General features: G+C 30.7%; 13 protein-coding genes and 1 long non-coding RNA gene across 42 annotated transcripts in view; 11 read left to right on the top strand and 3 right to left on the bottom strand.

Annotated features, from left to right (window-relative positions):
* The first annotated feature begins 7,283 nt into the window (after positions 1–7,283).
* On the top strand, positions 7,284–8,116 carry LOC127264479 (basic leucine zipper 4-like). The gene has a single exon (XM_051294029.1). The coding sequence runs from the start codon at positions 7,330–7,332 to the stop codon at positions 7,759–7,761; it is 432 nt and encodes a 143-aa protein (XP_051149986.1). The 5' UTR covers positions 7,284–7,329; the 3' UTR covers positions 7,762–8,116.
* Positions 8,117–16,677: 8,561 nt separating this feature from the next.
* Positions 16,678–23,037, top strand: LOC127264482 (uncharacterized). Its single transcript, XR_007841728.1, has 3 exons — positions 16,678–16,801; positions 17,532–19,211; positions 22,727–23,037. It is a non-coding gene; the product is annotated as an uncharacterized LOC127264482 (long non-coding RNA).
* Positions 17,203–18,957, bottom strand: LOC127264481 (growth-regulating factor 1-like). The gene is made up of 3 exons (XM_051294031.1): positions 18,822–18,957; positions 18,455–18,634; positions 17,203–18,382 (listed from the first exon to the last, which is right to left on the bottom strand). The coding sequence occupies exons 1-3, from the start codon at positions 18,955–18,957 to the stop codon at positions 17,526–17,528; spliced, it is 1,173 nt and encodes a 390-aa protein (XP_051149988.1). The 3' UTR covers positions 17,203–17,525.
* Positions 23,038–36,081: 13,044 nt separating the features above from the next.
* On the top strand, positions 36,082–38,884 carry LOC127264502 (uncharacterized). The gene is made up of 5 exons (XM_051294062.1): positions 36,082–36,463; positions 36,541–36,668; positions 37,173–37,285; positions 37,903–38,088; positions 38,675–38,884. The coding sequence occupies exons 1-5, from the start codon at positions 36,123–36,125 to the stop codon at positions 38,702–38,704; spliced, it is 798 nt and encodes a 265-aa protein (XP_051150019.1). The 5' UTR covers positions 36,082–36,122; the 3' UTR covers positions 38,705–38,884.
* Positions 38,885–39,008: 124 nt separating this feature from the next.
* Positions 39,009–43,733, top strand: LOC127264501 (AP2-like ethylene-responsive transcription factor ANT). Its single transcript, XM_051294061.1, has 9 exons — positions 39,009–40,988; positions 41,066–41,390; positions 41,468–41,550; positions 41,914–41,922; positions 42,019–42,107; positions 42,221–42,294; positions 42,368–42,418; positions 42,635–42,711; positions 43,290–43,733. Exons 1-9 carry the CDS (start codon positions 40,772–40,774, stop codon positions 43,640–43,642), a joined length of 1,278 nt encoding a protein of 425 aa, XP_051150018.1. The 5' UTR covers positions 39,009–40,771; the 3' UTR covers positions 43,643–43,733.
* Positions 43,734–44,278: 545 nt separating this feature from the next.
* LOC127264436 (transcription factor bHLH77-like) lies at positions 44,279–47,062 on the top strand. 3 transcript variants are annotated; one of them, XM_051293970.1, is made up of 8 exons: positions 44,279–44,567; positions 44,996–45,359; positions 45,435–45,575; positions 45,814–45,879; positions 45,990–46,058; positions 46,160–46,219; positions 46,471–46,611; positions 46,712–47,062. In XM_051293970.1, exons 2-8 carry the CDS (start codon positions 45,075–45,077, stop codon positions 46,730–46,732), a joined length of 783 nt encoding a protein of 260 aa, XP_051149927.1. In that variant the 5' UTR covers positions 44,279–44,567; positions 44,996–45,074; the 3' UTR covers positions 46,733–47,062. The 3 variants fall into 3 exon arrangements, with proteins under 3 accessions (XP_051149927.1, XP_051149925.1, XP_051149926.1); XM_051293968.1 differs by having other exon boundaries at positions 44,284–44,567; positions 46,744–47,056; XM_051293969.1 differs by lacking the exon at positions 44,279–44,567 and having other exon boundaries at positions 44,581–45,359; positions 46,744–47,056.
* Positions 47,063–47,322: 260 nt separating this feature from the next.
* Positions 47,323–49,339, bottom strand: LOC127264286 (uncharacterized). Of its 2 annotated transcripts, none has more exons than XM_051293732.1 (5): positions 49,119–49,339; positions 48,636–48,802; positions 48,195–48,291; positions 47,939–48,100; positions 47,323–47,831 (listed from the first exon to the last, which is right to left on the bottom strand). In XM_051293732.1, exons 1-5 carry the CDS (start codon positions 49,137–49,139, stop codon positions 47,517–47,519), a joined length of 762 nt encoding a protein of 253 aa, XP_051149689.1. In that variant the 5' UTR covers positions 49,140–49,339; the 3' UTR covers positions 47,323–47,516. The 2 variants fall into 2 exon arrangements, with proteins under 2 accessions (XP_051149689.1, XP_051149690.1); XM_051293733.1 differs by having other exon boundaries at positions 49,213–49,339.
* A 3,105-nt stretch (positions 49,340–52,444) lies between these two features.
* Positions 52,445–55,776, top strand: LOC127264287 (F-box/FBD/LRR-repeat protein At1g13570-like). Of its 3 annotated transcripts, none has more exons than XM_051293735.1 (5): positions 52,445–52,649; positions 52,932–53,094; positions 53,607–53,799; positions 54,553–54,711; positions 55,332–55,776. In XM_051293735.1, exons 1-5 carry the CDS (start codon positions 52,472–52,474, stop codon positions 55,632–55,634), a joined length of 996 nt encoding a protein of 331 aa, XP_051149692.1. In that variant the 5' UTR covers positions 52,445–52,471; the 3' UTR covers positions 55,635–55,776. The 3 variants fall into 3 exon arrangements, with proteins under 3 accessions (XP_051149692.1, XP_051149693.1, XP_051149691.1); XM_051293736.1 differs by having other exon boundaries at positions 52,505–52,649; positions 52,932–53,084; XM_051293734.1 differs by having other exon boundaries at positions 52,505–52,649; positions 52,932–53,799.
* A 2,129-nt stretch (positions 55,777–57,905) lies between these two features.
* Positions 57,906–60,152, top strand: LOC127264289 (F-box/FBD/LRR-repeat protein At1g13570-like). 3 transcript variants are annotated; one of them, XM_051293739.1, is made up of 4 exons: positions 57,906–58,023; positions 58,506–59,115; positions 59,421–59,582; positions 59,708–60,152. In XM_051293739.1, exons 2-4 carry the CDS (start codon positions 58,537–58,539, stop codon positions 60,026–60,028), a joined length of 1,062 nt encoding a protein of 353 aa, XP_051149696.1. In that variant the 5' UTR covers positions 57,906–58,023; positions 58,506–58,536; the 3' UTR covers positions 60,029–60,152. The 3 variants fall into 3 exon arrangements, with proteins under 3 accessions (XP_051149696.1, XP_051149697.1, XP_051149698.1); XM_051293740.1 differs by lacking the exon at positions 57,906–58,023 and adding an exon at positions 58,076–58,247; XM_051293741.1 differs by lacking the exon at positions 57,906–58,023 and adding an exon at positions 58,094–58,117.
* A 1,044-nt stretch (positions 60,153–61,196) lies between these two features.
* On the top strand, positions 61,197–75,940 carry LOC127264407 (F-box/FBD/LRR-repeat protein At1g13570-like). 17 transcript variants are annotated; one of them, XM_051293919.1, is made up of 8 exons: positions 61,214–61,345; positions 61,837–62,001; positions 62,759–62,920; positions 63,034–63,931; positions 64,002–64,074; positions 64,196–64,918; positions 65,007–65,165; positions 65,246–65,805. In XM_051293919.1, the coding sequence occupies exons 6-8, from the start codon at positions 64,316–64,318 to the stop codon at positions 65,546–65,548; spliced, it is 1,065 nt and encodes a 354-aa protein (XP_051149876.1). In that variant the 5' UTR covers positions 61,214–61,345; positions 61,837–62,001; positions 62,759–62,920; positions 63,034–63,931; positions 64,002–64,074; positions 64,196–64,315; the 3' UTR covers positions 65,549–65,805. The 17 variants fall into 17 exon arrangements, 14 of the variants coding, with proteins under 14 accessions (XP_051149877.1, XP_051149879.1, XP_051149876.1 ...); XR_007841684.1 differs by lacking the exons at positions 61,214–61,345; positions 61,837–62,001 and adding exons at positions 75,310–75,465; positions 75,543–75,940 and having other exon boundaries at positions 65,246–65,550; XR_007841683.1 differs by lacking the exons at positions 61,214–61,345; positions 61,837–62,001 and adding exons at positions 67,934–68,087; positions 70,640–70,931 and having other exon boundaries at positions 65,246–65,550.
* Positions 75,941–78,053: 2,113 nt separating this feature from the next.
* Positions 78,054–79,256, bottom strand: LOC127264338 (F-box/FBD/LRR-repeat protein At1g13570-like). Its single transcript, XM_051293819.1, has 3 exons — positions 78,702–79,256; positions 78,448–78,603; positions 78,054–78,368 (listed from the first exon to the last, which is right to left on the bottom strand). Exons 1-3 carry the CDS (start codon positions 79,254–79,256, stop codon positions 78,054–78,056), a joined length of 1,026 nt encoding a protein of 341 aa, XP_051149776.1.
* A 14,891-nt stretch (positions 79,257–94,147) lies between these two features.
* On the top strand, positions 94,148–104,194 carry LOC127264466 (F-box/FBD/LRR-repeat protein At1g13570-like). 6 transcript variants are annotated; one of them, XM_051294011.1, is made up of 4 exons: positions 94,148–94,162; positions 101,912–103,349; positions 103,451–103,609; positions 103,713–104,194. In XM_051294011.1, the coding sequence occupies exons 2-4, from the start codon at positions 101,934–101,936 to the stop codon at positions 103,899–103,901; spliced, it is 1,764 nt and encodes a 587-aa protein (XP_051149968.1). In that variant the 5' UTR covers positions 94,148–94,162; positions 101,912–101,933; the 3' UTR covers positions 103,902–104,194. The 6 variants fall into 6 exon arrangements, with proteins under 6 accessions (XP_051149968.1, XP_051149967.1, XP_051149966.1 ...); XM_051294010.1 differs by lacking the exon at positions 94,148–94,162 and adding an exon at positions 94,880–94,894; XM_051294009.1 differs by lacking the exon at positions 94,148–94,162 and adding an exon at positions 96,075–96,089.
* An 893-nt stretch (positions 104,195–105,087) lies between these two features.
* On the top strand, positions 105,088–107,532 carry LOC127264337 (uncharacterized). The gene is made up of 4 exons (XM_051293818.1): positions 105,088–105,327; positions 105,644–105,889; positions 106,990–107,148; positions 107,269–107,532. Exons 1-4 carry the CDS (start codon positions 105,088–105,090, stop codon positions 107,530–107,532), a joined length of 909 nt encoding a protein of 302 aa, XP_051149775.1.
* Positions 107,533–109,624: 2,092 nt separating this feature from the next.
* LOC127264495 (uncharacterized) overlaps positions 109,625–110,401 on the top strand; it is a 1,861-nt gene continuing 1,084 nt past the window's right edge. Inside the window, exons 1-2 of the mRNA XM_051294053.1 lie at positions 109,625–109,686; positions 110,260–110,401. The exon at positions 110,260–110,401 is cut by the window's right edge and continues 265 nt beyond it. Coding sequence (XP_051150010.1) covers positions 110,364–110,401 — 38 coding nt within the window. The 5' untranslated portion in view covers positions 109,625–109,686; positions 110,260–110,363. The remainder of the gene's footprint in view (positions 109,687–110,259) is intronic.

Raw genomic sequence — 110,401 nt, 5'->3', positions numbered from 1 at the left:
AAGACAAACAAACAAAGGGAGTTTGTCCTTTTAATAAAAAATGTTATCATATTTTTCAAAAAATAATTAATATAATACACACTTTTTATTTTTATATTACCTATATAATTCCCACATCACATAAAAAATATCAAAACACAAAACAAACACAGTGTCTTGAAAACTTTCAATGCATATCTATACTCAACATTGGTGTTGGAGTCCCGGGAGCAGACAAGAATTCTTGTTGATTGGCGTATAGTTGTGGACATATTTGCAATTGGACATAAATAAATAAATAAATATATATATACATAAATAAATGGAAATTGGAAATTGAAAATTTCAACTGTCAACCACCATGGATTAATGGATATTACTTAATATTAGGGATATTTAATTTAATGATTATATTAATTAATGTATGCCAGACTTGAATGTTAATTGGATTACTGTGTAACTATTTCCCAGTCAATTCTTAGAAAAATTTTAAGCTTTTACATACTCCTCCGTTCCATGTAATATGGGTGTATTACGGTAGACACGTGAATTTATGTAAAGTATAATTAGTAAGTAATTAAGAAGTATATTAATAAAAATAATTATTATTTAGTAAAAATAATTATAGATTAATATTAAGATAAGTAAATAATTTAATTAAAATTAAGAAAATTATAAAATTTAAAATGCGATTAAAGTCCATAATTATATTTCCAAAAATAGAAATGACAAGTTATGTGGGACGGACGAAAATAGAAAATAGAGACAAATTATATGGGAAAGAGTGAGTACTTTTTCTTTCACATTTTAATTGATATATTTTTTATTATTATTTTTGTAGTTTCCATGTTAATTGTCACACCCTCCTAGAGCTGACAAAAAATGACCATATATGAAATAATTGGATTTGGATCAAGGATTTTAACCCGATTATGTATACAGGTTGACACGAACCCGATACGATAATAAATAGGTTGGGTTAGTGTTGAGACTCTCAACTCGAACCCGACACGACAACCTGATTATAATATATTAATATTGATTAATATATTTATTATATATGTAAAATAATGATAATTTATTAATTTTTTCATAAATTAACTTAAACTAAGTTCAATTTTAAATAATTCAACCTAATTTACGCACAAACCAATAAAAGCTAACATAACACGACAACACAACAAAAAATTATTTAATTTGAATCAAAAAATTCGACTTAATTATGTAGACGGGTTAACACGAGTCAACCCGAACCCGACACGATAATAAACAGGTCAACACGAACCCGACACGATCATAAACGGATCAGGTTAGGATTGAGTAATTTAACCCGTTTAAAGTATTCGACCCGACACGAATCGACTCATTGTCAACTCTAATAATAATAATAAGAATAATAATAAAATATTTGGATCGAGACCTAACTCAACGAGTTTTTTTAATAATATAATGATTGGTCTACTTTTTAGCCCGGCCCACCAATTTCGGCCCAATCCAAACTCTTAAACCCAATCTCAAACCTTCAATCCTAAAACCCAAACCATTTCATTATAGCCAATTACTTAGTTTAATATATGGTTAAATGATTGAGTTAGTTTACTATGACTTTTATTAATTTAGTTTACTATGACTTTTATTAATTATAGATATAATTATATACTACTTTATATAATTTATTTTTTTTAAATATCATAACTAAATTATTAGAAATTTGCAAAATATATATTAACATGTTTGATATAATTAAAAATAAAAAAAAAAATATTAAGTTTGAAGGTGTTGTAAAAAATTTAATAAAATATTCAAAACTATAATAGGTAATTAGATAAAGTAAAAATTTATTAAAACTCCTCCCCTCCCATTCAAATACAAATTTGTCTGTTCAATAAAATGGTTCGAAGATATATTTTATTTATACGAAGTATAAAAAATTGTGTAAATAATATAAAAATAATAAATATATATAATATATTAATTTTTTGGAAAAATATATTTTTTGAGATTTATATTTTATAAAAAAAAAAAACAAACCCTAAATTAATGAAAGCTTTTCTTATTACTACCGAACACAGCATGTTACTCTCCACCCATCTCAATATTAATGTTTATTATTATTATTTTTTCTGAGTTCCTTTTTATATTATATTTTTAAAAAGGAATAAATATTAGTAACAAGAACTAACTGCCAAATCAAATTATAATTTATAATTGTGTACTTAATTAAATAATATTAAAAAACCAAATGGAATAAATTAAATATATATTTTAAATTAAAACAAGGTTGGGAATATTCTCCTTAGGCTTTTTAAACAGTGTTACATACAAGCAAATATAATAAATAATTTTTTGAATTATTAAATTATTGATGATTATTTTATATATAAAACAAAAAGTTCATAAGAATCTAGGCAGTCTATTAATTATTACCATAAATAAATAAATAGTAGATGGTAGTTTCTAGTAGACAATGAAACATAACACATGCATTCACTTAAAAGAAAATTTAGGGTGTGCTTTTTTAGTTTTAAAAAATTTGGGAATTCTTGTAATTATTTATTTAAAACTGTGAAAATATTATTAAAGTTATTATTCTATATTTATTTTTATTTTTATTTTTATTTTATTTTTATTTTTATTTTTATTTTTTTTAACTATTGTGCAACGGAAAAACTGTATATTTTTATTGAACCTTAAGAATGGAACAAAAACGGGACCGATATCTAACTGTAGACACTAAAAATATATGTTTAAAATCAATTAAATATCATGTATTTTGGAAGAAAATAAAATTCCAATAAAATAAATATATGGTATTTAATTATGTACATATGTTAATTTTTGTACAATAAATATCAACCATTAATGCAAAAATATGCTTAAAATGGAAAATATCGTACAAATATTACGTGCATAAATAGAGCCATAATAAATTTGGCAGCAAAATAAATTAATCTTGTCAATAAAGGAAGTATATAAATTAATATCTTCCAAAAAAGGCAATGATATAAAGATTTTGTCAATAAAGGAAGTATATAAATTAATATCTTCCAAAAAAGACAATGATATGAAAATTTTGGCGAGAAAGGAAGGTGCACAATCGAATCCGTCAAGAATGGAAAGCAACATCTGATGAAAAAGGAAAGATTATAAAATCTTTCCATCCACGTGGCACCATCCGAAAAGGAAGCCAAGGCCACCATCCCCTATAAATAGAAGCCTTGACCAATTCATTAGACACCGAAGTTGCATCGATGATTCAAGCAAATGAGTAAGTCTCTAGACTCTCTCTGTATTGTTCTTCATGTTCTTCGTGTCCTTCGAAGCGTTCTTCATTGAAAGGCACTAATTTGGACAAATGATCCAATATTGGTTGACGAATCGATGAAGTTAACGTTCTTCGTCGTATGTCCAAGCCGGAGGAAGGATCAAAGCTCTCAAAGCCGTCGAGGAATTCGTCAAAGCCAAGGGAAGGTCTTCAAAGTTTCTCTCAAAGCTTTGAGGTATTCATCGCGTTCTTCATAAAAGGCGCAAACTCGGCCCTCTTCGATCCAAAAGTCAAAAGGGACACGCCGCCAAAAGCGTTATGAAGCACCAAATCCACCTTCTCAAAGATCAAAGCTGCAGATCGTTTAAATAGGACATCAAATCCAAAGCTTAGGATCAAATCACCCGCACGGAGACCAAAGCCCTCCAAAAGCGGCAAAGACAAATCAAAGATCAAAGCTGCGGATCGTCCAAAGAAGACATCAAATCCAAAGCTGAGGATCAAATCGCCCACACGGAGACCAAAGCCCTCCAAAAGCGGCAAAGACAAATCAAATATCAAAGCTGCGGATCGTCCAAAGAAGATATCAAATACAAAGCTGAAGATCAAATCCAAAGCCGACACGGAGACCGAAGCTCTCCAAAAGGCGGAAAAGGCAAACCAAAGATCAAAGTCGCAAATCGCCAACGCGGAGACCAAAATCCTCCAAAAGCGGCAAAGCCAAAACAAATGTCAAAGTCGCGGATCGTCCAAAGAAGACAACAAATTCAAAGACAATGATTAAATCGCCAACACGGAGACCAAACCTCCAAAAGCGGCAAAGCCAAATTAAAGATCAAAGCCTCGGATCGTTTAAAAAAAATACATCATATCCAAAGCTGCGATCAAATCGCTCGCACGGAGACCAAAACCCTCCAAAAGCCGGCAAAGTCAAACTGAAGACCAAACCTCTCGGATCAAAGAAGCCATTGAAAACCAAGTTGGAAAATAAATCGACCCTGGAGGAGAATCAAATGATCCATTTAGATAATAGGACCCGCTTTAAATTCAAATCAAATATAATTTGTACAAATTTTGTGTTTATTAAAAATAACACAATTTTTTGTCTACACTAAGATTATATGAAAGTTAACAAACCATATATATTTCGAATATTTTTTTTTTCGAAAAATAAAAAGTAATTTAAAATGTCTTCCAATTATTTATGGATATTCTCTAATAAATACATGTAATGGACTTACGCCAAAGAAGAGGCGTATATTCTTGCAACTTACAATATATTACACAAATATTATTATTTTTATATCACACAATACTAATAAGGTTATTTTAGTTATTTTTACTTTATTTCTACTATATTCTAATATAATACTAATATTTCTAAAACTCTGTGCAAAAAATAAACGGATACGTAGTTATTAGAGATATATAAAGTATTTCTATACAATATCACATTTAATATTTATTTTTCATATAAAATATTGCATAACCTATATTTTTTACTCAAAATATAAAATTTAATATATATTTATATCACACCAATTGTGATATAATTATAATACCTAATTTGGTATGGAAGCTTTGTAGTGCCAAAGTTTAAATTGGTAGTGTCTTGATACAGTTATAATACCTAAAATCAGGGCCTGAGTGTCCAATGCTCTCCTAACCACAATTTTATTTTTTTATTTAAAATTAATTTATTTATTTTGTCATTTTGACCTCTCTAAAACCAATTCAATCTATTTATTTTCATTTTTAATAATTTTACTCACACATATTCATTTTTTTAAAACAAAAAAACATCTTACATTTTATATACAATATTACAATAATATTGTGAATTTACATATAAAAAGACTATAATTTTAGGGTCCAATTGTCTATTCACCACTTTATTATACGGTATAAATGGCATAGTTCAGCTGATGATCCGCTCAAGTCGGTATGGTGTTGATTTGACCAAGTTAGCATATCTTATACTTCTTTCGTCTCATAACAAAGTATTCATTTTTTCATTTTAGTCTGTCCTATAACAAACTATTAATTTTCTTTTTTTAGTAACTAGACTATCTACCTAACATTATAAATACTCTTACATCTTACAATATATTACACAAATATCACTACCTTTATACCACACATACTAATAAGATTATTTTAGTCATTTCTACTTTATTCCTACTACATACCAATATAATACTAATATTTCCTAAAACTATGTGTAAAAAGTAAATTGATATCTAATTATGGAACGAGGGGAGTAATATAATTATGTTGAAATATGCATAAACATATATTCGTCATTCCTGTATGTCATATGTCAACTCGGTTAAATAAGCACTATGATGATTTGGACAGATCAACACAGAATTTGCAAGCTATGTACATATAAAATATTATTTATTATGCCATTCAAATCTATGTTCACTTTCTTTTTTGGATTGTCATCAAATAATATTCTCGTTTCTTTTTTAAGTAAAAAATAATTACACTTTTTTACTTTTTTTTTTTTTTTATTACAAAAGAAAAAAAAAAGTAAATAAATAAATATAAAGAGGACAAAGAGTGTAGCTTTTTATCTTAGATTGTATTTTTGGCCCTCAATCATCCATCGAAAACCCTAATTTTACAGAAAGACCAAAACAGTTATATAGCTGCAAAAAGCCAATTTGTTTTAACGGATTTAAGCGTAGCTAAAATTGTAGCAACATGAAAATGCAAATATATAACTCAAAACAGTTATATATTTATATTATATATATAGATATATATGTATACACGTGTGTATGTATATGTTTGTGTGTGTGAATGGTGGGGGGTGGTTGGGGGGTCAGAATCAGCTTTATTTGAAGTGGGGGCTCTGTGTCTGAATATGTGTATTAGCTTAATGACGAAGAATCAATAAATTTAAACTCAGCTCTACACAAATGTAGACTAGAAAAGAAAATATTTTATATATATATATATATATATCAGATTAGATTAGATCAGATAAAGCCCATTTCTGGAATTGAAAAAGACCAACACATTACTAAATTTAAATAATTTTTTTAAAAATAAAAAATAAAAGAAAGAAAGAAAGAAACATGTTAAAGATTACAGTAGTAATGTGGTTTGTTAGGGTTTGTCTTTTGGAGTTTTATTTTGTTTTAAATTTTATTTTTATCTTTGAATATTATGTCTTTGTGAATAATAATACTAATAATAATGCACTCTTATAAGAAATCGCCATAATTGTATAAGAAAAAAAAAAAAAATCAAAACCAAACTGATCAAGAACACTATGGACATGTTTCTTTAATTTTTATTTTTTTTTTCGATTTTTTGTTATTTGAACTCTATATTTTATAAAAATAACACATTTTTTATCCTCTTATTAAAATTATATTAAATATTATTTAAATACAAAAATTTCAAACCAAATCTTCTAGATCTAAGTTTAAAAAATAAAACACACACACCTATAGTTACCCAGTTTTCTGCTCTCCATCTTACAAAGAGAGAGAGAGATGTAGATATATATCCTTTTGTATGTCTTTGTCCTATTAGGGTTAGACAAAGTTGGATCTCAGTATTCACTTGTCTGGCTATGTCATGTATAATAATACTTATTATAATAAATATTTAAAATTATGACCAAAAAAAAAAAAATTACAGCATATTCTGATAGTTTTTAATTAATATTTTTTAAAATTAAATAATCATGACAGGTGATATTTTGTATAAAAAATAAATACTCCTGTTAGAATGTAATTTATCATATACTATCTTTTAAAAAAAATGAAAAAACAATGCAAAAAAATAACAGGTCTGTGTAATATATATATATATATATAAATAATTAAATATAAAAATTAAATCAAAATAAATCCTTTTACTATACTAAAATGTGGAATCATTGAATAGAAATACTAGTTTGTTCTTTTAGAATTAAAAATAAAATAAAATATAGTATATATAATGGGACCCACCTAAATACCCCTCCAATCCTCCATAAATACCCTTCCCCTTCACCTCACTTCTTCCCTTTTCCCCTCCTTTCCTCCCTCCGGTCCTCTCTTAGAAGCCCTAAACCCGGTCCAGTCATGATGGCCACGGAGAACCCGGTCGCATTCCAACTCCCGGTTCTCGAGCACTCTCTCTCTCCGTCCGATATCCACGAGCTCTTCTCCCTCCTTCAATCTGAGCCGTCCATTCCCTCCACTTCCAGCTCCGACACATTCAACCGCGCCGGTCCGGTTTACTCCCTCGAGGAGCGCAAGAACCGCCGGAAGATGTCGAACCGGGAATCCGCCCGCCGGTCGCGGTGGCGCAAGAAGACCCACTTAGACAATCTCACGAACGAGGCGAACCGGCTTAGACTCGAGAACCGGGAACTCAAAAACCGGCTTTGCTCGCTCACCCGTGACTGCCACGTCGTCCAGCGCCACTCGAACCGGCTCCTGACCGAGTCGATTTTCCTCCAACGCAGGCTCGCCGGTTTACGACAAATCTTACCGCCAAATTTGCAACTATGATATTATAATTATTACCTAAAAAAGAAATTAACGTTAATTATTATCCCTCTAATTAATACACATTTATATATATATATATATATTCATTTGGAGCAGAGGATAATATCCCATCGGCAGATCGAACTATTATTATTACTATGATTATTATTATTAAGCAATTAATGTTTGGTGGTTTCGAGTATTTTGAAATGCCACGTGTCGTTGCATGGATGGATTGGTCGTGTACAAATTGAGGGTTGGTTTCGTCCTATTAGGGTTTTGGATTTTGTGTCTCTTTTTTTGAAAATTTAATGTTAATATTTGGTTTGTATTTTGTTAGTTGATTATTATTATTATTATTGGTTGATTAAGGAAGATGAGTCATGTGTAATTATTACCATCAATTGTGTGTGTATATATAATCATAATCATCATTAATGATCAACTCGTGTCATTATTATTCCTTATTCGAAATCTCCTTTTCGAAAAGTCCCTTTAGCTAAAGATAGGATATACAGATTCTTGGTGAAATATTTACTTGGCACATAAATATATGTATAAATATATATATACTTACATATATATGGCATCAAATACGTATTTTATTTTAAAATTATAAAAAATCAAAACACAAAAAACACTCTATTCTAACCTAGAATTATTTATTTGTGTATTTCTATCAATTAATTATTGTTAAATCTTCTAATTTTAATATTTATGCATTCAACCGTGACAATAAGAATCAAATAAATGTACTGCCCAATAATATAATATTTCAATTGTGTGTTCATTTGACTGAGCCGGATTTTTAAAAAAATATATGAAAACAGAAACTTTACTTTTTACAATAAAAAAAAGAAGTAGAAGAAACAATAATTTTTACTAAAAAAAAACGATAATAAATTTAAATAGTAATTAAAAATAAAAAGTGAAAATAAATTTGAATAAAAAAAAGATTAATCTATACTCAACTAGGTTTGAGAGTTAAATTTGAGATTTTTAATAATAAAATTTTGAATTTGAATTAATTTTAAATATACTAATAAAAATTATAAATAATTAATTAATTTGATATTTAAAATTATATACATATTGAATAATACTTCTTTTTATCATCCAAATTTCTATCTATTTTTCTTTTTTAATTGTAAAAAAATATCCACATTTTTTTTAATTAAAAATATCAAATTTTCTATTTTTTTACTTTTACTATAATATATTTTTTTTAATATTAAAAAAAAAAAGTTGACCGGTCAAATATGGATAAATTTTAATGACTGAAGTAGAATATGTTGCAACCGACAGACAAACAGAGCACAGTTGGTTCTAACACATTGATGAATTAATTATTGCAGAGAATCTAAAGAGTTCCACGTGTACACTGAAATATGCGCAGTCATATATTTCAACGTTGTAGGGTGTGTATGGTGCATTGGACCCATCAAACACCCTCCCAATCAACCATATACACGTGGCATATATATATATACGTATATATACATATTATCCAATTGATTAATTAATCATTTTTGTATATTCACATTTCACTCGCAAAAGATCAAATGTTAGGCTTTAACTTTACAAAAAAAAAAAAATAGAGAAAAGACTTTCAAGTAATATTTATATTATAATTATTAATATAAATAAACATTCAAAACATATGACAAAGTTAATAATATTATTAATTTTTATATTCTTGTTCTTATCACTGTTAAAATTACTGTTAATTAAGGCTATTATTTTCAATATATATTATTATATAATTATGCTATTGTATTTTCTTTTATATATATACTTAAAAGAGTTGTTGAATGTATAATTTGTTTGGTTATGATTTGAACTAAAAATAAAAATACTTTATCATTACAATTTTTAATAGAAAAATATTGCTCTATATTTACTTATAAAACATCGTATTAAAATATTAGTTAAAGAAAAAATTAAACAAACCCGTAGTATATTTTATATATAAAAATAAAAAGAATATATAAATTTTTATTAAAAATAATAATTTTACATAGTAAAAGAATTTTGTTAAAAAAATGCCCTTTATGGACACTTTGAAAAAACTCCATTACAGCTGTCAATTAAAAAGTTTCACAAAGGCCTAGAATTTTCTTGCTCTGGCTTTTTTTCTCTATTATTTTTTTATTTTTAAAATTTTTAAAAGAGACTTATATATCTTTCATAAATTTCAAAATTAAAATAATAAAATATATGTCCACCACTTTATATATAGCTTTGAAACTGAGGATTACTTCCAATATATATATATATATATTAAGATGTGCATTAAGTCTTTATCACAATGGACAAAAATGTTTTTTATTTCTCTGTAATTAAGTTTTTTTTTTTTTTAAGTAGTCTGATGTTGCAGCAAGACCGTCACTGCAACACGCTGCAACCGTGTTGCAGTATAAATTTGTGGGTTTAGCATTATTCATTGTATCTAAACTTTTAAATGCCCACAAGAGTTAAACATGACATTTTGAAAATGGTCAGTCTCGTACAGAATCATTGGAGAACACTCCATCTATTTCTATGCCAAGGAAAATTAATGTGAGGTATGTTGTTTCCAATGTTGTATGATATACACAACCAAATGAAAGAAAATTTTGTGGAGGTTTGAGAGCCAAAATATAGAGCGAGAAATTATTGTGTGTGCTCTCATCCTTCTCCCTATTTTCTCCATGTTTTGAATTGTTGTTTAACATTGAAATCCACCGGAGAGGTCGACGGATATCGGAGATAATGGAATTCTAACCGTAGAGGATGATCAAACTCTAAGCTGCTATGCATATGGTCGTTGCCGGTACGCGTTTGTGACAACGTGAACCTGTTGATGTATTTTCCTAGATTAACCATGATAGTTTTTTTGGGTTTGTCAGAAATTTTGGGGAAAAATAATGAAATTGTCTTATTGATATCAAAAGAAATAGCCTATATATAGGCAATACAAAATAGACTCGATATACTCAAATCTAAATAATCTAATCTATGAGATCAAATTTAGACATAAATCTATTAAATCTAAAACTGAATATTTAAATATCTCAACAGGGTTTAAGGAGTTGATGTTGTTTTTGTCCTTAATCAGCACTGATTAGTGGAATATCTCCTGGATTGGTATCCCTGGATGTAGATTGGTTGATAATCGAACCGTGTTAACAAACACCTTGTCTCATTGTTGTTTTATGTTCTGCATTGTCTTTCGTTGTTAAAACGTGGTTATAACTTTGAACCGCGTACGAAGTTGGCCCTTAAAAATGTTCGAATGTGTTTATTCGATAAATCACTTTCCCAACATATATAATATATAAAATATGTAAATTATTTTCATTTATTTAATATTTATTTGGGATAGGAAGAGACATAAGAAAATCCAAACTAAATATAATATTCTTGTCGTGTTGAAGGAATTAAATTTCAATTGGAAATATATATATATATATATAATTTATACTTTATTTCACGCAACGTATATCCTAAAATTCGAATCGAAATTATCTTCAAAGTGTTGGGCTGGAAAAATAGTGACAAAATCTGTGGTGACAGTTAAGGGTGTGTTTGTTTCGGGGTTTGGATTTTGAATTGGGATTTGAATAGTAAAATTTTGAATTTGAATAGTTGTATGATGTGATATAAATAAGTGTTGATGTGATATTTTGAATGTAAAATTGATTTTTAGTATAATATAAAAAATGAAAAATAAGTTTTTGATTTGATATTTTTGGGGAAAAAAAATGGAATCAACAGTGAAAATCCCACTAACAAACACAACTGAAAATGATACTTCTACAGGTAGATAAATTTTGGAAATGTTTTAAAATTTTAGGTTGATTTAGAAATAAAAATATTATTATTTAACTTATATAAATAAGTATTAATTATAATGGTTTGGATTGAAAATAATTTTTTATATAATATTTTAAATAGAAAAAAAGTATTTAATGAGATATATTTTTAAATAAGAACGACTGATCAATAATAATGTCACAATGAAGTTGAAAACATATGCAACAAATGTTTGCTGTATTTTTTTCGATACGATTCTTAATACTCTTTTCGTTCCACAATAAAATATTAATTTTTTTATTTTAGTCTGTCTCATAATAAAATATTTATTTTCTTTTTTTTAGTAACTGTACTATCTACTTAACATTACAAATATCCTTACAACTTACAATATATTACACAAATGTCATTACCTTTATATCACACATACTTATAAGGTTATTTTAGTCATTTCTACTTTATTCATACTATATTTCAATATAATACTAATATTTCTAAAACTAAATACAAAAAACAAATGAATATTTACTTATGGAACGGAGGGAGTATATATAATATAATATTCTATCATTTCATAAAAAATGACACTCAACATAAAATAATATTTATATACTACTTAGATAATTTTTTATATCTCACGTAAAAAAATAAATTCAAATCAAAACACTGAACAAACAAATTATTATTCTCCCAATCCTATATAATTTATTCACTCTTTCTGTTTCAGTCTGTCTCACATAATTTGTCTTTTATTTTTAAAAATATAATTATACACTTTAATTACATTTTAAAATTCATGATTTATAATTTTTTATTTTAATTAAACTATTTAGTTATTTTAATCTTAATCTATAATTATTTTTAATAATACATTTCTTAATTACTTATTAAAGTACGATAATAATTTTTTATAAAATCTATATATATATATATTTTTAATGAAATATCACATTCAAAATAATGTTAAAAAATAAAATTAAACTATAAAAAAACACAACTAGAATCTATTTAAATCAAATAATTAATTCAATACTACTTGAAATCCTAATATATACCAAATCAAATTTTAGGTGTGTTTCGTTTATAATTTAGTTTAATTAATAGTTTGATGTAATATATTTATTAAAAATATATATATTTTATATTGAATCATAGATTGTATAATAAATAAATAAATTATTTAATTATATCTTGAATATATTAGACCCATTGTTAAATGTTATTCTCTATGTCCTATGCATGGTGGATATGGAATTTTAGGAAATGGTATAATAAATAAATAATTAAAAAATATATTATATTAATAAAAATATAACAGTATAAATATAAATCATTTTATATTCAAATTAAAAAATTAATAAATTATAAATTATAAATTATAAAAGTTAAAATATAATTAAAATATGTAAAAATTTTCTCCAGAAAAAACAATGAACTATTATATATAAACGAAGTAAAATGACAGTATAATTTTTAAGTACCAAATACTCCATTCGTCCCTTAACAATCTATTTATTTTTTTATTTTGGTTTGTCCCGTAACAAAGTATTCATTTTTTTTTTTATTAATTGTACTATCTACTTAACATTACAAATATCCTTTTAATTTACAATATATTACACAAATGTCATTACTTTTATATCATATAATACTAATAGGATTAATTTAGTCGTTTTATCTTTATTTCTACTTTATCTCAATATAATACTAATATTTCTAAAATTTCGTGTAAAAAATAAATGAATATATAGATATAGAACGACTACATTCAGTCTAAGCATATTCAATATTACTTTATTATTATTATTTTTTATATATTGTAAGATCTTAAAATCAGCTTTAACTTTTTATTTTATTTTATTTCAAAATAAAATAAAATAAAATAAAAATCCAAAGTGAGGATATTTATTTACGTAGACAAATTGATGATATATTAAAAAGGATAGTCGGCATAACCCTCGAATGGATATGTTGTCCCATCAAATCAAAATAAAGTCCCAAAGATAGTCTACAAAATTTAAATATAGAAATAAATAAATAAATAAAGACATTTCTAGAGTTGGTATATTATTTTATTATTGTTATATTTAGGGTATTTCACATTTTATTTTTGGATTTATGTAATTTTTTTATGTTAAGTTTAAAAAATTATGTTGATGAAAACAAAAATAATATTTTGTATTAAATTTTTGATTTTTTATAAATAAAAAATAAAAAAATATATTGTTTCCGTCTCATGCAAGATGAGCGTATTATTGTAGACACAAAAATTTAGATAAAATATAATTAGTAAGTAATTAAAAAATATATTAATAAAAATAATTATTGTATAGTAAAAATAATTATAGATTAAGATTAAGATAATTAAATTAATTAAGATTTAAAATATTATAAATATTTAAAATTTAAAATTTGATTAAAGTGTACAATTATATTTTTTTAAAAAATAACAAATTATGTGAGATAGACGAAAATATAAAATATGAATAAATTATGTAGGATGAATGAAGTATATTATATAATATTAACATGTGTCATATATTTTAATTTTTTAAAATTATTTATAAAAAATCGTTCCATTCAAAAATGCTAAGTGGCAAACCCTTATTATCACATAAACAGTAAAATTTTAACATTTATTTTTGTACTTTGTGTATAAAATAATACTCCCTCCGTCCAGGAACTAAGTATCCATTTGCTTTTTACACATAATTTTAGAAATATTAGTATTATATTGGGATATAGTAGGAATAAAGTAGAAATGATTAAAATAACTTTATTAGTATGTGTGATATAAATGTAATGGCATTTGTGTAATATATTGTAAGTTGTAAGGGTATTTGTAATGTTAGGTAGATAGTACAGTTACTTAAAAAAAATAGATACTTTGTTAGGGGACGGACTAAAATACAAAAATAGATATATATATATATATATATACACACTGGATAGACAGAGAGAGTATTTTTTATAAATAGTATGAATTTGTTTTTCTACAATTCTCCAAAAATATATTTTTTTAAAAAAATTAATATATTATACATGTTTATTATTTTTATATTACTTACACAATTTTTTATTCGTTATTTAAAAAAAATATTTTTTATATGAACGGTAACAAAACTTTTGACGATTTACAATCTTTTAATTATTTTAAATATAATTTATAAAATTATTTTATATAAAAAGCGATAATAAATGGTCAAAATTCATTAAAATTATAATTTTTTTTTAAAAAAAAATAATATTGGGTAGGACCTTTTACTCTTTGTATGTATGTATATGAATGTGATGTGTGTATGTGACGCATAATTTCGAAAAATAAAAATAAAAACAGTAACAAAATTGCTTTTAAAAAAGAAATATTTATAAATTTCTCTCCTTTTGTAAAGATAAATTTGTGGAAAAAATTAATTAATGGAGCCTTAGGTGTGGGGATTTCAAAAGCACTTCCTAATAATTAAATTGGATACACCTTATGACATCTTTAACTATTATGTCTCATAAAATAAAAAATTTATAGTGGTAAAAAATAAAAATAACTTTTCAACTTTGGAATCAATTCACTTTTAATTATATTTTTTATAATTCTTATCGTGTATAATTTTCGATAAAATAATTTAAAAAGAAATAATATTCTAATGATGATTTTAAAATGGAATCCTTCCGAGGGAGTGAATATTTTAAATGGTCCTATTTTAAGAAATATTTTACAAAAATTAATACTTCATTCGTCTCATAAATAGTCTTAATTGAGTTGGGCACTAGATTTAAGGAATATTGATATTATATTGATAGTTGGTAAAAAATATAGATAAAATATTTTTTTGTCCTTGTGAGTGTATTAGTGTAAAAAGTAGTGGCAATTGCGTAATAAAAATGAAAAAGTAGAGGTAGTTTTATGGCGGTATGATTATTTATGAAAATAAGACTATTGTTTTGGGACGGACAAAAATAATAAATAAGACTATTGTCTTGAGTCGGGGAAAGTAGTATAATGCATATGTAAAATGAGATGATAACCAATTAGCCAATGATATTTATATAAACCATAGGATGGATTCAAACTTTTTACGCGTCCGGATTTTTTCTGCTACACAGAGTTCGATTAGTGTAACTTGTTTTGTCGAACTCAATATACAAGCTATTAGCTCGGTGGTTACTAAAATAAAATTCAAAGTACAATAATAAATATTTAGAATATCATACTCCCTCTATCCAGTTAGGAAATATACATATTTCTATTTTGGGACGTTCAATTACAAAGTAATATTTTATTAAGGATAAACTGTTTTTTTTTAGTCTTGTATCTGACATCTTTTATCATTTTAGGACTTTAAGTGGACTATCTGAAAATAGTCCTGTAAGTAAAAAAAATTTCGCTAAAATGGTCCTCCGGTGCCGGAGTCGCCACGTTGGCCTGCCGTTGCTGACGTGGCGTTGACGCGACTGACCTATCATTGCCACGTAGATGCCGCGTCAGCAATACTTGGATTTTTATTGTTTTTAATATCTTGGTAAACTATTTTTTAGGTATGATTTTCTTTATCAATTTTAGGACATTTAAATGGACTCTGTCTCAAAAATAGTCATGCATGTAAAAAATTTTCCGCTAAAATGGTCCTCTGACTGGCATCTACGTGGTGATGACATGTTAGCCACGTCAGCAACGGCTGCCAGCGTGGCGAGTCCGGCACCGGATGACCATTTTAGTGGAAAAATTTTACTTACAAAACTATTTTCAGACATGGTCCATTTAAAGTTCCAAAATAATAAAAATGGGACAGATACGGAACTAAAAAAAACAATTTACCCTTTTATTAAATACCTCACCTTTTTTCCACAAATACTCTTACATCACATCATTACTTTTACACCAAAAAGTAAAGGTACAAATATCATTACACTACTTTTAACTACCCATTATAATTATAAAATATTATTTTTTTTTAAATATCGCGCCAAAAGTAAATATTTACTCTATGTGGATAGGGAATATTTTATTGAATTCGGGCTTCCAATTTGGGTTTTAAAATAAATAAAAAAAATCATAATAAACAAGTGGGGAATGACTGGGCCTAATTGGGCCGACCAAATATTCCTTCGGGAGTAATTTTGTAAACTTAATTCCTAATGTGCTTTCGGGGTGTTGTTCTAACGAACGATTATTTTTCCCTAATTAAGGGTTAGGGTTTCTAAGAAGCCATTTCTCCTCGAGCATTGCTGTCGAAGTTTCGATCTGATCTGCTTCCTCTCCTCCTCCAAGGTACTTTTCTCCTTCAGGCTCCTACTTCTGTTTATCAACGTTGAAATGATCAAATTTATTAGTTGTTTTTATGTTTTTGGTTCTTCATTTTGATATGGATGAAGTGGAGATGGAGAATCCATGATTATACAGCAATTCCTTATTCTTAACTGTCTAGCCGTCAGATTCCTGCTTTATTTATGCATATACGTTGTTGATTTTCAGTGTTTCTGCAAAACTTCTGATTTTCACAAATACACAGATTAGTAATTAGGTTATGTAACTGTAATTGGAATTCAAATTAGGTTATGTAATTGAAATTGGAAAAGTGCATTTCTGCATCTGATTAAATGCTCGACAGGCGTTTCAATCTGCAAGCAATAAGTTTTTGTAGGGTAATATATATGTGTTGGCCATAAATTCATGAGATGGATTGTGAGTTATTAATATTACAAAGCTGTAGACATCGAAGAACAGAAGCATTTCATCCTCACCCACCACCATGCTTCCTTCCAACCATCCACCAGACAGTTAATTGATTCATCTTCACGTACTATCCCCCCAAGCATTTAAATCAGTTTTGAGGCAATTCAATGTCTGGTGTCAAGATCTTAATTGCTACAAACATTGATGGAAGCACAAACAGTAGAGAAGAAGAAATTACGCAAACTATTACATACTAGAAAGGCACTTGCAAGTTCTAACCATTGATACAACTCTGATTCCGTTTCCATTTTTTGTCGAATTACAGTGCAGGCAAGGAAGGATTGATTGCAGTTCCGGGACAGATGAAGCCAATGCAACGACCGGCTGCGTCGAATCTCTTGTTGCTACTTTCTGCTAGAATTCCTTTCGGCGATGCCGGAAGGCTATCCATAAGATTGAGTGGCTTTGAATTCTTGCAGCTGCCGGGGTCGTTACTTTTGGCGTGCAAAGCTTCGCCTAAAGGCCCTCCCATCGGCGACTCCCAAGAAATCGGAACCCAGCTCGGCATTGGCTTTAGTTTGTCGGCAATGCCGACTTCCAATCCCATCTCGAGCTCCTGAGATGAGGAAGCAGCGAATTTTCGATTCATCGGAGACGACGCGGCGGCGGAGGGGACGTAGTCAGTTGTAGGGATGGAAATCGAGAGATGAGTAGCTTTTTCCGGCCAGGCCGCGACGCCGGAGCGATGTTCGCCCTGGAATTTAGGCCAGTTGTCGATGAACTGCCGTAGCTCCGACCGGTTTCCTTGGCTACCGAGCAATGATTCGTCATAAACTAATCCTAATTCTGACTGGGAATGGTGTTTGGAACCTATCTTATGGTGATAATGCTGAAGATCATAACCAGTCTGCAAGGTGTTGAATTGATGGTGGTTCGGCGGCGGCGGCGCCGCCGCCGCCGTCGAGGGAGGTGTTGTCGCCGGCGGCTTAGTGGTGGAGGAATGGCCGGATTGGCCTTCCACAGGCTTTCTTGAACGGTGGCGGCCTCTGTTCATATGTCGCTCACAGTACTTCTGATCAGCCACCGCCTCCTTGGAGCACCGCCACTTCTTGCCGTCGGTGCGGCGGCACCGCCCCGGCTCAGGATCATTGCTGCAGTACCCCAAATGCAGCCCAACTGCAAGAACTCAACACAGTCACTAAACAAAAGGTGTCCCCAAGACAAAGTTAAAATTATCAAATCTCTTACAAGAATTGGCAGTGAAGGCAGGTGGGAAAGCAGAGTAAGCAGCAGCAGCCTTTCTGATGGGATTCAAGAGATAATTAGGAATCGGGACATTAGAAGAGATGTATTTGTAGATCAGTGCTTGGTGTTCAAGCTCCATCCATTGGGAAGGACTGAAGGGCCCTCTAGATGTACAGCCATAACCTGAGACAGAGACATACCATCGTCAACAATGGAGGAGCTAGGTTAGTTACTAGGGTTTCAGTCCAAGAAAACAACAAAAGAAAAATATGCCCCAATTATAGATTGGGTCAGTATTCCCACAGAAACTTAACCGTTTTTGCCAAAGTAAGAAAAGCATCAAGAACCCATGAAAAAGGGAAGTGCTCACCAAAAACAGTTGCAGAAGGGGAAGAAGTTCTGGCCAATTTGAAGTCTCTGAAATCTTGATTTTCAGTTCTGTGAGATCCGAAGGTTGCAGGATTTGGGCATGGCAGATTGTCGAAGCCCACAACGTTAAAATCCATGTAAGGAAGAAAGGGAGATGTGAAATGGGGGGTTGTGGGGGGTGGGGGGTGGAGGAGAGTCACTGCATTTGAAGACAGAAGGGAATTGGTCTTCTTGGAGGAAGCACTACTGCCATTTCTTTTAAAGATCTTTTCTTTTTTTTCTTTTGGCTGCAGTGCAGAGTGTGATTTATTAGTTTTGATGTTTGTCCAGGGAAAAGCATGGAGAGAGAAAGAGGAGGAGAGAGAATGGAGATGGGGGTGCTGTCTGAAAGGTTAGTGACAAGAAATACATTAACTAGTGTTGTTTCTATACATAACACTATCTTGCTACCTATTGGGAAATGGGAAATCAATAAATACTGTTATTTATTATTTATATATATTTTTAATGAATATGTATTTTACATTATGTATAGATAATTGAATTATAATATAAAAAATAATACTATATTGAATTATTAATTTTTTATAATCGTACAAAATTTATATATTTTTTCTGTTTTATAAGAAAGATATCATTTTTTATTATTTGTCTCAAAATAAGGATATTATTTTCAAATTTAAATAATTGTACTACATGTTTAACATGGTAAATAATATTACAATTTATAATATATTACATAGATATTATTTTTATATTATATCATATTAATAAGAATATTGATATCTTTTTTTATTATAACTAATATAATATTAATATTAAAAAAAATTACGTGAAAAAACAAATGGTTCTTTTATTACGAGAGGGAGTATTATGTATTTAAGAGCTTTGTTTATTTTAGTATAGTTTTGTATGAGATATAATTTTGATAGCTTTATTTTTTTTCTTGTTAAATAATTTTTTACATTGTATTTGTGAAAACAAAAGAGGAAAAAAAAAGTACTATATAAATAATAAAAAACTAGTATCAAAATTTTTTAAGATTCCAAATTAAAAGTAATACTACCCGTCCGTCCGCCTTTAAAGGTCATAGTTATTTTTTTGCGTGTTAGATCTTTGAATATTAATTATTATATTCTCTTCGTCCTATTGAAAAGTTATCATTTTCTATTTTCGTCCATCCCAAAACAAGGTTACTATTTCATATTTAGTAATTGTACTACCTACCTAAGATAATAAATACTCTTTCAACTTACAATATATTACACAAATGTCACTTTTATATTACAATAGGGTAATTTTTGTCTTTTTTAATACAATTCAATATAATACTAATATTTAAAAATCTATTTGAAAAAAAGCAAACATCATCCTTTCAACAGGACGGAGGAAATATCAAAATATAGTATAAATTAAAAAAAATGACAAAAATATTAATATAATAATATTTATATAAAAATATTTTTAATGTTAGGATAAATGTAATCCTTCGAAATGGATTAACGAGTGATATAAAGTATATTTTTTAATGTTTGATAAAGAGTGAGAGTATGTCTGTCTAGTATTTATAATGTTAAATTTTTATTGTAAAATACAATTAATATTATAAGGACTGATATATATGTTTTTTGGTTGAGTGTGTATGTATTACTATATTTTATGAGAATATTTTTAGGGAATGATGCATCTTTAATATACTTTGGGTACATTTTGGTTATGCTATTTGAGTGGTTTAAAAATATATATATTTATTATTTTTATATTTTGTATACAATTTTTTATATTCATATAAAAAATATTTATTTAAATTATTTCACAAAATAAATATACCTTATTAATTTTCAAAATATAAAAATAGGGTGTTTGTATGTAAAATATATGAACAATTTTTTTTATTAATAATAATAGTTGTTACTTCACATGTCCCACAAAAAGTGTTCATATTACTGTAGATATGAAACTTTAGATAAATTATAATTAATAATTAATTTAAAATATATTAGTAAAAATAATTATTAATTAAAATTAATTATAATTAAATAATTTAATTATTAATTTTAAAATATATAATTATATTTTTTAAAAAAAAAATTGACAAATTTTATAGAAAAACAATGGAAATTTTATGTGTAACAGAGGCAATATAGAAGAAATCTATATTTAATCATAAAGGTTTGTGAAATAAAACGTGGTTTTGATTGGATATTTGAATTGTGTAGAAAGTACTTGTGCAAATAATGGGTGAGTGATGTATTCATTATTGCAGTTGTATATTTTGTCGTTTGTGGATCTCCAACTCCAATATTATTCTCCTAATTTCATTTTTAAAATATTTTACATATTTTTAGGTTTTTTCAATTTATATATTTTTGTTGATGTAAAATAAAAGCTTTTTTTGTTTTTTGTTTTTTTAAAAAATACTCTATTCGTTGTCATTTTTCAATTTTGTCTGTTCCAAAATAAGATTATTATTTTTTAATTTAATAATTGTACTAACGTAATAAATACTCTTTCAACTTACACTATATTACACAAATGTCATTATTTTTATATTAAACAATACTAATAAAGGTATTTTTGTCTTTTTCACTGTAATTCAATATAATACTAATATTAAAATATTTACGTGCAAAAAGTAAACAGTAATCTTCATACGGGAAGGAGTGAGTAATATTTTTTTTTTGTTCACTTGATAGTTATATATTTTGTCATTTTTTATTGGTCAAATATAAAATATTTTATCTTTTTTAATATGTATGGATCCACTATACATTACAAATATCTCTATATCTATACTTATTTACATCAATATTTTTACATTAGTTTTACACATCTAATGGTAAAATAGTTTTTACACATTAAAATTATCATCAACTATAATTATAATACAATATTTATTAAATTTTATGAAAAAAAAAATAAATATTTATTTTTAAATGGGCGGAGGGAGCAAGGCCGGTTCTGGAGAGGAACGTCGCTCAGAACTCAATATCGATAGGAGTTTGTTATATATTTATGTTATATGTGTATAGTTTTTATATATATGATTTATTTGATGTATATAAATATTAAAATATATAACTTAGTGATGTAGGTAGATCTACCATAGTAAAATCTTGAGTTCAAATCTTTAGGGTTGACTTTAGTTTTAATTTTTAATTTATAAAACATTTACATTAGATGATTTGTTCATCAAATTTTTTATTAATATAATTTTGAAAAAATAATATAAAAGATATAATATATTCATGCATTAACTAACATGCTATTGTTGATTTTAGCATGTAACAAAAATAAATTGTGAATAAAATTATATACTACTTTTATATTTCATGTATATTGATTTAAAAAATCAGTACAATGCTAATTTTCTATATTTTTTCCTTATAAATTATCAACACCCTTATTTTGTTTTTAATATAATTTGAAAGTAAAAATTTTAATTATAAAAAGAAAAAAGTGAGTTTTAGAAGTGGATGTTTTTTTTATATATCCTATATATAACACAAAGGTGTGGACTCCACGCCGCAGATTCCTCATTTTTTTGGAGTTTATAAATTATTTTTTTAATTTATAAGTTTTTTTTTAGGAAAAAAAATTAAAATTTAGTATAGATAATTTTTGTTTTGAAATTAGTGTTTAACAGTTTGTATAATGGGTAATGAGTGGTTTTAGATTTAATTTTTAATATGAGAAAAATATATTTTATTTTTTTTTCAGATTTAGTCAATATAAATTTTATAAAACAAATCATCATAGACTAAGAAGATCACACGGGAGACAAATTTGTACTGAAGAAGAAGATCACAGTAGATACATCTCATTTGTTTTTCCATATTCTTTACCAATCAATTTTACATTTGTTTGAGTTTTTCTCTCTAATCTCTTGATTTATTTTTACCATAGATTTTGTATATGGTGAACATTTGAAGAAGAAGAAGATGAGATGAGATCCACCGCTGCTAGAAGAGACTGTCACCATCTTCACCAATCAATTATATATTTGTTTGGGTTTTTTCACTCTAATCTCTTGATTTTTATTTATTCTTTTTGCTATAATTTCAATTTATTTTAAATTTGGGCCGTAATATAGTTTTTTTTTTTTTCACTGTCTAATTTGTGTATATTTGTATTCATTAGGTAATATTCATTTATACCCAAAGAGAGTGCTATGTGGACATCGGAAATTGTTCATCGTCTTAATTATTGTCGTTGATTGAAGTTGAACATAATATAAATTTATTTATATTATTTTACAATATTTGAAAAAAAAAATAGATGCCTATATTTATATGTATAGTTCAATTTTATTTTATTTTTTTTGCATTTTCTTTTTCCATTCTATTTTTCAAATAAATATTTTCATCTCTTTCTCATATTTTTTTTCTATTTTATACAAATTGATTATATTCGTTTTAGTAGGTCTGTAGGTGCCGTTGTCATTGAAAAAATTGTCTGAAAATTTGTATTTATTTCTATATATTATGTGTGTGTATTTTATTTTATTTTTGTTAAACGTTATTTGATTACTAATAATAATGTTACAATTACAAATTAATTTATTTTTTTGAAGCAGATATAAAAAAAATAATAATACTATGATGTTTTTAAAAAATTATAAAACTATTAAAAAACTAATAAGATAATAAAATATTAAGTTATATAATTGTTTTACATAATTTTTCTAATTAAAAATATTTTTACATATAATATAACTTTTTTCATTTATTTAAATCTAAAAATAAATAATAATTATTGACACTTTCGATTGTAGTTATAAATATTGATAGTTTGATGTTATAATTTTATTTTATCTATACACTTATAAGTTTATTTTATATATTTTTTATTAATTATTATAATCTATTATATTATTTTACTAACTAATAATTATATTTAGGTGACTTTATGAAAAATTTTATTTATTTATTAGAAATAATATTTGATAGATTATGTAGATCATGTCATATGAAATAATAATTTAAAATTTATAAAAAAATTGAAATTAACATTTCACATTTCACATTTTTTTACTCAATTTTTCTATAATTTTGTACAATAAATTTTAAAAAATATAATAAAATTCTACTTTAACCTTATAAATTAATTAATTTATTTATAAGATTAATATTTGATAGATTATGTACATCATGTCATATGAAATAATAATTTAAAATTTATAAAAAAAATTGAAATTAACATTTCACATTGTTTTTACTCAATTTTTCTATAATTTTGTACAATAAATTTTAAAAAATATAATAAAATTCTACTTTAATCTTATAAATTTTATTTTTAGTATCTACTTTGTATAAATAATTTAATATGTATTTTTATATATCTTTATAATTAATATGATCAATTCTTCTTTTGCAAATTTTCTTTAGTAAATTATTAACAATAAAATTATAATTACAAAATAATTTCTCTTTATACATATTTAGTTAAAGATATATATAAATATTTTTTATTTATTTTAAATATTAATAAAGTTAAATAAAAATAATATAATAATTAAATTTAATTATAATAATTCCGTGCATAGCGCGGGTTTAAACGATATATATATATATACACTTTAATTCAGTTAAAGTAAATTTAAACTACGAATAGTCCTTTGAAAAAAACAATACCAGTAAAATAATACGATGAAAAAAAAATAATAAATAAAAAAAAAATTGAAAAAACAAAAGGAATAAAAGAAGTTATGCAAACACTCACATGGCCTGAAAGTGCGACTTTTAGGTGCGAGTGACAACTTCAAGGGCCTTGATTAAAAGTTGCACTCTTTGTTCTTTTTAGAGTTTTAAGTTTACTTTTTTTAAAATATATAATAATTATAATTCTCCCTAAAAATATATATTATTTTTTTAATAAAATATTATTCAATATATATATATATATTTTTTAAAATATTATATTCAAATCAAAATCAAAATGACAGACTTATAGGTTGTGTAAGTGATGCGTTTTATGTTTATATCATATGAGATATTTGATTGATTTTGATTGAATTCTATCTAATTTATATGAATATTGTTTATTTGTGTGTGCAGAGGGCAAATATCAAATTTGGCGTAATTGGCAGAAGAAAGTATGCACGACCTAGTTAGTCATGGCCTATAACCTCTTTACATAAAAATGGAGGATCACACGCAGAATAGATGAGAACGGTCAGACCACATACGCACACAAGAGTAGAAGACTGACACTCATAGATAGCGCATGAGCAAATCGACAGAGAAGACTTTCCTCTCCCACTATGACTTTATTTTCTCTTTTATTCTTTGTTATTTGATTATGGAATAGATACTGGTTTGACGGGTGATAATATTTTGGTTCTTTTGTTTTGGAGATTCTTAATTTTCTTCGTAAAAGTTCTTTTTATTATCAATATTTATCTAATTTTGAGAATAACGTTTGTAATTGTTAGATTGATTGAATATTTTGGTACCGATATTTGAATTAGTATGATAATCTAAAGTCAGTTTAGGTAGGATATCCGTAATTGTATTCGCACTTGAATAGGTGATAACCGAGTTGAATAGTTCATTCACGGGGGTTAGACAATCAAATCTAATTGCTCATCTTATTTAGTAATTGTTTTGAATTGGATTTTTCTAAATTAGAATGCGATTAGACAATATTTTTTTTGGGCACACCTATGTTTATTTGCTTAATTAGGGGTAATTAATGGTCGTACCTTGATTACCTACTACACTGTAAGAAAAAATTGGTTGTCAGAGCTTGTTGATAACTATAACAAATTTATTAATACTTTAATAAGAATTAACTTTATTGAATTAATGATAAAACACAAGTGACATAACTGCATCACCCTTTGAGCCAGACATCCCCTTGATAGTCGGTTCCTCTTTAATTTAATTGCTTTGTAATTTTATTTTCATTAGATAATAAAAGAAAATTCTCTTTATATTTACTGCATTAGAAGACGAAAGAGTGAATAACACAATCTCTATGGAGACGATCTCTTTCCCTCTCCTATATTACATTAAATTGTAATTGCGGAATAGGTAAAATATTTGATTGACCGAGTCAATATGGGTTTGATAGGGCATTTGTTTTAAAATTTAAATTTAGTCTTGCATTATTAATTAATTTTTTTTATTCATTAAACTACTAAACACTTTTGTAATTAAAATTTTTATTATTCACAAAATTTAAACTCAAACTCAAATTTTAATGAAATTGGGTCCTAGTTTGTGCTATATTTTTAATATTTTGATTTAATTTGTTAATAATATATTTAATTAAAAATTGAAATTTAGTAACATTGATTGAATATCAAGGATTGAACAATAGTGAGACTAATATACAAAGGGGATTAGTTTCTATATGTGTTTTATATTTGTTATAAAATAATATTGTCTTCGTCCCATTTATTGTGGCCACTTTTCCATTTCTATTCTATTTATTCGGTTGTTTTTCTTTTTTTAGTTATCTTAATTTTAAATTATTTTTATTAAGTAATAATTATTTTTATTAATATATTTTTAATTAATTATTAATTATACTCCTTTTAAATTTTCATATTTACAGGACACCGTATTGCGAATGAAAGAGTAATTAATACTCCCTCCGTCTCGGATAATTTGACCACGTTATTGTATACACGAGAATTTAGGAGGAGTATAATTAGTAAATAATTAAAAATGTATTAGTGAAAATAATTATCGTATAATATAAATAATTATAGATTAAGATTAAGATAATTGACTAGTATAATTAAATTTTAAAAAAAATTAAAAATTAAATTTTTAAAAATAAGATTAAAGTGTATAATTATTTTCAAAAAAAGAAAGTGACAAAATAAGTGGGACAGATGAAAATGGAAAGGTGGACATGAGAAGTGGGACGGAGGGAGTATAACATATTTGTAAAATAAAATAATACTCCCTCCGTCCCACATACCATGTTCACGTTGCCGTTTCTGTCCGTCCTATATACCATGCCACTTTCCTTTTTTGGAAAAATAATTATACACTTTAATCTCATTTTAAAATTTTTAATTTTTTTTTTAAATTTTAATTGAACTAATTAGCTATCTTAATCTTAATTTATAATTATTTATATTATAGGATAATTATTTTCACTAATATATTCTTAATTATCTACTAATTATATCCCTCATAAAATACTGTTTCTACAGTGTAGTAGACACGGTATGTGGGACGGAGGCAGTACTATATTTAAACTGAAGAATGTAGTACCACACAATTGTTAGCCATCAACAAATTACGTGAATAGTAAAAAATTTGAATTTGAATAATTGTATGATGTGATATAAATATATATTGATGTAATGTTTTGAATATAAAATTAATTTTTAATATAATATTTAAAAAAATAAATATTTAATTAAATATATTTTTTTTAAAAAAATTTATATAAATAGTGTCAATCATCACAAATCCTTCAAACAAACACGCTCAATTGTAGTTAGACTATGATAAAATAAAAGAGTGGAGTAGAGGTGGTATGAACTACGAGAAAAGGTGATTACTCACATCATCATCGCATTGGAATCCTAACAGAACAGCACAGCATAGAAATACAACATTAAAATAAAAATAAAAATAATATTTCGTCCGTCTCATATAATTTGTTTCTATTTTTTATTTTTATTTATCTAATATAAATATAATTATGCACTTTAATTTTATTTTAAATTTTAAAATTTATAATTTTTTTAATTTTAATTAAATTATTTATTAATCTTAATCTTAATATATACTTTCTCCGTCCCACAACAAAGTATTTATTTTTTTCATTTTAGTCCGACCAATAACAAAAGTATCAATTTCTTTTTTTTAGTAACTGTACTATCTACCTAACATTACAAATACGCTTACAATTTACAATATATTACATAAATGTCATTACCTTTATATCACACATACTAATAAGATTATTTTAATCATTTTTAATTTATTCTTGCTACGTCTTAATATAATATTAATATTTCTAAAACTACATGTAAAAAATAAATAAATATTTATTATAAGACGGAAGAAGTATTTATTTTTACTAAATAATAATTATTTTTATTAAGATATTTTTTAATTATCTATTAATTATATTTTACCTAAATTTTTATATCTACGATGTGAAGCCCAGAATATTTTGAACGGGTGGAGTACTAGAACATTCAACCAATCAGAATTAAGAAAGTAATGAAGGATGATCCATTGGCGCCAAACCAGACAGACAATCAAATGGATAACATTTGTGGTCCCCACTACTGACAGCGACGTGTCAACCACCCACACCCCCTTCCTTCTATTATTTTTTATTTATTTTTCTAATATTTTATTTCAATATAGGGCATGGATCCCTCGGTATAAAAACCGAAATTAACTTTATTAATATTATATAATACTCTCTCCGTGTCATATTGGGCATTTTGATTACAGTAGACAAGAGAATTTAGAATAAATATAATTATAAGATAATTAAAAATACATTAGTAAAAATAATTAATTTATAGTATAAATTATTATAGATTAAGATTAAGATAATTAATTAATTTAATTTAAATTTAAAAAAATTAAATTAAAAAATTTAAAATGAGATTAAGATGCTTAATCATTTTCCAAAAAACAAAATTGACATAAGATGTGGAACGAACAGAAACGGCAATATGGACATGATATGTAGGACGGAAGGAGTATAAAGATAATGACATTTGTGTAATATATTGTAAATTTGAATGATATTTGTAATGTTAGGTAGATAGTATAAGAAATTGTTGTAACAAGTTTAGACGCAACACTCATTACTTATCATATCTTATCGTGACAGTAACGGCGGAAACCTTCAACGGTTTTCTGTAGGAGTTGCGCTATAAGTTTGAAGAACATAATACCCCAATTAATATGCAGATCTGAATCTGATAACACTAATGGAATCATGTCAAATTTATTAGTTTTATTTTATTATCTCAATTATTTAAATACGATATATCCTGAGCTTAGAATTAAATGTTTGAAAAGTTCCAACATGAGCGGGCGGCGCTGTGGCTTCAGAGGATGATGACGGGACGATGGTTCACACTAGAATTATTTTCAGTTCCCTAATTTACTCATTTTATCATTCTAGTTTCGTAAAATACTTTTTTTCCACCTATATGACGACGGACACGTGTGCTTCAGCGTGCCGGACATATATCATATACACATTTATGTGCCAAAGGACCTATTGTGACCAAAAATTCGGAACAATTTTTATACAGGCTCTACCTACTATACTAAAATGATAAAGAGAAATTAGGGGACTAAAGAAAATAAAATTTTTATTTATGTATATGTATATATATAAATAAATAAAAATATTATTGGTTACAAATTAGCAATGTGTGTTGTATAATGTTTCTAATTTTATAAAATTATTTTACTAAATAATATTGAATATATGTTAATTATATATTGTATGTATTTATAAATTTTTGAATACAAATTAACATTGCATTGTTTATATACACACACGTATAAAATTATCTAAAATTTCAAATTTATTTTATTGAATAGTGTTGAGTATTTACGATTATGTAGTATTTGGTATTTGAATCGAATGGAACAAATATTTTAAATCGTGAACTGTATTCGAAAATTTTAATTAACCCAATAATTTTATTACATATTTTTAATTAATAATAATCAATTTATAATTTTTTTTTTACTTGCATCACTACTTTCCCATTTAAAAATAATATATAAAAAATGGAATAATTTCCCTTTTTTCACTGTTTGATTTTTAAGTTTTTAAATAAAAATATGCTCCTAGTATTATTACTTCCTTAGTACCACATACCATGTTCACATTGCCGTTTCTGTTCGTCCCATATACCATATTATTTTCATTTTTTGGAAAATGATTACACACTTTAATCTCATTTTAAACTTTTTATTTTATTTTTTTTAAATTTAATTAAACTAATTAGTTATGTTAATTTTAATTTATAATTATTTATATTATAGGATAATTATTTTCACTAATACATTCTTAATTATCTACTAATTACACCCCTCCTAAAATATCGCGTCTACAGTATAGCAGACACGGTATCTGGGACGGAGGTAGTATTATTATTTTTAAATAAAATTTCATATACTAATACTCCTTCCGTCCCATTGAAATGTTACTATTTTCCATTTGTATCCGTTCCAAAATAAAATTATCATTTTATAATTTGATAATTATACAATCTACTTAAAATAATAAATATCTTTTCAACTTATAATATATTATACAAATATCATTAATTTGATATTTCACCATAATAATAGAAGTATTTTTATCTTTTTTAATATAGTTCAATATAATATTAATATTTAAAAATTTAAACATAGAAAACAAACGTCGCCCTTCCAATAGAAAGAAGAGAGTATTATTATTTAAATAAAAATATAAATCCAAAAAAGAAGTGTGGATATGTCGGGGGTGAGGAGGAGAGGTTGTGGTTGGCTTCCCAATTGCCGACAGGGATGTATTGGTCAGATGGGACCCACCATTTCCACCTTTATTTTATTTTATTTTATTTTATTTTTAATTTTTAAAATAGCTCTTCTTCTGACCCATCCCATCACCCTTTTGTTTGTTCATTTCTTTCTCATCTGCCTTTTGCTTAATTATATAATTTCCGGGCTACTTTCGTCTTTTCACGTGGAAAAGTCTCTCTAGACACTAATTTGGGGGTGTGACTGTATTTGGCTTTCAATTAAAAATTGTTATTTCCTATGTTCAAATCAAAGTATTCATTTATTTTTAATAAATTTTAAAAATAATACTCTCACTCTCTATCAAAATTATGTATAATTTTACTATTTTAATATATTTAGGGTGTGTTTGTTTGGGTGTTTGGATTTTGAATTGGGAGTTGAATAATAAAAATTTTGAATTTGAATAGTTGTATGATAAATGATATAAATAAGTGTTGATGAGATGTTTTGAATATAAAATTGATTTTTAGTATAATATAAAAAATAAAAAATATGTGTTTAATTTGATATTTTTGGGAGGACAAAAAAGGATGAATAGTGGATTTAAAATCCAATACCCCAAACAAACTCACTTATATTCATACTATTAGTGAAAAATTATTACTCCCTCCGTCTCATAACAAAGTATCTATTTTTCCATTTTAATCCGTCCCATAACAAAAGTATCTATTTCATTTTTTTAGTAACTGTACTATCTACCTAACATTACAAATACCCTTACAACTTACAATATATTACACAAATGTCATTACCTTCATATCACACATACCAATAAGGTTATTTTAGTCATTTCTATTTTATTTATACTATATCACAATATAATACTAATATTTCTAAAACTACGTGTAAAAAACAAATGGATATTTAGTTCCGGAACGAAATGGAGGGAGTATTAATCTTTAAATTTTTATCCATTGATAAAATATAAATTTTTATCAAACTCAATAAAAAATATCTTCTTTTTTCTTAATAAAACTACAAAAATAATATTAAAATATTATTTTAAAAATTTTTATACCAAAAGTTTTGAACATACTCCCTCCGTCCCACATACCATGTCACTTTTATTTTTTGGAAAATGATTACACACTTTAATCTCATTTTAAATTTTTTAATTTTTTTTTGAATTTTAATTAAACTAATTAGTTATTTTAATCTTAATTTATAATTATTTATATTATCGGATAATTATTTTCACTAATATATTCTTAATTATCTACTAATTACACATCTCCTAAAATACAGTGTCTACAGTGTAGCAAACACGATATATGGAACGGAGGGAGTATTTTTTATGGAGGAAGATATTAATATTTTATTAATTAATAAAAATATATAAAATAATTTTGATATTTTTATCTTTACACTTAAAAAATAAAAATAAAAATAATAAAAATTATATATTAAATTGGAATAGAGAGAGTATTACTCACGCACTCATGATTATATTTATCTATTTATCCATTTATATATTGCATTATTTATAATAAATAACTCTTATAAATTTTTTAATTTATACTTCATTCGTCTACAATATTATATTAATTACAATTATGGTCCAACTCATATAAATTTATTTTTATGTAGACCGAGAAAATATATACTCCATTCGTTCTGAAATTATAGTCTTAGTTGTGTTGGACACGGGATTTAATGAATATTGATATTATATTGACAATGGATAAAAAGTATAGGTAAAAAGACATTTTTGTCCTTATGAGTGTATTAGTGTAAAAGGTATTGACAATTATGTAATAATAATGAAAAAGTAATAGTAGTTTTATAGTGATATGATTATTTATGAAAATAAGACTATTGTTTTGAAACAGATAAAAATAATAAAAAAGACTATTGTATTGAGACGGAATAAGTAGTATATTAAAGATGAATCTATAAAATTTAACCTGCATGAATATTTTGTAAAATAATTAAATTAAGTTAATTATATTCTTTATAATTTATAATACTCCCTCCATCCCATAAATATAGTTTTAATTAGGTTGGACACCCTTGTGGGTGTATTAGTGTAAAAAGTAGTGACAATTGTGTAATAAAAATGAAAAAGTAGGAATAGTTTTATGGTGACATGATTATTTATGAAAATAAGACTATAATTTTGGAATGAATAAAAATGATAAATAAGACTATTGTGTTAAAATAAATGCAAGAGTTCGTTTTTAGTATTAATGTCAATGTCTTGGGACCCTAATAACTAACAGAAAATGTCAGATAAAATAAAAAAAATAAATAGATTGATAGATGGAATATTATTTAGGTCTATATTTCAATATAAATACATTGTTCTTTCCCTTCAAGATAATTATATATTTATTTAATTTTTTTATTATCATTTAAATTTGTCTAAGTAATTGATTTTTTATAAATAATTTTATTACATTTTTTTAACTAATAATAGTCAATTACCATTAATATTTCTTTACTCTACTAATTTATTATTAAATTTTTAATAAAGTTCTTATAATACTTCATTTTATTTTTTATTTTATCTATTTTCACATTAAAATAATTATTTTTTAGCTTTTGTTTATTTTATTTTATGTATTTATTTATTTTATAGGAACTAAATATATTATTATAATTTTAATATTTACTCTCATCCCATTCTTCTCATTTGAATTGAAAACACTATTACAATTTAGGGTGTGGTTGTTCGGGGGTTTGAATTTTGAATTGAAATTTGAATAGTAAAATTTTTGAGTTAGTTGTACGATGTGATATAAATAAGTGTTGATGTTATATTTTAAATGTAAAATTGATTTTTAGTATAATATAAAAAAATTGAAAAATAAGTATTTAATTTAATACTCCATTCGTCTTTCTCTAAGGGTCACATTTACCTTATTTAATATTAAAAATATCTTTATATTTGTATAATTTTTTGTACAAATATAAGACACTAATAAAAATATTTTTGCAATTTTTTTTAATTTATTCTATCTTTTGATATAATAATTAATATTTAAAATTTTTTTAAAAAATAAATACATGACAGGGATAGTATTTTTTTTATTATTTTTTAAAAAAATTAATTGAAGAATAAAAATTGATTGAAATTCATGAAATAAACACAGCCCTTAATGAATGGAGAAAGTAATAAATTATGTAATAAAGAAGTAGCGCATTGCATTTGCGTGCATAGTGGCTGTTGTACCCTGGCCATTAAACGCTCACACCATCCTTGTTTAAATGCACGGTCAAACTACGCTTTAATGACTTGTACATTCAAGAGTTGCACGGCTCATTAAATGCATGCCCGCCTTTGAACGGTGTGTTATTTCATTCTTTGTCAAAACATGTCACCTATCTACCATATTTGTCATTTTGCTGTTATTTATTTATTTATTTTACCATTCTATGTACTCAAATGTATGTGCTTAATTTTTATAATTTAGTATGAAATATAATATAAAATAAATAATACACAATATAAAGATAAATAATATATAAATTATATTAATACAATACAAATGCTAATATAGTACAAATACTGCACATAAAACATCAACATATGATAATTATACAATATATATTACAATTAATTTAAGTACACAAAAAATATATTCATACAACATAATTATATATATATATATATTTTATTTAACATAACATATGTTTTTTAAATAAATATATGTATTACTCCCTTCGTCTACCAAAAAAGTATACAATTACTTTTGGCGCGGTATTTAAGAAATAATAATATTTTAATTATAGTGAGTAGTTAAAAGTAGTGCAATGATATTTTTGCCTTTGCTTTTTGGTGTAAAAGTAAAGATGTGTTGTAAAATAGGGGTATTTGTGGAAAAAAGTAATGTATTTAATGAAATGTTTACTTTGTAATTGGATGTCCCAAAATAGAAATATGTATATTTTCTAGCTGGACGGAAGGAGTATTTGTTTGTTTATTTTATACTCTCTCCGTCGACACAAAAAGTAAACATTTACGTTTGCGCAATGTGTAAGAAATAATACTATTTTAATTATAGTTGATAGTTAAAAGTAGTGTAATGATATTTTTTGCCTTTACTTTCTGGTGTAAAAGTAATAATGTGATGTAAAATAAGACTATTTGTAAAAAAAAGTGAGTTATGTAATGAAATATTTACTTTGTAAAAAAAAGTGAGTTATGTAATGAAATATTTACTTTGTATGACGCAACAATAATAACAATAAATATTTATTATACTCCCTCCGTCTAATTTTTATTGTCCTAAAGTATATTTGCAAAGTTTTTTTAGGTGATTGTCTTTCTGTTATGAATTGACAAATTTGCCGTTAATTGTATGATAGAGATTAAGGGGGTGTTTGGCAAATAACTTTTTGAAGAGCTTTTAGCTTATTGAACAGCTTTTAGCTGTTTGACCAGTCAAAAAGCTAATTTAGGTGTTTGATAAATTAGCTTTTTGGAATAGCTTTTTGGACAAAAAAAACTGATTTCTGAAAAACTAACTTACCCAGCGTTTTGAAATAGTTTTTTCTGTAAAAATTTTTTTATTCCTTATATGCCCTTAAAAATTTATTATACATTTTACACAAATAAATATATTTTGATTATTTATTAATTATATTATAATATTTTATTATATTATAGTTTTACTTTTATAAATTTAAAATAATTAATTTCTATATAAAAATTATTTTAATTGTAAAATATATAAATTTATTAAAATCAACATAAAATAAAAATATAAATATTAATAATTTATTTTTTTATTAAAATTACATTATATAAATTTTATACTAAAAATAAATTAAATAAATTAAATTTATTGAAAATTATAAATATAATAAACTAATCGATAACTAACATAATAAATATATACACGAAAAATTTATTATTTTATATTTTACATCATTTTCAATAAAAAAACTGTTTATATATTTTAATAAAAATATATTATTTTTTAAATCTAACTTTAATAAAAATAAATACTTTTATAACATTTTTACAATTTTTAATAACTAATAACAAATAATTTTAAACATTCTAAATTCAAAAAAACATAATTGAATATATTAGAAACTAGAATAAAATAGAAATGTCCTCAATTGTCATTTTACGTATAAAAAACTAATATCAAACCGTTGTTTTACCAAACATTTTAATAGAAACAGCTAATCGAATCAGCTAGTCAAACCAGCTAATTGAATCGGCTAACAGCTATCAGCTAATTGAATCAGCTAACAGCTAACAGCTATCAGCTAATTGCCAAACACGCCCTAAAAGTAATAAATGAATGAAAGGTAAAAATGTAAAATTTGTGTTTAAAAAAGGAAATAAGACAATAGTTGTTGAACCTCGCAAATAGGAAAGTAGGACATTAGTTTTTTGGACGGAGGAAGTATATTTTAATTATAAAGTAAAATTTAAATTTATATAAAATTAAGCTAATTAATTATAATATAAATATAATTTAATTAACTTATTTAAATAAAAATAATATAAATTCGAAAGCCGGATAAAATATTTTTTATTTTAATTGGGGCACACAGCCCATACGCTATTGGCAACCCATTCTTTTTTGTAATGGGCTCAGATGGTAAGCTTCTAGAAGACTTAATATTTTTTTGGGTACAATTTATTGGCGTCTAATTTAAAATTTGAAAATTTAAAAATATTAAACAAGATTCTGATTGGTGGAAAAATAACGAAAATAACGCAACCAATAATAAAAAAAAAACTCGAAATATATATAACAAAAAATAAAAAATAAAAATCTGTAGCCTCAATACATAGATAGAATTGCGTTTCGGCCTCCGGCGAAATGGTTCCTTTGTTCAGTCCGGCGGCCGCCGGCGGAGGAGCGGTGCTCTCCTCCGTCCACCACTGTTCCCTCAAATTCGCCAAACCAATCGCCCCTCTCTTCTCGAAACACCGCTCGGAAGTCTCCGCCGCTCGCCGCTTCAGACCCCTTGCACTCCCCAATGCCGCGGAGTCTTCCGGCGGTTCTACCTCTAAATCGAACTCCTCTCCGTCGTCCATGGCTGCACCGTCGGAAGATGAGGAATATAATTCCGTCTCTGTCGTCGGGGAGAAGAATGTTCCTCTTGAAGGCGTTATTCGGTACGAGAAGCCTGATTCCGGATCTCTTCTCGCTAAATGGGGGTAATTTTTTGTGGTTTTCGTTGAATTCATTTAGTTATTCGTTCAATTTCGTTTTCCTAAGTTGGATTGGTGCGCAGTCTTTTGGCGGTATTGGTTAGTGGAGACGTGGCGTCCTTGCTTCTGTTCTCAGCAATCGGAAGGTTCAGCCATGGACTATCCATTTTCGACTTGGAAACATTCAAGACTGCTGATCCTTTCATCGCTGGTGAGTTCCTTATTAGTCTGTAATTTAAAAATCTTAAGTCGCTGTTATTTGCTAATTGCAATTTAGATCATGATACATTCTGATTGATTTATTCCGTGAAGAAAACCAGATTATAAGCTACATTAGCTTACCCGGGGAGCTAATTCCATAGTTGAAGTGAAAACACAGCTATTTCAACTTATTACATTAGTAAACTAAGAACTCAAGTCCTAGGATTACCAAAATTTAGCACTCCTTATATTAATTTTTTGATTAAAGTATGTTGAGCTTAATAAATATAAGGAGTTGTAGTGATGGTGTAAATAGATGGAGAATAGTGGGTAGAAATTTAAATAATGATTGAATTTGTTTACTTAATGTGGTATGAGCACATTTTTTGTAGACTTGACTAAAATGATAAACAAGCACTCGTTTTTTTCAGAGTAGGATGGTAGATTGTAGGAGTAATGGCATTTATATTAAACTATCTTATAAGAACTTGGGAATTGCACTTTTGGATGACAGGATGGTTCTTGAGTGCATATTTTCTTGGGGGATATCGAGAAGATGGCAAAGGAAAGAATGGTCTGCGAAGTGCTGTGATTGCCGCCGCCAAGTCCTGGTCCTTGGGCATTCCGGTAGCTCTGTCTTTTATCTTGTAGTTGTCTCTTGTTTTCGAGTTCTTGCTTACCCATTTATTGTAAAAGAATGTTGAATCGAATTCCTTGCTTCTAATCATTGTTGTAAATGGCATGCCATGGCACAAGGCGCAAAGGTTTTATATAAATTTATTAGGGTTTTTTTTGTTTTTTTAATCTAAACTGTAAAAGAAATAGAGGCAGTGTTTTCTTTTATCTTCTGTTTAACTACCGCATTTTTTCTGCCTCCTCTTTTACTCTCATATACTTCTGTTTTCTTGCATGTAAATGTAGTATGTCTATCAAAATGTATTAGTACTTAATAGTGCGTGCCGTGGGCCTTTTATGGCTATGCATCCAATTTTAATGCATTTTACAACATAGCACTTTCGCTGGTCCTCTGTCTTTGTTTTGGAATAAATCAACTAACCAAATATTGAAGAAGGATGGGTAGAGAATCTCAATCGTTTGAGTTATGGTTTAATTCGTACAGTGCAGCTGTGTTATTTTTATCAAACATTTAGGTTGATGTGTTAGGGTGGTTAAGTTACATAATTGTTTTTCTTTTTTATTTTTTCAAGCTTCATTAGCTTAAGCAATTTTGCTCCAAACTGCAGCTCGGAATAATGATAAGGGCTATAACAATCGGACATATACCACCTACCAATTTCATCTTAGTCACAATGGGAAGCACGGGTGTGCTGCTTGTGGGATGGAGAGCTCTACTGTTCAGCATTTTTCCAAGTAACAAGAACAAGGGCAATGATGTATACAAGCGTGGCAGCCCTTTCGAACTATTTGAGGTGTGATTTTTCTCCCTTCCAAGTACAATTGAATATTCATTATATTCACATTGAGGTTCTATGTTTTGATGGTTCATTTTATGCATTCTCATGAACTTCTAATATACATGATGAATAGGTGTTTTTGTCATACGATCAATGCTTGGGTTTGTGTTGGATATGTGAAACTGAGTAGTGTTTCTGGACGGCAACTTTCATTAATTTTTTTTTCATGTGAACAAGCTATAGATATGTAGGCAATAATTGTTTATGTGAGTAGACATTAGCAGTTGAATATGATTATTTTCCTATATTTAGGAGTGATAATATTACTTTGAAATGCTTAAGTTTGAGTCATATTTTAATTCGATGTTTTTAGTCAGGCGTTGGCCTTTGAATAATACAACTCAAGTGAATTTTGCTCACAAATGTTGTTGAGTTGAATTGGCCCTTGGTACAATGTAAAAACTACAACATGACAAACTTGTGTTTAAATCAGTAGAATTTTTTTCTAACACAATGAGAAATATAGGATTACTATAATCCCATGCCATATTTCAGATTCTGTCCTGTTTGTTAATGATAATCAGTTTTGAATTTGTTGCAGTTGCTTACATCATTGGTGAGAAGATGGTGATCATATGTTGCCCCATTTTTGTAACACCTCCTGTGTCTATGATGTTGTCACTGAAGGTTACCGTGCATCGGTATAATGGAAAAGAAAAAAGAAAAAACAAAGATGTTTTACATATGATGGACATAAATTTTGTTACACTAACCCCCAATTCATTAGTTCCTACATTTGGACACTCCATCAGATAGATGCTTAGCTGCAAAATTAATGTGTGACATTGCCATATAGCAGGCACCCTACAGCTCCAAATATCTGAATTTAAAACCTGATCCCATTTACAATAAAAAGTTTATAGGTGTGTATATCAATTTTGTGTATATATATATATCTATTCACTTCTAATTTCTTAGGTTATTACTCCATTTGTGTTAAAGAGAAGCCCCACTGAGGTCATCTGCTACTTGTGATAAAAGAGTGAGAGAAAATCTATGGTGAATGTGACAACACAGTGAGGTAGATAATGACCCATCATTGCTGGCTGAGGAAAAAGGGTATGAACCAATTTATTTTTCTTCACCCATTTTAGTACAAAAATTGTTTCTTTACTACATGCCATGAATAACAAACTCCATGGATGAATGGGGAGGAATTTTGAAGGGCTGGGATGAATTTGCAACAGCTAGACTAGGGGGGGTGTCATTTTATTGGGGCCATTGGATATTTTGTGTTGGATTTTCTGTGTCTCCTTTAATCAGACACAGTCACACGCTCCAGTTTGCATCTTTAGTACGTTCCCATTCATTTACTCCTCTCTGTACATGCATGCGCTGCCTGTATATATACACACATACATGTTGGACAGTAAATTGTGTTTTCTGTTTGATAGAGGTAATAACTATGCGATTAATTTCTCACTGATCAAGAATGATATTAGAGCCCTAGTTTAGACCTAAATCTTTTTATTTGACATTTTGGGTTTGTTTGTTTACATTCATTATTTTTTTTTTAGAAAAAAACACATATATACATATTTGTGTTTCATGTATATGTACATGTATATATGTACTAAGTCCAATCTAAGCCACTCTGGCAGGGCCACTGAATTAAAAGCAGCCTTTAGTTTGGGTTTATTGAACAGTGTTCCAATATCTCTGCAGTGCCTCCCTTTGTTTGAATCCCTTTGTCACTCACTCATCACATCAATGTCACAAAGGGTCTTCATCCTTTGAATCTCCCGAAATCAAGGAATAAAATACTCCATTTGTTATAGAATTGGTTACTGATGTGAAACTATATCTACTTCTATCTTGATATGAAAATTAAGTTAAGAAACTGTGTATTCTGTCCAAACTTAGAGAGCTCATTTGAGTATGTTGAGATATGGACTTCAACAAGACGACATGTGATCCCCTTGTGTTAATTAGATGAGAGAGATACATACATTTATTGGCTGAGCATACATCATATATGGTGTGGTCCATACTTAAACAAGACAACTGAAAGAAGGAAATTGTTCTTTAAATATTGACAAAAAATGTCTCTGTTTTTACCAATTTGCCAGGATATATATATGTGCATGCATCTAAGTAGAAGACAAAATCATAGCTTACTTTACCAAGTAGAATTCATTAACTTGGGGGCAGATCCTACAGTGAGTTGCCTGCCCAGTGCATCATTTCAGCTACACATTATATATATACCAATAATAAAATATTGAAAAATAACAATATACTTAAATGATCAACCAATGCCTTTAGTTTTAGTTTACTTGTTTTGACTCTTTTTTCAAGGGACTGAAGAATGGCTCCATTCATATGTAAATTATGCGTCTGTTATTGTTTGTCGTTTGGTTTAATTGCTCAGACATATTTGTGGTTGCCTGTCTGTCTTTATGTGTGCTTCCTGGAACTCATGTTTTTTAGAGAGAGAGAGAGGTTTGCAGTTGGGACACAGCACCAAAACAAAATATTTGTATACATAGAAATTCTTTTGGGGGAAATGGGAAATCAATCATTGGGAAGAAAATAGTGTAATCATTTCAACCATCAGGAGAACTCTCTCTCTCTGTCTCTCTTTTTCCCTCTCTCTCTCTATATATTATATCACACACAGGTCATAGAGTAGAAGAAGATGATGCATCACAAGAATGTGAGCAGCAAAACTCATGGCAGCAACTGGTTAGATTTCTATCCTTCAAACCAAATGAAAATGGAGGCCATAGCCATGGCGGCCACTTCAGATCCTTCTACTTCAGCAAGACTCAAGCTTTTCTCTTCCCTCTTCCCTTTCCCACTAATGCCAGTCAAGTCAGATGGTTCTCTCTGCCTCCTCGCAGCCCATCAACAAGGTCTGCCTGCTTACTCATTTTTCCTTGCATCATATTTTGGGATTTTCTAAATGCCTTTCCATTTCTCCAATTTTCAGATTCCTCCCCTCAACTTGAAGATTTGACAATGGCAGCTCAAAGGGATGCCATGGTTTCACCTCTGGACATGGCTGCTACTTACAGCAACCAATACTCCTCACCATGTCTGAATAAGACATGGATTCCTTCCGACCTTGTTGTTCATGAAAAACCTGAAATTAGGAGTGCTGAAATCCCGCCATTGAGTTTATCCAGCTCCCAGTCAAGCTGCATTACTGAATATATGTCCATGGAAAGCAAAAGAAACCTCCTTGGGAAAATGGCACCAAGAAAATCCTTAGATTCCTTTGGTAACAGAACTTCTCAGTACAGAGGAGTCACCAGGTCTGCTCTAAATTTCAAAGATCTGTTTTTTGGTTTCCCGTAATCAGCTCAATTTTTGCCATTTTGTGTTTTTACAGACATAGATGGACAGGTAGGTATGAAGCTCATTTATGGGACAATAGCTGCAAGAAAGAGGGACAAACTCGAAAAGGAAAACAAGGTTAGATTACACAAACTCAAATCCCTTTTAAGTTTTCTGTAATGTGTAGTTTATTACTGCCTTTTCACTAAAAAATAATACTCCAATATTTCAATATAAAAGTGGAATTCATAAAAAATAAAATGAGGTAGATAAAGTTAAAATAGGGGTGTAATATAATTATACATAGATAAATTTTTTACTATAAATAGATTATAGATAAGTTTAACGGAAACCAATAAAAGAAAATTGACGTAATTATATGGGACAAATGGAGTATTTTATTTATTTATTGAGTTCTTACATTGCCTGAATTCTTGTTCCCATGCTGCTGCCATGTTTGGTCCTGATTTGCACTCCCACAAAACCGAATTCTGCATTCAGTTTACCTCGGTAAGAAAACACAATTCCGTCGAGAAATCTCTCGTAAATCAGTGTCGATGTTTTCTCCATCGGCGTCTTGGATTATGATGTAATAACATTTTTCAGGAGGGTATGATAATGAAGAGAAAGCTGCCAGAGCTTATGATCTTGCAGCCCTCAAATATTGGGGAAACTCAACCTACATTAACTTCCCAGTATGCACCATTTTTGTTCATTAGATCTCCATGAATTCCTTTATTCGCCACAAGAGCCATGCAATTCGATGTATATATATATACATACATATTTGAAAATTTTGTTTTGGCAGTTGGGAAACTACTACAAAGAGCTCGAGGAGATGAAGAACATGACTCGGCAAGAGTATGTCGCACACTTGAGGAGGTACCATGATCAAACAAATTACTAGTTTCAATTAACATCTTAAAAAACTGAGTTCTTGGATCCCATTCTTTAGGAAAAGTAGCGGATTTTCGAGGGGTGCTTCGATCTACAGAGGTGTCACGAGGTTGATCTTGCGTCGGCTTGAACTTCCCGAGCTACCGAGTATTCGGGCTTTGTTTATACATATACTTTTAAAATCTGTCACTATTTATCTACAATAATTTTTTCGAAAATATCATATTAAATACATTTTTTTTCTCTTACATGTACTTTTTTTATTTCTATTCGAAATTTCGTTTTTTTTTTTTCAAGAATTAATGGTGGTGTTTTATCTATATAGGCACCATCACCATGGGAGATGGCAAGCTAGAATTGGCCGAGTTTCCGGGAACAAAGACCTCTACCTCGGAACTTTTGGTAAGCCCGGCTTGACGCTTAATTATTCCGGAATTCTCCTCGTTTGATCGATCAATCTATTGATCGTGTGGCTCAACGCTTAATTAATCCGGAATTCTCCTCGCACGATCGATTAATCAATCAATCGTGTGGCTCGACACTTAATTAATCCGGAATTCTCCTTGCTCGATCGATTAATCTATCGATTGTGTGGCTCGACACTTAATTAATCCGGAATTCTCCTTGCTATTAATCTATCGATTGTGTGGCTCGACTCTTAATTAATCCGGAATTCTCCTCGATCAATTGATCGTGTCCATATGATGATATGTTCTTCACATGGGTGGAACTACATAGGGACTAGGGATCCTGACCTCTAACTCCAAAATATATGTATTTTTGTTCGTAAAAATAATAAAATTATATATTTTATAGTAATTTGTCTCTTCTAATTTTTAATTTTTTTTTTCGTTAGGGTGTACTATTTTTAAAATAAAAAAAATATTGAATCGATAAAAAAAAAATAGATATTTTATCCATATGAATTTTTATTGTTGGTTCCGCTGGTTCTTCATATATATATATATATTTATCGACAGGCACACAAGAGGAGGCAGCCGAAGCTTATGATGTAGCAGCCATCAAGTTCCGGGGAGTCGGGGCCGTCACGAACTTCGACATTTCGCAATACGACGTGGCTAAGATCATGGCAACTGGAGCTCTTCCGATCGGCGGTAGCGAGACCACGAGGCAGGCCAAAGATAACGCCGCCGCCACCGCAGCAGAGCTTCGGTCGACAGTTCGCCGGATTCCGTCGTCTCTGTGTCGCGACCATTCGAGCATGGATGATTCCGGCATTGGTAACGATCGACATCCCGGATTTTTGGACACCTTGCATGATCTTATTGCCGTCGGGATGAATCCCGTCTTCGCTTCGCGGAACGACGCTTGAATTCGTGTAATAAAATGATCGGTATTAACCTCTCTTGTCGAGTTTTCGTATTGTGCTATTTAATGTGCTCTTATTTAATACTTTTTCGGTAGTTTAACATTTTTTAAGTGAACAATTATATCAAATAAATGGCGGGGCTAATATAATACAAATACAGGTTATTACTTAATTACAACTCATGATACAGTCTTAAGTGCTTATTTCACGGATATGAAGTGAGTAATAATAATTATTTATTTTATTTTTTTATAGAAAAAAAATACAAAAGTGTAATAATTTTTTACTTAAAAAAAAATGCGAATATTTTTTGACAAAAAAATGTATAAATTTAAATGAATAAGGGAGTATTATTTTTATTTGAACAGAGAGTAAGTATACAATATTAATAAAATATTTTAAAGGATTTTTATTATTCATTAAAAAATATTAAATTAAAATTTATTTTTTATTTTTTATATTATATTTAAAAAATTAATTTTATATTTAAAATATCATATCAATATATATATCTATATCACATTAAATATTAAATTATTATTTTAATTCAAAATTTTACTATTTAAAATTAAAATAATAAATCATAATATTAATATTATGATTTGCCAGTAGGATCTAATTTGCGGTATTCGGTCGGGCTGTGGATTCCACGTTAAATATATATATATATATATATATGTGAGCCAGCCAAACTCTAATCAAGATTTAGCAGTGATTACTTTCTGGAAAAAAGTTTAAATTCTGCAGCGGCAGATATGATCAAGTCTTTATATGGCGATGTTCATGTACCCTCAATCGCAACATTTGGCATCAATTTTACAAAAATGGAAGCTCGATTCCTTCTCCTCCTCCTCCTCCTCCTCTTGATTCTGATTCAATTTCATTTTCTTGTGTGTAAACGAAGCAAACAAGTGCTGCCATTATCGTGGTGAGTGATGAAATCGAATACAAATATAGCAGTACTTCTCTGACAATGTGTGCACATATTCTGTTTGTTAAAATTCCCCAGCGGACAAGTTTTGCATATGTCTCAAAAGGCTGCCTCTAATTTTGCTGCTCTAGGCTTCTATCGAAGGATTCTTGTTTGTTTTTGTTCGTTATTTAGCATTAATTGATCATTCCGCCATGGTTATTGTTGCTTGAGGAATTAAATTTGCAGTGAAAAAGGGGAAAGAGGAATCTGCTTTCTTTGCACTTTTTCTGCTTCTTCTGTGCAGTAACTTAGCCATTGTTTTATTTATTTGTTTGTTTAGCTTTTGCATAGTCTACTTTATGCTCTGAAGGAATCAAACTTTGTTGCTTATTGCTTTTTTGTACTTAAGATTGGAACTGATTTTAGGGTTCTTGAAATTACAGAGCAATTCAATTTTGTGGCTTTTGATTTAGAAATTGGAAGTTTGGGGGAGGTGTTTTCTTTGGCATTTGTTTCTTGAGAATGGATTCTGAAGGGATTGGGGATTGGAACAAACAGAGTGTTCTTGATTGTCCTATTTCTTTGATCTCTTACAATGTTGAAGAATTGCCTGTTTGTTCTTGGGACAACATTGTTTCGGATAATCGAATTCGAAGATATGAAAATCTTGTTCTTCACAATGAGTTTGCTGTTTCTTCCCATTTGGATCAGTATTTCCCTTCTGATTCCCGCCTAGCTGAAAAACATTGTCCGAATTCGGGTGATTCGGGTTTCGTAAGCTTGTCTAATGGAAAGAGGAAAAGAAAGGTATAATTTTGATGTACCCAATTCTTGTAATTTTCTTACCAATGTTGTTTGTTATCAATTCATGTTTGATTATAGGATTTCGAAGAAACGTGGAAGGATCCAATTGGAGACGACCTTAAAGAAGTCGGCGAAATGAAAGTCCTTTGTAAAGAAAATTGCATTCATGTGAGAGCCAAAAGGGGACGGGCAACAAATAGCCATAGTCTTGCCGAAAGGGTAACTTCTCACTCCGCAATCCTACAACATATTTTACCGCAAATTACAAATATTTTGCTTGCGTTTATTGAACATATCTTTTGTGTTGAAATCAATGATAATGTTCGTTATATATACTATTGTCATGTGCTGTCGATTCATATGCAACATTTGTATTATAGTATTACAAATTTTGTGTTCTTGATTTATATTTGAGATACTAACGACAACCTTAAATAATGGGTGCGGACTGATTCAGGTTAGAAGAGAAAAGATAAGTGACAGGATGAAGATGCTGCAAGAATTAGTTCCCGGCTGTAATAAGGTTGCGTTACATCGTCGCTGCTGTCTTTTCTTTTATCTGTTTCGACCTTTATCTGCGATCGATCTTTGAATTTTGTTTTTTTGTTGTCGATTTTTTTGATAATTTTGAAGATAACCGGGAAAGCTGTGATGCTCGATGAGATTATCAATTATGTTCAATCACTACAGCAGCAAGTTGAGGTAGAAAAAATCTTCATTCATTTTTTTTCTTTTCGAACAAAATGCGCATCTAAAGATGTAAGATCAATCAGAATTCTCGAGTTTTGTATTTCTTCTTGTAGTTTCTGTCGATGAAGCTCGCCATGGTCAAACCCGACATACGAAATGCGCTATCTAAATACGTAAGATCAATCCGAATTCTCGAGTTTTGAAATTCTCCATCGTAACTGAAATGAAGTGTGTCTATTTGGAGGTTTGGATTTTGAGATGAGATTTGAATAATAAAAATTTGAATCGTAATAGTTGTATGATGTGATATAAATAGGTGCTGATGTGATGTTTTGAATGTAAAATTAATTATTAGTATACTGTAAAAAAAATAAAAAATATGTGTTAGATTTAATATTTTTGGGGAAAAAAAATTGATGAACAGTATCAAACCGATCGAAATATCCTCGACGGACGGAGTTCGTCGCCCCTCCCTTTCGTCGAACATTTTCCTCGGGAAATAATCGATGGCTTTTCCGGCTCATCGACTGCGCGGCAATTCCAGGCTGATCATTCTTTACGACAGGTGTGTAATGGATCAGTCACGGCCTATCGGATTTCCGATTTTATTTGGCTGTTTGATTTCCGATTTTATTTGGCTGTTTGATTTCCGATTTTATTCGTAGATTTCAGCGTTGCTCCTGTGAATTCTCTGCAGAACTTATGGAACAGTGGTGAGCTTCAAAGTATCGTCGAAATGGATCCGGAAATGCACATTGGGTAAACCGACCGAACCTAATATCTTGCAAATTAGGTCCGACAAAGCAAATTACACGGTAAACCTGGAGACGTTCATCTAATTTGGTTTTAGGTTTTGTATTACATACTCATAATTTTATTATTATTTTTATTTTAATGGATAAATAAAAATGACACCTTCAATTGTCAAAGCTCTGATGAACAGGATCAGAGAGAAACTGAATTTCAAATCTGGTGTAATTATTTAAGAGCACAATTCAATATAGAGACTGAAAAGTTAACCAAACAATACCAAAATGATATAACAATTAATTTTGAATGTTTCTAAAAATGTACTTTATATTCTATATCATAATATTAACTCTGTCCCAAACTCGTCTAAATAGACAGCCTGTTTGATTTTAATTTAATAAATATAAATTCATTTAATTAAAATTTGAATTTATTCGAAACTTATTTATAAATGAATCTCACTAAAAAAATAATTAAAAAATAGTTAAATGAAGATAAATATACAATATTGAAATAATGCAGACCATAAAAGGAAAATATAAACCATATTATTAAGTAGCAGCAACACAATATCCAAATTAATGCCAAAGGCAGAATTAGACATAACTACAGAAGTCTACACTTCGAATGAACATCCAAAATAGAGAGTAGAGCAGAGTAGGCAAAAACTAATTAACAACAATATATACATACATATATATATATATATACACAGCAACTTCACATACGCCACCTGCCTTCAAATACGATTTTTGCCGAAGATGATGACCGAGGGAGCTTTTTAAATTTTTTCACAATCTTGGATCTGTTTGGCTCGATGCCGACACCCTCAGACCAAGCAAATATCGTCAAATTCTTAAGTTCAATAGCCCACATCAAAAGCTTCTTCACGAATTCCCTTTCCACGGCATAACAAGGCATGCCCAAGATCGTCACATTTTCCAAATGTTTTAGAGGAATAGTCTGCGCATGCTTCAGGCAATCAAGGGCGCGCTTATAGTTAACTTGCCTATCACCATAAAGAGAATACGCGCACTGGAAAAAAAATAAAACGAAGCAGATAGAATCAACAACATCGCTAATTGAAATACAATAATATATGTACCAAAAAAATCGAAAATTGCCATAAGAATGTCACTTACTGAAATTTGAAGAGTCTGCAAATTAGGAAAGCTTCTGAACAAGTTAAAAACGGAATTAACATCGTCTGGCACTCCAAAATCAATCTCGTCAAGTTTTAGAACAGGGAGGCGATGATTAGGCTCTTTGTTGCATTCTTTCTTATCACTCTTAATTAAGGGACTCTAGCAATAAGTAATGGATAAGATCAAATTGGAGATTATTTCGACTAGAATTATGGAACTACATATCAAGAAAGTGCAAAATCAAACTCTCAACCTGCATATAAAGATAGTCAAGCATCGGCCATTTAGAAAGCAATGTTTTAAGATCATCAAGCTCCATGTCGACATACACAAGTTCAAGTTTGACAAGCCTACCAAATCCATCGAATAAAGGTGGAAGATTGATGTTAGCATTTGCAACATACAAATGCTTGAGGGAATCTAGATCGTATACACATGTAGGCAATATATGCCAAGGGTTTGTCCCCTGAAAAGTAACTTCAAGATCCTCGATATGATGATTATGATAATTCGACAAGAAAAGAAGCCATCGATCAATGGAAGAGTTCTCTATATCATTATCCTTGACAGAGAAATTAGTTATAGGTCCTCTATGATGTACCAAGATTCGATCTATTACCGATTCTATGTCATTATATTTTCCATATAATGACGGCGGGAAATCCGAAGCGTAAACAATTTGTGGAATAGTTACCCATTTATATCTCCACTCCACTCTTTCGACAATGCGCTTGTTCTTACAGCATCATATAGAGGCAATAATCCAATAATATGCTCTATCACACTGCAAGGAAGATTGCTAATTCTATCGACACCAGGATTGGATCTCATCGTAAATAGATATCCAAAAACATAGACAATCTGCAAAAGATTCACATCAACAAAGATATGCCAAAAAAAAATAACTACAACATTAATGGATACAAAGAGAAATTCTTAACATAAAAAAAAAAAAAAAAAGCACAAATCAACATTTTCTCCATATGAATCTCGTAATCAATTCGCAATTAGTTCCTCTCAATTGTAAACCCTAATTGATTAAACTCAGAGTAAAAATTGATTTCAACACTAAATTAAACTACTATAACATAGCCAATTAGTTGAGTTTCCCTCAATCGAAACCCTAATTTCTATCAAACATCAGCAAACTAGCGGCGTATACGAAATCAAAATTTACATTAAATTTCTTCTTTTGCATTCACAGGAAACACGTAATAACACAAATCGAAGAATAATATGTAAAATGTACGATCCAAACCGCAATTTCAGACCTACGAAGTCAAAATTACTATTAGCAGAAACCCTAATAATAAGATCCCATCCGCAGTGAATGCCTAAAAATTCAAAGGAAAATGCAGAGTAACTTTGACGAGAAAGAGAGAGACTACAGTAAATCCCAGACTGAAACGTATGGCTGTAGTTAAGTTTTTGTTACTAATGTACGTCTCCTTCAATATTTTTTTATTTTAATATGTACTATATATGTTTTAATATTTTTTAAATAAAAAATAACTAATTATATTTTTATTTCACTACATCGCTATGAATAAAAATATATACCCAAAATGCCTATCATTTATGTAATTATTGTGAAAAAATAAGAATAGTTTTGTAAAAAAGTACAGAGCTTATTACTCAAAATTGAAATAAAATTATTATTTTGAAATGAATAAAAATAGTGTTTTAGGACAAAAAGAGTATATTTTTAATCATACAATATTATCTAATTTTCAATTTATTATATATATATATATTTTTCCTTTCTAACTCATTATTATTTATTTATTTATTTTTATTTTTTTTGTTTTTCTCATTCAAAACTATTTTTTTTATACAGTAAAAATACTTTATACACAAATATTAAAATATTTTTTTTTTATAATAATTACAAAAATATTACTCCCTTCGTCCCAATAGAGTTATCTTGTTTTAACAATTGTCTTGTTTCTTTATTTAATATTCGTGGTCCTCACTTTATAATTATTCATATTTTTTCAAACTACCACTGATTATTATTCTAATTTACTTTTTAAAATCATTCAAAATGCAATGTATTTTAGTCTTTTTACCTTCTACATTATATCTACTTTTAATTAAATATTATTATTTTTTAATTCTCTGACCACTCTCAATAAGACATCTTTTTTGGGACGAAATAAATATTATTTTATTTGTATATTTAAGGATAAATATATCAAAAGTATCTTACAAAATTCAACTAATAAATAAAATACTTTCTTAATCCATTATAAAAAGCAAATGACCATTTCAAAAATGCCGGAAGGAAGGAGTATATAATATTCTCTCTGTCTAATTTATAAGTAAATATTTACTTTTGAAAAGTTTAAAAAATAATATATTTTAATTGTAGAGTTAAAAATAACATAAAGATAATTTTACCTTTATCTTTTAAAGTAAATGTAATAATATAATGATAAATTAGAGAGTTTATATTTTGTGAATGAACCGAAGAAATATTATTTACCTAAATTCCTATGTTGGAAACCAAACCAAATAATAATTGATTTGATATTTTTTTGAAAAAAAATTTGATGAATAATAAAAATCCAGAATAATCTACCAAAGTAACACACCCGCAACAAGGCTTAAAATATGTTTTACTCTCTCCGTCCTATTGAAAGATTGTCATTTTTTCATTTCGTTTGTTTCAAAATAAGATTACAATTTTCTAATTTACTAATTGTACTAGCTGCTTAACATAATAAATATCCTTCCAACTTACACTATATTATACAAATGCAATTAATTTTATATTACATAATACTAATAAGGATATTTTCGTCTTTTTCACTATAACTTAATATAATACTAATATTAAAAAATTTACATGTAAAAAATAAATGACAATCTTTCTAAGAGACGGAGGAAGTATTTAAACTTTTTCAAAGTAAAATTATTTATAATTCAGTTTGAATCATACTTCTTTGTGATCATTAAAAAAATGGTCGTGAAGGTGGACACAAATATGATTGTGTTCAAAACATAAATATCAATTCGGGCAAAAATATGGTCCTAAACATGGACATGAACACATCATATTTAGAGTAGAGTAATAAACATGGCGGTTGGGTATGTTTCTTTAGATGAGTTTAGGAAAATTTTGGTTTGAATTTGATATTAAAATAATGTATAATATGATGTTTTGTGAGAGAAAAAAATATATTTTTTCAAAAAACGAAGAGTTAAAATAGTAAAAATCTGAGATTTGGTGTAAAAGAAACATACCCTTAATCTTATTTCTATGTCATTCAACATGGTTGTATTCAATCATTATATCATTGCACTAAAATTGATAAATTATAGTAATTACATGTGGTCAAAATTGATATAAATATTTTTAATGTGATCATAATTGATAATTGTAATAAGATCAAAAATAATTTTTGCTCAAAAAGTAATTTGAAATGAGACTAATACAATAATGTTGTTTATTATTTTTGTTCATTCTAAAAGAACAGTTTCATCTCAATAAATAATCATATTACACTTCAAATTATTCTATTTTTTTTATTATTATACAAATGTCACTATTTTTTTACAATTCATAAGAGCACAAAAAAAAAAAAAAACACAAAAAACTTTTACTTATATTTTTTTATCGACTACCAATGTAATATTAATATTCCTTAAATTTTACATCCAATACAAATAATACTTTCTCCGTCCTAAAAGAGGTGTCATAGTGTCCGTTAAATTGGAATTTGGTATAAAATAGAATGTAAATGACAAAAGTACCCTTGTTTTTTTTTTTTAAATTTTAAAAAGTAGATTATAGTAATAACTAAGGATAGTTTGAAAAAGTATGAATAATTTTTTTTTTGGTAAAGTGAGGACTTACTAAATAGGGAAATATAATTGTTTTAGGACGGTAAAAAAAAAAACAAAATAATTCTCTTGGGATGTAAAAGGTATTATTATTTTGGGATGAAAAAAATATGAAATTTTAGTTTTTAACATAATATTTTAGTGTAATAATGATAAATAATTACTCCCTCGGTCCAAATTTTTTTGTTCTAAAATATATTTACCCGGATTTTTTATGTAATTGCTTTGTGATTATAAATTAACAAATTTATCTTTTATTTTAAAGTAGAAATTAAAAATAATGAATGAATGAAGAATAAAAGATACTCTATCTCAGTATAATAGTTTGTTTGCCTCTGATCCAAAACAATAATATTTTTCATAAATAACCATATCACCATAAAATTATTCATATTTTTTCATTATTATTTCATAATTGTCACTACTTTTTATGTTAATATATTCATAAGGAAAAATAAATAATTTATCCTTACTTTTTAGCAAATGTAATATAATATTTTTTAAATCTCGTGTCCAAGACATTTATACAAAATATTATATAAATATATTAAGTACAATAAAATAAAATAAATATAACCGTAGAGGTGTAGGAGGGAGTATTAATTTAAATTTGGAATTATCAAATAACAAAACAAACCATTACATGTAAAAATTTAATAGTAATAAAAAAAATGAAAAATTCGAATGTCCCAAAAATGGTGGTATGTCGTGTTTTGTGCACAATCAGTGAACTTTCTCAAGAAGATCAAACATGTGCCAACGCTAATTAGGGTTTGGATCATCAGCTCAATCTCAATTTCGCGTGACTCTGTAATTGAGCATCACCAATCTGCTCCGCTGCCTGTTTCAGTTGCTGTGAAAGGTAATTTTCTCTGCAATTAATTTAAAATTTTGTGGCTGTAGCATTTTTCCACACTAAAATGGTGGAATTCTCTGTTGAATGTGCGGACCAATTCGTTTATGGTTCTATGAACAATCGGAGCTCGTCTAGGTCGCGATGTTTCTCAATTCTCTGGTTTATGGACTTAAATTAGGGTTTTTAATTTTGGGGAAAATTTATAGGCTTATTATCAAATTGTTCGAATTTCTCGATTCACCTGTTGCTTATGACTTTGTTTGTGTACTAACTAATAATCTGTGGCAGATTTCTCTCCGTCGCCATGGCTGCAACGAGTTTCGAAGGAGCTTTTGCAGTCGACAGAATCAGCAATCTCCCCTGCGATATTACGGACCACATTCTCAACAATTTGCCTTTGCGCGACGTGGCGAGGACGAGCATACTCTCTCGAGAGTGGAGGTACAAATTGGTAACGATTCCGAACCTTGTTTTCGATCGAGATTTCAAGCAGTCATTACATAGAAATTGTGACCTAGAATCCATTATAGATCAAATCTTGTTGCTTCATAGAGGACCAATAGTTAAGTTCTCTCTCAAGGATATAAATATCAAACACAATCCTTGGATCCATCACTGGCTCGATTTGTTGTCGAACCATTGTATTGAAGAACTCACCCTTAGGTTTTCCTACTCGCCGACTTACCACTCGATGCCTCATTTCCTGTTTAGTTTCGATCGTTTACGCCATTTGTATCTTGCGAATTGTGACGTTAGGCCCCCTCCCACGTTCGAGGGGTTTGGTAGGCTTGTTAGGCTTGATCTTGTGAGTGTGCAGTTTGAGCTCTGTGAGTTTAAGAGGTTTTTGTCGAAATGTCCTGTGCTTGAGTTTTTGAACATGCGTAGCTTCAATGGAAACTCGATTTGGCACTTTGATATCGATGCTCCTAAACTTAAGTCACTACACTTTTGGGGCAAATTCAGTTCGATGTGGTTTGGAAATGCGGCACTCGAGGAGCTTTCTGTTTGTTACTCTGATTTTGTTCTGTCGGAGGAAGGGATATTAGTTGAAGATTACGAAATGCCTGAATCTCCCGGAAATGGACTCAACCTGTTTAAGATCTTCTCTCAGTTGTCGTCCATCGAAAGATTGGAAATCAACGGCCGCACTATGCAGGTACTAAAGGAATTGTTCGTCGTTTTGTTTTCTTGCCTTGTGTATGAAACTATTATCTTATTTTATTTATTTTTCTCGTTAAGAGCTAGAGTTAAACTCGTTTATTGAGATAGACAAGCTGCATGAGCTCAAGTTATTTGGTTTTAATTTGAATTTGCGTTTTTCTATACGAGTTTTGGTTTAGATGATATTTTAATGTAATATTTTGTGAAATGAAATAGTGTATTTTTATTGAAAATTGTATGAAAGCCGAATAGTGATGTCAAATCAAAACCAAACACACCCAAGGATTCCTAATTTTCTAAACGAGCTTGGCTTGCGATTTTTGTTGTTGAATCTTTTCATCATACATAGCGATGTGAATATATATGTTCTACTTTTTTGTATTTATGATGCCGTTGACAAAATTAGAGTTTGTTTTGTGCATTAGTATATACAATTGTTGGTGGAATTTGAATTTGGATTTGAATTTGGTTTTGATGAGTTGTGTATGAGACAATATATGTATTTTTTTTTTTCTCAACTTTATATATATATATATTGAAAATAATGGAGCTCGAATATGAGCTTTGTAAAATTGTCACTTTTTGAGCTTGAGCACCTTAATGAGGCAAGTCGAGTCTATGCCAAAAATATGTTCGATTCGAGCTCAAAAAATTTAAGCTTACTCAGTTCGTGTATCAACTCTAATTGCAGGACTTTTGAGATCGAAAACTTTTTACTTTTTTATTTTTTTCTTTTGTTCTGTGTAAGGTCTTGGCTTTAGGTGGTGCCCCGGAGAAACTCCCTAACCACCTCGACAATCTTGCGCTCATTCAACTCTCCGACATTGATTTAGGACACACAGATGAAGTTGCCTGTGCTCTTTGCTTGATCAGAAGCTCTCCTAATCTTCAGAGACTCGAAATTAAGGTAACAGTTTGTTCCCCCCGACACATTTGTTCCCTCCGTCCCACATAATTTGACCATTCATTTTATTTCCGTCAGTCCTATGCATTTTAATCATATTTTAAAATTCATAATTTATATATATATATTTTTATTTTATTTAAACCATTTAATCATTCTGATCTTAATCTATAATTATTTTTATTCCGCCAAATTTATTCTCATTTTCCTTTTTAATCCGTCAACTAAATTTATCATATTACTAATTTTGGCAAAGTCAACAAATCGACATTTAATTATTACCCTTCATTCAACATTTATTTACAACAAATACACTGACTTTATTATATTCAATTTCTTCATTTACTTTCATTTTTAACAAAATTTTTATAAATATCCTCAACTACCTATCATTTTTTAATAAAATATTTATTTTTCTTAAACTCCGTGCCGGACCCAAATGGGCTATTTTTAGTGGACTGAGCGAATAATTATTTTTACTGATACACTTCTTAATTACTTACTAATTACACTGTACCTAGAACTCTGTGCTCCAGTTAAAGTAGACAAATTAGATGGGAAGGAGGGGAGTATCTGATATAGTTCTTCACATATGACACTCACATCGTATTTTTATCCTCTAGTTTGAAACAACCGACAATTCAGCTCCAGATGGCGCCATTCGGTACCTGAAGTCGTTGCAGAAGCGCAAAACTCCTCTCAGCCGCAGCCTAAAAAATATTAAGATTGAAAACTTCTCAGGCGCGGAGCCGGAGCTGGAATTCATCAAGCTCTTTTTATCTGCGGCGACTGTGCTTCAGAAACTTGAAATCAAAGCTGGTTTTTGTGAATCGAACGATGAAGGAGCATGGTCGCCACGGAGTTTATTGCAAGAGCTGGAAAGCTTCTCGCCCTCCTCGTCGAAGGTAGCAGTTTTATTCGATTGAGAAGCTCGAGATTCCATCGTTGCCCTGAGCTTGGTAGCAGAGTGTATATATGTATATATAGCATATTGTTAGTATTATGGATCCATCTATACATATTTGTATGTTTAGTCGATTAGACAATGTACTTCCTCCGTCTAGGCTATTGGTAAAAATAATTTTAGATTAAAATTAAGATAACTAATTAGTTTAATTAAAATTTAAAAATTTAAAATGAAATTAAAATGTATAATTTTTAATTTTTAAAAAATGCAAGTTACAAAATAAATGAGACGAAAATGAAAGGATGGATATGATAAATGGGATGAAGAGCGAACTTTTTTTTTTTTTTTGGATGACGTGGGAATTCGCAACAAACCCCTGGTCTCATGGTCATAAGTTCAACCCCTACACCAAGTCATTCTTTACGGGACTTATTCGAACTCACTTTGCAAATATATAAATTTCACTGTAGAAGGTACTATTTTTAGTTTATTTATTTATTTATATTTATGATCTATCTATTTTATTTATTTTTATTTATATTTTTTTAATAAATTTGTTTTTAAATTATATTTTTGCCTATTTTACTTTATTTCATTTTATTAATTTTGTTTTTATTATTTATAAAATAGTTTATTTATATATTTATACTATCTCTAACGTTGAGATATTTTAGATATTCAGTTTTAGATTTTAATAGATTTATGTCTATATTTGATCTTATTTATAAATTAGATTACTTAGATTTGAGTCTATCGAGTCTATTTTGTATTGCCTATATATATAGGCTCCTTCTTTTGATATAAATAAGACAATCTCATTATTTTTCCCCAAAACTTCTAACATGGTATCATAGCCTATTTTTATCATGTCGTGTTTCTCCGGGTACATTCAACCTGGATTGTATCCATCATGCTTTTGCAAGTCTATCTCGTCTGAGATTTGTCATCTGTCCACAGCCTTCCTGCATACAATCTGAAATTTGTCCGTTCTTGCGTACATTCAACATGGGATGTACCCGGAGGTCTCTTAATTTTGAAATTATTTTCTATAGTTTTCAGCCCTTTCTTTTTCTAATTTTGATTTTATCTTGAGTTCTGATTTTGTCTACGATTGAAGTCATGTTTACGCATCTATCTGCAATGATTGCGTTTCTCCATAGTCATGTTTCTTATTGCAATGAGAGTCCCGTTATTTTCGATTTTGTGGAGAGTACTCCCATTGTTTTTTACTATAGTAGAGAGTCATGTCGTTTTCAACTCCAGTAAATTCATGTCGTTTTAGGCTCCGGTGGAGTTATCTCGTTTTCGGCTATCTTGTTTTTCCCTCCGGTGGAGTTATGTGGTTTTCGGCTCTGGTGGAGTCATGTGCTTTTCGGCTCCGGTGGAGTCATCTCATTTTCGCTCCGGTGGAGTCATGTCGTTTTCGGCAGCTCCGGTGGAGTCATGTCGTTTTCAATTCCGCTAGAGTCATCTCGTTTTCGGCTCCGGTGGAGAGTTATCTCGTATTCGGCTTCGGTAGAGTCATGTCATTTTCGGTTTCGGTTTCGGTGGAGTCATATCATTTTCAACTCCGGTGGAGTCATGTCGTTTTCGGCTCCGGTGGAGAGTCATCTCGTCTTTTGCTCCGGTGGGTGGAGAGTCGACTGCTAATTTTATTTATGTTTTCTTTTTGCGTTTATATTCAAAATTCTTATAAAGTCAAAATTGTTTTTGTTATACCACTTGAGTTTGAGGAGATGTTAAGATATTTTAAATATTCAATTTTAATTTGATCTCCTTCTTTTGATATCAATAAGACAATCTCGTTATTTTTTCCCAAAATTTCTAACATCTAAGAATATCACTATTTGTCTTTTGCGTTATTATATTTAACAGTAAAAAAATATTCCATTATCTATATTTAATAATTTATTTTAATATTTTGTCATCTTATCATGATTTATACTAATTATTATATAATAATTAATGAGAACGACGGTGTAGTTCAAATGGCCAAGCCTTCAACCTACGGCCATCCTGTCTATTTCCCTCCTTCGTATTCATGTCTGGGCACCACAACCTATTTTTTAGTATTATAATTTTATAATTGATATTTATAATAAAAGATATATTTATTCATTTAATGTTTATTAAAATTTAAAAAAATTATATAAAATAGAATATACTTAACTTGGGATGAATTACTTAAACAGGTTATGCAAAAATAGAAAAATATTTTGTAGCTTTTAGAAAAATAAAATTATAGATGGAAACTATAAAATATTTTCAACTTTCTTTATTTTGTATTCACTGACCGCTATTGACACAATTATATTACCTAAAAAAATTTCTATATAAATACAGGCAGGCAAAGCAAATAAACAAAAGTTACCGCAGTCTCTCTTTCTCTCTCTCGTTATAGCGAACAGGTTAAAGTTACTCTTTTTCTTTCTTTTTATCTTTTTTTTTTTTTTGAATTTTTGGACATTCGCTGCGGATTGAATGGGAAGGGGTCTTATTAGGGTTTTTCTAATAGTATTTTCGATTTTCGTAGTTGTGAAATTGCGGTTCGGGTTGTAGATTTTTATAAATACTCTTCGATTTCTTGCCTTATTTTGTGTGTTTCTTGTGAATGCCAAAGAAGAAATTTAATGTAAATTTTGATTCAGTAGATATCAACTTATTGCCTGTGTTATAAGTAGTTTGATTTAGTGTTGAAATCATTTTCCACCGATAGATTTATCAATTAGGGTTTACGATTGAGGGGAATTGATTGTGAATTGTTTGCAAGATTTATATGGGGAAAAATTATTTAACTTTGGGCATAACAATTGTGAATCTTTTGCGGATTGTCTGTTTATTATTTGAATATCGAATTATGACTGAGATTGAATTCGGGTGTCTTTTGCAGATTGTCTCTTTATTATTTGAATATCAAAATTATGACGAAATCGAATCCGGGTGTTGATAGAATTAGCAATCTTCCTTCCAATGTAATCGAGCGTATTCTTGGGTTTTTGCCTCTTTGTGATGCTGTCGGAACAAGTGCATTGTCGAAAAAGTGGAGATACAAGTGGGTAACTATTCCACAGCTTGTTTGCGACGAGAGTTTTGAGGAATCGTTGAATGAAGATGATGATGACCTGGAAACGATAATAGATCGAATCTTGGTGCTTCATAGAGGACCGATAACTAAGTTCTCTGTCAAGGATACTGAGATACATAACCCTGCCTCTATTGATCGATGGCTTCTTTTCTTGTCGAGTTATCACAGCGATCATATGGAGGATCTTGAAGTTACTTTTCTGGGCAAAATTCCTTTGCATAAGATGCCTACATGTGTGTTCGATTTTGATTGTCTCAAACATTTGTATGTTGCAAGTGTTGACATCAAACTTCCGCCTTCGTTTGGTGGATTTGGTCGGCTTCTCAAACTTGAACTTATGTATGTCGAGATGGAACTTGATGACCTGGAAATATTACTTTCTAAATGTCCGATGCTTGAGTACCTTCATCTCCAGGTAGAGTGTTTGATTTTGTACTTTTTTTTAAAATTTTTTTTAGTTCCATAATTTATTCGAAATGATCACCTTTTTGATCTTGTTCATTTCTTAATGGTAAAGAGTTTGATTTTGCACTTTTGGTTTAATATTTAGTTCCATTATTTATTCGAAATGATCGACCTTTTTGATCTTATCAATTTCTTATTGCTAGAGTTCTGTATTAAATGCAGGTAGAGGGTTTGATTTTGCACTTTTTTGGTATTTAGTTCCGTAATTTATTTGAAATGATCACCTTTTTGATCTTATCCGTTTCTTATTGCTAGATTCCCGTGTTAAATGGTTCCGAGAAAGGAGGGAACATACAACCGAATCATTGCCTCACTGTTCTAAAACTCGATGAGATTTATTTCGCAATGCCAGATTACGTCAATTTTGTTTTTAACTTGCTCAGAAGTTCTCCTAATCTGCAGTCTCTTGAAATTTCAGTAAGTGGCATTCATTCTGCAAGTTTTGAATTATTACAAGTATATATATATATATATATATATTAGCTTATTTCAATCAGCATTCTTGTTCATTCTATGTTGTTTATTTTATTTTATTTTTTCAGAGCGAGCATTCTAGTCATGGTAATAAGCACGTCGCCATTGATTGTCTGAAGGATGCACCACCTATTCCTCTCAACCACCTGAAAAATGCGAAGATTTCGAACATGTCTGGTTACACTGTGGAAAGGGAGTTTGTGAGAAAGCTTTTGCAGTGGGCAACTGAACTCAAGAAATTAAAATTGAAATCTTGTCTAAGCGATGATGATGATAGCGATGATGCCGGCATCGAGCCAGACAAATCCAAGATTGTGACCACCTTAAGAAACCTCCCTCGATCGTCGTCTGCAGCAAAAGTCATATTCAAAGGCGATTGGCGTAAGTGAAGTTCTTTGGGCGTGTTTTTTAGTGTATGATTTCCAAAACTTACTATTCAAACATTGTTTTGTTGAACTAGGTTTGAACATTGTTCCTATGATATGATAGAACAAAGAAATAGTTTATGTCCGAGGCTGTCGTGTTGTTAGTCCTCTATTTCTCTATTTTGGGTTTTTACCAAATAGTAATTATTTGGCTTATAACATGTTTTCAAAAGCTATAAATGACGTCTGCAATTACCGTCCAACTTTCCATATTTGTTTATTGTTGCTTCTTGGATCGATGTTAAGTTTTGTCTTCTAAGATCGTTGTATTAATGTTTTTTTTGGTGCGGTTGATCTTTTGATCAAACAGTTTCGTACATTGCTGAATATTGCTATGTTCGTTTCGTTTAAGTTACAAAGTTTTGTTTGTTGTTATCAATCGACAAATATCGTAACACATTTTAAAATTGTTTCTTACCTAACTCTATGATGTAAATGAAAAAATAAAATGAAGTCATTGCATAATTGATACTTTCTCCTATAGTTACTATAAAAAAAATGGATACTTTGTTATGGGACAGCCTAAAATAAAAAATAAATACTTTATTATGGGACAGTTACGACAAATGACTTCAATTACTATTAAGACTTCAATTACGACAATGTGACTTCAATTACTAATATATATGAGACTTCAATTACGACAATATGATGGGTAAAGTGTTAGTATGTCCTATTAGCTTATATGACATTACTTTTGTTGAAAATAATAGGTGTGTGATAAATAAAATACGAGAATATAGAATAAAAATATTATCGCTTTATTAAACACTTGGAAATGAAATCCCATCAATTGAAAAAAAAAAACCAAGTCGAAAAATATAGAAGCAATCGTAATTATGATTATATATACAATCCTAATTAAAATAATAATAAATATGAAAATCATGCATATAATAAATTATATCGAATAGAATCTTTTGAAATTTCTCTATCCAATAAACGGAATCACCTTTCAATTCAATGGTCCATCCAAAAGCCTATAGTTCGGGTCCATACATTATTAAATAATGTGACGTTGATAATTCTATTTTATCGATTTTTTTTTTTTTTGACTAAATTTCAATATGAAAAAAATTATATATTTAATTTTTACTACATAAATATTTATTCAACCATTGATTTTTCAAACAAGAATTGCAGCACAATAGTCCCATAAAGGAACACCTGGTGGTGGTGCAGCACAATATTCATTTTTTCCTTAAAATAAATTAAAATGACTATAAAAAGAGTACTGAAACGTCTCTCGGTTTTACCGCAGTGTCTCCTCGTAGTGAACAGGTTAAGTTTCTCTGCATTTTTCTTTGAATTTCTCGACAATCGCTGCGGTTTCAATGCGACGGAGTCTTATTAGGGTTTTTGCTAATATTATTTTCGATTCGTAATGTGAAATTGCGGTTCGGGGTAGTACATTTTATATATTATTCTTCGATTTCGTGTGCTATTATGTGTTTCCTGTGAATGCAAAAGAAGAAATTTGATGTAAATTTTCACTTCGTTTATCGCGATAGTCGATAGAAATTAAGATTTTCGATCTAGGGAAACTCAACTAATTGGCTGTGTTAAGTTTTTAATTTAGTGTTGAAATCATTTTCTAGTTATAGTTTTATCAATAAGGGTTACGATTGAGGTGAAATGATTGTGAATTTGTTGCTAAGATTTATTTGGGTACAATATTGGCTTGTGCTTTTTTGTAAGAATATCTCTTTGCATCAATTAATGTTGTAGTTAGTTTTTTGGGCTTATCTTTGTTGATTGTGAATCTTTTGCAGACTGTCTATGTATTGTTTGGATATCAAATAATGACAAGATTTAATCCGAGTGCCAAGAGAATTAACGATCTTCCTTGTTGTGTAATAGAGCATATTATTGGGTTTTTGCCTCTATGTGATGCTGTAAGAACAAGTATATTGTCGAAGCAATGGAGATGTAAATGGGTAACGATTCCACAGCTTGTTTGCGATTGGAGTTTGTTGGACTCACTGAATGGAGATTATGACCTTAGGATCAATAATAGATCGAATCTTGGAGCTTCATAGAGGACCAATAACTAAGTTCTCTGTCAAGTTTAATGATAAAGTGAAACATTCTTCCACTCGTCAATGGCTTCTTTACTTGTCGAGTTATCATAACCATCATATCGAGAATCTTGAAATTGGTTTTTATGATGTTGATGACTCTGATCGTGCGCTGTCTACATGTGTATTCGCTTTCGATTGCCTCAAACACTTGTATCTTGAAAATGTTGACATCAAACTTCCGCCTTTATTTGGTGGATTTGATTGTCTTGTCAAACTTGAACTTGTGTATTTCGAAATGGAGCTTGATGAACTGTTAACATTAGTTTCTAAATGTCCGATGCTTGAGTACCTTTATCTGTAGGTAGATAGTTTGATTTTGCATTTTGTTTATATTTAAGGGTGTGTTTGTTTGGGGGTTTGGATTTTGAGTTAGGATTTAACTAGTAAATTTTTTGAATTGTAATAGTTGTATGATGTGATGTTTTGAATGTAAAATTAATTTTTAGTATAATATAAAAAATGAAAAATAGGTGTTTGATTTAATGTTTTTGGGGAAAAAAAATTGATGAGTAGTAAAATTTTTGGAGATTTCTCCCCAAAGAACACACCCTTAGTTCCATAATTCCATGCAAAATGATCTCTTATCTGATCTTATCCATTTTTCACTCTTAAGGGTGGTGCATTTGACGGTTACGAGAATGGAGGGAACAAAGGGCTGAATCATTGCCTCACTTATATAAATCTCGATGAGATTTATTTTGCAATACCAAACAGCATCAATTGTGCTTTGAACTTGTTGAGGAGCTCCCCTAATTTGGAGTCTCTTGAAATTTTTGTCCGTTTTTGCAAATTTTGAATTGTTTTGTATATATATGTATATATCTATATATTTCGTATTTCAATTAGCATTGTTGTTAATTCTATGTTTTTCGTTTTATTTTTTTCTAGTGCATCAATAATATGGATTATAACAAGAAGGGAGCCCTTGCTTGTCTGAAGCGCACATCAACTATTCCTTTGAAACATCTGAAAAATGTGAAGATCTTCATGTCTAGTCATGCCGTGGAAAGAGAATTCCTAAGAAAGTTTTTGCAGTGGGCAAATGAACTTAAGAATCTGAATATTACATCTTATTGTTCCATGTTTGAGCCGGGAAGATACAAAATGGGGCCACTCATAGCAAAACTCCCTCGATTGACGGCAGCGAAAATCTTATTTAAAGGCTCATTTAAAGATCCTTGTGTTTCTTAAGATCTCTCGGGTAATATGTTTCGAATGTTTTGGTCATCTCTTGGTTTTGCTATATATATATATATTTATATGGAATGTTGTTAGTTGGTCATAAGCTTCAGCTGCCTCCTCCTGTGTGTCTGTCGATAAATATATGAAGAATCAGCGGTAAAGACAGGGGTAAAATATCGATTCAATGTTTTTTTTTTTATTTTATTCATAGTCTACGTATGCATTTTTCGTCGGTTCGTTGGCAGTGGGAATAAAAATAAGGTTCGATTATATTGGGACAAAAAATGATAGAGTTTTGGTTATATTGAGACTAGAATTGATAAAAATTTTATATTGAGACCAAAAATAATAAATTTTGGTTATATTGGGACAAAAAATAATAAATTTTGGTTATATTGAGATCAAAATTGATAAGATTTTTATATTGGACAAAAAATAATTTTTTCCCTTTTTATAAAAACTAATATATATATATTGGAATAAAAATAATTTAGACAAGCAAACCCAAATATTCTCGTATTCTTTCATTTCTTTCACCTTTCTTTTCTTTCCTGTTCTCATCCTTCATCCTTCTTCGTCTTACTGCTCTCGGCGATGGTGACTGGTAAGGTTCATTTATAAAATATACTTTTAAAAATGTTCCTCTCTCTCTCTCTATATATATATATAACCAGCGGTTCACTGTTTGAAGAATGAAGGAAGTTTCGAACCATGTAATGTTTCGGTTTCGCTGCAGCTGCTGCTATGGTTATTTGCCGATAATTTATTCTTCGCTTAATTTCAAGGGGTCTTATGTTTATGTTTATTGTGCATTTTTATGTATGTGTATTCGATTTCGTTTATTAAGCCAGGATAATTTGTTTTGCAGGATTTCTTGGGATAAAATCAAGGATTGATTAGGGCTTTTTGACTGCGTTAATTAGGGTTGTGCTCAGTAGTTATTTGCCGGGTTTAATTTGTCTTTACAGTTCGGGTTGGGTGTGAAGTTATGGCGAGAGGCAACAATGGTGTGGATAGGGTTAGTAATCTTCCATTCAATGTGACTTACCACATAATTGGGTATTTGCCCCTGCGTGATGCTGTCAGGACGAGCACACTCTCAAAAGGGTGGAAGTATAAATGGATTACAATTCCAGCCCTTGTTTTCGATAAAAAATTCAAAGATTCTTTGAGATGGTGTGATCTTGAATCCTTAGTAGATCGAATCCTTGTTCTTCATAGAGGACCTATAACCAAATTTTCATTGAAGGAATGTTATGAAGTTACTAGGAATGCTGCCAGTACAAGGAATGCTGCCATTGATCGATGGCTCCTTTTCTTGTCGTACCACCATACTCATTATATCGAAGACCTCTCGCTTTCTTATTATGTCCATGAATCTGTCTCTCATGTGATTCCTTCAGTTCTGTTTGCTTTGGAACACCTCACAAATTTGTGTCTTGAAGGTGTTAGAATCGAACTTCCATGGCAATTTAGTGGATTTGGTAGGCTTATTAAACTCAAACTTTCGTGTGTTTCAATGGAGCTTGATGAGCTGATAACATTACTTTCTAAATGTCCGATGCTCGAATGCTTTGACTTTGAGTTGAAGGTAGAGATTTTCTCAATGTTAGGTTCTACTTATTGATCAATTCAAAATGATCTGTGAATTTGTATTGATCTTTGCCTTTTTATGCAAGAACTCATTCATTATTGGTGAGGATAAAGAGAGCAACAAAGAGCTGAATCATCGTCTCAATGTTCTGAAACTTGACACTAGTTTTAGAGCACTGGACAACGTTGATTGTGTTCTTAGCTTGCTCAAAAGCTCTCCAAATTTGAAGTCTCTTGATATTTCAGTGAGTGACATTTTGTTTTATGAATTTGCTCTGTTCTGTTCCATTCACTGTTTTCACTAATTCAATATTTTCATTTTTAGTGCGACGACTCTATCTTTGATGTCGAGGAGCTCTCTATTAACTGTATGAAGTTTGCAGACCCTATTCATCTGAATCACTTGGAAAGTGTAAAGATCTCCTTCTTCTCCGGTTCTGCAGGGGAGATGGAGTTCGTAAGGAATGTTTTGCAGTGGGCAAGTGCACTGAAACATATGACATTGGAATCTACTTTCTGGGGTGTCGAAATCGGGCCGGATTTTAGTAAGATGGTAACAGACTTGGCTAAGTTTCCTCGATCATCATCTGCAGCCCGCATCAGATTCGAAGCCGGGTGGAGTTTGTAATTGTGAGTGAATCTCTATCTATCCTGTAACTGGATTCTCAGTGTTTTGGTTTTGTCGTGTGTATATATTGTTATGCTTTTTTTGAAGAATTTGGAGATACTCTTAGGTAAACATAATTGAAAGTCTGCATAAATTAGACAGATGGTATAATTTAAGATATATTTTCCGAAAGTTGTAGTTTCTTCTTATCTTATGTTGATGAACTATATGAAATTAACTATGGGATAGGAAAAAAAATAGAGCAAAACTCAGAATAGGTGTGAATCTTGAATTTCTCACTCTTTTTAATTTTGTAAAGGATTGAAGTTAAATAGATCGAGGCGAAATGGGCTAAGGAAGATATATATCTGTTTTCGTTCATAATTTGAATGATTACATCTGATTAAAGGCTAAACTTGAGGCCTTATGAAGCATTGGATGCATCCATTTATCGGTTGTACTTAATACATGTAAAATTGTTGCTCGACAATGAATTGGATGTCCGATGAAATCGAATGCTCTATGTGATATTTGATGCTTGATGATGAGAGATTAGGCTCTGTTTTACTATATTTTGTAAGTTTTGAGTTTTGAAAAATCTAAAGAATAGTAAAAGTTTGGTATTTTGATTTTAAATTATCGAGAGAGCTCAAATCATATCCGATATCCAGACACAATGCATGCCATTTCTTGGCATGGGTTACTACAGTTTTTTTCTCGTTGACCGATAAGTAAACTTTTCCAAACAGTTCGAACTGTTGTTTTCATTTTGTCGAAAAGTCAACAAATCAAAATTTATCTTAGTTTTTGGCCTTTTAGGAAATATTGCAAGCATATTCGAATTCATCTTAAAATTTCAAAAACTTAATCTTTATAAAATTTATGATTTCGTATAATCCGATAATACAAAATCAAAATTTGCTGAAAATATACCTTAAGTTCAATCTGTTTCATTTATTAGAGCCTTCAATGGTTTTCGCTACAAGTTCTGCTTCGAAATATAGATGGACAACCATTCCACACCTTGTTTTCGATCCAGATTCCTGTAATAGAAACAACGTGGAAGCCATGGTTGAGCAAGTTTTGTTTCTTCACGAAGGGACCATAAATAAATTCTCACTCACAGATTGTCGAATCCAAACTGATTCTTCAGTCAATCTTGTTTGGTTTTGGCCCATAATGCATGCTGAGGCCCAATGCATTTTAAAGCCCAATCGAGAAGTCATGACCTAAATAATGGCCTAGCTCACTAACCAATAAAATTCTGAGATCAAATATCAGCCATTGGATGAAGGGATTTGTTTCTAGGCATTAGGAGCTAACCAATAAAATTCCGAGATCAAATCTCAGTCATTGGATGAAGGGATTTGTTTCTAGGCATTAGGATCTAGGTTTGTATGTTATATAACTTGTGCGAGATCAAATCTCAGCCATTGGATGAAGGATTTTGTTTATGGCGTTAGGATCTAGGTTTGTGTGTTATATAACTTGTCCGAGATCAAATCTCAGCCATTGGATGAAGGGTTTTGTTTCTGACGTTATGATGTAGGTTTGTGTGTTATATAACTTGTCCGAGATCAAATCTCAGCCATTAGATGAAGGGTTTTGTTTCTGGCGTTAAGATCTAGGTTTGTGTGTTATATAACTTGTGTGCTGCCGCTACTCAACATCATTCTAGATTATTCAGTCCATCCATGTCTTGATTCTCTCTTGTTGGTCGTCTTCTTCCTCTCAGTTCTGCGATGGATTGAGGAACTTGTGGGGTTTTTCCTTTAGATTAGTTGGGCGAGATTTTCCTAGTATATAGTTGAGAGATTGGCGAGAATTGTCTAGAGTGGGGATCGACTATTCTAACAATAGTGGTTAGGGTTTGGTGTGCTGCGAGTTAATCGGTTAGTTGAGGTTGTGGCCGAGCTATTGCCGGAGTTTCCTCTCCACAGTCCCGTTTGACATTCTAAGGTTGTGCCAAGTACTGAGCCAAAGTCTCTTTGATGTTTTTGTGTTTTTCCTTTTAGTTCGATTCGATACAAGAGTTTTTAAGTTTAATATTGTCGTTCTTGTCTGCCCATGGTATTAAAAGCCTTCCGCTTTCTTATAGATACTCAATTCGATTCACGGTGGTGCCTATATATCCCTCTTACTGATTTTGATCTCCTCCGGGAGTTGTACCTTGGATTTCCTTGTCAAGTTAAATATTCCTCCTTCGTCAAGAGGATTTAAAAGACCTATTAAACTACAACTTTTCAATGTCGATATTGAGGGTTTAGGGAACGTTGCTTTCTAAATGTCCAATGATTGAGTACTTGAATATAAAGGTGGGTAATTCAAGCTTTTCTCAATATGTCTACTTTTCCTTGATTGACATTAAATTGATAATTGTTTTCCTTTTGTGTTTCTTAATTTAAGATCTACATCCAAGGAGGGATGAAAGAACTTCCAAACAAGCTCAATTATCTCACTGGTCTTCATCTCGAAGATGTCAACTTCCTAGACTTGGGAAACATCGAAGTTCTTCTGAGCTTGATCAAAAGCTCCCCCAACTTGCAAACTCTTAAACTTTGTTAGTGATACACATTTATCTTTCATTACATTTTCTTTTTCATTACATTGTCACTCATTTTATCCTTTTTCTTTTTTTTTTTTTCTTAGGGTGATGGTGCATTAAGGGATGAGATTAGTGTAAAGATTGTGAAGATGAAATTGTTTGCGGGCACTCAACCTGAAGTGGAATTTGTGAAGCTTCTCCTATTATGGGGGACAAACTTGAATAATTGGAACTAATTTCTCATTCTATGGATGACCGTCAATTGGACAGGGCAAAAAGAGAGTTGAGGCTATTTTATTGGGAGTCATCTTCTAAAGCTAAATTTTTTATAGATAAACAGCTAGTGTGAAATTTTATCTTTGCTCATGAATCATTGTTTTGTTGTGGATTTTTGTATTAAGTTACATTCCGAAACTTCTTTATCTTTTCTTTTATTAAATATATATATTTTTTATAATTCTATTTTATGTTTCTTGATATATATATTTTTTGCATCCATTCAATTTTAAGTTATGCATCTGATAAAAATACCAATATAAAATTGAATATTCAATATTAATAACTCTATTGGGAATCTAAAAGCTTATAAAAGCAAATTAAAACATAAGAGCAGGAATACAAATGATATCATTGATAATCATTCCAACACAAGTGACGAATGCAATTATGGTTCAATTAAGGAAATATTTTTTGTTGACGCCAAAATATTATTTATTGAAATTTGTAAAACTTCAATATGTTTCATTTATTAGAGCCTTCAATGGTTTTCGCTACAAGTTCTGCTTCGCATTTGCGGAAGTTTTATTTTGTATGATCCAGATGAGGTATGTTGTAAACTTTGATTTCATACCGTGGTGTTGGAGTAATTTTTTGGGGCTTTGATCTGTTATTCAATATCACACTGTCATATACCCATCTGATTTCTGAATAGATTGTGGAATTTAATCAATTTAGGCTTTTGATTGAGTGGTTAATTAGTTGTTTGATTTTGTATAGTTAAATCTTTTTCAGGATCTGTAGGAATGGAGTGTGAGGTTGATAGAATTAGCAGTCTTTCCTTTAATGTAATAAACAAAATTCTAGTGTTTATGCCTTTGCGTGATGCTGTGAGGACAAGCACAATGTTATCATAGTGGATATATAAATGGACAACTATTCCACACCTTGTTTTCGATCCAGATTCCTGTAATGGAAACAACGTGGAAACCTTGGTTGATCAAGTTTTGTTTCTTCATGAAGGGACCATAAACAAATTCTCACTCACAGATTGTCGAATCCAAATTGATTCTTCAATCAGTCTTGTTGGGTTTTGGCTCATAATGTGTGCTGAGGCCCAATGCATTTTAAAGCCCAATCGAGAAGTCATGACCTAAATAATGGCCTAGCTCACTAGCCAATAAAATTCCGAGATCAAATCTCAGCCATTGGATGAAGAGATTTGTTTCTAGGTGTTAGGATCTAGGTTTGTGATTATATAACTTGTCCGAGATCAAATCTCAGCCATTGGATTAAAGGTTTTGTTTATGGCGTTAGGATCTAGATTTGTGTGTTATATAACTTGTGTGCCGCCGCTACTCTACATCATTCTAGATTATTCAGTCCATCCATGTCTTGATTCTCTCTTGTTGGTCGTCTTTTTCCTCTCAGTTCTGCGATGGATTGAGGAACTTGTGGGGTTTTTCCTTTAGATTAGTTGGGCGAGATTTTCCTAGTATATAGTTGAGAGATTGGCGAGAATTGTCTAGAGTGGGGATCGACTATTCTAACAATAGTGGTTAGGGTTTGGTGTGCTGCGAGTTAATCGGTTAGTTGAGGTTGTGGCCGAGCTATTGCCGGAGTTACCTCTCCAGAGTCCCGTTTGACATTCTAAGGTTGTGCTAGGTGCTGAGTCAAAGTCTCTTTTATGTTTTTATGTTTTTCCTTTCAGTTCGATTTGATACAAGAGTTTTTAAGTTTAATATTGTCGTTCTTGTCTGCTCATGGTATTAAAAGCCTTCCGCTTTCTTATAGATACTCAATTCGATTCACGGTGTTGCCTATATATCCCTCTTACTGATTTTGATCTCCTCCGGGAGTTGTACCTTGGATTTCCTTGTCAAGTTAAAATTCCTCCTTCGTCGAGAGGATTTAATAGGCTTATTAAACTACAACTTTTCAATGTCAATATTGAGGGTTTAGGGAACATTGCTTTCTAAATGTCCAATGATTGAGTACTTGAATATAAAGGTGGGTAATTCAAGCTTTTCTTAATATGTCTACTTTTCCTTGATTGACATTAAATTGATAATTGTTTTCCTTTTGTGTTTCTTAATTTAAGATCTACATCCAAGGAGGGATGAAAGAACTTCCAAACAAGCTCAATTATCTCACTGGTCTTCATCTTGAAGATGTCAACTTCCTAGGCTTGGGAAACATCGAAGTTCTTCTGAGCTTGATCAAAAGCTCCCCCAACTTGCAAACTCTTAAACTTTATGTTAGTGATACACATTTATCTTTCATTACATTTTCCTTTTCATTAGATTGTCACTCATTTTATCCTTTTTTTTTTTTTTTTTTTTTTTTCTTAGGGTGATGGTGCATTAAGGGATGAGATTAGTGTAAAGATTGTGAAGATGAAATTGTTTGCGGGCACTCAACCTGAAGTGGAATTTGTGAAGCTTCTCCTATTTTGGGGGACAAACTTAAACAATTGGAACTAATTTCTCATTCTATGGATGACCGTCAATTGGACAGGACAAAAAGAGAGTTGAGGCTATTTTATTGGGAGTCATCTTTTAAAGTTAAATTTTTCATAGATAAACAGCTAGTGTGAAATTTTATCTTTGCTCATGAATCATTGTTTTGTTGTGGATCTTTGTATTTAGTTACATTCCGAAACTTCTTTATCTTTTCTTTTATTAAATATATATTTTTTTTATAATTCTATTTTATGTTTCTTGATATATATATTTTTTGCATCCATTTAATTTTAAGTCATGCATCTGATAAAAATACCAATATAAAATTGAATATTAAATATTAATAACTCTACTGGGAATCTAAAAGCTTATAAAAGCAAATTAAAACACAAGAGTAGGAATACAAATGATATCATTGAAATCATTCCAACACAAGTGACGAATGCAATTATGGTTCAATTAAGGAAATATTTTTTGTTGACGCCAAAATATTATTTATTGAAATTTGTAAAACTTCAATATGTTTCATTTATTAGAGCCTTCAATGATTTTCGCTACAAGTTCTGCTTCGCATTTGCGGAAGTTTTATTTTGTATGATCCAGATGAGGTATGTTGTAAACTTTGATTTCATACCGTGGTGTTGGAGTAATTTTTTGGGGCTTTGATCTGTTATTCAATATCACACTGTCATATACCCATCTGATTTCTGAATAGATTGTGTAATTTAATCAATTTAGGCTTTTGATTGAGTGGTTAATTAGTTGTTTGATTTTGTATAGTTAAATCGTTTTCAGGATCTGTAGGAATGGAGTGTGAGGTTGATAGAATTAGTAGTCTTTCCTTTAATGTAATAAACAGAATTCTCGTGTTTATGCCTTTGTGTGATGCTGTGAGGACAAGCACAATGTTATCACAGTGGAGATATAAATGGACAACTATTCCACACCTTGTTTTCGATCCAGATTCCTGTAATGGACACAACGTGGAAACCTTGGTTGATCAAGTTTTGTTTCTTTATGAAGGGACCATAAACAAATTCTCACTCAACAGATTGTCGAATCCAAATTGATTCTTCAATCAGTCTTGTTGGGTTTTGGCTCATAATGTGTGCTGAGGCCCAATGCATTTTAAAGCCCAATTGAGAAGTCATGACCTAAATAATGGCCTAGCTCACTAACCAATAAAATTCCGAGATCAAATCTCAGCCATTGGATGAAGAGATTTGTTTCTAGGTGTTAGGATCTAGGTTTGTGATTATATAACTTGTCCGAGATCAAATTTCAGCCATTGGATTAAAGGTTTTGTTTATGGCGTTAGGATCTAGATTTGTGTGTTATATAACTTGTGTGCCGCCGCTACTCTACATCATTCTAGATTATTCAGTCCATCCATGTCTTGATTCTCTCTTGTTGGTCGTCTTCTTCCTCTCAGTTCTGCGATGGATTGAGGAACTTGTGGGGTTTTTCCTTTAGATTAGTTGGGCGAGATTTTCCTAGTATATAGTTGAGAGATTGGCGAGAATTGTCTAGAGTGGGGATCGACTATTCTAACAATAGTGGTTAGGGTTTGGTGTGCTGCGAGTTAATCGGTTAGTTGAGGTTGTGGCCGAGCTATTGTCGAAGTTACCTCTCCACAGTCCCGTTTGACATTCTAAGGTTGTGCCAGGTGCTGAGTCAAAGTCTCTTTTATGTTTTTATGTTTTTCCTTTCAGTTCGATTCGATACAAGAGTTTTTAAGTTTAATATTGTCGTTTTTTCCAATTCGATTCGATCACAATCTTTCTTGTCCGCCCATGGTATTAAAAGCCTTCCGCTTTCTTCTAGATACTCAAATCAATCCACGGTGGTGCCTATATATATATCCCTCTTACTGATTTTGATCTCCTCCGGGAGTTGTACCTTGGATTTCCTTGTCAAGTTAAAATTCCTCCTTCGTCGAGAGGATTTAATAGGCTTATTAAACTACAACTTTTCAATGTCAATATTGAGGGTTTAGGGAACATTGCTTTCTAAATGTCCAATGATTGAGTACTTGAATTTAAAGGTGGGGTTTAATTGTAGCTTTTCTCAGTATGTCTACTTTTCCTTGATTGGAATTAAATTGATAATTGTTTTCTTTTTGTGTTTTTCAATTTAAGATCTACATCCAAGGAGGGATGAAAGAACTTCCAAACAAGCTCAACTATCTCACTGTTCTTCATCTCGGGGATGTCAACTTCCTAGACTTGGGAAACATCGAAGTTCTTCGGAGCTTGATCAAAAGCTCCCCCAACTTGCAAACCATCTTCCAAAGCTAAATTTTTTATAGATAAATAGCCGGTGTGGAATTTTGTTTTTGCCCATGAATCATCGTTTTGTTGTGGATCTTTGTATTAAGCTACATTCCGGAACTTCTTCACTTTTCTTTTGTTCTATTAAATATTTTTTTTATAATTCGATTTTCTGTTTCTTGATATATATATATTTCGCATCAATTCAATTTTAAGTCATGCATAGGATAGAAATACCAATACAAAATTGAATAATTCGATATTAGTAACTCTACAGGAAATCTAAGAGCTTATAAAAGCAAATTAAAACATAAGAGCAGGAATACAAAAACTGAAATCATTCCAACACAAGTGAGGAATGCAATTATGGTTCAATTAAAGATTTTCTTTTGTGTTCTTGTGTGCATTTATAAATTAAATCAATTCAAGAAAATTAAAGAAATATTTTTTTGTTGACGCCAAAATATTATTTATTGAAATATGTAAAACTTCAATCTGTTTCATATATTAGAGCCTTCAATGGTTTTCGCAATTGCGGGAAGTTTTATTTTGTATGAATCCAGATGAGGTATGTTGTAAAATTTAATTCATACTGTGTTATTGGAGTAATTTTTTCCATTTTTGATCAGTTATTCAATATCACACTGTCATATATCCATCTGATTTCTGAATAGATTATGGAATCTAACAATTTAGGCTTTTGATTGAGTGGTTAATTAGTGTTTTGATTTGTATAGTTAATCGTTTTGTGGATCTATAGGAACTTATTTGTCAAAAAAACTTACGATTACGAGGATGGACTCATGTGAGGTCGATAGGATTAGCAGTCTTCCCTGTGATGTTATAAACAAAATTCTTGTGTTTATGCCTTTGCGTGATGCTGGGAGGACAAGCAAAATGTCGTTACAGTGGAGATATAAATGGACAACTATTCCACACCTTGTTTTCGATCCGGATTCCTGTAATGGAAACAACCTGGGAGCCATGGTTGATCAAGTTTTGTGTCTTCATGAAGGGACCATAAATAAATTCTCACTCAAAGATTGTCGAATCGAAACTGAATCTTCAGTCAATCATGTTGGGTCTTGGCCCATAATGCGTGCTGAGGCCCATGTATTTGAAAGCCCAATCGAGAACTCATGACCTAAATAATGGCTTAGCTCACTAAACTATTAAATTTCGAGATCAAATCTGAGCCATTGGATGAAGGGATTTGTTTCTAGGCGTTAGGATCTAGGTTGGTGTGTTATATAACCTGTGTGCCGCCGCTGCTTCACTTCATTCCAGATTATTCAGTCCATCTGTATCTTGATTCTCTATGGCTTGTCGTCTTCTTCCTCTCAGTTTTGCAATGGATTGAGGGACTTGTGATGGTATTTTTCCCTTACATTAATTGGGTGAGATTTTCATAGTGTATAGTTTATAGATTGACGAGTATCATTTAGGGTGTGTTTGTTTGGAGTTTAGATTTTGAGTTGAGATTTGAATAGTAAAAATTTTGAATTGTAATAGTTGTACGATGTGATATAAATAGGTGTTGATGTAATATTTTGAATGTAAACTTGATTTTTAACATAATATAAAAAATAAAAAATAGCTTTTGATATTTTTGAACAAAAAAAAATTTGGATAAATGGTAGAAATCCAGGGAAATTCCCAAAAGAACACACCCTTAGTGTAGGGATCAACTCTTGTAACAATTGTGGTTAGGGTTTGGTGTGCAGCAAATTAATCTGTTAGTTGAGGCTGTGGCCGGAGTTTCTTCTCAGTCCCGTTCGACATTCTAAAGTTGTGCCAGGTGCTTAGCCAAATTCTCTTTTACATTTTTGTGTTTTTCCTTTTGGTTCGATTCAATACAAGAGCTTTTAAGTTTGATATTGTTATTTTTTTTTTTTAAAATCGAGTTTTACTATATAAAAACATAACACAATCGCTATCTTACTTGTCTGACCATGATATTAAAAGCCTTCCGGTTTCTTTTAGATACTCAAATCGATCCACGTTGGTGCCTATCCCTCTCATTGATTTTGATCACCTCTTCCAATTGCACCTTGGATTTCCTTGTCAAGTTAAAATTCCTCTTTCGTCGAGAGGATTTAACAGGCTTATTAAACTACAACTTTTCAATGTCGATATTGAGGGTTTAGGGAACATTGCTTTCTAAATGTCCAATGATTGAGTACTTGAATCTAAAGGTGGGGTTTAATTCTAGCTTTTCTCAATATGTCTACTTTTCTTTGATTGGAATTAAATTGATAATTGTTTTCCTCTTGTGTTTCTTAATTTAAGATCTACATCCAAGGAGAGATGAAAGAACTTCCGAACAAGCTTAATTATCTCACTATTCGTCATCTCGGGGATGTCAACTTCCTAGACTTGGGAAACACCGAACTGCTTCTGAACTTGATCAATAGCTCTCCCAACTTGCAAAGTCTAAAACTTTATGTTAGTAATACACATTTACTTTTCATTACATTTTTTTTCCATTAAATTGTCACTCACTTCATCCTTCTTTTTCTTAGGGTGATGGTGCATTTAGGGATGAGAGTAGTGTCACTGAATATATGAAGGCACAACACGATTTTAATATTTGTCTCAGTCGCCTTGAAGATGTGACGATTTGGTTTATGATGGGTTATCCAGCGGAGTTGGAGTTTGTGAATATCCTTTTTCGGTGGACAACTACGCTTAAAGAATTGGGAATATATACTCCTATAGAGAGTCGTCAAATGGTTGAAGCATTTACCGAGTTACTAGTATGGTGTTTGTAAAAAATTTGTTTTATTGCCTACTTCTTGTCATTTTATAGATTATTTGCAACCATACAACTTTAAATGCTTGAGTAGTCAAACTTTTGTAAATCAAATGAGACATCCCTAACTTGAGGGCTAGGTTCTGGGTTCGATATCGAGTATGTGTGTGTGCTTGAGTTGTAAGAAATTTTCGGCAAGTGCATGCTTGGGTAAAAAAAAAAAAAAAAAAAAAAAAAAAAAAAAAAAACCTTGAGTGGATAAAGGACTTCTCTGTTGCAATTCATTTATTCCTCTTGGGGATATTCAATCTGTCTTACGGCGGCACCGTTACTTCTATGATTACCATATCCGTTTTTAGTATAATGAGAATTATTACCTTTATTGATAAGTACTCTCTTTTCTAATAACTCATTATATCTAATAAAATAAAAAATTAATTACTTGATTAATTACTACCCATAATTTGAAAATTTAAAAATTTAAATTCATCAATAATTTATTATACAAATATAACTCAAATTTATTTGAAAATGTCACCTCAACTATATATTTTTCAATCTCACATATATATACATATATATTTAAATTCAATTTTAACATTTAAATTTATTTAAATTTTCATATTCAATTTCATCGAACTAACCAATGAGTACAAAATTTTATCTGGCCATGTATTAGTCCAGATTTGTTTCAATCATTCAAATTTTCAAAATGCTTCAAATATCAGGAATTTGAATAATTTTACTATCACAATTTATAATAAAAAATACTTTCAAATTAAATATAATATTACATAATAAATATTATTTATATATTACGAAACAATAAAAATATATAAAATAAATAATTATTATAAATTTTAGACTACAATAAATGTTTTAATTTACTGGGACTTTCAATCCGTTTATCTAAGACATCCAAATTTCCCCAACAAAATAAAGAGATGCAGGTTAAAACATTAAACATGCAGGCAGGGAAGTGTGTATTTAATGACTTCAAATATATTATTCTATAGAGAGCTACATAATACAAATTCACATTTGCCACTCGCCTCCAAATATGATTTTCTCTTCAGATGATGATCGATCGAGCTAGGAGATTCGCTAAATCCTTACCATCTTGAATGCATCTGTTTTGTTAGCGACACCCCGGAAAAAGGTTTTCATATTCAGCTGCTTAAGCACAGATTTCCACTGCCAAAGATTCCGCATAAATTGAATTTGCATTGCATAACCTAACATGCACGATATCTCGACATATTTCAGATGTTTGAGAGGAATTGGCTGTACAAACTTCAGAGGTTCGAGAGTGCACCCGCTAGCCGATCATCAATATAAGAATATTTGGACCTTCTGCTCTAGAAAAAAAAATTAGAGAAGAGAGAATGAGCAACAATAGTACTTGAAATAACAAAACATGAAGCAATGCAAATGTCACTTACTGTAATTATAATAGACTACAAAATTAGGAGAGTTTAGTTTCTAAGCAATATAAAAGTATACACTGAAATTCTCCATTAAAATCAAAATTCAAAATTATATATCAATCGATTTTTAGGAATATATAATGATACTTGTGATATAATATTTATAGTTTAGGAGTCAGTCGATATTCTTATAATTTTTATTCTAAAAAACTATAAACGATAGAGAAGATATAATTTATTTTTAAATGTAAATATATATATATATATATAAATATGCATTAAGAAATTTTATATTGGAATTTAGATGTGGTGAATTCAATTGGGGTTTGATTTTCTCTTTCAACTAATTTGTTTAAATCATAGGTTTATAAATCTTAATTCTGGATTCGAATATTTTAGGAAGGATGGCTGGTAATTTATGTCTCCAAGTATAAAAAATCTTCCTCTAGAAAGATTTAGGGATATTCCCTCTTTCTTTTTTGGCAATATTTCTAGCATCAAAGTTTTAGAATAAATAAGTCCTTAGATTGATTGTTTTTTTTGTAATCTAATATTATTTGTATGTCATAAAAAGGGAGCTAGGAATGCTTTTGTATATACTCCCTCCGTCCAAAAAATTTAGTCTTATTTTTTTGTACCACATTATACGGAATGATATTATCTTAATCATCAAGCACTTTGTGTAGCAACCCGCAATGAATAAATTGTTTATCTACTCGAACAATATTTAAAGGTGTATGGTTGCAGGTAATCTATAAAATGACAAGTAGGCAATATAACAGATTTGTTACAAACAACATACTGCTAACTTGTTAAATGCTTCATCCTTTTGGCGCCCGATTCAATTTAAGGCATTAAAGCGTTATCAGTGTCTCAACTACAGTTGTTAACTTCGGCGTGAATAGCTTAATTCCTGCTTTAGATAACAAGGCGCGCTTGAAGTTTTCAAACTCTGTCGACACATTGTCTCTACTCGCTATAGGATCATCTATTCCCAATCCTTTAAGCGCATCTGTCCACCGCAAAATAGTTTTCACAAACTCCAATCGCGCAGCATCACCCATCATAAAGTCGATCGCCACATCTTCAAGGAAACAGATACAAGGATTCATGGCGTGCAAAATCTTCAGAAAGATAGTGATGCAATACTCATCCCTGCTTGCGGAACCCTAAGAAAAAGAAGGATGAAATGAGTGACAAATGAGATGTAAAAAAAATGTTAATGTGCTGAAATAACACTTCACTAACATAAAGTTTAAGTGTCTGCAAGTTGGGGGAGCTTTTGATCAAGCTCACAAGGACGTCGATGTTTCTCAAGTCTATGAAGTTAACATAGCCAAGATGAAGAGCAGTGAGATACTTGAGCTTGTTTGGAAGCTCATTCATCACTCCATGCATGAAGATCTTAAATTAAACAACACAAGAGGAAAACAATTAGCAATTTATATAATTCGAATCAAGGAAAAGTAGACATGTCGAGAAAAGCTAGAACTAAACCCCACCTTCACGTCCAAGTACTCAATCATTGGACATTTCGAAAGCAACACTTCCAAGTCGCAGACATCAATATTGACTTTGAAAAGTTCTAGTTTAGTAAGGCTATTAAATCCTCTCAATGAAGGAGGAATTTTAACATCACAAGGATTTCCAAGGTGCAAATGCTGGAGGTGATCGAAATCAGTGAGACGAACAGTCACTGGATCTCGATTTAAGTAGTAAAGCGAAAGCTCAAGGCTTTTTATACCATGTTCAGACAAATAAGATAACCAGCGACTGATCGATGAATCGCTTTGGATTCGAAAATTTGTGAGTGAGAATTTGTTTATGGTCCCTTCATGAAGGGAAAAAACTTGATCGACCATGGCTTCCACATTGTTTTCATTAAAGGAATCTGGATCGAAAACAAGGTCAGGAATTGTTGTCCATTTGTACCTCCACTGTGAGGACAGTGTGCTTGTCCTCACAGCATCACGCAAAGGCATTGACAGAAGAATTTTATCTGTGATGTCGCGGGGAAGATCGCTAATCCTATCAATAGCACAATCCATCTGCATCATGATAAGCCTGATGAAAAATCTTTCAGTTCCAAAGGATGATCCTGTATCGATCAAAAAAAGGGGGAAAAGAATTCAACGATATCTGAAATAAAATAAAATAACATAAAACCTTCAAAGCCTTACCCGAGTTGAAATGTTTGTAGATCTGAGATCTGCTGAAACACAGCCGCCGCCGTTGCTCTTTTCAACCTTTAGGGTTTTGTTGAAAATCTGCTGAAAATTGTATATATACTGTAATAATATTTTAATAAAAAAATTATATAAATTATTTAAAGTGAAATAATAATAAAAAAAATTCTAAAATATAAAGCAAGACGTCCAACATGGTCCAATTTTTAAAAATTCAAATTGCCAATAGGAAAACCCATTATTATTAGTAAAGCCATTCTCCCTGTCACAGCTCAGACAATGGCTAAAAACTTGTCGTGGGAAGCAGCCGTGTGATGAGGTCAATTTTCGGTCTAATTTCATGCATCTGATCGTATTTTGCTTTGTTGTTCTTAGGGCTTTGTGGATCTACTCGATATTCTGGAATTGTTCGATCATCTATGTAAGTTCTGATTGCTGTAGGAATTAGAAGGTTTTTATATTGGATGTGATCCTTAAGTTCAGATTGGGGTTTAATAATTCCCCTTTTCAGGTGAATTTGTTTAAAGTTTGGTTTAGGAACCCATTTTCTTGATTGGAATATTTGTTGAAGGATTGCCTGTATGTTTTTTGACTCATTGGATGCATTTTTTTGTACTTGCTAGTTGATGAACTATGAAAACTTCATGTAGAAATACAGCTATTGAAAATGAAGGAATAGTTCGTTTCATTGTTTTTTTTGATCCACATGATTGTTTGTATGCTACGACGACAAAAAGAATGTCTTTTTGTTTTTATTCTCATTATATGGAATGGTATCTTTCTTTTTTTATCACTAAGAATTTTGTTGTAGCGACTACGTATTACTTTTCCCTAAGTGAAATATATAAATCGCCACAAAAGAAGTCTATTTATGGTTAAAATTTTAAATACAATTATTAAACGATGGTTTTGGAGCTAGCTAATTAGAGTGAAACTTAAGTTTGTCTTCCTTTAATTTATAAATATGCTTTATAGTATGAAGTTATATTTCACTAAGAGCGCAAGAGAAGATCTTCGATGGGACCATATGTGCATATGTTTTTTATTTTGTTTATCTTAATACTATAGCTCTCATTTCCTTGTATACTTTGAGCATCCTATTTCATGTAAATTTGCTCCTGTTTATTTTTTAATCATCACTAATCGAGCGGGCGTTGAGGTAGGACCCCCAACCTGTATATATCACGAAAAATTTGAGAGTATCATGTACAAAAAGACCACATGAGCTTATTGATTCTCAGTGAAATTATTTATTTCAATTTAGTTGAGTTTGTGTTGGCTTCATTTGATACATGGATTGATAAACCTCAAGAAACTTTCAATGGTTACATAGTTTCAAATAAATTTTTTTGACCAAAGATCATTGAAAAAAACTTATCTATCATCATATTCTAATTACTGCCATTGCTGATTTATTGTGCAGGACTTTAACCCTTCAACCAAGTTCATTCTAAAGAAAGGAAAAATTTGGAAAAAGAATGCACAAGATAACAACAATATTGCTATGTTAGTTAAGCCAAATCACAAGGTGTGCTTCTTATCATGGAAATGACACGTTCTTATTTCTATCTTCCCCATTTGGTACTAAAGATGAGATATTCAAAATATTTTTAATTACTAATGAATATGTTCAGCACGCGCGCACATATATATATATATATATTAAACAATTGCTTGTATTATTTCTAAAGGCATTGCACTGCAACATGGAGGTGGTGTGAGCTATCTCGAGAGGGAATGCATAGATATACGTTGCTTGGCCTCTACAAAGAGGATGAGCGAGGAGCAGAAGACATGGAAGTCGCCATAGTATAGAAAACAAAAATTGGAATATTTAACCAAAATGCATGTTAATATTATACTTATTTATATACAAACAGATATTGCATTCAATCCACCACCGGTAGATGGTTGGTTTACAAGACTAGCCAGGCCAGGCCGAAGAGCAGCAAGCATATCTCTGCACACGATTTCTTGAGTTTGGTCAGTTTCTTGTCCTACAAACTATTACAGATTTATGTTATAACTTGCAAGCAGCAAGTGATTCCTGGATTTAGGTTGTTCTTGTACTTTAACATTGAAGCTCTTATTAATAACTATGTATGTATATATATATATATATCTTGGAGGTAATTGTATTATGGTCATATTTATAAATGTATTATTGTTTGCGTATGGAATCTGATTTGAAAACTTGAATAATAGAAGAATCTTAAGAATGAAATGCTCTTGAAAAGAAAAAGAGAAAATATTTATATAGAAGTCACAGCAATAATAGTAACAAAAAAAAAAAAAAAAAAAGAGCAAAGATAGGAGATTATTATTATTATTATTTTTTTAGGAGATTACAAAAGGGAGCTTGAAGTTAAAAACTTGACATATTTTCAGTACCAAATTTTAATGGAATTCAGATGTTGGTTTTCTCGAATTCAACGATGAGCTTAATCCCAATTTCTATTTAACCTCAACTGTTTGCATTCATTTCATCATTTTTATTCACAATGAAATATCTGATAGTGTTTTTGTGTTTTTTATGTTATACATAAGATTTTATAACAATCTATGCAATTGATGTTTTGTGATTCGGTTGTTGGACAAGGGGTTGGAATTAAATCTTTCGAATAGTTCTTTTTATTTCTTGATTGATGATTGTTTGTATGTCACTAAAGAGACTAATACGACAAAAGGAAACGGTCCCTGTTGTATGCCACCAAACGAATGTTTATTTTTGTCCTTAAATATATGGAATAGTCTCATTTAAATCATCAAGAAATCTTTGTGCAACGATCCACTTATCATGCGGAATAAATGAATTGTGAAAAGGAATGCAACAAACAATCTATAGCGAATGTTTTAAATACGTTCAATAAATGATATTTTAGCGCCAACAAAATTTGTTTCTTTAACCATCTTATCTTGCTTTAATTTTATAAATGCACACAAGAACGCAAAGAAGATCTTTAATTGAACCATAATTGCATGCCTTACTTGTATTCAAATATCTCATCCTTTTTATTCTTGCTTATGTTTTGCTTCTACAACTTTATGGTATCTCGATGAAGTTACTTATTTCAAATTATACCACTTATGTATGCTTCACTCGTATCTCTATTCAATGCATCACTTAAAATTGAATGGAGGCAAATAATCTTCAAAATGTCAAGAAACATGAAATAAATTTGTAGTTTCCTTAGGATAAATCATAATATCCTAAGATGAAGAAGCCATAACAAAAACAATAAAACAATATAATATCTGTGGGCTTAATTCTGTTCCAAAGCGCAAGGCTGTATGCCTTTGATCACTGGCTTTTAACTCTCAAAATATGTAGGTGAAGTCTTCTCCTTTAATTCAAAAGCCTCTTTTCGCCAAGGTCAAATTTCTCCCTCTTTTTGGCCTCGTACTTGGAGTGTGGCCAAACAACAATTTAAATTTTGAAGAAGATTAATAGGCGCCGTGAGTATTTGTTTAGGATCCAGAATGGCTTTTTTTTTTTTTTTTTTTTTTTTCATATTTTATCTTGTTGTTGTTGTTTTTGTAATTGTCTTTGTTTTGATAGTGTAAGTGGTAGAAGCTATTTGGAGTATCTAGTCCGGCGGCTTTTACATGATTTGACCTCTTATTTCATTAGGTTTTTAATTTCTTATTTGTGTATTTCATGCATGTATGGTTTGTGCCTTTGGTTGTAATCTTCTTTTATGATATATAAGTTTTATTAAAATAAAAAAAAAAAGAAAAAAACTACACATCTTACTCATGTGTAAACTATAATTTCTGCTTTCAAAATACGATTTACATCAACCTCATGGATTAAAGTGGAATCTATTTCCAGTTTCTTAAGCCCAGTTGCCCACAGAAAAAAGAATCTTCAGAAATTTCATCTCCTCTACATAACCCATTCAGATTTTGGGCGACACGCTCAATGTATTTCTAGTACTTTGCCAATTTCTAGAGCGATTAAAACGAGGCTGTCTTGATGAACCCTTAATCAATGTATTTTGCCAATTTCTTTCTTGGGTAGGGTTTAATTTTCGAAATCCCAACTGCTGCCCATTTGAAATTCAATGCAAAAAACTAAAACCCATTATTGATAAACCCGAAATAAATGCAGCCTCAGACGTTATCCGCCTTAAATATCTGCCCTACCCTCTCTGTCGGCACACTTCTGTCAACTCCAAATAAAAGATTTCTCTTCTCAGAAATGGCGTCTTATGCAGGATACGTTTTCTCAGCGGTTTCAGATGGAACAGGCGGCTGTGATCGGAGAAGGAATAGGAAGCAGCCGGGCGATGAGGTCGATATGTGCTTTAATTTTACGCATCTGATCCGATATTTTGCATTGTCGTTCTTAGGGAAATTTACTAAGAACATACTTGGTATTAAAGAATTGCTCATCTGTGATTGCTGTGTATACTCTAGGGTCCTTTCATATTGAATCTCCTATTCGGGTTCATTTGGGATTTACTTCTCTAATTCGGATGAATTTGTTTAGATTTTTGGTCTAGAAACCCTAATTCTTGGAATATTTGGGGAAGAACTGCTTGTATTCTTGTAACTCATTACATTATGATTTTTGTGTTGAGCTTTATAGTGGATTGATGAAGTATAAAAAATCTGACAGTAGAATTACTTGGATCACTGTTTCTCTTCTTAGATTTCTAGCATGGAAGTATGAAAGTTAAGAAGGCTTTCGATTTGGTTATTTTTCTCGAAAAATGATTGCTTGTATGCAAATAGGACAATTAATTTTTATTTTTTTTTCTATCCCAGTTATATGGAACGATCTCATTTTGATCGCGAAAGATATTTGTATATTAGCACATCCCATATCTCCACATGACATAAATGAATCACGACAAATGAAGTGTCTGTCCATCTATGTGAATGTTTTAGATACGTTTAGGACATCCCTTATCTCCACATGAAATAAATGAATCACAACAAATGAAGTGTCGCTGAATGTTTTAAATACGTCAACAACTGATGGTTTTAAAGCTGGAATAAAGTGATGCTTTAGTTGGACTTCATAAATATGCATACTACTAATATGTTGCCTTTTAGTTTTTAATGAGAGCACAAAAGTAGATCTTCGATCATCCTCTAATTAAATAGAGGAGACTATGAATAAAGAATAAGAAGGCTCATTCTTCGGTTATTCGCTTTCACTTCAATATAGATTGAATCTCATTTATTGTATTCTTGCATATCTCTTGTACAAGTTTACTGATTCATGGTGAACTTACTTATCTCAGTTTATTCGACTGTGTATGGTTCAATAGCTTTTTTATTCGATGCATCAATTAAAACATCTTTAGACATTGCAATAATCATGCATAGTTACATAAAAAATTATTGTCCAAAGACATTGTAAAGAATCTTAACTATCGCTGTCTATTGACGACTACAATGGCTCATTTCTTGTGCAGGACTTTAAGCCGACAACAAAGAACATTCTAAAGAGAGGAAGGAAGTCGAAAAAGAATGCAAAACAAGACAATTGCAACACACGCCTATTTAATCCTAGAAATGAGGTGCGTTTCTTAACACAAAATGACTCGATTTCATTGCTATCTTCATCATTTGCTACTTAAAACGAGACATTCAAGCATTTGATTCATTGTCTGCACATAAATTCACACACACACATATATATATATATATATTTGTGTGACTGTGCATGTGCATTATATTTTATTCAATCAATTGGTTTTATTGTTTTAGAGAGGCAATAATGATCAAGGAGGGAGCATAAGCCATCTCGAGAAAGAATGCACAGATGCCCTGCTTGACCTCTGCAAAGAGGATGAGCATCGTGCAGAAGACTTGGAGGTTGCCATGCTGTTATCAAACATGTCGATCAATTGTTAAATGATTTTAGACTGAATACATTAGTGCGCAAAGAAAACAGAATGTTGTTATTTTTATTAGTATGATAATATATAGGGTTTGTTCAGTCGTATTTTTTTCCCGATATATATGATTCTTAATTTCTTTATTGGATCATTCTATTGGTGAATGTATAACTGTTAAATCGCCAATGAAACTATATTATACTCTAACATCAATATGAATGTGAGATTTGTAATTAAGCAGCATATGGTACTTGTAATTAAGATCTCCTAATTAAATCAAAATCTATGAGGAGAAACAAAAATGAATGTCTTGCTCGGTGCTGATGCGCTGGACTCCCGAGCTTCCGGTTCAGATAGGGTAGGGTCATACTGGATTTCTTTGCATGATCTGCTTTTCTCGTTTCCTTTGGCTTTTCTATGCCTGAGTCTCCTGTAGATTCCCAAGCCCATCCATTTAATTGATGAACTTTTTTTACGCGCAAGAAATGAACAGTTTGATGACAAATGCCGCAAGAACTTCCTCAAAAGATCAACACTTCGATGATAAATGAACTTAATGATGTGAATTTTCAGATCTTGAAGGGTGTCACTTTTGTTTTTGTTTTTTCTTTTTTCTTTCACACACACACATATATATATATATATATATTAGAAGCTACCCTAAAAATTTTAAAAAATAGTGTCATGAGCGGGTGCATTTCAAAGAGGGAACTCATATTTCCAGATTTTCTTTGCTTGTCACTAAAATACAAATAATAGTAAAATGGTGTAAAAGAAAATTAATAATCAAACTATTTTTTTTAAAAGAAAGAAATACTATATATAAAATTTAAAATTAGAATGCAAGTATTAATAATAAACAATACGTCAAATATTTAATGTCAGGCCGGCAGTTAGAGGGACACTGGTAATAAATGAGAAACAGACGAACTGTCGCGCAGCTTAGACCAAATAAATTAGCCACAAAAAACCCTAGAAGTTGAATCTAGCGGCTCGCGTGTTGCTGTTGAGTGCTTTATCTCACACACAATCCATTTTCTACATCTATTTAACTTGGGTAAGGTTTCTGTGCTTAGATCACCCAGCGTTTTAGGGCTTTCATTCTTGCCTAGATTTTGTTGGATTTTGAAAAATTGTAAACAAATAATTTTTTACAACTGTTTTAACTTGAGGTAAAATTTTGATGCTTTTTTTCTATCAAAGCACACACTCCTTGTGAGTTTTCATTCTTTCTTAAATTTTGTTGGATTTTGAAAAAGATTATGGATATGAGGTTTTACTTCCATTTTTGAACCGGTAAAAGAAAATAGGGTTTAATAATTGGGGACAACATATGGATTGTGCTATTAACTGCCATTTTAATTTCAATCTGTTGTTTTATTTTGTAATCAGGTGAAGAATCAATTCCTGGTAAATGGCTTCCGACAGAATCACATGGCTTCCTGACAACACCATCGACGAAATTCTTAAGTACTTGCCTTTGAAAGAAGTGGTGAGAACTAGTGTACTATCCAGAGAATGGAGGTATAAGTGGTTATCAGTTCCGCATCTAGATTTCAATCACAACTTCATGGAATCGCTGCCTTCAGACTGCCCCCCTGAATGTGTCATTTCTCACATAATGCTATTACACAAAGGACCCATTCGAAAGTTTTCACTTGAATATACTAACTCTGGCCATATGGTTGTTGGTCGCTGGCTCCAGATCTTGAAAAGCAATTGTGTCGAGGAATTCTCACTCCAGTTTTGGAACGAAACCACTCTTTATGCCTTACCTATCGATATATTTAGTTTTCATCTCCTCAGGCATCTGCAGCTTACTTTAGTTGAGGTCACTTGGCCTACTACTTTCCAAGGTTTTCCTGAGCTTGCCAAACTTAGTCTTGAACATGTCGAGATTTCCTACGAGGAGTTGCTGATGTTTATCTCTAGCTGTCCGAAGCTTGAGTGGTTGTATCTCCACGAGCTGCCAGATATCCCAACACTTTGGGTGCATGATGTTGATGCTCCTAAACTCAAATACTTGGAGCTTGTAGGGAACAGCGTCGAAGTAGCTCCTACTTTCAATGGTTTCAGTTTGCTTGCCGAACTTAGGCTTTTTATAGTCGACATTTCCCCAGAGGAGTTGCAAAGGTTTCTATCCGAATGCCCATTGCTTGAGTTGGTGTATATTAAAAGTTGTTTTTACAAAACTCCAAGTTCCCTTCTCGATATTAATGCTACTAGTCTCAAACAGTCAAGTCTTATCCAACTTGAACTTGAGAATGTTCAGATTACTCCTGAAGGCTTAAAAAGTGTTATTTCAAACTGTCCAAAGTTTGAGCGCTTGTCTATTAGCTCGTGTTTTTCACCAACCACAGTTTGGTTCCTTGATATTGATGCTCCGAGTCTTAGGGACTTGCATCTTAAACAAACCAACATCAAGCTTCCTCCCGCCTTCCATGGTTTTAGTAGACTTGCTAGTGTTTGTCTTGAAGAACTCGTCATTGATCCTATAGAGTTACAATTGTTCATATCAAAATGTCCAATTCTTCAATCATTGACAGTTTGTAAGTGCAATGACCGAAATGGATTTTGGCCCCTCGTCATTGATGCTCCTCATCTCCGGGTCTTGAAATTAGAGGGTTTGTTCAGTTCGATTTGTGTGCAAAAAACCCGTTTTGTTCAGGAAGTTTCTGTCGAATATCCATATTATGCTTTATTAAGTAAAGATGCTTATTATGGAAATTTTAGATGTTCTCGGGCAATTGGAGATGGGAGTAACATTATCAAGTTTTTTGGTCAGCTTCTATCTCTTGTGAAACTGGAAGTTGGAATCTCGTTTCTGCAGGTACAATTAGTACATACTTTAATTGTTTTGCATTTATTCATTATGTTAATTTTTTACAGTTCAAATTATGTGGAGTTCATCTTATGTATTTTTATTGAAGTTCCTAGCTTTGGGTAGCATGCCGCAAGAACTTCCTAGCAAGCTCAATGATTTGAAGAGTATTGAACTAAGAAGAGTGAATTTTGGAATCATGGACGACGTCAACTGTCTTGTTTTCTTGATTAAAAGCTCCCCTAAGTTGTACAGCCTTGACATTAATGTAAGTATCCTTCATGAGCATGTTTGGTTTTTTCGGTTTTTGGTTTGTGTTCTTCATAATTCCATTCTCACTCTTGTCATATGTATGTATGTACCTATGTATATATCAGTTTGAAGGTTGGCAGCCCAGGACTTGGGGAGAGGGGTGGAGTCAGATTAGCACTTCAATTAGAGTTGAACAGACACAGAAAGCTGTCGAGTATTTAAAATGCTCACAGAAGCAAAATATTCCTGACAACAACCTCAAGATTGTGAAGATGAAATTGTTTGCGGGCACTCAACCTGAAGTGGAATTTGTGAAGCTTCTTCTTTTGTGGGGGACAGAACTTGAAAAATTGGAACTAGTTTCTCTTTCTATGGATGACGGTGAGTTGGACATGGCGAAAAGAGAGTTGAGGCTGTTTTATTGGGAGTCATCTTCGAATGCTAAATTTTTCATAGATAAAGAGCTGGTGTGAAATTTTTTCTTTGGCTTGAATTATTATTTTGCTGTGGATTTTTGTATTAAGTTGCATTCCAGAACCTCTTCATCTTTTCTTTTGTTTTATTAATTTTCTATTAATGATTTGTGTTAATGAAGTTATAATTCTATTTTCTGTTTATTGATATATATATATTTGTTTTCATTCTACTTTAAGTCATGTTTCTGATAGAGATACCAATATAAAATTGAATAATTTGATATTAATAACTTTACAGGGAATCTATAAGCTTATAAAAGCAAATTAAAACATAAGAACATGAATAAAAAAATGAAACCATTCCAACATAAGTGAAGAATGTAATTATGGTTCAATTAAAAATTTTCTTTTGTGCTCTCGTGTGCATTTATAAATTAAATCAATTCAAGAGAATTAAATAATATTTTTTGTTGGGATTAGATCAATTCAGCTTTAGATAGCAACTTTCCTCTTTCAATACACCACGACAACCCTAAACCCTAAACAAATTTACGGCTTGTACTTTTCTCTTTATCCATAAGGATCGGACACCCCATTTATTCCATGTTGGGATAAGTGATGATCGTTAAACAAAGATTCCTTCCTTAATCATTTAAATGAGATTATTCTATATGTTTAAGATAGACAAAAATAAATATGCTTTTTTGTAACATACAACATGACATTTTCTTTTGTCATTTTTGCAGACTCTTTTAATGGTATATAAACAATCATCAATCAATAAAAAAAAAAAAAAAACTATTTGAAAGATTAAATCCCAACTACTTGTCCAACAACCAAATCCCCGAATATCAAATGCAGATATTATTATAAAATTTTAGGCATAACAAAAACAACAAAAAACACTATTTAATTACTCAATTCAATTCATCTTTGTTGGGATGCCAGAGGTTTTTCATTGTGAATAAAAATTATGAAATTAATGCAAACATTTGAGATTAAAAAGGAATTTGAGATTGACTTTATTATTGAATCATATTCATTATTTAATAGTACTGTTTTTTATTATTATTATTATTATTATTATTATTATTATTATTATTATTATTATGTCTTTACTATGCAACAATTACAATTCTCTTTAAATACACATTATTTACTCTCTTAAAACATCACAACCCAACTCCTATTTAAATACAAACCACAAACACACACAAAAAAAAAAAAAAAAAAAAAAAAAAAAGCCCCTTGTATATCTTATTATAATATAAGGTGTTATTTCTAACATATATTGCTATTGCACCCAGGACCCCATAGTCGAGTTCCAACTTGTTGCTTACAATTATATATACATCTTTAATATCAGTTTGTAGGACAAGAAACTGACCAGACTCAAGAAATTGTGTGCAGGCATATGCTTGTTCCTTCACATCCCGGTTAGCCTTGTAAATCAACTATCGCCCGGTGGTGGATTGAATGCAATATCTGTTTGTATATAAATAAATAAGTATAAATCAGCCATACAATTTCTATTTGTGCAAAAATTTTCGGATGCAAAATGACCGTTTCACCTAAAAGTTCGAACTGTTAGGGAAACGCAGTGGTGTATGTGAAGAGTAAAGTTCCTAGAATCTCATCCTAAGCAAAAATCATATTTGGAGGCAGTGGCCTATGTGAATTTGTATTATATATGTAGCTCTATCTTGTAACATTTTTTAAGTCGCTTCCCTGGTTGCATGTTGTATGTTGTTACCAGCTAAGAGTTTTGTTGCATATATATAGTTATTCTTTTGTTGGGGGAATTTGGATATATTAGGTAAATGAGACAGATTATGTTAAGAGGAATTTTCCTAAATTTTTATATCGATTCTATACTGTCAGATTATACAAAATTAATTATTTGATAATTGGCATTTTCAGTGTGGGGTGGACTAATTATTTGATAATTGGCATTTTCAGTGTGAAATCATCAAACCCCCGACGTCTCCAGGTCACCTGCCATACATGGATCCTAGTGTGACTTGACAAATCGGGTCTAATTTGCAGGGTATTAGCTTCGGCTGGAATTTTACTGGTGTGTACTTTCCGATAGCGGCTGCGGATTCTCACGTCGTAAAATGAATACGAATTTTGTTTATAACATTACAGGGAAGACAGCTAATCCTATTGACGGCACACTCCATCATCACAAGTTTTACATCCAAATAGTTCCAAATAGATCATAGATCAAAATACAATTAAACCACGCATGGAAAAACTACAGCCCTAAGTCAAAAACCTCAATTGATCGAACTCCAGAACCTACCCTCTCTATCTGCACACTCTGTCAACTCCAAATTTAAATATTTTTCTTCTCAGAAATGGCTTCTTACACTGCAGGATATGTTTTCTCAGCTGTTGCAGGTGGAACAGGCGGCGCTGATCGGAGAAGGAATAGGAAGCAGCCGGACGATGAGGTCGATATGTGCTTTAATTTTACGCATCTGATATATTTTGCATTGTCGTTCTTAGGGTTTATAAAATTTACTTGGTATTAAAGAATTGCTCATCTGTGATTGCCGTGTATACTTAGTTTTTTTTTTTTAAAACAAAATAAATAAATTGAATGTCATATTTGGGGTCATTTGGGATTTACTTTTCTCTTTCGGATGAATTTGTTTTGATTTTTGGTCAAGAAACCCTCATTCTTGGAAATTTTGGTGAAGAACTGCTTGTATTTTTGTAACTTGTTAGGTTATAATTTTTGTGTTGAGGTTTATAGCGGATTGATGAAGTATCGAAAATCTTAAGAAATACTTGGATCACTATTCCTCTGCTTATTGCTAGCCTGGAAGTATGAAAGTTAAGAAAACTTTCGATCTGGTTATTTTACTCAGTAAATGATTGCTTGTATACCATGAAAAGAAGCAAATAGAACAGTTTTTTATTTATTTTTTCTATCCCAATTATATGGAACGATCTCATTTTGATCACATAAGATAAGTGTATATTAGCACATCCCTTATCTCCACATGAAATAAATGAATCACAACAAATGAAGTGGCAGTCTATATGCGGCGAATGTTTTAAATACGTTCAACAATTGACGGTTTTAGAGCTGGAATAAAGTGATGCTTAAATTGGACTTCATTTAGTTTATAAATATGCATAATACTATATGTTCCTTTTTAATGAGAGCACAAAAGTAGATCTTCGATCACCGAGAGAGGATCCACTCTCAGCATCATTACACACCCATGTATAGATTCATGGGTGTGTGTAGGGCAGGGAGGGAATGATGCTGAGGATCCCCTCCCTCGATCGCCCACTTTGAATAAAGAATAAGAGGGCTCATTCTTCAATTATTTGCTTTCACTTCAATATAGATTGAATCTCTCATTCATTGTATTCTTGCTTATGTCTTGTAAAAGTTTACTGATTCACGGTGAACTTACATAATTTATTCAACTTTTTGTATGTTTCATTAGCTTCTTTATCCAGTGCATCAATTAAAACATCTTTAGACATTGCAATAATCATGCATAGTTATATAAAAAATTATAGTCCAAAGACATTGTAAAGAACCTTAACTATCTCCGTCTATTGTGAAATAATAATAATAAAAAAAGTCAGGAGAAGCTACCCTAAAAATTGAAAAGCACAACCGCTTGGGCGGGTGCATTTGAAAGAGAAGACTCATTTCATATGCAAGTATTAATAATAAAAAAGTAAACCAAATATTTAAAGTCAGGTCGGCAGATGGATACTGGTAACAAAAAAAATGAATAAATGACAAAGGTGTTTGCCGCTTAGATCAGATATAAATTAAAAGTTTTTGTGTTTTACTGAAACCCAAGAAGTTTAATCGAGCGGCGGATTTGTTGCTATTGAGTGCTTTATCTTACATACAATTGATTTTCTATGGCTGTTTTCACTTCGGGTAAGGTTACTATGCTTAAACTCTGTGCATTTTAGGGTTTACAATCGATTTTAGGGATTTTTTACAATTACTTCGATTTTTTATTAGATTTTGAAAAATTAAAAACAAATAATATTCTACAACTGTTTTAACTTGGGCACGATTTCGATACTTTTGATTCTTACTCAGATTTTGAAGAATTACAAACAAATAATTTTCTTCAACTGCTTTAACTTGGGGCAAGATTTCGATACTTTTGATTCTTGCTTAGATTTTAAAAAATTATAAACAAATAATTTTCTACAACTGCTTTAAATTGGGGCAAGATTTTGATACTTTTGATTATTGCTTAGATTTTAAAGAATTACAAACAAATAATTTTCTATAGCTACTTTTACTTGGGGCAAGATTCACTACAAAAAAAATATTATATTTGTAACGAATTCCGTTCCTAAAGTTCACGTAGCTAACGTAATTTTATCTCTAATTCCGTCTCTAATATCATTAGTAACAGAAAAAGTGAATTTAGGAACGATTCTCGTTACAAAATTGATAATTTCTTGTAGTGATTTCGATGCTTTCGATTTTTGCTTAGATTTTGAAATATTACAAACAAAAATTTTTCTACAAATACTTTAACTTGGGGTGAGATTTCGATGCTTTTGATTCTTGATTAGATTTTGAAGAATTACAAACAAATAATTTTTTACAACTGCATAAGATTTCGATACTTTCGATTCTTCATTAGATTTTGAAAAATTACAAACAAATAATTTTCTACATCTGCTTTAACTTGAGGCAAGATTTCGATACTATTGATTCTTACTTAGATTTTGAAGAATTATAAAAAAATAATTTTCTAAACTGCTTTAACTTGGGGCAAGATTTCGATGCTTTTGATTCTTGCTTAGATTTTTAAGAATTAGAAACAAATAATTTTCTACTGACTGGTTTAACTTGGGGTAAGATTTCGATACTTTCGATTCTTCATTAGATTTTGAAAAATTACAAACAAATAATTTTCTACAACGGCTTTAACTTGGGGCAAGATTTCGATGCTTTTGATTCTTGCTTAAATTTTAAAGAATTATAAACAAATAATTTTCTACAATTACTTTTACTTGGGGCAAGATTTCGATGCTTTCAATTTTTGCTTAAATTTTGAAAAATTACAAAAAAAAAAAATAAATTCTACAAATACTTTAACTTGGGGTAAGATTTCGATGCTTTCGATTCTTGATTAGATTTTGAAAAATTACAAACAAATAATTTTTTACAACAGCTTTAACTTCGGTAAGATTTCGATGTTTTTGATTCTTTGTTAGATTTCGAAGAATTACAAACAAATAATTTTCTACAACTGCTTTAACTTGGTGTAATATGTCGATGCTTTCGATTCTTCATTAGATTTTGAGAAATTACAAACAAATAATTTTCTAAACTACTTTAACTTGGGGTAAGATTTCGATACTTTTGATTTTTACTTAGATTATGAAGAATTACAAACAAATAACTTTATACAACTGCTTTAACTTGGGGTAATATTTCGATACTTTCGATTTTTCATAAGATTTTGAAAAATTACAAACAAATAAGTTTCTACAACTACTTTAACTTGGGGCATGATTTCGATACTTTTGATTCTTGCTTGGATTTTGAAGAATTACAAACAAATAATTTTCTACAACTTTTACTTGGGGCAATATTTCGATGCTTTCCATTCTTGCTTAGATTTTGAAAAATTACAAAAAAAGAATTTTCTACAAATGCTTTAGCTTGGGGTAAGATTTCGATGCTTTCAATTCTTGATTAGATTTTGAAGAATTACAAACAAATAATTTTCTATAATTGCTTTAACTTGGGGTAAGATTTCGATATTTTTTATTCTTGCTTAGATTTTGAAGAATTACAAACAAATAATTTTCTACAATTGCTTTAACTTGGGGTAAGATTTCGATGCTTTCGATTCTTCATTAGATTTTGAGAAATTATAATCAAATAATTTTCTACAACTGCTTTAACGTTGGGCAAGATTTCGATGCTTTTGATTATTGCTTAGATTTTGAAGAATTACAAACAAATAATTTTCTACTACTTTTACTTGGGGCAAGATTTCGATATTTTTGATTCTTGCTTAGATTTTGAAAAATTACAAACAAATAATTTTCCACAAATGCTTTAACTTGGGGTAAGATTTCGATGCTTTCGATTCTTGATTAGATTTTGAAAAATTACAAACAAATAATTATTTACAACTGCTTTAACTTGGGGTAAGATTTCGATGTTTTTGATTTTTGCTTAGATTTTGAAGAATTACAAATAAATAATTTTCTACAACTGCTTTAACTTCGGTAAGATTTCGATGCTTTTGATTCTTGATTAGATTTTGAAAAATTACAAAAAAAAATAATTTTCTACAACTGCATTAACTTTGGGCAAGATTTCGATTCTTTTGATTCTTGTGTAGATTTTGAAGAATTACAAACAAATAATTTTCTACAACTGCTTTAATTTTTGGTAAGATTTCAATGCTTTTGATTCTTGCTAAGGTTTTGAGAAATTACAAACAAATAATTTTCTACAACGGCTTTAACTTGGGGTAAGATTTTGATACTTTTGATTCTTGCTTAGATTTTGAAGAATTATAAACAAATAATTTTCTACAAATACTTTAACTTGGGGTAAGATTTGGATGCTTTTGATTCTTGATTAGATTTTGAAAAATTACATACAAATAATTTTCTACAACTGCTTTAACTTCGGGCAAAATTTCGATACTTTTGATTTTGAAGAATTATAAACAAATAATTTTCTGCAACTGCTTTAACCCCCGTACGATTTCGATCATTTCAATTCTTGATTAGCTTTTTAAAAATTACAAAGAAATAATTTTCTACAACTGCTTTAACTTGGGGCAAGATTTCGATGTTTTTTATTCTTGCTTAGATTTTGAAGAATTACAAACAAATAATTTTCTACAAATGCTTTTACTTGGGGTAAGATTTGAATGTTTTTTATTCTTGATTTGATTTTGAAAAATTACAAACAAATAATTTTCTACAACTGCTTTAACTTGGTGTAAGATTTTGATACTTTTGATTTTGAAGAATTACAAACAAATAATTTTCTGCAACTGCTTTAACCCTGTTAAGATTTCGATCCTTTCCGATTCGATTTTTAAAAATTACAAACAAATAATTTTCTACAACTGCTTTAACTTTGGGCTAGATTTCGATGCTTTTGATTCTTGCTTAGATTTTGAAGAATTACAAACAAATAATGTTCTACAACTGTTTTAACTTGGGCAAGATTTAGATACTTTTGATTCTTGCTTAGATTTTGAAGAATTACAAACAAATAGTTTTCTACAATTACTTTAACTTAGGGCAAGATTCGATACCTTTGATTTTTGCTTAGATTTTGAAGAATGACACAAATAATTTTATACAACTGCTTTAACTTGGGGTAAGATTCCGTTACTTTCGATTCTTCATTAGATTTTGAAAAATTACAAACTAATAATTTTCTACAACCGCTTTAACTAGGGGCAAGATTTCGATGTTTTTGATTCTCGCTTAGATTTTGAAGAATTACAAAAAAATAATTTTCTACAACTACTTTTATTGGGGCAAGACTTCGATGTTTTTCTGCTATCAAAGCGCACAGTCCCTGTGAGTTTTAATTCTTGCTTATAAAAGATTTTGATAGAATTTGAAAAATTAAATACAAATAATTTTCTACAATTGCTTTAACTTGGGGTAAGATTTCGATTTTTTTCTTTTTCGCTATCACTCTCTGTGAGTTTTGATTCATGCTTAGATTTTGTTGGATTTTGAAAAAGATTATGGATATGAGGTTTTCGTGTGGTTACTTCCTTATTTAATCCGGTAAAGGAAAATAGGGTTTAATGATTGGGAACAACGTATGGATTGTGCTACTTACTGCCATTTTAATTTCAATATGTTGTTTTATTCTGTTATTAGGTGAAGAATCAATTCCTAGTAAATGGCTTCCGACAGAATCACCGGGCTTCCTGACAACACCATCGACGAAATTATTAAGTACTCGCCGTTGAAAAAAGTGGTGAGAACTAGTGTACTATCCAGAGAATGGAGGTATAAGTGGTTATCAGTTCCGCATCTAGATTTCAGTTGGGACTTCCAAAAATCACTGCCTTCGGAATGCCCCATTGAAGGTGTCATTTCCCACATACTGCTATTGCACAAAGGACCCATAGTCAAGTTTTCACTTTGATACAGTAACTATGCCCATGTGGTTGTTAATCGTTGGCTCCAGATCTTGAAAACAAAGTGCGTTGAGGACTTCTCACTTGGAGTTTGGGCCGAAACCACTATTTATGCCATACCTAGTGATCTATTTAGTTTTCATCTCCTCAGGCATCTGCATCTTAATTTAGTTGCGATGACTTTGCCTACTACTTTCAAAGGTTTTCCTGAGCTTGTCAAACTTACTCTTGAACTTGTCGAGATTACCTACGCGGAGTTGCACATGTTTATCTCTAGCTGTCCGAAGCTTGAGTGGTTGTATCTCCACGAGCTGACAGATGTCCCAACATTTTGGGTACATGATGTTGATGCCCCGAAACTCAAATACTTGGAGCTTGTAGGAAACAACGTCGAACTAGCTCCTTCTTTCAATGGCTTCAGTTTGCTTGCTGAACTTAGGATTTCTATAGTCAAAATTGCCCCACAAGTGTTGCAAGGTTTCTATCCGAATGCCCATTGCTAAGGTTGGTGTATATTAGCAGTTGTTATTATGAAACTCCATTTTCCCATCTCGATATTAGTGCTACTAATCTCTAACTGTCGAGTCTTATCCAACTTGAACTTGCGAATGTTCAGATTACTCCTGAAGGCTTAGAAAGTATTATTTCAAAATGTCCAATGTTTAAGCGCTTGTCGATTAGCTCATGTTTTTCACCTACCACAGTTTGGTGCCTTGATCTTGATGCTCCGAATCTTAGAGAACTCGTCATTAAACATACCGGCATCAAGCTTCCTCCTACATTCCATGGTTTTAGTAGACTTGCTAGTCTTTGTCTTGAAGGACTCGTCGTTGATCCTGAAGAGTTACAACTGTTCATATAAAAATGTCCAGTTCTTCAATCATTGATGGTTCGTAAGTGCAATGACCAAAATGGATTTTGGCCTCTCAACATCGATGCTCCTAATCTCCGGGTCTTGGAACTTAGACGGCTTATTCAGTTTAATTTGTGTGCAAAACACACAATCTGTTCGGGAAGTTTCTGGCGTATATCCATATTTTGCTTTATTGAGTAAAGATGCTGATTATGAAAATTTTAGATCTTCTCGAACAATTGGAGATGGGAGTAACATGAGTAAGTTTTTAAGTCACCTTCCATCTCTTGTAAAACTAGAAGTTGGAATCTCGTTTTTGCAGATGCAATTAGTACATACTTTAAATTTTTTTGCATTTAGTCATTGTGTTAACATTTTGAGGTGCAAATAATGTGGAGTTCACCTTATTTATTTTTATTGAAGTTCCTGGCTTTGGGTGCCGTGCCGCAAGAACTTCCTAGCAAACTTAATAATCATTGAAATAATATATTGTTATTGGCGATTTAATAGTTATACCTTCAACGATAGAATCATATATACTTGAAACATTTCATACTTGGCTACAATTGATCGATATGTTTGACAAAAGCATGGCGACCTCTATGTCTTCTGCACGGTGCTCATCCTCTTTGTAGAGGTCAAGCAGGGCATCTGTGCATTCTTTCTAGAAATGGCTTATGCTCCCTCCTTGTTGCTCATTATTGCCTCTCTATTTCAATAAAGTTATTTGATTAGATAAAATATAATTGGCGCGCGCACACACATACATATATGTTAACTTAAATGTGCAGACAATAATCAAATACTTGAATATCTCATTTTAATTAGCAAATGATGAAGATAGCGACGAGATTATGTCATTTCATGTTAAGAAACACGCCCTCGTTTCTAGGGTTAAGTAGGCGAGTGTTGCAATTGTCTTGTTTTGCATTCTTTTGCTACTGGCTTCCTCTATTAATAATGTTCTTTGTTGTAGGCTTAAAGTCCTGCACAAGAAATGAGCCATCACACGTAGTTGTCTATAGATGGTGATAGTTAAGGTTCTTTACATATTTTTGACCAATAAGTTTTTATTTTTTCTTTTTTATTTTTTATATGAGTATTGCAATGTCCAAAGATGTTTCAATTGATGCATCAAATGAAAAAGCTAATGAACCGTACATAATACAAAGAAATGAAATCAAATCTATATTGAAGTGAAAGTGGGAATAATCGAAGAAGGAGCCCTCTTATTCTTCATTCAAAGTCTATATTGAAGTGGAAGTTAAGAAAGCTTTCGATTTGGTTATTTTTCTCGATAAATGATTGCTTGTATGCAAATAGGACAATTAATTTTCTTTCTATCCCAATTATATGGAACGATCTCATTTTGATCACAAAAGATAAGTGTATATTAGCACATCCCTTATCTCCACATGAAATAAATGAATCACGACAAATGAAGTTTCTGTCTATCTACGGCGAATGTTTTAAATACGTTCAACAATTGACGGTTTTAGAGCTGGAATAAAGTGATGCTTTAGTTGGACTTCATTTAGTTTATAAATATGCTTAATACTATATGTTCCCTTTTAACGAGAGCACAAGAGTAGATCTTCGATCATCCTCTAATTAAATAAAGGGGACTTTGAATAAAGAATAAGAGGGCTCATTCTTCGATTATTCGCTTTCACTTCAATATAGATTGAATCTCATTTATTGTATTCTTGCTTATGTCTTTTAAAAGTTTACTGATTCATGGTGAACTTACATATCTTAGTTTATTCAACTTTTTGTATGTTTCATTAGCTTCTGTATCCGATGCATCAATTAAAACATCTTTAGACATTAAAATTATGCATAGTTATATAAAAAATTATTGTCCAAAGAAATTGTAAAGAACCTTAACTATCACCGTCTATTTACGACTACAATGGCACATTTCTTGTGCCGGACTTTAAGCCGACAACAAAGAACATTCTAAAGAGAGGAAGAAAGTTGAAAAAGAAATTAAAAAAAAAATAACAATTGCAACATTCGTCTACTTAATCCTAGAAATAAGGTGCGTTTCTTAACATGAAATGACATGATTTCATTGCTATCTTCATCATTTGCTACTTAAAGGAGACATTCAAGCATTTGATTCATTGTCTGCACATAAATTCACACACACACACATACATACATATATATATTTGTGAGTGTGAGTATGCGCGCATTATATTTTATTCAATCAATTAGTTTTATTGATTTCGAGAGGCAATAATGAGCAACGAGGAAGCATAAGCCATCTGGAGAAAGAATGCACAGATGCGCTGCTTGACCTCTGTAAAGAGGATGAGCATCGTGCGGAAGACTTGGAGGGTGCCATGCTGTTATCAAACATGTCGATCGATTGTAAGATGATTCTTGATAGAGTACATTAGTGTGCAAAGAAAAACAGAATGTTGTTATTTTAATTACTATGATAATATATAGGGTTTGTTCAGTCATATTTTTTCCCGACAACAGAGAGTAGATATTTCAAGTATATACAATTCTTAAATTTCTTTATGGATCATTCTGTTGTTGAATGTATAACTATTAAACGCCAATAAAACTACATTATACTCCAACATCAATATGAATGTGTGATTTGTAATTAAGCAGCATATGGTACTTGTAATTAAGATCTCCTCATTAAATTAAAATCTAAGAGGAGAAACAAAAATGAATGTCTTGCTCTGTGCTGACGCTGCTGGACTCCCGAGCTTCCGGTTCAGATAGGGTAGGGTCGTACTGGATTTCTTTGCATTATCATTTGGGTTCTTTCGCTTTTCTCGTTTCCTTTGGCGTTTCTATATATGCCTGAGTCTCCTGTCTTTGCTTTGTAAGTATTTAGAATTACATATGACTTGATGCAGTTTGTATACGTAGATTGCTTGGATTTCCAAGCCCGACCATTTATTAACTGAAAGCACAAAATAATATGGAGTTCACCTTATATATATTCATTAATTCTTGGCTCTGTGTAGCTGGTGTGCAACAAGAACTTTCTCGAAAGCTCTCAATTATTTAATGATGATTGAACTCAGTGATGTGAATTTTGAAATCTTAGACGTAGTCACATTTGTTGTTTTCTTGATTAGAAGTCGTTGAGAATTAATGTGTTGAATTTTATAATTGTGAAAAATAAATTCTAAATTGAATTTTAAATTTTAAATTCAAATTCAAAATTTAATAATGTCTTGGTCAGAGTCTTTAATTGGTATCGGTTACGAGTTTATTGTAATATATATATATATATAGGCCTCAAACTTTATAAAAAATTCATTCCATTATAATATTAATAATAAAAAAATCCAAGAGAAGTTACCCTAAAAATTAAAAAGCGCAACCGCTTGGGTTGGGTGTGTTTAAAAGAGAAAGACCTATTTCATATGCAAGTATTAATAATAAAAAATAAACCCCCTATTTAAAGTTGGCAGATGGATACCTGTAATAAAAAAGTCGGAATAAGTGACAAACGTGTTTACCCGATATAAATTAAAAAATTTTGTGTTTCACTAAAACCCTAAAAGTTTAATCCAGCGGCGGATTTGTTGTTGCTGAGTGCTTTATCATACGCAGAATTGATTTTCTACGGCTGCTTTAACTTGGGGTAAGGTTACTATGCTTAGACTTTGTGCGTTTTGCCCAGATTTTCTTGGATTTTGAAGAATTACAAACAAATATTTTTCTACAACTGCTTTTACTTGGGGAAAATTATGATACTTTTGATTCTTGCTTAGATTTTGAAAAATTACAAATAAATAATTTTCTAAAACTGCTTTAACTTGGGTAAGATTTTGATGCTTTCGATTCTTTCTTAGATTTTGAAAAATTACAAACAAATAATTTTCATGGGATAAGATTTCGATGCGTTTTTTGCTATTGACGCACACACTCCCCTGTTTTGATTCTTGCTTATAAAAGATTTTGATATATTTTGGTACAACTACTTTAACTTGGGGTAAGATTTTGATGCTTTTTTTCGCTATCAAAGCGCACACTCTCTGTGAGTTTTGATTCTTGCTTAAATTTTGTTGGATTTTGAAAAAGATTATGGATCTGAGGTTTTCCTATGGTTACTTCCTTATTTAATCCGGTAAAGGAAAATAGCGTTTAATGATATGGATTGTGCTATTTACTGCCATTTTAATTTCAATCTGTTGTTTATTCTGTTATTAGGTGAAGAATCAATTCCTGGTAAATGGCTTCCGATAGAATCACCGGGCTTCCTGACAACACCATCGACGAAATCCTTAAGTACCTGCCGTTGAAAGAAGTGGTGAGAACTAGTGTACTATCTAGAGAATGGAGGTATAAGTGGTTATCAGTTCCGCATCTAGATTTCAGTTGGGACTTCCAAAAATCACTGCCTTCAGAATGCCCCATTGAAGGTGTCATTTCCCACATACTGCTATTGCACAAAGGACCCATAGTCAAGTTTTCACTTCGATACAGTAACTATGCCCATGTGGTTGTTAGTCGTTGGCTCCAGATCTTGAAAACAAAGTGCGTTGAGGACTTCTCACTTGGAGTTTGGGCTGAAACCACTATTTATGCCATACCTAGTGATCTATTTAGTTTTCATCTCCTAAGGCATCTGCAGCTGAATTTAGTTGCGATCACTTTGCCTACTACTTTCAAAGGTTTTCCTGAGCTTGTCAAACTTACTCTTGAACTTGTCGAGATTACCTACGAGGAGTTGCGCATGTTTATTTGTAGCTGTCCGAAGCTTGAGTGGTTGTATCTCCACGAGCTGACAGATGTCCCAACATTTTGGGTACATGATGTTGATGCCCCGAAACTCAAATACTTGGAGCTTGTAGGAAACAGCGTCGAACTAGCTCCTACTTTCAATGGTTTCAGTTTGCTTGCCGAACTTAGGCTTTCTATAGTCAAAATTGCCCCACAAGTGTTGCAAAGGTTTTTATCCGAATGCCCATTGCTCGAGTTGGTGTATATTAGCAGTTGTTATTATGAAACTCCACTTTCCCGTCTCGATATTAATGCTACTAATCTCAAACTGTCAAGTCTTATCCAACTTGAACTTGCGAATGTTCAGATTACTCCTGAAGGATTAGAAAGTATTATTTCAAAATGTCCGATGTTTGAGCGCTTGTCGATTAGCTCGTGTTTTTCACCAACAACAGTTTGGTGCCTTGATATTGATGCTCCGAATCTTAGAGAACTCGTCATTAAACATACCGGCATCAAGCTTCCTCCTACCTTCCATGGTTTTAGTAGACTTGCTAGTCTTTGTCTTGCAGGACTCGTCATTGATCCTGAAGAGTTACAACTGTTCATATCAAAATGTCCAGTTCTTCATTCACTGACCGTTCGTAAGTGCAATGACCAAAATGGGTTTTGGCCTCTCAATATTGATGCTCCTAATCTCCGGGTCTTGAATTTAGACGGCTTATTCAGTTCAATTTGTGCGCAAAACACACAATCTGTTCAGGAAGTTTCTGCCGTATATCCATATTTTGCTTTATTAAGTAAAGATGCTGATTATGGAAGGTTAAAATCTTCTTGGGCAATTGGAGATGAGAGTAACATGATCAAGTTTTTCGGTCAGCTTCCATCTATTGTAAAATTGGAAGTTGGAATCTCGTTCTTGCAGGTACAATAAGTACATACTTCAAATTTTTTTGCATTTAGTCATTGTGTTAATTTTTTAAGGTGCAAATAATGTTGAGTTCACCTTATGTATTTTTATTGAAGTTCCTGGCTTTGGGTGGCGTGCCACGAGAACTTCCTAGCAAACTTAATGATTTGAAGACTATTGAACTAAAAAAAATGAATTTTGGAATCATGGACCACGTCAATTCTGTTGTTTGCTTGATTAGAAGCTCCCCTAAGTTGTACAGCCTTGTCATTAATGTAAGTATCCTTCATTAGCATGTTTTGTTTTTTTTGGTTTTTGATTTGTATTCTTTCATAGTTCCATTCTCACACTTGTCATATGTATGTATGTATATACCAGTTTGAAGGTTGGCAGACCAGGAGTTGGGGAGAGGAGTGGAGTCATGTTAACGAATCAATTAGAGCAGAGCAAACACAAAAGGCTGTTGAATATATGAAAGACATACAGAAGCAAAATATTCCTTACAACGACATCAAAATTGTGAAGATGAAATTGTTTGAGGGCACTCAACCTGAGTGGAATTTGTAAAGCTTATTCTATTGTGGGGGGTAGAACTTGAACAATTGAATTTACTTTCTCATTCTAGGAATTACTTTGAATTGGACGGGGCAAAAAGAGAGTTGAAGTTGTTCTATTTGGAGTCATCTTTCAAGGCTAAATTTTTTATAGATAAACAGCTAGTGTAAAATTTTGGCTTTTGCCATGAATTATTGCTTTGTTGTGAATATTTGTATTAAGCTGCATTTCGGAATCTCTACATTTTTCTTTTGTTTTATTAATTTTTGTTTTTAATGATTTGTATTAATGGAGTTATAATTCTATTTTCTGTTTCTTTATATATATATTTATATTTTTTTGTGTCGATTCAATTTTAAGTCATCCAATTATGGTTCAATTAAAAATTTTCTTTTGTGTTTTTATGTGCATTTATAAATTAAAGCAATTCAAGATAATTAAAGAAATATTTTTTGTTGGCACCTAAACATCATTTATTGAAGTTTATAAAATTTCAGCTTTAGATAGCCACTTTCCTCTTTCACAACACCGCGGCGGATTTACAGATTGTACTTTTCTCCTTATCCATAAGGATCGGACACCTCATTTACATTAGATTATTCTATATGTTTAAGATAGTCAAAAATTATTCTATATGTTTAAGATAGTCAAAAATAAATGAGTTTTGTGCATTTAATCCCAAGTACCTGTCCAACAATCAAATCCTCGAACATTAAATGCAGATATTGTTACAAATTCTAAGCACAACAGAAACAACACAAAACACAATACTTAATATCTCAATTAAATTTGTATATGTTCCGAGTGCTGCCAGTAGAGGCTTTTCATTTCATTATGAATAAAAATGATGAAATATATAGATTCTGTTTCTTATTTCCTTCTCAAACAAGGCTCTGTTTATTTGATTCTATACATTTCTAAATATTTCGAAATCCTCTGCCTGATGCTGTAAGAACAAGCGCACTCTCAAAAGAGTGGAGGTATAAATGGATACCAAGCCTTGTTTTCGATTTCGAAATCGAATTAGATGATTCCGTGGGTAATTGGAAGCATGATCCTTAACCTGTAATAGATCGAATCCTTGTGCTTCATAAAGGGCCTATAACCAAATTTTTTAACTCAAGGAAGCCTATGCAGTTTGAGCGTTGCTGCTTTTGATCGTTGGCTCCTTTACTTGTCGAACAACCATAATCATCATATGGAAGATCTTTCGATTGCTTATCCTCGCTTGGATATACTTAGTAGGATTTCGACATTTCTGTTTGCTTTTGATAACCTCACACATTTGTGTGTTGAAAATGTTGTCATCACACTTTCACCTCAATGGAATGGTTTTGGTAAGCTTGTTAAACTCGAGCTCCTGTCTGTTTCTGTTGAGCTTGATGAGCTGATGACTCTACTTTCTAAATGTCCGATGCTCGAGTACCTTGATTTCGAGGTAGATATTTTCTCAATATATATTTCTACCTAAAATGATCCGTGAATGTGTATTGATCATGTGCAATTCTAATGCAAGAAATAAACAATTAGGGGCGAGGATAAAGGATGCGACAAAGAGCTGAATCATCGTCACTGTTCTAAAAGTTAGGGCAATTAATTTCAGAGTTCCGGTAGATGTTGCTTGTGTTGTTAGCTTGTTGCAAAGCTCTCCGAATTTGCATTCTCTGGAAATTACTGTAAGTGACATTATTCTTTCTATGAACTTGCTCTGTTTTATATATATCTTTCTCTCATTTGATCTTTTTCCTTTTTAGTGTGATCATCGCAGACATTATTTCATGAATTATTTCATCAATGAGGAGCACACTCTCGAGGTTCTCAAGTCTGTAAAACCTATTAATCTGACACACCTGGAAAGTGTAATGATCTCGCTCTTGTCTGGTTATGTGGCGGAGGTGGAATTCATTAGGAATGTTTTGCAGTGGGCAAGTGTACTGAAGTACATGACATTGAAATCTACTTTCAGTGGCATCGGCGATGAGCCTAATTTTAGTAAGATGGTAAAAAGCTTGGCTAAATGACATAACGGTGGGCTAGAGCCGCCTCTTTATTTGATCTCCGGCTTTGGGATAAATGATCCCTTAGCTGATGTCTGATTAAACTCTCAAATTGGGAATTGCTGCCTTCAGAATACCCCCCCTGAATGTGTCATTTCTCATACACTGCTATTACACAAAGGACCCATTCGAAAGTTTTCACTTGAATATACTAACTCTGGCCATATGGTTGTCGATCGATGGCTCCAGATCTTGAAAAGCAAATGTGTCGAGGAGTTCTCACTCGGAATTTGGACCGAAACCACTCTTTATTCCATACCTAGTGATCTATTTAGTTTTCATCTCCTCAGTCATCTGCAGCTTAATTTAGTTGACATGAAATTGCCTACTACTTTCCAAGGTTTTCCTGCACTTGTCAAACTTAGTCTTAAACATGTACGGATAACCTACGAGGAGTTGCGCACGTTTATCTCTAAATGTCCGATGCTTGAGTGGTTGTCTCTCAACAAGCTGAGAGATCTCCCAACATTTTGGTTACATTATATATTGATGCTCTGAATCTTAGAGACTTGCGTCTTAAACATACCAACATCAAGCTTCCTCCTACATTCCATGGTTTTAGTAGACATGGTATGCTGTGTCTTGAAAGACTCACCATTGATCCTAAAGAGTTACAGCTGTTCATATCAAAATGTCTAATTCTTCAATCATTGACTGTTCATCGATGCAATGACCGAAATGGATTTTGGCCCCTCAACATTGAGGCTTCTAATCTCCTGATCTTGAATTTAGACGGCTTATTTAGTTCAATTTGTGTGCAAAACACACAATTTGTTCGGGAAGTATTTGTAAAATATCCATAATTCGATTTATTAAGTAAAGATTATGATTATGGAAATTTTGGATCTTCTCGAGCAATTGGAGATGGAAATAACATGATCCAGTTTTTCGGTGGGTATCCATCTCTTGTAAAACTAGAAGCTGGGAATTTCTTTCTACATGTACAATTAGTAAATATTATAATTTTTTTTGCATTTTTTATTGTGTTAATATTTTTAATGAGCAAAATAATGTGGAGTTCACCTTATGTATTTTCATTTTAGTTCTTGGCTCTGCATGAAGTGCCGCAAGAACTTCCTCGAATGCTCAATGATTTGAAGACGATTAAACTAAGAAATGTGAATTTCGGAATCATGGACAATGTTGCTTGTGTTATCTGTTTGATGCGAAGCTCCCCTAAGTTGTATGGCCTTGACATTAATGTAAGTATCCCCTTCATGGATTTGTTAGTTTTTTTTTTTTTTCTTTTTTTCAGTTTTGGCTTGTGAATTCTTTCATAGTTCCATCTCACACTTGTCATACATATGTATGTATATTATCAGTTTGATGCTTGGCTGCTGTGGGCTCCGAGAGCTGAGGAGACGTATAAAGCTATCAATTATCTTAAAGCCAATCAGAAGCAAAATATTAATTACAACAACCTCAAGATTGTGATTATGAAATTTGTGGGCATTCAACCTGAAATGAAATTTGTGAAGCTTCTTCTATTGAAGGGGACAGAACTTGAACAATTGAAACTAACTTTTCTTTCTATGGATGACGGTGAATTGGACAAGGCAAAAATGGAGTTGAAGCTATTCTATTGAGGTTCTTCGTCCAAAACTAAATTTTTCATAAATAATCAGCTGGTGTGAAATTTTTTTCTTTGACCATGAATCATTGTTTTGCTTAGGATCGATTATTAAGCTTTTTTTTTTGACATTGTTTAGATTATTCGCATCCATTCAATTTTAAGTGATGCATAGGACAGAGATACCAGTGTACCATTCACAAGTAGAATAATTCGATAGAATTAAGTAACTTTACCAACAATAAATGAGATCATTTGAATACAAGTGAGGAATGCAATTATGGTTCAATTAAAAATTTTCTTTTGAATTCTTGTGTGCATTTATAAATTACATCAAGTCAAAATAGTTGAAGAAATATTTTTAGCTGGCCCCAAAATATCATTTATTGGAGGTATATAAAACTTAAATTTTAGATAATCACTTTCTTCTTACAGAATAATAATATTATTCTTCTAAAGATTTAATTCCAACTATTTGTCCAACAGCCGAATCACCAAACATCAAATGGAGATATTATTATAAAATTTTAAGCATAAAGGAAACAACACAAAACACAATATTTAATTACTCAATTCAATTTTTCTATGTTCCGAGTGGCCTGTAGAGGTTTTTCATTGTGAATAAAAATGATGAAATGAATGCAAACATTTGAGATTAAATAAGAATAGTGCTGTTTACTTTGATTTCTCTCTCTCTCTCTCTCTTTGCTATGCAACAATCACAAATCTCTCTAAATACACATTATATTTACTCTCTTAGATGCATAGATCAGATTGTAATGTCTTCAAATACAAGTTGTTGTGTGTAGGCAATTAGGCATGCATATGCTTGTTCCACATTATTTGCTCTCTTGTTGCTTACAAGTTATACGTACATCTTTAATATCAGTTTGTAGGACAAGAAACTGACCAGACTCAAGATTTTATGTGCAGGCTGGCATATGCTTGTTCCTTCTCAGCCAGGCTAGCCTTGTAAATCAACCATCGCCCAGTGGTGGATCAAATGCAGTATCTGTTTGTATATAAATAAGTATAAATCAACCAGGCAATTTCTGTTTGTGCAAAAAGAATATATATTAGCATGGATTTTGGTGAAATAGTCACATCATGTTTTCATCATCTCTAGAATTAAACTTACTATTTTGAGCTAACATTTCTAAGAGCAAATGAGGAGAAGATTTAGGGGAAGAAACGATCAAAGATGGTTTTAGATATGGAATTAAAAATGGGAACAAATAAGATGCTGTGTTTTTATTTTTCATTTTAGCTCCACATGTATGTGTGAGAATGATAATTTATTTCTCAATCTTAAATTTTCAAATCAAATCAAGTTCTTGACTCTTCTCACAGAGATTTGTGGGAGGTTCTTAATGAGAAAAATCGTGTCTCTTAGCATGCCAAAGATCGGAATATTGCTCCCTCTCAATATGGTGATTCGTTGGATACTTCTTCCCAGCGCTCTAAGCTGGATAAAGGCAAGGCTAAGGTGAATGCCTTTTTAAATTTCGTTGTTGGATCATGGGAACCATAAGATATCTATGCAGAGGCCGTCTTGGACTTTTTTCGGCTTTAAGCAAAAATAAATTGTAAGTTCTATTAACACACAATTAGATGTATTTTCAAAATAATATCACTAACAGTAGCCTCGAAACAAGAGGTTGAAGACAGGGGTAGTGTTCGGCGGAAGAAGATGGAAGGCTAACAGGCCGCTATGGTGTCTGGAGGTTTGAAGAGTGAAGATAGAGTGTTGTGGTATGGGTAAGAATAAGAGATAAAGAAAACTACAGTTAAAATATTAAAGTACAAATTGAACAACAACAATAATAATAATAATAATAGGTTTAATTTGCTTTTCCCATTTGGAAAATTAGATTTTAAAAAGATTTTCCTAGACGACCCGTTCTTTTATATTAGAATAATAATAATAATAATAATAATAATAATAGGTTTAATTTGTTTTTCCCATTTGGAAAATTAAATTTTAAAAAGATTTTCCCAGACGACCCGTTCTTTTATATTAGAATATATATTTAAATCTTCCACACTTTAAATAATTAATATAAATTTACATATATATATATATTATGAAACCCTAGAGTATAGAAGAGCAACTGCTTCACATCTCCGGATGTTCTATCAGCCACCCTTTTCTACAAACGTTTCAACTCCGGTAAGGGTTTTGATCTTTCCTTACTTTTTGTTGAATATTTTCCACCTTTTTGTGGGATTGAAAACAATTACGCATCTGAGTTTTTGATTACCTGCGAATCTGTTCGTTTTTTTTTTTTTTTTTTAATCACTAACAAAAGATATGCTTCGATGGAGGCAGTCGACCAGAAAAAGGGTTTGGAATTTGGGGTAACATATGAATTGGGCTATTAGGAAACAATTTTTGGTAAAGTTTCTACACTATTTATTGTAATCTCACTCTAATCCATTTGCGCTAGAAATTTTTGTTTGGTATTAATTCTGCTCAACACATTGATGTGAAATTGGATAAGAAATAGTTTATTTGATTTTGATGTTTTTTTACATTTCATGATGGCGATCTTTAAGTTTGATTCTTGAATTGGTTGTACTACAAGGTTAATTAGTGTTTGATTGGTAGATTTAACTGTTTGCAGAATTATCTTTGGAACTGAATAATTTGTGCACAAAACTATGGATTGTGCTGTTGATAGGATTTCCGATCTACCTGACGATATCATAAATAAAATTCTTTCATGCATGCCTTTGGATGAAGCTGTGAGGACGAGCACACTATCGTCCCAATGGAGATATAAATGGACAACCATTCCAGTCCTTGTTTTCCCCCATGAAATCTGGGATGCAAAAATCGTGGAAGCCATGGTTGATCAAACTTTGTCGCTTCATGATGGGGCCAT

This window comes from Andrographis paniculata, unplaced genomic scaffold, assembly GCF_009805555.1.
Source record: "Andrographis paniculata isolate CXL003 unplaced genomic scaffold, ASM980555v1 Contig70END, whole genome shotgun sequence".
NCBI classification, from domain to species: Eukaryota; Viridiplantae; Streptophyta; class Magnoliopsida; order Lamiales; family Acanthaceae; genus Andrographis; species Andrographis paniculata.
This window is presented reverse-complemented; position numbering and strand designations above follow the sequence as displayed.

Excerpts from the sequence above, each read along its gene's own strand:
- LOC127264479 (XM_051294029.1), top strand. The coding sequence starts at position 7,330 with ATGATGGCCACGGAGAACCCGGTCGCATTCCAACTCCCGGTTCTCGAG.
- LOC127264481 (XM_051294031.1), bottom strand. The coding sequence starts at position 18,957 with ATGGATTTTAACGTTGTGGGCTTCGACAATCTGCCATGCCCAAATCCT. Across the intron at positions 18,635-18,821 it reads CCCTTCTGCAACTGTTTTTG|GTTATGGCTGTACATCTAGA; the intron begins GTGAGCACTTCC and ends TCTCTGTCTCAG. Across the intron at positions 18,383-18,454 it reads TGCCTTCACTGCCAATTCTT|TTGGGCTGCATTTGGGGTAC; the intron begins GTAAGAGATTTG and ends GAGTTCTTGCAG.
- LOC127264502 (XM_051294062.1), top strand. The coding sequence starts at position 36,123 with ATGGTTCCTTTGTTCAGTCCGGCGGCCGCCGGCGGAGGAGCGGTGCTC. Across the intron at positions 36,464-36,540 it reads TCTCTTCTCGCTAAATGGGG|TCTTTTGGCGGTATTGGTTA; the intron begins GTAATTTTTTGT and ends ATTGGTGCGCAG. Across the intron at positions 36,669-37,172 it reads TGCTGATCCTTTCATCGCTG|GATGGTTCTTGAGTGCATAT; the intron begins GTGAGTTCCTTA and ends TTTGGATGACAG.
- LOC127264501 (XM_051294061.1), top strand. The coding sequence starts at position 40,772 with ATGATGCATCACAAGAATGTGAGCAGCAAAACTCATGGCAGCAACTGG. Across the intron at positions 42,295-42,367 it reads TATGTCGCACACTTGAGGAG|GAAAAGTAGCGGATTTTCGA; the intron begins GTACCATGATCA and ends CCCATTCTTTAG. Across the intron at positions 42,712-43,289 it reads CCTCTACCTCGGAACTTTTG|GCACACAAGAGGAGGCAGCC; the intron begins GTAAGCCCGGCT and ends ATTTATCGACAG.
- LOC127264436 (XM_051293968.1), top strand. The coding sequence starts at position 45,075 with ATGGATTCTGAAGGGATTGGGGATTGGAACAAACAGAGTGTTCTTGAT. Across the intron at positions 46,059-46,159 it reads CACTACAGCAGCAAGTTGAG|TTTCTGTCGATGAAGCTCGC; the intron begins GTAGAAAAAATC and ends TTCTTCTTGTAG. Across the intron at positions 46,612-46,743 it reads CTGATCATTCTTTACGACAG|AACTTATGGAACAGTGGTGA; the intron begins GTGTGTAATGGA and ends AATTCTCTGCAG.
- LOC127264286 (XM_051293732.1), bottom strand. The coding sequence starts at position 49,139 with ATGCAAAAGAAGAAATTTAAT. Across the intron at positions 48,803-49,118 it reads TGCAAAAGAAGAAATTTAAT|ATTGTCTATGTTTTTGGATA; the intron begins GTAAATTTTGAT and ends AATCTTTTGCAG. Across the intron at positions 47,832-47,938 it reads TGCAGACTCTTCAAATTTCA|TGCGCGTATTCTCTTTATGG; the intron begins GTAAGTGACATT and ends TTTTTTTTCCAG.
- LOC127264287 (XM_051293734.1), top strand. The coding sequence starts at position 52,948 with ATGGCTGCAACGAGTTTCGAAGGAGCTTTTGCAGTCGACAGAATCAGC. Across the intron at positions 53,800-54,552 it reads TCAACGGCCGCACTATGCAG|GTCTTGGCTTTAGGTGGTGC; the intron begins GTACTAAAGGAA and ends GTTCTGTGTAAG. Across the intron at positions 54,712-55,331 it reads TTCAGAGACTCGAAATTAAG|TTTGAAACAACCGACAATTC; the intron begins GTAACAGTTTGT and ends TTTATCCTCTAG.
- LOC127264289 (XM_051293739.1), top strand. The coding sequence starts at position 58,537 with ATGACGAAATCGAATCCGGGTGTTGATAGAATTAGCAATCTTCCTTCC. Across the intron at positions 59,116-59,420 it reads TTGAGTACCTTCATCTCCAG|ATTCCCGTGTTAAATGGTTC; the intron begins GTAGAGTGTTTG and ends TCTTATTGCTAG. Across the intron at positions 59,583-59,707 it reads TGCAGTCTCTTGAAATTTCA|AGCGAGCATTCTAGTCATGG; the intron begins GTAAGTGGCATT and ends TTATTTTTTCAG.
- LOC127264407 (XM_051293927.1), top strand. The coding sequence starts at position 64,316 with ATGGCGAGAGGCAACAATGGTGTGGATAGGGTTAGTAATCTTCCATTC. Across the intron at positions 64,919-65,006 it reads GCTTTGACTTTGAGTTGAAG|AACTCATTCATTATTGGTGA; the intron begins GTAGAGATTTTC and ends TTTTTATGCAAG. Across the intron at positions 65,166-65,245 it reads TGAAGTCTCTTGATATTTCA|TGCGACGACTCTATCTTTGA; the intron begins GTGAGTGACATT and ends TTTCATTTTTAG.
- LOC127264338 (XM_051293819.1), bottom strand. The coding sequence starts at position 79,256 with ATGATGCAGATGGATTGTGCTATTGATAGGATTAGCGATCTTCCCCGC. Across the intron at positions 78,604-78,701 it reads TTGAGTACTTGGACGTGAAG|ATCTTCATGCATGGAGTGAT; the intron begins GTGGGGTTTAGT and ends GTTTAATTTAAG. Across the intron at positions 78,369-78,447 it reads TGCAGACACTTAAACTTTAT|GGTTCCGCAAGCAGGGATGA; the intron begins GTTAGTGAAGTG and ends TCTTTTTCTTAG.
- LOC127264466 (XM_051294011.1), top strand. The coding sequence starts at position 101,934 with ATGGCTTCCGATAGAATCACCGGGCTTCCTGACAACACCATCGACGAA. Across the intron at positions 103,350-103,450 it reads TTGGAATCTCGTTCTTGCAG|TTCCTGGCTTTGGGTGGCGT; the intron begins GTACAATAAGTA and ends TTTTTATTGAAG. Across the intron at positions 103,610-103,712 it reads TGTACAGCCTTGTCATTAAT|TTTGAAGGTTGGCAGACCAG; the intron begins GTAAGTATCCTT and ends TGTATATACCAG.
- LOC127264337 (XM_051293818.1), top strand. The coding sequence starts at position 105,088 with ATGGAAGATCTTTCGATTGCTTATCCTCGCTTGGATATACTTAGTAGG. Across the intron at positions 105,328-105,643 it reads TCGAGTACCTTGATTTCGAG|TGTGATCATCGCAGACATTA; the intron begins GTAGATATTTTC and ends TTTCCTTTTTAG. Across the intron at positions 107,149-107,268 it reads TGTATGGCCTTGACATTAAT|TTTGATGCTTGGCTGCTGTG; the intron begins GTAAGTATCCCC and ends GTATATTATCAG.